The sequence below is a fragment of the Cervus elaphus genome, chromosome 1 (genome assembly GCF_910594005.1).
Source record: "Cervus elaphus chromosome 1, mCerEla1.1, whole genome shotgun sequence".
Lineage (NCBI taxonomy): Eukaryota > Metazoa > Chordata > Mammalia > Artiodactyla > Cervidae > Cervus > Cervus elaphus.
In genome coordinates, this window is record NC_057815.1 from 77,896,238 (window position 1) to 78,008,085 (window position 111,848).

Below are 111,848 nucleotides of genomic sequence, written 5' to 3' on the forward strand. Positions count from 1 at the left end.
TCAAGATTTAAGTAATCATATTGTCATTTGTTTAGATTTTGTTCAATCAGGAGTGAGATGCTGTTTACTTCCTTTTGGATGCTTTGCCTGCAACTAAAATATAGTCATCAGTGAGCGGTTATGTCTCAGGTATCATCAACAGGTGTACATGGCAGGTCTTCCATCTCAGCTGTGGGTCCCTGAGAGAGAGCAGCAGAGAGGAGCACTCGCCTTTAACAGACTAAGCGAAAACTCTCTCTAAAATAACATTTATCAATATTGGTTATGTGCATTTGTTTTAACTTCAAAAGCAATTTTAGAAATCATTATTGAAGTATAATTGGATTCTTGCAAATTCCTAACTGTCACACCTTTTTGTCTTCTTTGGAAAGGAACGCTTTTAAGAAACAAGCTCTGCAACTCACAGAGAGAGCGGGAGAAAAGTGTGTCAAAGTGACCAAAAACAAAAGTCCCTTGTTCTGAAGAAATGTGTGGATTTGAAAAGATTAGCAGAAGACCAACTCAATTCACATAATAGCATACACATTCTCCATAAGAATTCAAAATGCTTTGTGTTTTCAGGGTGCTAAGCTAGGGTGCAACAGATTAAGGCCATATCTGTTAGACTTTGTGTGTCTGGAGTCGAAAGTTGATTTTAGATTCTAAAGTTTTCTTCTCTGTTAGGCAGTGAGGTTTTCAAAGATGAGTTTCAGGGCACGTTTTGACTCAGTTTTTGTGGGGACAGGTTGACAACTGCAGCTATATTTTGAATTCACTGAAGGACACTTTCATTCTGGAGTAGTTGGGAACTTGAAACTTGTCAGGTCAGGACTATCCATGTCTCATCATTCTGTTGTTAGATGAATAGCAGTGGAGAATGAGGCCAGAATACCAGCAAGGGAGAAGAATCTGCTGCAATATGGATAAAAGAGGAAAAAAGACCTGAAATCATCCTATTTGGGAAGGTGGGTGGGAAGTCTTAGGAGGCCAGGACAGAATGTTTGTAGTGGCCATTTCCTCTGCTGTTAAGAGCCCTCAGGTTTTATTTTGAGGAAAGCACCCCTCTGCCATTATCAGCTGTGTGATTTGCATGCAATTGACCCCAGCTTCAATTCTGGGATGAACTGTAATTGGTTTAAGCCACCCTCTGCCCTTTGGTCACCACTGTCTTTCCAAAATAGGCACACAATGCAATCTTAGACTAGGTGCAAAGAGATATTGTGATATGGGGGGTGTGAGGAGCAGTGGGTTCCTTCTATTCGTTGGGAACTCTCTTCCCCTGAAGAGTGATTATAGGGAATTCCCTGGTGATCCAGTGGTTAGAACTCAGTTTTCACTGCTGTGGCCTGGGTTCAATCCCTGGTCAGGGAACTAAGATCTAATAAGCCACACAGCATTGCCAGGAAAAGGGAAAGAAGAGAGAGATTATAAAAGCTAGAGGCCTGGCCCACTTGGTAGTCATTTTCTTAACTGAGTTCGGGGGTGTCCAGAGCTGCCAGGCAGCCACTTTACGGAGGATAAAGTTAGCCCAGCTGAGGGCAGAGGGAAAACGTGAAGAGAAACAAGTCCTTAAAGTCATTTGAGCTACTGGATCAAAATATCCCCAATATCAGATACCACTGTACTTTCAGTTAAATAAACCAATAAGCTCCATTTATTGCTTAAATGAATTTCTATGACCTGAAACTAAAGAGTCCTAACTAATCACTGATCGTTTTATAAGGTTTGTGGATAGCCCTAAAATATGCAGAAGAGTAAAATGGTTAAACGGTAAGTTGTATGTTGTGCTGTGCTGTGCTTAGTCATGCAGTTGTGTCCGACTCTGTGACCCTATGGACTGTAGCCCCGAGGCTTCTCTGTCCATGGGGATTCTCCAGGCAAGGATACTGGAGTGGGTTGCCAAGCCCTCCTCCAGAGGACCTTCCTAACGCAGGGATTGAACCCAGGTCTCCCACATGGCAGGCAGATTCTTTACTGTCTGAGCCACCAGAGAAGCCCAAGAACACTGGAGTGGGTACCCTACTCCTTCTCCAGGAGTTCTTCCCAACCCAGGAATCGAAATGTTATGTATATTTTATCATAACTTTTAAAATGCAGGAACATCTAGAAAAAAAATGCCCAAGTTTATGAGTCTAGAGCTTCTGAGTGTACCTAAAAATCCCTGGAGAGGTCCCCTAATTGTTCAGATTCACCTTTGCCAGAATCCTCTGAAAAGGCTTTTTTTTCCCCAGCAGGTCTGCATAGGCATCCCCTCAATGGTAGCAGCTTTTTTTTAACCATTCTTTTTTTTATTGATGTATAATTTACAATGTTGTGATAGTTTCAAGTGTACAGTAAAGTGATTCAGTTATATATACATGCATATAAATAAATTCTTTTTCCATTATAGGTTATTATAAGATATTGAATATAATTCCCTGTGCTATACATTAGGCCCTTGTTGATTTATTTTATATGTAGTATTATAATATATGTTAATGCTAAACTTCTCATTTATCTCTCTCCCTCCCTACTAATCTCTTTGGTAACCATATATTTGTTTTCTATGTCTGTGAGTCTATTTCTCTTTTGTAAATAATTTCATTTGTATCATTTTTTTAGATTCCATTTATAAGTGATATCAAATGATATTTATCTTCCCCTGTCCGACTTAGTTCATTGAATATGATAATTTCTAGCTCCATGCATATTGCTGCAAATGGCATTATTTCATTCTTTTTTATGGCTGAGTAATATTCCGTGTGTGTATGTGTGTGTATGTGTGTGTGTGTGTGTGTGTGTGTGTGTGTGTGTGTACATATACTCCATTGTATATATGTACCATATTTTCTTAATTCACTCATCAGTCAAAGGATATTTGGGTTGCTTCCATGTGCTGGCTCTTGTAAATAATACTGCTATGAATACTGGGGTGCATGTATCTTTTCAAATTAGAGTTTTCTCCAGATATATATATGCCCAGGAATCAGGCTGAAGGATTGTATGATAACTCCATTTTTAGTTTTTTTTAAGGACCCTCCATACTATTCTCCATAGTCATGTAGCTTTTATTCTTTTATTATTTCCAGGCCATTTGGGCCCTGTAAAACCACACACCTACACACACAACAACAAAATTAGAACTAGCTCTCATTCAGTTGGGTGCTTGTTCTGTACAGGTACCGGGCTGATTAATTTATGTGTATCATTCAATTTTTTTAGTAACTATTATTCTTAGTATCATACTTATTTTATACATTGAAAAACTGAAGACTGGAGGAATTGAGAAACACGCCATGTTCGCACAGGAAGCAAATGACAAGGCGATGACTTGAACTCTTTCAGGACCACATTGAAGGGTAAAAGCTCCCTCTAACAACGTTAGCTACCAATGGAAGAAGCCAAAGAGGCTGGTCCAAAGCCTCTGAGGCATAGAGATGCTCTAGCCAATGTTTCCTCTTCTCTAGGCAACAAAAACAGAAAAGCAAACATTGGTTAGCAGCATACACACTTGCGCATAAATTACATGAAATCCCAGGATCATTTATTTCTGATTAGAAATTTCCCAACAAGCTCACATTGATGAGAAAAAGGATTGAATTTCTTCTGCCTTTGTTACTTTTGTACAGTCAGTATATGTGCTAGATTTGTGGTCAGCTGTGGGTTAAAGGAGACGAGAATGGGACAGGACAAGAGCTGGGAAGGGAGACTGAAGAGAATCTTGAAGGGTCCTAAACAGCTTGCCAAGGTTGTGGGTTTTGCTCACGGTAGTGACTTGGACAATTACCCAAGGACACAGGTGAATTTGAGATATTGCATGAGTTGGGCTCCAAGGAGATGAACTGGGGATGCCTCAAATTCTAAGATGGGCAGATGCTATAGCAGAGAATGGGCAGACCAGCGTCCAGGTCTCTAAGCCTGGTTGTTGTTATTTAGTCGCTGAGTCGTGTCTGACTTTTTAGCGACCCCATGGACTGTATCCTACCAGGCTCCTCTGTCCATGGGGTTCTCCAGGCAAGAATACTGGAGTGGGTTGCCATTTCCTTCTCCAGGGGATCTTCCCTACCCTGGAATCTAACCCAGGTCTCCTGTGGCTCCTACATTGGCAGACAAACTTTTTACCACTGAGCCACCTGGGAAGACCCAAGCTTTACTTATCCTATCTCATTTAACCCTCATCTATGATGTAGGTGTGGATGAGGAAAGTGTAATTTAGAAATCCATTTAACTCACCAAGTTAACTCAGTTAACTTACCAAGATGCCCCATCTGTCTAGCTACAGACCCCTGGTCCTTGACAGTCTCCCTCATTGTGGAACTAAGATGAGGCCTTGAGACTAGGAAGAGCATCTTGGCTATTGGTCTGGGGATGAAAGCTTGACTGTGCTTTTCAGTTAATGAGAATAGTCAGACTCTGGAGGTCCAGATAATTGCAAAAGCAGAATTGATTTTTTGGGTAGTCATAACTTTCATAATTTGACCAAAAAGAAATTGCTGAGCTGTATCATAGTCAATTATCATAAATTATAGTGCTTTGAAATTTTCCATCTCTTGCATGATATGTAGGTGCATTGATTCATTCAACAAAGATGCCCTGATGTCCTACTGTGTGCTGGACACTGTCCTAGGAGCTGGGGGTGTAAAGATTAACAGGATTCAGCCTCTGTTTTCAAGTTTACAGTCTATTGAAGGAAATAAATATTGTAGAAAATAAAACACTATGTGCCAAATGCTACAATAGAGATATTTGAATAACTCTGCCACAGAAGTTTCAAAAAGGTAATGCTAGAACTGGGCTTTAAAGAATAAGCAGAAATGCTTCAGAAACATTGTTGTTTAGTCGCTAAGTTGTACCTGATTCTTTGCAACCCCATGGACAGTAGCTTGCCAGGCTCCTCTGTCCATGGGTTTCTCCAGGTAAGGATATGGGAGTGGGTTGCCATTTCCTTCTCTAGGGGATCTTCCCAACCCAGGGATTGAACCCACATCTCCTGCATTAGCAGACGGATTCTTTACCACTGAGCCACCAGTGAAGCCCTCAAAGATATTACAGGAAGGAAAGATTCTAGGTAGAGAGGAATTGGGGTCTGCAAAGGTGTGGAAGAACACAGTCTGACTATAGATCAACATCAGAGCTTGTGATACTGGAGTTATATCAAGAAGGATTTGCTGGGGGAAATGGGTAGTATGGAGGATGGTAGTAAATGGTAGTAAAACTCCAGCACAGTTCAGATATCAAACAGGTATTAAAATGCAGTGAATGTGTTAATCCTTTTTGAGTTGGCTGAGAGGTAAGACAGCAGGATGTAAGTTGTGATTTGTACTAAGGTAAAACAGTCTGGGTATAATCAAGGGAGATAAACCATAGAGTAATTAGTAGGGAAAGTCTAATATAAAGAATTATTAACTATAACAGGGGTTTGGAGTCATGAGGATTGGCTAGTAAGAATTAAAGAAACTCTAAAGAATATGGAAACAGTAGATTTACTGTATAACAGCATGTCTATTATATAATATCTAATAGCCCTCACCCCTAGGAGCACTGAAGGAAGAACCTCCACGGCCACCACGGTTGAAGTCCAGATCTTGTTGGAGGCGGCATGACCATGGCTCCCTGGATGGCACAGAAGGTGTTGGGCTGCTGTGCCAGCAGGACTTACCAGCTGTGTCAGATCATTACGCTGGACACTTTCAACTTATACAGTGCAGCATGTTGCTTATATCTCAATAAGACCGGAAGAAAAAGATTAAATGGAAAAAAGATGTGTGTCCTCAAGTAAAAAATAAACAGCTGGATAAATAGAAGCCTCTTGAAGGCACTAATTACTTGCTGGCTAGGTCAGAAATAGAATTTTGGTTTCAAGTTTTAGTTGAATATTCTTTCTACTAAACCCTGAAGTCTGAAGAATGGTCATTAACCCACATTAAGTGTGAGCTTTTAAAAATGATCAAGGAGGGTAATTTTGCTTGAGAAGGACAATTAGCAGTTATGTGGGCTTTAAATTAATATTCAATTTATTAAAATTATACATTAAAAACTATTTTCTTAGATTTTAAAAAATTTTACCTTATAAGTGTTATTTTAGTTACAAATCTAGTAACATTTTTTGACACTCAAGTACTTAAAGTTTAGCAGGTTTAATTCTCCCAAATCAGTCAGTCAGTCAGTCAGTTCAGTTGCTCGGTCGTGTCCGACTCTTTGCAACCCCATGAATCGCAGCATGCCAGGCCTCCCTGTCCATTAACAAATCCCAGAGTTTACTCAAACTCATGTCCATCGAGTCGGTGATGCCATCCAGCCATCTCATCCTCTGTCATCCCCTTCTCCTCCTGCCCCCAATCCCTCCCAGCATCAGGGTCTTTTCCAATGAGTCAACTCTTCGCATGAGGTGGCCAAAGTACTGGAGTTTCAGCTTCAGCATCAGTCCCTCCAATGAACACCCAGGACTGATCTCCTTTAGGATGGACTGGTTGGATCTCCTTGCAGTCCAAGGGACTCTCAATAGTCTTTTCCAACACCACAGTTCAAAAGCATCAATTCTGTGCTCAGCTTTCTTTATAGTCCAACTCTCACATCCATACATGACCACTGGAAAAACCATAGCCTTGACCAGACAGACCCTTGTTGGCAAAGTAATGTCTCTGCTTTTTTAATATGCTATCTAGATTGGTCATAACTAGTCTCAAATTTACTGTGTGTTAGTCATTTAGTTGTATCCAACTCTTTGCCACCCCATGGACTGTAGCCCGCGAGGCTCCGCTACCCATGGAATTCTCCAGGCAAGAAACACTGGAGTGGGTTGCCATGCCCTTCTCCAGGGAATCTTCTGACCCAGAGATCGAACCTGGGTCTCCCACATTGCAGGCAGATTCTTTACCATCTGAGCCACTAGGGAAGCACATCTAATTTACACATGTAATAAATACTTTAAGCATAATTTGCATAATATCCCCCCAAGCACTTCAAATAATTTATAGGTAAGACTAACAACCTTATTTGCAAAATCTTTTTAAGCACTTAAGCACTTCTTACAAATGCAATAAATAAAATGCTTTAATGTAGTAAATCAGTTTCTATTGCAAAGAGTAATTCTGTTAATAATTATCATATCCTTCAGCTTAAAATAACAAGTCTAAACTAAGTCATATATTTCAGATAAAATAAGCTGTCTGATTCTCTGATATGCCAGATTCTCTCAGTGTATTAGGCATTGTATCAGTCAGGATATCCGCTACGTTATTACTCAGTTATTGCTCAAAAATCTTAGTGACTTAAAACAAGAATTTGATTTTTCACTTATACGTCATGTTTACTTTGTGTTGACTGAGGGGTCTCCTCCAGGCCCTCCCCACTCTTGGACACAGGCTGATGGAGAAGTCACTAAATGGAGTGTTGCTGGTGGCAGAGTGACAGAAAGTGGCAAATTGTGTCCTAGTTCTTAAAGCTGTCACACCAACGTGACACATGTTATTTCTGCTCACATTTGCTTTGCTAAACAAGTTACTTGGCCACCCCGAATTCCAAAAAGGCATGAAAGTACAATCTTTACCATATTTCTCTGCTCTGAAGTTGAGAGCTAAAAACACTTCATAAGGACAGCATCAGTAGTCATCATAGACACTTTAAATAGGAAATGTACATGGGATCCTAATGACTGAAAGCCACAATACTAAATGTGTTGTTACTGATTTGACTTACCCAGTGGTCTGTTGGAGAAACCAACTTGTACCCACTTTTAGAGCTGACTGTTAAATTTACCGGAAATTTGCAAACCTGTGGTTAAACAATCACTATTAAGAATCATTTTTTAAAATTAAATTATTTAAACTTACCATTAAATACATTGTATTTAAAACAGAAATAATAAATACTCAAAACACTTTATTTTCAAATTATTTACATATTTTAATGTTATCTATTTTCTTGAGGTTATTTCCATCTATTGTATCTGTAATGGTAGAAATAATTTATAGTTTTGATGTTTTATGGTGCATCCTTTTCCAACTCTGCACAAAGTAACATCTCGTTAGATTATAATTGGCCATGGTGGGAGTATATACACCATGGAAATCAGCAAACACTATAAATCAGGGTTTGATTTATTGTTTTGTCAATTATCTAGACTTAAGGTAGTAAGGGAACAAATGTTAGTAACACAGTTTAAATTTCAAAGTGTGTGATGTCTGTAACCATTACACTGTGACTAGCCCGAAAAGAATTGAAGAAATATTCTTCCAGTGTTGTAAAACCATTATCTCATTCAGTAAAGATGTTAGCCATGTTATCGACATGATTAATAAGAGAAGTCCTGACACACATCTTTTTTGTTTTGTTTTCATCTTACCAGTTCATGTGAAGGAAAATATTTACCAACACTCATGTTGAAACTGTACTTGTCAGCAGCAACCAGTGGCTGGCTGTGGCTGTAAGATTTAGGTAAAAATCCAGAGCATTTTGTGATAATCATTGTTACATAGAATTTAAAATAAGTATTATATCTCATTTATAGGTTGTGTTCTAGCCTTTTATAGCCTTAAAAATAGCAATAAAAATATGTATGTATGTATATAACATAGACACATGCAATCACACACTTTCCTCCAGAGAACTGGTTGTTGATAATTCAACAGCACCCTGGGGCTTACCGCATCTCAATATACCTTACTGAATTTGCAGTCTTCTGCAAAAAGTTCAAATCCTCAATTCTTTGAGTCTGACATTGGAAGTCATTAAAATCTACCAGAGGGTTAAAAAAAAAAATATATATATATATACTAGGGTGTACTTAGGTAATCCTTGGGTTCTTGTGATAGGAAAAAAAGAAAAAAATCACAGTAATAAAATTCTCCATGAGGAAAGAAAGACGCTGAACCAGTGGACTCGCTTGTGTGTCATGCAGAGGAAAACGAAGGTACTGGGTCCATGAGAAGGCCCTGACTCGCCCTCCTAAAGAAGCAGTCTTTAAGAGAATGACGGTGTGGATGACGCTGAGTGGCTGTGGCATAGGGAATTCAGGGTGATCTTGGCCTAGAGCACCCTGGGGATAAAGACCAGCAGCCCTAGCCCTGACTCTGCCCTGTCAAGGTTTCAGCAGGCCTAGCCCCATGGCAACAGTGTTGAGCAGAGACTTCTCCACACATAGGGCCAGTTTTGGTGCCGAAAAGTTGGCCTCTGTGCACCGGTGCTGAATCGATTCTTGGAGGCAGAGTTTGGGGTGAAGTAGAAAGTAATAGCTTTACTGCTTTGCCAGGCAGAGGGGGCACAGCAGGCTGGTGCCCCTCAAAAACTATGTGTCCCAACCTGGGAGGATTTGATGAGTTTTCAGGGTGGGATTCAAGGTTCAAGGGTGGGGTTGCTGATAAGCTTGAGGGCCTATACACCTTTCATCTAGTCTCAGGTTCTCCTAATCTTGACGTTCTTCTCTGGTTCCTTTAATCTTGCCTCAGGTGGTTTCTTGGCTGCTCAGTATCCCCTCCCTTCCCCAACTAGCAACTGTTCGAATCTGCCCTTTGGAACCCAGGGAAGGTCATGTAGGCTGAAGTCTGTTTCCTACAAACAAGAAAGATAGAAAGGTTTCTGCGCTCAGGAGCCCCACAGTTTCAGTTTTAACTGAGTGAGCAAATAGCATGCAGGAGCAAATGTAGGAAATTTGAGGCTCCAGCAGGTCAGTCTGGCTTTCAGCTGCAAAGCTTCAGAAGCCAAGCTGTGCTAATGACCCAAGTCCCCCAAGGTTTTTGGCTCTGAGTAAAGTTTTTGTGTCAGGTGAGATTCTTTTTCTAGAGAAGTAGCACAAGTTTGACTCTGAGAAGGAAGAGGGGAGGAGGAAAGAGAAAGAAAAGAAAGAGAAGGAGGAAAAACTTGATCTTTAAGACCAACATGAAGTTGGGATTGAAATCTAGCACCATGGCAAAGGGCAAGATATTCACTCTTTTAAAAAAATTTTTTTTAAATTATTTATTTATTTGGCTGTACCTGGTCTTAGTTGCAGCATATGGGATCTAGTTCCCTGATCAGGGAACAAACCCAGGCCACCTACATTGGGAGCATGGAGTCTTTCTTAGCCACTGGACCCCCTGGCAAGTCCCCAGGACATTCACTCTTAGTAGAATGGGAATGAAGGTACTCACATAGACAAATCTTGGTAGATTGCCAAACAATAATGTCCCAGCTTACAGGGGAGCTTGCTACCAAAGCCAGAAGTACAGAAATATAATGTTTCCTAAAGAAAGAAGTACTTTAAAATATATAGTGTTGTAAAAGAGCTGTTTTCTTGCTCTCTAAATTTTAGGCACAACATCAGACAAAGCCTCAGTTACTCTGACCTAAATTATAGCTCTAGATCTTGCCTGAGTGCTCAGTCATGTCTGATTCTGTGTCACGTCTTGGACTGTAGCCTGCCAGGCTCCTCAGTCCACGGGGTCCTCCAGGCAAGAATACTGGAGTGGTTTGTCATTTCCTACTCTAGGGGATCTTCCCAACTCAGGGATTGAACTTGGTCTCCATTGTCTCCTGCGCTAGCAGGCAGATTCTCTGCCACTGAGCCACCTGGGAAGCCTAACTGTAGATCTTAGAGAATTCATTAAACTCTCTGATTCTCCATTTTCTCATATTGGTAAAAGAACACCCACCTTGCTAAATTATTGTGAAGAGTAAGTGAAAACACATGAAGTGTTTGGGTATAGTTAAGTGGCCAATATCTGGTAGCCATGATTATTTCTACTTAGGCCTTCCAATCAGAATTAGACTAGCAATACTTCATACTACATTTCTTTTTTAAGTCTAAGAAAGTACTTGATTTTACTCAGGGCATATTTTTTAATTATTTCCTTAAAATTTATAATTCTTCATTAATGATTTCTTAAGAAAATTTATTAAGAAATCTTGTTTAAGGACTTCCCTGGCTGTCCAGTGGTTGGGACTTCGGCTTCCAATGAAGAGGGTGCGGGTTTGATCCCTTCTCTGGGAGCTAGGATCTCATGTCCCTTGTAGCCAAATAAACCAAAACAGAAAACAGAAGCAATATTGTAGCAAATTTAATTAAGACTTTGAAAATGGTCCACATCAAAAATCTTAAAGAGAAAAAAAAAAAAAACAATGATTAGAGGAGGTTACCTGGAACTTGGGGAAAATAACTCAGTTTGACATGTAGTCCTATACAAGTACCATCACATCTTTTTTATGTTACCTAAATTTCAGGTATAAACAGAGGGTGACAGAGGATGAGATGGTTGAATGGCATCATCAACTCAATGGACATGAGTTTGAGCCATGTCTGGGAGACAGTGAAGGTCAGGGAAGCCTGGTGTGCTGCAGTCCATGGAGTCACAGAGTCGGACAAGACTTAGAGACTGAACAACACTAAAAAGGAAAAAGTAGCCTCTGAAGGACTATGCAAAGCAAACTCATTAAGATGTGTGATTTTGGGGGAAAAAATACTCCTGGTGATTGTGATGTGTGCTCATAAATATTAATTTGAGTGAATGGATTTCCAATCCCCTAGACTCCACGGTGGAGAACCTCTGGGAGCAAAGTCAAATTCTGTTGCCAAGCTGTGCTTAGTTGCCCTCATTTCCAGTTAACTTTATCATGCCCAGAGGGTACAGGGCACACTTCAGACCTTTTAAAGAGTGATCAGACAGGGAAAAAAAGACTTACCAAACAGATATTTTACTTCCTGGTAGGTCCTTGCCTCTGCAAGGGCTTGTCCTGCCCTTGCCTGGAGCCAGAGTACACAAAGGTACTCAGGAGTGTCCCCTTTCTTTCCCATAGTCAATCAAAGGGAAGGGAGGGCCCAATATAAATCCAGTCTTGTCTGGAGAAGTTACAGAAGTGAGCTTACTTTTTCATGGAGATTAACAGGCTAAATTAGTGTAACTTTGGGTCATCAGTCTCCTCTAAAGACCCCATGGAGGTTTTTGTTCCTCTTTAGAACACTGGTTCAGAAGTGGGGGATTCTACCCTCCATCCCCAGAGACTTGGTTGGGCTCAAAATGCCACTCCTTTTTCTTCCTGCACTGTGCTCAGACTGAACTTTCAGCATTAGTTTGACTCACACTCCAGTGTTTCAGTCTGAAAGAACTCACATGACTTTTCCCTCTACCGGCTGGCTAGCAGCAAATGATGGCCAGGAGTGATTCACAGACATGTGTGATTTTCCCTGGGAACTTCACAAGCGTTAGGAGAGAGAGGGAAATCTGAGACGTACCATACCATCTTCATATCAACTATTAATAAGTTAGGGTTTGGAGCTTGGAGATTCTGGAGTTTAGGTTCAAAGGTGTTGCTAGAATTCAAGTGTCAATGAGGTTATTCTTACATGAATATTCCAAACGTCACTTCTCCAATCCTTCTCAGATAGTTTCAGGGAAAACATTAGAAACTATTTGGGTCCCTGCCAATCAATTAGGTAAGGCCTTGGAGCATCAAGCTTACAGTTATTGGTGTAATTGTGACTACACTTATATAATCCAGCTTGTGAAGTCTGAGACCTCAGTTATTAGTAGTTCTTGGTTGTTCAGGCAATCTCACTGCTTCTTAGTGGAGCCAGACGCCTGATTCAGTCACTGCTGAGACTTCACAATCAAAGCCCCAACAATTCCACTGGGATGCAGCTTTAGGCCAGCCTCTAATTCTACTGGATGTAGTACTGCTGTTGCTAAGTCATTTCAGTCATGTCCGACTCTGTGCGACCCCATAGACGGCAGCCCACTAGGCTCCCCTGTCCCTGGGATTCTCCAGGCAAGAACACTGGAGTGGGTTGCCATTTCCTTCTCCAATGCATGAAAGTGAAAGTGAAAGGGAAGTCGCTCAGTCGTGTCCGACTCTTAGCAACCCTGTGGACCACAGCCCACCAGGCTCCTCGGTCCATGGGATTCTCCAGGCAAGAGTACTGGAGTGGGGTGCCGTTGCCTTCTCCGGGATGTAGTACAAATCTCCTTTAATTCATTAGGTAGCACTGCTCTGTGCTAGCCTCCTGAGGCAGTTGCTCCAAAATATATCTCTGGGCTCCATAGTATATTCTCTGGAACTAAGCTGACATCATCTGAATGAAGACCAGATCCTCATACTGCCCCCATGCTGAATGTGTTAAGGTCACCGGTATCAAGTTGATACCATCTAGAGTGAGTGGCACCAAGCCCTTTGTGCATTCGATCAGAACCTGACATCCTCTGGGAGATGGCTGGGACTAATCTACTCTGTACTTTCAGCCCTGTTTTCACTGCCACATTAGTGACTGGTCTTCCATTACATCCATTGTCTGAGAGTGTGGTCCTTGGATCAAAATAGCCACACCAGCTGAGAACTTGTAGCACAAATTCTCAGCTACTCAATCAGAAACTGTGGGAGTGAAGCCTGGTAATCTGTGTTTTAACAAGCCCTCCCCCTGATTCTGATGTACTGGAAAGTTTGAGAATGACTGCACTATGCCATCACCCCCATAATCCTCCCTATTTCCTTGTTCCTGTATTGGTTCCCCACTGTTCTAATACACACCTCCCCACCCCAACTCTTCAATGTGCCCTCTGGAGCATCTGCCCTGTGATCAGAAAATCCCCCTGTAGCTACTACAGGTTCCAGGAATGTTCTCCATATCTCCTGGCATCAGTTGAAACCTGCTCCCTTCTAGAGCAGCCCTCTGTGATGGTGGATCAAACAAATATCTGTTTACCCTGGGACAGGCCCTTGTCCTCCTTCTCCCCGTCACCCTCTTGTAAAATCTCCTATTCCTTTGAGGCTCATCCACTGTTGTTAATCCACCTGTCCCCTCCTCATCATTCAAGTCTTTTGTACCAGGTTCAGCCTGGGCCACTTCAAAGTCCATAGTGATGGCTAACATCCAAGCCCCTCAATTTCTTGACCATCTAATCACCAATGACCTTCTCCTTTGTCCTCTACTGTTGATTTCCACAGTTACATTGAGAACCTTTGCACTTTGAAATTGCTTTCCCTCTCACATCACAAATATAAGCATCCCATTCCCCAACCACAGATTCTTGCGTTACAGTTTGCTTGGTCAGGTGTTTCCATTATGATCAGTCTCCAACCTCTTTGGGATACCTCAGCCCAAAAGCTCCCCTTTAACTCTCTTTATGTTGTCAACTCCTTAGTTCCTTACCCAACTTTGATTGGATGGCCTATCACTGCAATCAGTCTCTTGCGATTATCTTCACTTGCTTTGTTTTTTTGACCTTTTATCACTACTCTGGTCAAACCCAACGTGGTTGACATCAAACATCGATACATCACATATTGAATAAGCATCCACTTTGTGACAGGTGCTTTTATAGACACTGAAGATGCAAAATGAACAAGACAGATCATGGCCCTGACCTTGTGGAATTTATATCCTGCGGGGCGGGGGTGGGGGGGTGGGTGGTGCTGGTGGTAGCAGAAAATAGACGTACAGAGGTTTGATGCACATTAGATCATGACAAGTGCTTCAAGGAAATATAAGTGCTGGGAAAGGGGACAGAAAGCAATGAGGATAGGAGGGCAGAGAGTGGAAGGGCAGTGCTATTTTGGATGCAACGGTCTGGAAAAGAACCACCAAAGAAGTGGCTTTTGAGCAGAGAATTGCAGTGAGGTGAGAACCATGGCAAGGGAGGACATTCTCAAGAAGACCAGGTGCAAAGACCTTGCAGTGGGAGTGTGCTTTGCCTGTCAGAAGAAGAGCAAGAGGACAGCCTGCCTGGAATGCAGAGAAGAGTAGAAGGTGAGTTTGGAAAGACATCCAGAGGCCACATCATGAAAGCATTGTAGACCCAGATGAGGACTTGGGACTTGATTTGTCCAAAGAAACCACTGAAAAGTTTTAAGCAGCTGATCAAAATAGTCTGACTTTTCTTTGAAAAAAATACTGTGTAGAAAATACACTGTGGGGAAAGCATGGATGTAGCTGGGACATAGTGATGGGAATGTCACTGTGGTCCAACTGGGAGATAAAGGTGTTCAACTGTGGAGGTAACTGTTGAGGCAGTCACAGTGTGGGTTGGAAAAGAATTACCAGACACAGGGCATTTCAGAAGGGAGTGAGTTAATTAAGAACAAAGGGCAGAGATAATGTGGGCACTGTGAGTGCAGTGGGCCGGCCTCCTGACAGACCAGGGAGAGTTGACTATCTTTGTGAGTTAGTAGTCAATTTTTATAGCCTCAAGACAAAGAAAATTCCTGCTTCAAGGTTGGCATTAGGTGATTGGTTGGGGCACTCTAGGGTGCTTACTGGAGTGGGCATCTTTGCCTAATTGGGAGTCAGGAAGCTTGTTAGTGATTATCAGAGGGTTTTTGGCAACGGTTACAAAGGAATTCAGTCAGCTTTGGAGGTGTCCTTGGTTCTGGACTCCTCTCTGTGGCCTTTGTGCAAGGCCTCGCACCTGTGGCCTGGGGCAGGACTCAACAGTACCCATGAATTTTCTCTGTACTTCTCTCTGAAAGTGCAGACCCTGAACTAGCATCATCCATATCCCCTGGAAATCTATAAAGCAAATTCCTAAAGCACCCCCAACTCATTTACCTACCTTTATTAAATTTCTGATATCTTACCTCTCCCTTCATTCTCAGCAATTAGCCCTCACTTTCTGCTTCATGGTGGGGAGGGGGTGTGGTAAAAAAATCTATCATGCTCCACCTAAAAAAAAAAAAAAAAAGAATCTATCATGCAAAAATTCCTTCAATTTGTGGCTACCATATCTATAAAATTATTTCCTTCTATTTGTACTAAATTGGTATCCTTCTTCTAACTGTAGCCTTTCCTTCTACCTGTGAATGGCATTCATGAAGCCTTGTCAGCCAGAATGTCAAAAGTAAATAATTTCCCAATACACTTCGACCACCAGCCACTAGTCTATCTCAAAGCCAAACATCTTAGAACATGTACTCTCTATCCTACAATCACCTTACGTTCTTTTTTTTTTTTTTAATTTTTAAAATAAATTTATTTATTTATTTTTGGCTGCACTGGGTCTTCATTGCTGCACATGGGCTTTCTCTTAGTTGCAGCAGGCGGGGACTACTCTCTAGAGCATGGGCTTCTAACTGCAGTTGCACCTTACTTTCCTAACCTGCTTGAACCTGGCTTTGATTCCCACCATTCTTCTGAAAATCTCTCATCAGGGTCCCCAATTAGCTCTTGCTGCTAAAACAATAGACAGCATTCAGCCTTATCACACAAGTATGCCTATACTTCAGATTAAATTATTGGAATAATTTGTATCAGTTTTATAAAGAGCTTCCACCCCAACTCCACCCCAATATTTCCACTCTTCTCACTCAGACCCTTCTCCTTAGTTGTCATTATCTAATAACGAAGAGGTTAATGCCAGGCCCAGACAGGGTCTCCTTACCCAACTCCTGTGTTAGGCTAATAGGCATTCTCCTTGGTTTGTGCCCAGCCACTCCAGTTGTTAAAATTAAAAAAAAACAAAAAAACAAACTCATCCAAGTTAAAAACACGTTTTTCAGACTCCATCTTCACTGTTTAGAATTATTTAGCACAATCAACTGTTTACAACAATCTCTTCCTTTGATTTCTGTGATGCTACATTCTCCTGGTTTTTTTCCTATACCTCTCAGTTTCCTGTTTTGACTTTCCTTGTTGACATCACCTTTATTTATCTATTTTTATTGGAGTATGGTTGCTTTACACTGCTGAGTTGGTTTCTGCTGTATGGCAAAGTGAATCAGCCATATGATATATATATGTTAGTCATTCAATCGTGTCTGATCAACTCTTTTCGACCCCATGGACTGTAGCCCACCATTCTCCTCTGTCTATGGACTTCTCCAGGCAAGAATACTGGAGTGGGTAGCCATTCCCTTCTCCAGGGGATCTTCCTGACCCAGAGATGGAACCCGGGTCTCCTTCGTTGCTGGCAGATTCTTTACAGTCTGAGCCACCAGGAAGCCCATGTGTGTGTTTGTAACCCCTCTTTGGGGGACTTTCTTCACATTTAGGTTACCATAGAGCACTGAGTAGAGTTCCCTATGCTATACAGTAGGTTCTCATTATTTTATACATAGTAGTGTATATATGTCAACCCCAATCTCCCAGTTCATCCCATCCCCCTTCTCCTCTGGTGTCCATATGTTTTCCTCTACGTATGTGTCTCTATTTCTTCTTTGCAAATAAGATCATCTATACCATTTTTCCAGATTCCACATATATGCATTAACATTTTTTTTTGTAATGCATTAACATTTAATATTTGTTTTTCTCTTTCTGACTCACTTCATTCTGTATGACAGTCTCTAGGTCTATACACATCTCTGCAAATGACACAGTTTTGTTCCTTTTTATGGCCAAGTAACATTCCATTGTATATGTGTGCCACAACTTCTTTATCCATTCCTCCGTTGATAGAAATTTAGTTGCTTTCATGTCCTGGCTATTGTAAATAGTGCTGCAATGAGCATTGGAGGGCATGAATCTTTTTGAATTATGGTTTTCTCCAGGTATATGCCCAGGAATGGGATTGCTGGGTCACACGGTAGTTCTGTTTTTAGTTTTTAGAAGAACTTTAATACTGTTCTCCATATTGGCTGTATCAATTTACATTCCCACCAACAGTGTAAAAGAGTTCCCTTTTCTCCATACCCTCTCCAGCATTTACTGTTTGTAGATTTTTGATGATGGCCACCCTGACTGGTTGAAATGTCTACAAAATCATGTTTGTCATTCTGATCATTCAGGCCTCCTTTATTCTAACGATAATATCCACATGAATGGTCAATTTCACAACGATTTAGCCTTCCTTTTCTCTCATGCAGTGGCAAGCTGTGGAGTCATCAAGCTTTAAGAAATAGGAGAATAACACTGACTTTGTCTTACTTCTACAAGTTTATAGTATTTCTGGTGGGAAAGAGCATAGATTGTATTCTTTAGCCATGATACGTCATCTTTAAATGTTGGTATTGTCCTGGATTTTCTTTTCTTTATCAATAGATCTCACTTATCCTTACCTCAGGACTTCAATTAATATCTGTACATGAATGAACCCTACATTAAACATTTAACTAAGACCTCTCCTCCAATCTCCAGACCTAACTTAAATATGTGCTTAGCAAGTCATTTGGTGTCTCATAAAGCCTACAAATGAAATGTACGAAATTGAACTTTTTGTCTTCTAGTTTCCCATCTGGTCCTTCTGCAGAGATGGTTCTACATCCACGTAGTTGCACAAAGCAGAAACCTAGGAGTCATCTGTGACTTCTCTCTCTCCCTCACCACCCCCTCATATTCCATCAATTACCACATTCTATTTGTTCACCCTCTAAGATACATGGAATATTTATTAAATCCATTCCTCCTTTATCCACTACCAGTCTCTGGTTCAAGCCATGATCACCTCTTGCCTCACTGATTAAAGTGGCCTCTTGTATTCCTATATCCATATTTGCCTCCCTCCAAAATCCATTTTCTATAAAACAGCCAGAGTGATCTTTTAAAAATGCAAATCTGATTAAACCTATATATCCTGTTTCACTTCCCTAGGGTTCAAAATAAGGTCACATTCCTCTTCATGTTCAAATCAGGTGACTGGGAGCCTTCAACGTGTCTCCCTTGTGTGATAACTTCACATTCCAAAGGTTCAGATTGTCTTAAGAAATGGAACTAGAAAACTGGATCATATTCTTTTTTCAAATTTTATTTATTTATTTATGGCTGTGCTGGATCTTTGATGCTGTGTAGGGGCTTTTCTCTAGTTGCGGTGAGCAGGGGTTACTCTAGTTGCAGTGCATGGGCTTCTCCTTGCGGTGGCTTCTCTTGTTGAGGACCATGGGGGTCTAGGGCACGTGGGCTTCAGTAGCTGCGGTGCATGGGTTCAGTAGTTGTGGCTCTCGGGGCTCTAGAGCACCGGCACAGTTGTGTTACACAGGCTTAGTTGCTCTGTGGCATGTGGGATCTTTCTGGACCAGGGATCAAACCCATGTCTCCTTTACCACTAAGCCACCAGGGAAGCCCTGCTCATATTCTTTCTTTTTTTTTTTTTTTGAGAAAGAGATTTCTTCCCTTTACTGCTTTATTTTATTTTTTTATTAGTTGGAGGCTAATTACTTCACAACATTTCAGTGGGTTTTGTCATACATTGACATGAATCAGCCATGGAGTTACATGTATTCCCCATCCCGATCCCCCCTCCCACCTCCCTCTCCACCCGATTCCTCTGGGTCTTCCCAGTGCACCAGGCCCGAACACTTGTCTCATCCTGCTCATATTCTTTTTGACTGCTGTGACTGTCAGTAAAACACCAGACTCCACTGGCCCTCTGTCCTTGTGTAGTCCTTATCGTTTGCTGCATGATCTACAGTGACCAGGCTCAAATGTCCACCAAATAGCCCAAGGTAAGCCTTATTTAGGAAAAGAGAGTATTTTGATGATCTAGGTTCAACAGTATTTCAGTTCTGGAAATAGGAGAAAATATCTTTCTTTCCAAGTGTTATATTCATCTATAACAGCACAATGCCATGGTGGGCCTGGGACTCAAGTGTTCAAGCTCTTCCCTCACACAGCTCATTTCTTCACAAACATGGGTTAGGGGTGCTGGTAGGGTCAGAAATTGCTTACATTTCCCCGGGGCAAAACCTTAATGCCTTTATGAATTAGTGCACGCAAATTGATTTGTTCCTGCCCAAGTTTACTCCTATAACATTTAAGGCCTAAATGCAAAGGGTGTCACCAGAGGCTGGCAGCGTGACTTCTGTCCAATGCTAATCAGGATGCACTTGAAGCTAAGGAACTAGTTTAAGGGTCTGCTTATTTCTGAGAAATACTGTATAAGTTTAAAGTGTACAGATTAATGAGTTGGCTTACATACATCATGAAATGATGATTTAAGTGAATAACCACCATCTCATATAGACACAAAATTAAAGAAATAGAGGACAAATTTCTTTCCTTGTGATGAAGATTCTTAGGATTTACTCTCTTTTGTGGGTAACATACAGTAAGTGTTAATTATGTTTATCATATTGTACATTACATCCCTAGTAGTTATAACTGGAAATTTGTACCTTTTGACTGCCTTCAAAAAATTCCCCCTCCCCCCAACTCTCTGCTTCTGGTAACCACAAATTTGATGACTTTTTCTTTTCCTTTTTTTCAGCTGTGCTGTGAGGCATGTGGGATCTTAGTTTCCTAACCAGGGATTGAACTCATGTCCCCTGCATTGAAAGCATGGAATCTTAACCACTGGACTACCAGGGAAGTCCCTTGAAGTCTTTTTCTACAAGTTTATTTTTGCAATATAGTTGACCTGCAACACCATACTAATTCTTATATATAACATTAGTGATTCAACATTTCTATACCTTTCAAAGTGATCACCAAGAAACTCATTTTTAACAAAAATGTTCCTGTCACCTTCTAGTTCCTGTCTTTGGTAAGCTGTCTGATGACTAACTCACAGGAGAATCCCAGAAGCTATCATTTCCTTAACTCCTCACATCTAATCAGCCACTAATCCTTCCTTGATGATTCTATGAATATCCTTAGAATTCAACTCTGACATTGTTTTAGTTCAAGCCTTTCTTTATTCTCTTACCTTCTAATCAGTTCCTACAGGTCACCCTGTCTCAACTTTCAATCCAACCTCCATGCTGCATTCACTGATCTTTCAAAAGTATGAATGATCCCAGCTCTGTTCTCTTTAAAACTTTTAAATTAACACCCAGTGCCAATTGCAAGGATAGGATTCTTAATCTGAGAAGCATGAAGTGGAAGTCCAAATGAATGGGCATCAGAGGAACTGTGGATTATATGCATATTTTATGTGTGCATTTTCCCAATGAGATGGCTCATTTTAATCAGAACTTCAGGGGACTATATTTCCATAGAAAAGCTAAGAACTACAGTTTGAGCTCAAGTTGCTTAGCTGAGATGAAAAAGTTTTTTCATGACCTGGCCAGTCTTATCATCTGTGTCTCCCCCCTGCAATCTCTCCCCAATTCTACCCCAACGATATGGAACTGCTGTGATTCCTAAAACATGCTATATGACTTTATGCCTCCATGTGCTTTTGAGCAAAGGTTCGTCTAGTCAAGGCTATGGTTTTTCCAGTAGTCATGTATGGGTGTGAGAGTTGGACTATAAAGAAAGCTGAGCACCGAAGAATTGATGCTTTTGAACTATGGTGTTGGAGAAGACTCTTGAGAGTCCCTTGGACTGCAAGGAGATCCAACCAGTCCATCCAAAAGGAGATCAGTCCTGAGTGTTCATTGCAAGGGCTGATGTTGAAGCTGAAACTCCAATACTTCCGCCACCTGATGCGAAGAGCTGACTCATTTGAAAAGACCCTGATGCTGAGAAAGATTGAAGGCAGGAGAAGGGGATGACAGAGGATGAGATGGTTGGATGGCATCACTGACTCAATGGACATGGGTTTGGGTGGACTCCGGGAGTTGGTGATGGACAGGGAGGCCTGGTGTGCTGTGGTTCATGGGGTCGCAAAGAGTCAGACACGACTGAGCGACTGAACTGAACTGTGCTTTTGAGTATGTCAGTCTCTTTGCAATGTCTTTCCTCTTTCCTTTATCAACTTTTGTCTGCTTGTAAAATTTATCTTTCAAAATCCAGCTCCGGCAACATCTCCAGAGAGCCTTCCCTGGTTCTCTCCTACAAAGAGTTAACCAATCCCAGTTATGAGCCACCTCTCTTTCATATACAGGCATCCAGTTTTGCCTATATTTTTTATCATAAAAACCTGAAATATTTTAAGAAGACATTTTTTTGTGCTATATAACATACCTGCAGAAGTGATCAAACCATAAACGTGTAGCAGCTCAATAATTTTTACAAAGTGAATTTTACCTGTGTAACTACACCTATGATCAAGAAATAGAACATTTCCAGGACCCCCAGAGCCCCTCTTTTGTTTCATCCTAGTCATTACCTAACCCCAAATATAACCGCTGTTCTGATTTCTTTTCATCACAAATTAGCGTGCCCATTTCAAAAAGTCTCATACTCTTGTATCTAGTTTCCTTAATTCAACATTCTGGATGTTAGACTGGTCCATGTTGTTTCTAATGGAGGTGGCTTGTTGATTTTCAGGGCTGTATAGTATTTCTTTGTGTGAATATACCACTTATGTGCCCTTTTTCAATACTGATGGACATTTGAATTGCTACCATTTTTAGTAACTAAGAACAATGTTGCTCTGAACATTCTTGATCATGTCTTTCAGTTACCATATATATGCATTTCTATTAGGTGTATGTCAAAAAGTGAAATTTCTCCATTAAAGGGTATGTGAATATGCAGCATTGGGAGACACTGCCAAATACTGTTCTAAAATGGTGAGCTCAATGTATACTCCTGTTAACAGTGTATAAGAGTTCCAGTTTCTTTACATTCTCACCATTATTCATCCATTTCAGTTTCCAAATTTTAGCCACTTTAGTGAAAGTGTGGTAGTACCATGAGATATATTACACTTTGACTTCTTTATATGTCTGTCTATTCACCCCTTTTTTTCTCTCTATCCTTTTCAATCCTACTTTCCTGGAGGCCATGAGACTACGTCTCATTCAGCATTATGTGTTAACATGGACAGTTTCTGGCACACACAAGGTACTAAGGAAGTGTTTCCTGAGTGATTACACTGTTTTCTGAGAAGTAATGAGGATCTGAGAAGACTTTCAAATGCCAAAATCAAGCTTTTTAGGTAACCATCCATCTACCCTGCCTAAGTTTAAGTCAAGTGCTAATCATCATACGTTTGGGTGTACATTCACTGCCAGTGCTATTCTTCTGGTACTTTCTCAAGGATTTCCTAGCTAGGTACTTTATAGCATTGACCAGGAATGTATATACCAGAACTGTGACAGTTTTAAACACAAAGTTAAAAGACAGCTTGAAATACAATTGTATTTTCCCTGCTTTCTGGCAAAATCCAAGCCAACCAAAGCAGGGAAGGAGCTATTCTTGTTTAAAGATACCCAATGAAGCAAATCAAACCCACAATGAGATACCACTTCTCACTGAGACACATTCACTAGGATGACTATAATAAAAAAGATGGATGAGAGCTAATATTGGCGAGGATTGGAGAAATTGAAAATTTCATACCAGACTGATAAGAGTGTAAAATAGTGTGGCTGCTTTGGAAATCAGTTTGGTAATTGCACAGAGATTTAAAGGTAGAGTTACCAGAAGACCCAGAAATTGTACTCTACGTATATACCTAGAGAATTGAAAGTATGTTCACATAAAAACTTGTATGTGAATGTTCACAGCAGCATTATTCATAATAACCAAAGAGTGGAAATAAGCCAAATGTGCATCAGCTAATGAGTGGTTAAACTGTTATACGTACATACAATGGAAAATCATTCAGCCATTAAAAGGAATGAAATACATGCTACAACATGAATGAATCTTGAAAATATTGTGCTAAGTGAAATAAATGAGACACAAGGCTGCATACTGTATGTGTGCTAAGTCACTTTAGTCATGTCCGACTCTTTGCAACCCCATGGACTGTAGCCTGCCAGGCTTCTCTGTCCATGGGCTTTTCCAGGCAAGGATACTGGAGTGGGCTGCCATTTCCTCCTCCAAGGGATCTTCCCAACCCAGAGATTGAACCAGTGTCTCTTAGTTCTCCTACATTGGCAGGCAGGTTCCTTACTACTAGCACCACCTGGGAAAGTGAAAGTCGCTCAGTCATGTCCTACTCTATGACCCCGTGGGCTATATAGTCCATGGAATTCTCAAAGCGAGAATACTGGAGTGGGTAGCCTTTCAGCATTTCCCTTTCCCCTGGAGAAGGATCTTCCCAACCCTGGGATTGAACCCAGGTCTCCCGCATTGTAGGCGGATTCTTTACCAGCTGAGCCACCAAGGAAGCCCAGCACCACCTGAGAAGCCCCACCAACATTGTATGGTCCCATCTGTATAGAACATCCCAAAGAGGCACATCCATAGAAACAGAAATTAGTAGTAGCCAGGGGCTAGAGGAAGGGAAAATGGGGAATGATCACTTATGAGTAAATACTACCTTTAGAGTGATACAAATATATTAAAATTGGATAATGATGATGATTGCATTACCCTGTGAATACACAAAAAACTACTGAACGGTACACTTTAACAGGGTGAACTTTATGGTGTTTTAATTATATCTCAATAAAACTACTATACAACACATTAAAGTTAAATTTTTTTGCATATTTTACTTATTTGTATAAACTTCTGTAATTTAAAAAAAGTTTAAAAATATATTTATGATTTGTATTTTTCCTCTTGTGAAGATGTTGCACAAACATATTTCTTGTCACATTAACACCTCTCCTTTTTCTCTCATCAACCCAGCCTGGAATCCTAAAGCACTAGTGCCTTTCTTTTGTTGGTGGCTATGTTTTTAATTACTAATTAATTTTTAGTTGTGCTAGGTTTTTGTTGCTGTACTTGGCCTTCTCATTGCGGTGGCTACTCCTTGTTGCAGAGCACAGGGTCCATGGGCTTAGCAGTTGTGGCTCATGGGCCTTACAATGTACAGGCTCCAGTAGTTGAGGTGCTGGGCTTCAGTTGCTCTGAGGCATGTGGAATCTTCCCAGAACAGGAATCAAACGCGTGTCCCTTGCATCAGCAGGGGGATTCTTATTCACTGTACCACCAGGGAAGTCCTGGTGTCTTTTTTCTTTATGTGGATGTTAATACTGCATTCATGAAGTGTCACCAGCTCTATCCCAGAAGAATGCCAAGGAATATGATCTTGTAGTAGGACAGGGTAACAAGCAGCATTTGGTTTATACAAGAGCAGCGTAGGCAAAGGAGGGGCTGGTTCCTTCCCTCAGTGTCCTCTGGAACAATGGCTTAATGGAGTTTGACAAACCTGTCCAATATCCCCATCTATTTAACATTAAAAAAAATTATTTTATAAAGACTTTATTGGAGTATAGTTGATTTATAATGTTGTGTTAGTTTCAGGTATACAGAAAAGCAAGACAGTTATACACATAACCACTCTTTTTTAGATTCTTTTCCTGCAACATCCATTTTCTTCTCTTCTGACCTCTTAAAGAGGAAAATACAAACAGCAGCAGAAACTGTGATGTTCTAATATATTAGAATCTATTACTGTCATCATTGATGACTTTTAAAAATTTCTTCCCCCCTAGTTTTTCCTTGCTCCAATCTTTAAAGAAAAAATTCCTCTAATTCTGTGCTTCTCGAAATGTGGTTTCTAGACCCACAGCAGCAGCACTAGAGGACTTGTTAGAAATGAAAATCATGGGCCTGTCCCGCATCTGCACCAGGCTTCTGACACTGTGGGGGTGGGGCCCCATGAGCCCAGTGTTACGAAGTCCTCCCAGCGATTCTGAAGCACAGCCCGCGATGTAGTGCCACTAAATCGTGCCCCCCTTTTCTTAGGCAGCAGCCTTTCAGTATAGTATACAGTAGTAGGCAGTATAGATTTGCTGAGTCACCTCCCTTTCCCTTAACCCTGAGCAGTCCATTCACCACTCTGGATTCTCTCCAGTGAATGTTTCCTCAACATTTTCTCTCCAATCTTGGAATCCAATTGCTCCTGAATAGAATTTGTGGTGCTTTTCATTGTTTCTGGGGATTGCCAACAACGCCCTACATAAAAGATCCTCACAGCACTTCCTGGCAAGAAAGATAAGAGGATGTCATGAATAGAGGTATTTTTGTTTGAATGTTTATGAAATGTTATGAAACATTTTTTTTTTTTGTGAAAATAAGTGCCCCACTTCAATTCACAAACTTGAATGTGCAAAAGGGAATTTGATTTTTAAAATACATACCTCAAAGTCTTAGATTTTGGAATAAAGATGTACTTTCTGGGGTGGAGTCCAGCTGTCTTCAAGCTCACAAGTGACCCTGGTGATTCTGAAGGTGGTCGGCCTTGCTCCCTTTGAGAAACATCGCACAAAGCAGGAGATTTAGGGTGGTGGGGGTGGGGCTTCCAGAACTCTCCCCTTTGCAAAGTTGACACTCACTGGAAAATTCTACAGTTTAAAAAAAAAAGTAACACAGGACCTATACCTTTTTAGGACCTTTTTCATATCTTTAATTTAGTGACTTAATGTTTAGGAAACCTTTTAGTCAAGTTCTTTGACTCTCAAGATTTAAAAAAAAAATAGTTATTAACACCTGAAAGGTAAACCATTAATGTAGCAGCTGTTTTTTTAGATGTGAAAGTTATTCTTGAATAATACATATCCTGACCAGTTGTAGAAACTATCTCGAATAAAGTACCTTTATTCTATATTCTCTTAGTAACTTTGAGACATAGTTATATTCCTTCTAAAGTTTGTGTGGCAGTTGTCACTGTGAAGGAAATTCTTTTTCTTAGATTATTGTTCAAATATTGTATGTATCAATATTAGAGGGTGAAATGAATATATATATATATATCTATATATATATAGCCTGAAAGAGACCATGATTATGCATCAGTTGCTAGGATTCAAGGTGATTTTCTGTTCCCAGTTTAGTGTTACATCCTTTCACACTTTCTAAGGATTTTTTTTCTGCCAATGTCATCTCAATATTTTTACTTGAAGAGCACTGGGAAAATGACTGCAGTTTTAGTCTCATAAAATAGAACAGAGTTGCCAACCTCCCCATTATTGGCATTTGGACTTTGATAATACTGCGGGACATTTAGAAGCATCCTTGGCCTCCACCTGCTAGGTGTCAGTGGCACCTCCCCCTCAAGCTGTGACAACTCATAAATACTCCAGACATTGCCAAATATCTATTTTTTTTTTTTAGGTTTTCCAGTAGCCACATTTTATTTTTATTTTTTTTAAATGGAATCTTTTCATAGCTCAATGTTTTATTTTTTTCCATTTATTTTTATTAGTTGGAGGTTAATTACAATATTGTAGTGGTTTTTGCCATACATTGACATGAATCAGCCATGGATTTACATGTGTTCCCCATCCTGATCCCTCCTCCAGCCTCCCTGCCAAATATCTTTAGGGGGGCAATATCACCACAGAACCACTGAAATAGAAACATCAAGTTAAAAGAAGGTACAATTCACTTAAGTAGCCATATAGAACATTTTAATGCCTGTGGTCAAAGTATTTTTGCTTTTATATTGAAAAGTGCGTCACTTCTAGGAGAGTTCAGGAAGAAACACCACTATTTTGTGAAATCTGAAAAAACTATTCTGGACGTATTGTACCTCTGTTAAATAAGAAGCATATTTCGAAGCATAACATTTAAAATTAAGAAAAAGTGGACATCAGAAAATGTAAGTGGAAAAGAAGATGATCACAACAGAACAGGGAAAGGAGCAGTACGGGCCAGTGGTAGCAGTGTTGCAGTGATACGACGACATACTAGTAGGCAATACTTATTGACAAGATATTTGTGCTAGGCATGTTATTGCTTTTGTAGGTACAGAGATGAAAAACAACTGTTTTCTTCCGTTGAAAAGCTCAGAGTTCAGGGACAGAGACATATTATCATAAAAAAAGAATGTACTGGAAAAATTATGATAGAAATGTCTACTGCTGACTTGGAATAAAATGATTGAAAAATAAGAATCCTAGCTGTGTGAGCAGGGTGGTTCACACTTGGCCAGGTTTCTGTCAACTTGACACAGAAAATCAGTTAAAATAATTCAGACAAAAGTTCTCTTCTGCAACAAATAAGCTTGAAACATTAGCTTATTGGGTGATGTGAGTTGAAGCAGCTGAACAATTTTGCCAAAGTGATCAGGGTAAGTGGTTCAATTTTCACTTCACTAGACTGTGGAGATGTCAGAGTGCTATTGTCTAATGAATTAAACAAATGAACTCCAACTTGGGAGATTTGTGTTTTTAAAACATATTAATACTGGGTATAACTTTAATACTGGGTTTTTGGAGAAAGTATTTTCCATTTATAGACATATTCTGGCTTACTGGGAAAATCCTTTAATTTTCCTATTTCTTCAGTGATACTATAACTCCAAGTACCACGTGGCTCTTCAGCAGAAGAAAAGGCAAAAAGAGAAAGTATTAAAAATTCACAGAAACGTAGCTTCAGTTGCCTTTTTGTCAGGTGGGATATAGACAAATTTGCTTTGCTGGGATGGTGGCTTTGGGATGAGCAGAGGTTAAAGATACTGCTTTGTCTTAAATTTGTTGGTCTTTCTGGACCTACTGACCTGAATAAACAACTATAAGAATGTCAGAAAACCAAGGATATGGGACTGGGATAACACTGTTGGAGGTGAGAACACAACAGCTATGTATGTCTACCAAGTATTTCTGGTTCACCTGGCTTCCCTTTAGGCATCTGATGAGATAGCATCAGAAAAACATCTATTTCTGCTTTATTGACTATGCTAAAGCCTTTGACTGTGTGGATCACAATAAACTGGAAAATTCTGAAAGAGATGGGAATACCAGACCACCTGACCCACCTCTTGAGAAACCTATATGCAGGTCATGAAGCAACAGAACTGAACATGGAACAAGAGACTGGTTCCAAATAGGAAAAGGAGTATATATACAAGGCTGTATATTGTCACCCTGCTTATTTAACTTATATGCAGAGTACATCATGAGAAATGCTGGACTGGAAGAAGCACAAGCTGGAATCAAGATTGCCAGGAGAACTATCAATAACCTCAGATATGCAGATGACACCACCCTTATGGCAGAAAGTGAAGAGGAACTAAAAAGCCTCTTGATGAAAGTGAAAGAGGAGAGTGAAAAGTTGGCTTAAAGCTCAACATTCAGAAAACTAAGATCATGGCATCTGGTCCCATCACTTCATGGGAAATAGATGGGGAAACAGTGGAAACAGTGTCAGACTATTTTTTGGGGCTCCAAAATCACTGCAGATGGGTGATTGCAGCCATGAAATTAAGACGCTTACTCCTTGGAAGGAAAGTTATGACCAACCTAGATAGCATATTAAAAAGCAGAGACATTCCTTTGCCAACAAGGGACCATTTAGTCAAGGCTATGGTTTTTCCAGTGGTCATGTATGGGTGTGAGAGTTGGACTGTGAAGAAAGCTGAGCGCCAAAAAATTGATGCTTTTGAACTGTGGTGTTGGAGAAGACTCTTGAGAGTCCCTTGGACTGCAAGGAGATCCAACCAGTCCCTCCTAAAGGAGATCAGTCCTGGGTGTTCATTGGAAGGACTGATGCTGAGGCTGAAACTCCAATACTTTGGCCATCTCATGCAAAGAGTTGACTCACTGGAAAAGACCCTGATGTTGGGAGGGATTGGGGGCAGGAGAAGGGGATGACAGAGGATGAGATGGCTGGATGGCATCACCGACTCGATGGACATAAGTTTGAGTAAACTCCGGGAGCTGGTGATGGACAGGGAGGCCTGGCGTGCTGCAATTCATGGGGTCGCAGAGTCGGACATGACTGAAATGAACTGAGGACAGCATCTCTTGGTTGGATGGGGTCATGCGACTCTTCTTAGCTAATGAGGTGTGAGCACACAGGACATGTCTACCTCTCTGGAGTATCTGACTACTTCAGGAACCCTCAAGCTCTTTCTCCTCCTGGCATAGTAATTAGCAACACTTGAGATATGGTTTCTCTATCAACTTGAATCTGAGTGCTGTGAGCAGAGCCCTCTGCTGAACCATGACGGGTATGTGTCATTTGTTTTAAGAGTTTGGCAAAATTCTTCTGTAAAGGATCAGACAGTATTTTAGGTTTTGCACGTCATAATGTCTCTATTATTCCTCTACTCTGCTGCTCTGTGGCATGAGAGGCCGTAAAAAAATACGTACAAGAATGGATGTGGCTGTGTCCCCCACCTCCCCAAACTATTTACAAAAGCAGACAGAGGGCCACTTGGTTCAGGGACTATAGTTTGCAGATCCCTATTTTAAGTCACAGCTTTTAGAACTGTTACTGCAGCATAACAACTTAGCCTATCATGATTTCCTGTGGGCTGAGATGAATCCCCAAATGAGAGTCTTTATTATGTGTTGTCATCTATCCTCCCTTTCAACAATCCACTTTCTCTTTTCTTGAAACCTAATTTAACTGACCAGTCTCTTCATGTTTCAGTAACTGCTATTTCATAATGTGCCAAAGAAAGGCAGAAAAGGCCTTTCCTTCTTAACACATAATCACAAGACCTCTTCAGCTCAAACCTGAATCACCAAAGGTCTCCAAGTCACTGGTTCTCACACTTGAGCAGGTATCAGAATCACCCAGAGGGCAGAGATTGCTGGGTTTTACCTTAAGTTTTTGATTTTATAGGTTTGGGAAGAATTTGTCTAGTAGTTCATGTCTGATCTTAAAGACAACAATCAAGTTCTAATAAAGCAGTAAAAAACTTTTAGATTTCACTGGGCACACAAATTGGCTCAGAAGCTTGTTAAAATGCAGATTACCTCAGCAGATTTGGGGTGGGGCCTGATATTTTGACAGTGATAGTGGTCAGGCTGAGGACACTAATTGCTGCCAAGAAGCTAAAAGATTCTAATCTTCCTTTCTAGCCCTTAGTATAGTGTTTAGATTAGAGCCAGGCGCAATTCTGTGCTTAAGTCTTAAATAACCTCAGGTCAACTTTGACTTCACTCACACCTAATGAGTTAGCAAATCCTTTTGGTTCTGCTATCACAATGTATTTATAAAGCATCCAACCACTTGTCACCACCTTTACTGTAACACCCTGACCTTGGCCACCACCGTCTCTGGGCTGGATTATTTCAACAGCCTCTTAATTGGGCTCCCAGCCTCCGCTCTTGCTCCATCCTCCCTCTCACTTCTCACATTTACTGTAAATTCTTTATATAGCAGCAAGAGGGGTTCTTGAAAACCCAGGTTGATTAGGTTACTCTCGTTTAAGACTATGCACACGGTGACTCCCCATTTCATTCAGCAAAAGCCAAAGTGCTCCAGTGGTCTATCAGGCTTCACCTGCTGGCTCTCTTTTACATCTTCGACCTCATCTCCTGCTCTGCTCTTGCCACTCTGGCCTCCTTGCTGTTCCTTGAACCCACCAAGCACATTCCCATCTCAGATCCTGGCACATGGTTTTCCCTCCACCTGGAAAATTCTTCCTCCAAGATGAGTGAGTGACCTTTTTCCTTCAGTCTTGGCTCAAATGTCACTAATGCTTTTCCTGACCAGCTTTTTTTTCTCTACCTCTTCACTCTGATATATATTTACTTATCTTCTCCTTAGAATGAAGCTCCATGCACACAGAAATTGTTTAAAATCCCTAGCGTTAAAGAGTTCCTAACGCATAGTAAGGTGCCCTATAAACATTTGAATGAATAGACAACAGACTGCAACTAACTGGAATATCCTGAGGATGTAGGCTGCTGCTTCTCCAGGCTCCCTCAGGATACATGTTGCCAACCAGTATTACTCATTTTATTCCCCAGTAAACAGTGGGTTTGGTAGCATCCTTTCCTAAATTCTTTTCTTGGAATTTAAATAATAAACTGAGTCATTTACTGTTGTCATACATTGTGTTGCTGAATTTTCCACTGCTTATATTCCTTTTAATACGTTTTCCTCCAGCATTTCGTCTTTCTTTTGTTCACCGTCCACAACCTTATTCCAAGGCTGGAATAGTTCCCTTGGAGGAAAAAAATCTCATGTTCATTTAACATTCGCTTAAAAGTTTTAGGTAAATCTAAAAAAAAAAAAAACACGAAAAAAGTCTGATTCATAATACTCAGGCCTATTGGGTACATGTCATCTTAAGACAGCCTAAGATTATTTGTAACATGAGTCCAGAGTTTTATAACTTGAAACCATCCATCTTGCTCATTTCCAGCGCGTTCTACAGAGAACTCCTAGGTTACCAGGTGATGGTGTTGTAGGGGAAGCGGCAACTTCTCTTTAGACCTTTTGAGGTGTGGGTTTGCCTGCTCTGCATATAAAGGAATTCTAGAAGCTGGGATTGCACCACCCACCCCACGCACCCCTTACTTGCAGAAACCCTTTTCTCCCCCCCCAACCCCCCCGCATGAGGGCTCTTCGTGGGGCAGTTGCCAGCTCCAGATACAGCTGCTTGACACCTATTGTCCCAGTTTGGACGTCCAGCGACTTCGCCTGAAGGACCCTAGCTTCGATTTCGCCCCAAACTCAAGCTACCGCTCCGACAGCCTCCCCGGGGCCCTGTCCATCTGTACCGGGCGGCCACCCCCTCAGGCCAGGGCCTCGGGCAGGGCGGGCGGGCGGCCAGGGGGGCCCTTTCTCGCAGGCGTTCGCGCCGGGCAGCCCGAGCGGCCGCGAAGGTCCCCGCCCGCCGCTTCTCCCGCCCCCTCCGCCCCAGAGGGCTGGCTGCCTAAGTCCCTCCCGCTCCCGGCTCTCCGCCTCACTAGCAGCGGCTCTCGGTGCAGCGGGGACAGGGCGCAGCAGCCTGTGCCCACGGAGCGCACGACACTGCTCGGAACGCACCGCCACCCTTGTCCCCTCAGCCGCCCACTCGGGATCTCCAGCGGCCTCCGCGCGCGCACGGTGAGCGCCACCCCGGGCGCTGAAGGGGAAGCGGGCCGCTGCCCCGAGTGTCCTTTACCTCCGGATCGTCTGGACCTGCGCGAGGGGCTTGCTCCTCAAGTCTCCTCTTCCCCACCCCCACCCCCACCCCCGGTCATTTCCAGTGCCCTTCTCCACCCTACTCCACCTCTCAGCCCCGACCTCTCTCTTCTCTCCCTTCCTCGCAGGGAGGCGAGGGCCGGCCCTCACCGGTGGGGACCGTTGCTCTGGCCGTTGGCGGCCGGCGCTGCGAGGCCCCGCCCCCGGCGCGAGTCTAGGTGCCCCGGGGCCGGTAGGCCGAGCCGGTGGCTCGCGCGGGGGAGGGGCGGGGCGGGGCGGGGGGCGGTGCGAGGCCCGTCCGGGCGCCCTGCTGGCGGGTCGCGCGCGCGCCCGCGGCCCCTTCCTGCCCCGGCGGCGCGCGCCGGCCCGGTCCCCACCCCCACCCACTCGCGCAGGCTCCCGCCCGCTGCGCGTTTTGTCCCGCGTCTCGCCCCGTCCGCCGACTGACTCGCCGCTCTTGTCCTTCCTCCCGCTTTTTCTTCTCTCTCTTCACGGTCTCAAGATGCCTTCGGCCACCAGCCACAGCGGAAGCGGCAGCAAGTCGTCTGGACCGCCACCGCCGTCGGGCTCCTCCGGGAATGAGGCGGGGGCCGGGGCCGCCGCGCCGGCTTCTCAACACCCCACGTCCGGCACCGGGGCTGTCCAGACCGAGGCCATGAAGCAGATTCTCGGGGTGATCGACAAGAAACTTCGGAACCTGGAGAAGAAGAAGGTGCCAGGAGCTGGCGGGGAAGGGAGGGTTTGGTGCTCGGACCCTGACCTGCCGCAGGCTTTACCCTCCCGATCTCGGATTCTTCCCCTTCGCCCAAGCCCGGCCTCCGCAGTCAAGCGGAGCTTCGAGCCCAGAAAACGGGCTCCGCGGGGAGGTGCTTGTCAGCTGACGCGGACGCGGCGCTGGCCCCCAGGCCTCTTTATTACCGTCCTCCCGGGGGGCCAGGCCTCCGGCCTCGGCGACTGGGTTGTTTGAGGGTGGGGGCCTGTCCCGTCTCCAGGCATTTAACTGTGATGCTCTGCTCTCGGTGGCGGAAGCCCTTTTTCTGTGACGGGGGTCAGCGGGGGGAAAGGAAGAGGTCCTGGGGCGGGGGGCGTTCAGGGCCCAACCGACTGCCTCGTGGAGTCTGGGCGGCCTACGTCCTGGAGCCTTAGGGCTTGTCCGCTTGGTTACCGTGTACTTGAGGCCTGCGCAGCGGCCCCTCTGCTCCCTCGGGAGGGAAGTGTTTGGGGTTCTTAAACGAGAGTTGCCTCTCCCTCAGGCTCCTCTCAGGCAAGCCTTGGATTTGCTACCCCCGCCCCTCTCTGACGGGCGCCCCTTCCTCCTTTGTTTCAATTGTCCGGGTGTCCCCCCGAGCCTCACGCTTCACGCGACCCGGAGATGATTTTCTGCAGCCGCTCTTTGCCCCTTGGGGACGCACTGGAGAGGGCTGGGAGGGAGACTGCAAGGGTCGACACTCGCGGGGGGTGGGTCCGGGTTGGACGGAGGGGCTCGCTAGGTCTCTGGGCACATGGAGAGCGCGTCTAACATGGCGGCGGCTGCGGGGAGAGGGAAGCGCTGTACGGGAGCTGCATTGTGAGCACAAAGCGAAAGAGGGGGAGGGCAGAGACCAGGCAGTCGCCCGACTGGCCTCCCTCGGTCCTCCCTCCAAAAGAAAAATCGAGCCACACCCACAAATTTCGGATTGAATATTTAACCATTCCTAGGTCACACTGAGGTTTATCTTCAAGTTGGTCTTTTGTTTTATTTCGTTTCAGCGCAGGACTGTGCCAGCTCTGTTTAGAGGGACACGTGTGTATGTGCGCCTGTGTGTTTGTGTATACGTGTAGAGAAAGGGTCTTAGCAGAATGAATAATTCAGCCTTCAGTAAGATTGGAGGTGGAAAGGGAAAACAAATCAGTAGTACAAAAAAATGGGGTAGTTACATCTGTGACTATTATGCAAACTTTTGCCTTTCACCTTAAAAAGGAAATAACTTGCTTTAGTAGCTTCTGTTTATCTGCCTCTAGTAAAACATATATTGTAACATCTTGAATTTTGAAGAAGTCACTTTAAAATGTTTATTTTGCCAGCCACCAAATAGTGTTAAGATGTAATGGTAACTACTTGGCTAAAATTTGGGCTGTGGGAAATAACTTGAAAACTGGTTATATTTAGGCATTAATTATTTTGATCGCTTGTTTAATGATTCATTTTACATTTTCGGGGGAGTTTTAAAGCATTTTTAGAGTTTTTAAATTCTTCCTGTTTTTGGAAATTTACTTGAACTTTATTTGAAATTGAGAGATGCGCTAGTTGTGGATTTCTACCTTTTGCTTATCCTTTATTTTGATTAAGTAAGTGTGAATTTATTATAACTGCTTGAAATTATAAACTGAATTTATCAGTGCTACCAAAGCAACAAAAGCATTTTTATTGTTAAGGAGCTACATTCAAGTATGTGATAAGCATGCTCAAGACCAGTGTCCTCTGAGTCTGCCATCTTTGTTAACTGTATTTGAAATTGAAACTTAGCTACATTATAAAAACCTCTTAATTCAGTAACTAACCGTGTCAATCTGGTATTTAATACCGGAGTGAAGAACAATATTAATGATGTAAAGTGTAGACATCTTAATATGTCTATGTTTTAATGACTGAAAAATGATTCTTGAAAGACATTTTTATAATATAAAGTCATGCACTGATTACCAGGTAACTTGGTTGTGAGGTAAGTTGGATTCTGGTGTTCAAGTGTATCTGAAAAAATTAGTAAGCTAGTTTTATGAACCCTATGAGGGCCTGAACTGTGACAGGTCTTTTCATGTGTATAGGTTTGTAGTACTGTACATTGCCTACCCCCTTCCCCCCAATTATAAAGGAGAAAATAATGTAATTATTATAGAAACCATAGACAAGGCTAGTAAGTAGTGAAAAATTCCCTTGTAATGATGGAGATTTAGTACAGTACACAGAGCAACAAATGCCTTTCTTGTCTTTTTCCCCTGTCTTCCCAGTGTTAGGGTGCTAGGTAGCAGAAAGGTCAAATTTCAGTTAGGTGAGGCTTTTTGGTAACTCACAGACTGAGCTACCTACTTGTTAAATAGTTGAGTTGGTAGTACCAATGTTGTGACTTACTATTAAAACTGTAGGTTTTAATTTTTGAGAAACTCGGAGCATTTGGGTTTTCCTCTATAATCACATCTAGTTTCTAGTTTAAATAGAAATTTTTCTATATCTAGATATTACTGTATGAATGGATTTAACTAGGATCCATTTTTTATTTTTTATTTTATTTTATTTTTTGGATCCATTTTTTAATAGTGTTTCTAATACACCTAAAGTAGGATTTACTTTACAAATCAGTTTTCAATCTTTTTACTTCAGTTTCTTTAGCAAGTTATATTTGAGTTGTATTTTAGTTTTGACCTTTTCATAGGTGCCTTCTGGACAAAATGTCTTTTTCCAGGGATTCTGAAATTAAGTATCCCGATAAAAATTATTGCTTGATAGGTAATACCACAAGACAGAGAGAATTGAAATAATTGTACTTCAATGAAAAAATAAAGTTATTTAGAGGGAAGCAAAGCATCTGTTCAGTGAGAATGCATACTTAACTTTGATGAAATATGATCCTGTTATGTAATGCAACTAAGTGGCCTGGTGGTTTTTTTGAAATTTGGGGTTTTAAACTATGTGAGTGTTCAGTAAAGAGAAGAAACGCAGCTATAATAAACAGAATCATGCCAAATTTCATTTGCCAATCTTTCAACTGATTACAGGTAACAATGAACTGATTATCTAGTTCATCAATTGGCATAGAACCGGGCCCTAGGCTATGCAAGATGATATTTTGAAACCAAATCTTAATTTTAACTCAAGGTGGTGGGTTTAGTCGCTAAGTTGTGTACAACCCTTGCGACCTCATGGACTGTAGCCTGCTAGGCTCCTCTGTCCACAAGATTTTCCAGGCAAGAATACTGGAGTGGGTTGCCATTTCCTTCAGGGGATCTTCCAGACCCAGGGATTGAACCCTGGTCTCCTGCATTGCAGGCATATTCTTTACCAACTGAACTACCAGGGAAGCCGCTTTAATTCAAGGGAGAGCTCTTCTATATGGCAACAGGTAATCATTTTTGAGATAGGATAAAGTATGTTTTAATAGATGACATTTAAAATTGTTATACTCCATCGCAAGTGTAGTAAGTTTAGACAGTAGTGATTTTGGTAGATGAAAGATTAATCAGTGTTGTCTAGCACAATGACCTGCCAGTTTTTAACCAATATGACCAGAAGTGATAGACAAGTATACTGTTCTTCATACCTCCTAAAGTCTTTTTGTTCTGTTTCTTTGCAGTTCATATTATTCTGAAAAAAGGATTGCTTATTGTTAGGGTAACGTTTCTTCACAGAGCAATTCAGTGTGCCTCTCTTACGGATTTTCAGTGCAGGTGTTGTACAGAATTCTCAGTCTTTTTTAAAATAAAAATGTTTATAACTTGTATAAGCAAACCCTTTTCTTGGGGATAACATCTGAAGTTTTTCTTGACAGTTAAAATCTCTGAAGTGCTAGTTTTTCCATTGGTTGCATGGACTATTCCTCTGCAATGCAGAGAGCAAGATTACTTTGTTTTGCATTCACCTTGTCACAGAAGAAAAAGTATAATGCCTAGTTTGTTTCCCTCTGCTTGTCTGGGTGTGCTCTGTGAGTTTGTGACATAGAAAAGTATTTAAAAATTGAGTTTGAAAAGAAAATGATGTGAATTATCTCATGTGATGACGCAAATACGTTTTTCTGGAATGAGAGTAGAATTCTAAGTATTCTAATAAGAATGTGTTGTTTTAAGCTGGCCATATTTTACTCTAGGATAATTCGTATGTTTGTATCAGAATATTTGTATCAGATTTATGTCAGTATAAATTTTGTCTGAGAGATTAAGTGTACATTCTGTCATCATTTTATGTAATTTCTTAGTTTACGTTTAGAACTAGATGAGGACTAACCTAGTACTACATCTTTAAAAAAATTAATATTTGCAGAAGTTTAAACTTACAACAGTGTGGTCTTAATTTTATTATCATACTGTTATAGAATCCTTGAAATATGTTAAAGAGGTTAGAGTCATTTTAGAATTTATTCCAGTTCATTTTACAGAGGAGGAAATTGAGATGCTCATGTAAAATGACCCAGGTTGAAATAGGTGGATTCCAAGGTCTCTTGTAATGTTTTAGATAGAATTTGTAATGCTTTGCGAAATAGTGTAATTTTTCAAGTTACAGCTGATCCTGTGGAACCAAGCCTTTTACTTCAAATAACTGAACTTTATTATTATTTTAAAAATTTTAATTTATTTTTTGGCCACACTGTGACATGCCAAATCTTAGTTCCCAATGGGATAGAACCCTTTCCCCTTGATTTGGGATCATGGAGTCTAAATCACTGGATTGCCAGAGAAGTTCCCTCCCACCCCCCATACTTTTATTTAGAGTTCCTCTATTTAAAAAAGGTGAAAGCAAAAGAAAAAGGGTTTTTTTTTCTTCTGTAGACCTATATAGTAACATCTCATTGCTAAATTGGTGTTTGTAGGCTGTCTAGGTCATGGCCTCCAGCGACTAGCAGTACAGGTGGAGTTCCACTTAAAGTTTCTCTTCATGCTTAGTTAAGCCCCAGATGCACATTTGCTAGTCTCTACTCAGGCTTGGTGGGGCTTCGCTTGTAGCTCAGTTGGTAAAGAATCTGCCTGCAGTGCAGGTTTGATCCCTGGGTTGGGAAGATCCTCTGGAGAAGGAAATGGCAACCCACTCCAGGATCATTGCCTGGAAAATCTCATGGACACAGGAGCCTGGTGGGCTGCAGTCCATGGGGTCGCAAAGAGTCGGGCATGACTGAGCGACTCGCACACTCAAGCTTGGTATGTTATAGGCCAGAAAATCTGGGGATAGCATTACCAGCAGAGAGAAGGAGGAGATGTGTCAATATTTACACCTTAATTCTCATATTCCAAGTTTCTAGATTTTTTTTTTTTTAATAATTTGTCCCTTTTCGGGGAGGAAATGAATAGTATGTATGCAGTAGAGGAAAATGAGAGGAGTAACGGAAGAGAAAGTCAGTCAGAGTTGAAACTGTAACGTGCTTGACTTCTTATCTTTTTATTTCTCCCACTAGCTGTATACTAGTTGATAAGAGTATGGGTGTAAAAACACAGATGACAGAGACCTTATTGAGCCTCTGCTCAATTGGTATTTCTGAGGAAAGGGTAAGGTGTGCTTCTTGACCATGCAATCTGTCCTTTAACTTCTTGTGCTACCCATTGTCTGTACACTTTTTTTGCATTTTTATATTGTCTTATGTTCTCACCTTATGCATTTTTTCTAATAGGTAGTAAACTGCTGGAGGGCAGAGACTATTACTACTATGTGCCTTGCACATGGCGTATGCTAAATAAATACTTGCTAGATTGACTAAATCATTACATAGCAATACTTGTATTTTCATCAGTAAAATCCTGTTAAAATGGATTAATCCATGAGGGGGAAAATGCTTTTTTACTTGCACCGTTTTTTTTTTTTTAATTGGGTTTTTTTCCTGAAGGATTTTTTTTTTTTTTTATTGGAGTGGGTACCCTTTCCGTTCTCCAGGGTATCTTCCCATCACAGGGATAGAACCCAGGTCTGCTGTATTGCAGGCAGATTCTTTACCAGCTGAGCCACAAGGGAAGTTGGACAAAAATCTTGTCAAACTATAACTCCTGGTTAATTACCTGCCTAAAAAATTATCTTACAATGGGACAGTAGATAACAACTGATTTAGCATCCTTTTTTAGTGTTCAGGAATCCTGCAGTCTTGATACTCAGTAAGCTTCTGTATTAATCAGTCTTCTAGGGCCTGGTGGAATGCTCATTTCTCAGTGAAAGTCTGTTTCATTTTTGGACAACTCTTAAGTTCATGATGTTGGAGTTACATCCCTGACACCACTGTTAAATATTTTGTTTTCTGTAACAGCTCAGACTCCTGCAACATGTGAAGGCTTCTAGCATTTGAAGAGAGCTGCTGTGAATCATCTGTGGATTGTATTCTATGTTCTCTACCCTCCTTTTAAAAATTGAAGGAACTTGATTCTTGACGCCTTTCCTGTCTGCTATGAATTTTACTAGCAACTCAGTCTCAGTTTAATTGAGGAACATTTGTTGGAGGCAGTCAGCTGCCTACCACTATGTGGGCAAAGTCAGAACTCATGTTTCTAGATGAAGAACAGGAATGCAGGGTTTGGGTACTTGAAATGTCTAGAAAGGGCCACTGAAGATTATGGAAAGATGAAAGGAAAAGAAATCTTTGTCTTGCTGTATTTACATTGTCATTCTACAGGTTCTTTCAGTACTACAGAAGTGATTTATTTGGTCTGGAGAGAAAGTAATTTGAGATATAGCTAGGTGTTGCTACTATTTTTGTTATTTTAGGCTTCATTTTTAAGTATTCTCTCACAGCGTAAGAGATTTCCTTAATTGAGAACAAGAGTTACATAGTTTCGTAGATAGTCCAGCTAAAGATGTTGTCTCTGCTAATTTTTCTTGTTGTGACTGTTTATAGTTGTCTAGTTGGTAAAGAATCTGCCTGTAATGCAGGAGATCCGGATTCAATTTCTGGGTTGGGAAGATCTGGAGAAGGGAATGGCAACCCACTCCAGTGTTCTTGCCTGGAGAATCCCATGGACAGAGGGAGCTGGCAGGCCACAGTCCATGGGGTCGCAAGAGATGGACATGACTTAGTGACTAAACCGCTGCCACCACAGTTGTCTGGTTGAAATATTAGTGGTTTTTTGAGTCTCTCATTTCTTTTGCTATTTCTTTTTAACTGTCATTTTTTTTCCAGTTATTCACTTATGGAATTTGTTGGCTATAACAGGAAGGAAAGGAATCTCTGGAGAACAGTCATTTTGAATATTTATCTTATGCCACCCTCATAGCTTCCCAGGTGACGCTGGTTGTAAAGAACCCACCTGCCAATTCAGGAGACATAAGAGATGCAAGTTCGATTACTGGCTTGTGAAGATCCCCTGGAAGAGGGCATGGCAACCCACTCCAGTATTCTCGCTTGGAGAATCCTCATGGACAGAGGAGCCTGGGGGACTACAGTCCATAGCGTTACACAGAGTCTAACACGACTGAGCGACTTAGCACATACCCCTGTAGCATGTAGTGAATTTTTAAAAATTGTTTAGATTAAAAAAAAAAAAATTGTTTAGATAAAGTAGCTTTGGTGATGAAAAAAATCTTTGGGGAGAATGGAAGATCTGGGTGTACTGCAATTCTGGAGAAAGGAAGAAGACAGCAGTAGGAGGGCAGAAATGAAGTGTAGCAATAGCTGGAATAGAGTGGAAATACAGTGCTGAGGCACAAGTGATTTTTCTGGGATAGGTGACCTTCAGTTCATTTCAGTTCAGTCGCTCGGTTGTGTCCCAACTTTGTGACTTCATGGACTGCAACACACCAGACTTCCCTGTCTCATCATCAACTCCTGGAGCTTGCTCAAACTCATATCCATAGAGTTGGTGATGTCATCCAACCATCTCATCTCATATATGACCTTAGGCAAGTTATTTAATTGCCCTTTCAGTTTCCATTTAGATGAAATGTGATTGATACTAGTGCCTCTGTGATACTTTAAATTTGAATGCCTGTCATAACAAATACTCTGAACTGTTATAGACAACAAAGAAATAGGAGAGTGGGACTGGTTTCTTGGTACTACATGACAGTATTGTCTTGACATGTACTGGGTAGTGTCTGATTGCGTGGTTCTGCTTTAGAGATTCTGGTTATGACTAACCTGGAAAATGGCCCGATTTTTTTATCTTGCTCATGTGTCCTGTGCTCAGTCACTCGGTTGTGTCCAACTTGTTGCAACCCCGTGGGCTGTAGTCCTCTCTGTCCATGGAATTTTCCAGGCAAGAAGACTGGAGTTGGTTGCCATTTTCCTATTCCAGGGGATCTTCCCGACCCAGGGATCAAACCTCCATCTCTTATGTCTCCTACACTGGCAGGCAAATTCTTTACCACTGCCCCATCTTGCTCATATGTGGAGCTATAAATGAATTTTTAATAACATTAGGGATGCTCAGTTGAAAAAGGAACCCTGAATTGAATTTTCAAGATAGAATCTAAGAGGGCAGGTTTCAGTTATATCATCAATATTGTGGTAGGCTTTCTGACGAAGATATATGATGCTAGAAAAACAACTCCATTCTGCTGGGAAAAAAACTTAATATTCATTTTATGTGGATGATACGAATATTTAACAAATTTGTCTGTAACACTGTATGTTAGAAACGGTCTTCAAGCTTAGGGAATAAAAAAGCTGTGTTTGTCTGGAGTACTTTTTCCTATTTTTGCCACTGTTTTTGTGGGGGTTTATGTTGGACCCATCAGTTTGACAAGCAAATCCTTATTTATGTAATGATCTTAGTTTGTACTGCAAATTTTAACCCCAAGTGGGCAATTTTTCTACTTGTATTTAATGCATAGATCTTTATTTTGGCTACACAGAGATTTTGTGGGTGACAGTATTTCAAGACTTTGTGTACCATGAAGCCAAATTTCACATAGTAGCTGCTTTCTCTTTTCATTGACCTCTTAACCGTCCAGTTACTGCTGTGTGACAGATTACTCTGGCACGTCATTTCATCATGCACACAGATGATGTCGTTAGGGATTCAGGGCGTACAGTGGGGTTGACCTGCTGTGTGATACCTGGGGTCTCGCTGAGAAGACTCAGCCTTGTTTACTCACAGGTCTGATGCCTGGGCTCGGATGACCTAACGCTAGAACTGCTGATCGGAATTCTTATTTGAGACCTCTCTCCATAGCTCAGCTTCCTCTTCCTCATAGCATGGCAACCCCAGGGTTATTGGACTTGTTAAATGGTGGCTCAGGGCTCCAAACATGATTGGTTTTAGTGACCAGCAAACAGGGCAGAGATGCATTGCTGTTATGACTCAACCCTGGAAGTCACATAGGATCATTTCCACTGTCTCTTGGTTGAAGCCCGCTCAGTACTATGGCAGAGGAATTAGACTAGTTTTTTTTTTTTTTAAATTAGACTAGTTTTTAATGAGAAGTGCCAAGGTCACATAGGACAACGCGAGTTGTCTTTAGAAAATGTAATCTGACGTACATCTTGGGGTTGGATGAAGAGCAAATTTCCTATTGTGTAGAAAATTGGAGCTTTTCTACCATAAGATACCTCGTCCTAGGATAATATAGATGCATACTCAAGGATTATTGTAGGTGAAAGTTCTGACAGTATCCTGAAATCTGACAATCTTAACGTGTAGCACAAAATTTTATCACTATTATATAAGCTATGTCTTTGCAAAATAAGTGTACAAAACAGAAGGAAAAGATTCTACCTGTAATTCTACCACTCAGGTACCTTTCTTAACACTTTAAAAAATCTTTATGTGTATGTGTACATAAACACACATACACACATACACAGTTTTTAGGAGTTTTTTAAGTTCTCCAGACATTTAATGGTAACGCTAAGTATGTAAAACCATCCCCTGTGGATTTGTAGAACTTTCATTGTGTGCTAATGTCCTGATTTAGCAACAGTTTTCTTGAAAAATGTATAATGCCATTAAAAGGGGGAGAAAATGTAAGGTATAAGCTAACAGCAGTTTTTCTTTTGCCTGGTTGCTAGAATTTTGACTGTGTACTGGCACTAAATTTCAGGCACTCCTGTTTGCGTATTTTCTATTTGTATATTTCTAAGTACTGGAATAGAGATTATAATGCTATTATTACATCATAAATCATAATTAAAAGCAAATCTTTAACTTTAGTTTTTTATTTTTTAAAAGTAGCTTGTCCTTTTAAAAACATGAGCTGTCTTTGTTCATCCTCAGTGTTTGAGGCAGTTTAGCTTCTCTCTTATGGGGTTAGATGTACCGTATCAGTGTAAAAATCTTGATTCGTTTACTTAAAGACTAAGCTTTCTTTTTAAACAGAGCAAAGTCTCTCTGGTTGGAAGAAATTCAGAATAATATGGTTCACTTTCCTAAAGTGTCAGATTTTTTAGGTAATACATGGACATGTATTAGTAGTTTTCTTTCGTCTGATTACTAAAGAAAATCTCAAATCGGTGACAGTGTAATTCTAGACTTGAATTTTATATGAATTTAGTTGGAGGCTTATTTTTTTGATGTATATATTTAATGTTTTGATTATTATAGATGTATTTTTGGCTGTGCTGGGTCTTCATTGCTGTGCAGGGGCTTCTCTAGTTCTGGAGAGTGAGCTTTGCTCAGTTGTTGAGAGCAGAGGCTGCCCCTTGATTGTGGTGTGTGGGCTTCTCCTGTTGCAGAGCATAGGCTCTAGGGTGCAGGTTCAGTAGTTGTGGTGCATAGGCCTGATTGCCCTGGGGCATGTGGGATCTTTCTGGACCAGAGATCGAACTGGTATCTCTTGCATTGCAAGGTGGATTCTTAATAGCCACTGGGCCACCAGGGAAGCCTTGCAGGCTTACTGTTTTGTAAATAGTTCACTTAAGTAAGATTGAATAGTTTCATCATCCATTAATGTTTTAATGATTGTACTGATTTTATTTACCTTCAGTATATCTAAAGTGTGATAAACTTTTTAATTTAAGGTAAAATGATTATGAAAGTTGAATACTGTTTCTGGTACAGACAAAATGGATCATTTGAAAACAACTTTCTAACATTGCTTTTAAGCTTGTTTCTGTGCCTCTGAGTTTTATCAGAACTTTAATTTGTATCTGTTTTCTTGATTTTTTCTTCTTTTTTTTTTTTTTTTTACTGTTCCCGAGGGTAAGGAATAACTATATGTTTGTAATTTGTTGTGATTATTTAAAATTTTTCTTCCTTAATTTAGATTTCTATTTATTTCTCCTCTGACCCTTAAAACAATAACTGAATTTTTGACTATACCTTATTACCTGAGTATGTTTGTGGGGGAGTTTTTAAAATTTAAGAATAGTAGCCTAGGAAGCCTCCAACGTTGGGGGGGGTGGTGTGGAGGGATGGGAGAATAATCTTAAACCAGAGGCTTAATTTTCTTCCCCCACTCTTGCTCATTTAGTTAACGTTTGTGAGAAAATAACAAGAGCAAAGCTGTTAACTAGTGTACTGAGACTGTAAGTGATATGATAGCTTGAAGTTACTTCATTTTTAAAGGGAATGAGTGGGGCACATCAAAGACAGTATGCACATGTGTTTATTCAGAAAAGCAAATACACCACGTACATGAATTCTTTGGTGAGGAAGGGAGGAACAAAAATTTAACACTTAGTAAAATAAGGTACCTGATTGGGCCCCTTGAGTGTAAGGGGAATCCTCATTGAATTGTGGCTGTCACCCATGTGGATGGTATCATGTGCTTGGGCCATTTGATGCACATCTTTTTTGAGAAACCCAAGGATGGGGGGAACACATGTATACCTGTGGCTGATTTATGTTGATGTATGGCAAAAATCATCATAACATTGTAAAGTAATTTTAATTAAAATAATTTTTAAAATAAACAGTAACTTATCATTGACTTATAATACAATATTTGGTATCAGCATGGCTGGGATATTTAAATTCATTTTTTAAACTCAAAAACTAATGCTATTTTACATACTAACTTAAACTGTAGTTTATCTAAAAAGTATGTAAAAAGTATGTTTAGGGCAAGATTTCAGACAAACTTGGAGAATTATTTGGGTTTGTTATTTTAGCATTGTTAAGCTGGTATATACTTCCAGTATGGAATATAATTATTTTTTTCTTTTAATATAGGGCAAGCTTGATGATTATCAGGAACGAATGAACAAAGGGGAAAGGCTTAATCAAGATCAGCTGGTAAAGATGTTATATTTTATTTAGATTTTATGTAACTTACTTTAATAAGATTAATTTTGTGTTGCTTTGTGTTTCCAGTAAAAGTTGTATTTTCTTTTTGTTATTTTAGGATGCCGTATCTAAGTACCAGGAAGTCACAAATAACTTGGAGTTCGCAAAAGAATTACAGAGGAGTTTCATGGCGTTAAGCCAAGATGTAAGTTAAAAGGTGGCATATATGTTTATAAAATACTAAGAATGAAGGCAGAAAATTTTGTTGTATTTTTTGAGTTTTAGTTTTTGCATTACTGTTGATAAGTTCTCTGCAAGGTGGAGAGGATTGGATCCAATTATATATGTTACTTTACAATTCTGTAAAGTTTAATGTAACACCTGGAAGATGCCCTTTAAAAGGACTGAGTTTCATATATGACGGACATGTATCATTGGTTTAAAAAATTATCTGTGTAATTATATACAGTCAGCCTCTGTATCTGCAGGGGTCTGGATCACAGGATTGATATCCTAGGTTGTTTCTGAATCTGTATCTGAATCCACAGATACAGAAGGTGTACTGTAAGGTACTTGGAACATCTGTAGATACTTTGGCATCCATGAGGTGTGGAGTAGTATGTCCTGGAGTTGAGTCCCCTTGGATACCAAGAGATGGTTGTGTAAATGTGGTAGACTTTTATCTTCCATCTATTCCTTTATGCCTCAGGACTATCTCACAATACTGTTACCTATCAGAATATAAAGAGGTTTGTTTATATAACTGGTTACTACTTTCTCCATTAGGGATCTTAAGGTATGTGGCCAGTTGATACGTTGCACTTGTTTCAGCTCTTGATCCAACGAAGGGGTTGTGTTTTTCCCCAGCATCTTTTGATGTGACCAAAGTCTTTGGGAACAGGATAAAAATTAAATATGAACAAAGTCAAATACTTCCTTGAGAGTTGAGACCAGAAAGTTAATATCCTTCTGAATTAGTGTTGGCTCCTTGGAGAAAGACTTGCAACAACTTTGAAATATAAACTTGCCTCTGATTTGTTGAAATAAACAGTGTATCATGTGATGAGAGACAATGTAGTACATAGATGAAAAGTTCTGATTCTGGAACCAAGCTGCCTCTTTGAATCCTGATTCTGCCACTTGTACTTAATAGTTGCAAGACTTTAGAGAAAGGATTACTTAACTTTCCTATACCTGTATCAGTCAAGGTTTTCCAGAGAAAGAGCCAGTAGTTTAGAAAGGAAAGGGAGAAAAAGAGAGGGACGAGGCTGTCACATCACTTTGGTTTTCTAACCTGTAAAAAATAATAATACAATGCCTACCTCATTATAGGGTTGTGCTTAGAACAGTATTTGAAGTGTAACTAATGGTTTATGCACTTAATATTATTGTTACTTATTAAATTTGATTGAAGGTGGGAAATATTGATGATATTCCTGAAAATGGAGTAGGGTTATTTGATTTACACATCCAAGTAGGGATTTGTTCCATTTAGCTTCAGGCCTGAAGAACCCTGCCCAACTTCTTGTTTCTAATTTTTTTTTAAAATGAGTTGTAGAAGTAGAATTACCATATACAATTTAATATAGAAAATCTATTTCTGAAGCTACTGTCACAGTGTAAATGAAGGTACTTGTATCTTCCTTTGACTTTTTAACACTGGTTAAAAAAGGAACTTTTCACTGGGCCTTTAACTTCGTTGGCAGTCTTTCATTTTAACTCTGATCCTTTGTTGCATTTTCCACAGTTATTAAACATGTTTTTTATTTTGTATTCAAGAGCTTCTTTAACCTAGTTCAAACCTACCTTTTCTAGTCTTCATGTTCTTCCCTACTTGAACTTCTCATTTCATCCAAAGTGGTTTTCTTTATTGTCATACTTCTTTTGCTTTCTCAACTTATTTTCTCATTCCTGCCTTTCTTCCTAGAATGGAAGTGGTGGATTATTTGGGATAAGAGAGTAGTAGTGGGTTTGACATCTCCTTTTAAGTCAGTAGTAGGCAATTGAAATTAGAATTTTGAACCATTTTTTATTAAAGATAGATAGACATAAAAAAATTTTTTTAATTGTGGCTGTGGTAGGGTTTCTTTTTTAAAATTGACTCTGAACCTTAATGAAACTTTTGAGTTTTTATACTTTTTATTATGGAAAATTTTAAGAACTAAAGACTATAATGAACTCATATTTACCTGTACCTTATATATATATACCATATATTTAAATTACATTTAGATATATACCTTATATTTAGCTTCTACAGTTAGCATCGTTTCATGAGCAATTATATTTTACCTATACTCACACTTACTTCCTTATTCCCTGTCTACTAGATTATTTTGAAGCAAATATTTGTTTCATTGGTACCATTTCCATAATACCTTCTAGGAAAAGATGTGTTTTGAATTTCTAATAAATAACTACTTAAAATAGTTAAAGTTGGGAGTCATTCTTTTGTATGTCAGAGTCACATCTAACTCAGTGAGTGAAATGTGTCTTATTTACTTTGGACCTGAAACTGAAGTAAAGGAATTTTTATAAAATTTACTTCTATGTCTTATGTTTATGTCTCTATGCAGATTCAGAAAACAATAAAGAAGACAGCACGTCGGGAGCAGCTTATGAGAGAGGAAGCTGAACAGAAACGTTTAAAAACAGTACTTGAGCTGCAATATGTTTTGGACAAACTGGGAGATGATGAAGTGAGAACTGACCTGAAGCAGGGTTTGAATGGAGTGGCAATATTGTCTGAAGAGGAATTGTCGTTGTTAGATGAGTTCTACAAATTAGCAGACCCTGAACGAGACATGAGCTTGAGGTAAAGTGGTAAAATAGAAACTTTGAAATGTTGTGTTGAGTTGACAACTGAAAAGTAATTAACCGGATGTTTTATTATTATTAGGTTGAATGAGCAGTATGAACATGCCTCCATTCACCTGTGGGACTTGCTAGAAGGAAAGGAAAAACCTGTATGTGGAACAACTTGTGAGTATCACTGACAACTTGATTTTGTGACTAAGAACCTTTAAAGTTTAATTTCCTATTTAAAAGTAATGTTAATTGAAGAAAACTTTAGAAATATGTAAGTAATATTCATCCACTGTTTACTTTTTTGGTTTGTTTCCTTTTTGTATGTTTTTATTTATTTTTTGCAGTTTTTTTTGTGTGTGTAAATCAAAACATGAGCATCAAACAACCAGAAATTGGTAAAGATGGGAGTCCTAAATTAACATGGTTTTGTTCTTAACTTATTCTGTTTCAGGGGGACAGATTAACACCAAATTGGCTTTCATTGTTTTTGGTGTTAAATGGGGACTGGTTTTTCCTTATGGATGAAATCTTGTGAAAAACATTTACTCCACCCCATGCATTCTATTCATGGTCATTGCTTTAGTCTTTTTTAAATTTTTTCTTAGATTTCTGCTAATTTCGGATATTCTTTTTTTTGTATTTTGAAAAAGCTAATTAGCTAGACCAACATTCTATATATGAGCACCTTAACTGTAAATATGCAGGGTTTTTTTTTTTAAGGATATTTTTAAGTTATACTACTTCAGTAAATTAGGAATTTTAGATTTTAACCACTTAGTAAAAGGGACTGGATTGTTAGCTGTTTTTAATGTTGATTTATGGAAGTAGATTTTTGAACATACTAAGGCAAAAGTATCTGTTTGTATGCCTTGTTTTTAGCTATTATGATTGAAAAGAAATGAAAAGATTTTTTGGCAAAACTGTATGATATAATTTGGAGTGTATTTGCTTTAAGGAAATGGGTAAATCAAATATGAGGAGCCAATCCTTGTGTATCTTTTCATGTAAGAAATCCATTTTCTTGATTTGTTGGCCTGTGTTTGTATTTCTTGGTTTAAAAAAAAAAAAAACTTCTTGATTTAGTTCTGATACAAATATGTACTGAATTCCCCACTTAAAGTTTGATTAGAAAGTAATTGACATGGGTGTAAATTTGTTAGATTCAAAACTAGCTTTAGGTCATGTCTGCTAAAATTTTCATGAACTCTGTTGAGTAATAAGGGTTAAAGTCTAAGCCTGTCGCTTGTTTTGATGTTATTTTCTACCTAGCCTCATTCTTGAATCTTAGGAATGTAGCACCTTTATAGTTAATAGAAAGGTGTAATTTACTCCAATTGAGTGTGTTCTTTTTGCATTCAGCTTTCATAAGTTTTTAAAACAGCTCTGAGGCAGGAGATTCTGAAGGAGAGGGAGAGAGAACACATGAAGTGTTCTGTTCAGCATTCAAAAAATTGTTAAATAGTTTATTTGGCCATGCTGCGCATCTTGTGGGATTTTAGTTCCCCACCAGGGATTGAACCCATGCCTTTGGTAGTGAGAGTACATAGTCCTATCCACTGTATGTCCAGGAAATCCCCAATAGTTTTATATCAAAGGAGTATAGGATTAATTTTATACTCCTTTGATGTAATGTCTCTGAAGTTTGATTTTTCTGTATAGTTACCTATTAGTAGTTCTTGATCTACATCTATTATACAAGGCCAGGAAATTAACTCCTGACATAGACCTGCACCTGCTGCCCTGACACCTTTATGTACCAAGTTCTGACAATTGTATTTGCCTTTTAAATATCTTTTGAATCTACTTCTTTCTCTACTTTTCTTCTTCTTCTCTTCTGTAATGCTGTCTCTCACCTGAATTCACCATCCATCCCTTTTTAGAATCTTTTAAAGGTTTTATTTTTTATATATATAGTTTGTAAGACCTTGTAGATTCTGGCCCTTAACAGTCTTGAGACTTATCTTTCCTTAGGCTTTTTCCTTATTTCCTTTGCTTCAGCCTCAATGCATACGTAAATTGACTTGTATTTGGCACACTTCTTTGTACAGGGCTTTGTAAATGCTGTTGCCTCTGCCTTGAAATACTTTCTTCCTCTCTGCTACTCATCTTTCAGATCTCAGCTCTTGTAATCCTTACACCAGGAAAGCTTCTCATGGTTTCTGCTTGATGAGGTCCAGTGCATGTACTTCTGTGTAGCTCTTTTCACAGATGTTACTGTACTGTTATTGTGAGTAGTTGAGAGCTGTTCTCCATTGGACTGTTAGCTTAGGGAAGGCAAATACTACGTGTTTCACATACCTTTCTGTAGCCCCAGTGCCTGGTACACTTTTTAACATATAGTTAGGTGCAAAATAAATGCATATTGAATGAATAAATGATAATCGGGAGGGCAGATACTATGTCTTTTACATACCTTTCTGTAGTGCTAGTGCCTACTACATTGCATAACATGTAGTTAGGTGCTAGATATATGCTTATTGAAAGAATAAATGATTTTATTTTGGACTTTTTTTTGGACTAATTATTTAAAATACTTAAAATTTAATACAAATAATTGCTTGTTCTCTTTTGTTCTGTAATTTCTTTTGGAATTTAATGTTTTAATTTTTTAAGTAACATTTGATGGGTTTTTTTTTCACTGCTATATCTTGTAGAATGTTTAATCTTTTAAGTCAGATAGTCTAAGATTATAATTCATGATGTGTTTTTAGATAAAGCTCTAAAGGAAATTGTTGAGCGTGTTTTCCAGTCAAACTACTTTGACAGCACCCACAACCACCAGAACGGTCTGTGTGAGGAAGAGGAGGCGGCCTCAGCACCTACAGTTGAAGACCAGGTAGCTGAAGCTGGTGAGTACTCAGGTGGCTCTGAACTTAATTCAGGGTCTTGGTCCTTTGCCACAGGTTCAAGCTAGACATTTATTTAGTTACATTTGTACACTTAGATTTTTAGAGAAACTTGAAGCATGACCAAATATTGACAAAACACATTAAGAGTAATTCCCAGAGGTATTAAATATCAGCTACTTATCTTACTGACCTTTATCGCTGTTACAAACGTCTTTCTCTTGTTGCATTATTGCTTGGTTGGAATGTGCATAAGGGGGCAACTATTGTATATATGGCTTTTCAAGTAGATTTTTGACTGATGGTGCTCATTTATTGTGGCTTATTACCATGCCAGTATTTAAGGAGAATGGTATGAGGTTTTGTTGTTGTTGTTTTCTATGCTGGAGAGTTAAAATTTCTCAGGCACCAGAGATCTATTCTAGCACCTAGTGTATCACTAATATGTAGGTAAACAGTTACTATGAGGACTTTTATGATAAGTTGATGAATAAAATTTTGAGTACTGTTGGAAGCATTATCTAAGGAGTATTAGTTTTGTGATGGGTAAAAGCATGGATTCTAGAATCAGATTGCCTGGATTGGCTACCACACGTGTTAATGATGTAAAACCTGGGCAACTTACTGAACTTCTGTACCTCAGGTTCTTCATTTAGGAAGTAGTATGTATACAGTGGTAAGCATTTCTTACAGGTTTTAGCTATTAGGTTGAAACTAGACAGGAACATTGCAGATGGGTGGAATTTACAGTTGCAGATCCACATAAAGCAATTTAAGTCAGAGTTTTATCTGTGTTTCTGTTTGGGGGGAAGGGGCTTGCAATACCTTGGTTCCCTGAGCAGGGATTGAACCTGGGCCCTGGCAGTGAAAGCACTGAGTCCTAACCACTGGACTGCCAGTAAATTCCCAAGTAGTCTTTCCCAGCCCACCACCACCACCACTTTTACCAAGTAGATTAGTGTGGAGACTAGGATGCTGTTTTATTGGCATTATATTTGATCCAGAATAATTACTGTTGAAACTGAAGTAAGCCTGGAATACCTGGTAAAAAAAATGTTTTCTACTATTGTAAGAGTAATAAAATACAGAAACTTACTAGTAACTATAACTTTGTAAATTCAGATTATATGATGGGGAAGTGGATTTAAATGAACTGTTAACTTTAAAAAATATATTTTACACTCTTTTGTATCATTTTTTAACCTTTTAGAACCTGAGCCAGCGGAAGAATACACTGAACAAAATGAGGTTGAATCAACAGAGGTATGATTTTTGTTTTATGCTAGCTTTTTCTTTCTGTCTTTCAAACAGAGGTCTCAAACGTTTACTTTGCTTTGCAGTATGTAAATAGACAATTTATGGCAGAAACACAGTTCAGCAGTGGTGAAAAGGAGCAGGTAGATGAATGGACAGTTGAAACTGTTGAGGTAAGAGTTCTCTGTTAGAAGCTTGTCTTTTGTCTTTAATTAGTACTTTTTATCTCTCCTAAGAACAAATTTAGATTTTCAAGTAATTTGCATTAAAAGTACATTTATTATAACAACAAACTCATTATATAAGACTGTTCTGTTTAAAAGGTGATTTGTTTCTGTGGGTATTTAATATAATCACCACTTTACTGTTCCAATTACAAGAAAATATACAAATATCTATGTAGTTTACATGCTCAATCTATTAAAGTACATAACTTGTTAATCAGGTTGCACTGTGAAAATCTGGTCTCCTGCATGGATAGCCTTCGGAAAGACTGCCTGACAGGGGATACATTGAAGTGTCATTTCAGACTCTTCCTTTACCCTGATGCTGTTGAGTACCAGGTTCTGTTAGCTCAGTATTGCTTATAAAGGAACTAAGGTTGTGACTTGCCCAGGCTTAACAGCCAGGCAGAGAAATATGTAAATTTGTAGTAATAAAAATTAGTGAGATTTCTTAGAGCAGGGAATTACTTAAAACAATAATTAGGAGAAATTATTAGGATAGGTAGAGTGAAATTTGGCTTCTGTAGCAATTTAGACAAGGTATGATAGAGCTTGATCCTATGGTACTGGTGGAGAGTGAAATGATAGGAGCTCAAAGTTTAATGATAATAGCTAACATTTTCTTGAATGCTTGGTATATATCAGGTACTGAGATAGATATATAATTGATATAGGTATATAGGTTTACTTACTGTAGAAGGCTTAACAGTTTAAGCAAAATACTTGGTTTTAGGACATAGACACAGTATCTTTTTTTTTTCTAAAGCCGTTTACAAGGTAAACCTGAAATGCTATTAATATGTGGCAGCCCTGTGGAATTGTGAACACTGTAGAAGTGAGAGCATTGATCAGAATGTTAACTTGGACTTAATTTGGTCAGGTTGACTACATTCAAATCTGTTATTCTGTTTATAGTATATACATGGTATGTGTAATTTGGGGACCAGTCATGATGGTAATGGATGGAGCTCTCTCATTCTACCAACCTGTCCTCCTCTTCTGCTTTAGGTGGTAAACTCACTCCAGCAGCAGCCTCAGGCTGCATCTCCTTCAGTACCGGAACCCCACTCTTTGACCCCAGTGGCTCAAGCCGATCCCCTCGTGAGAAGACAGCGAGTACAGGACCTTATGGCACAAATGCAGGGCCCCTATAACTTCATACAGGTAGGTACTCGTCAGATACTGGTTGTTTACATTAACTTAATTACATTATATCCTACCTAAACTTTATGCATTATACCCTACCTAAATATAAATTGCATTACATCCTAGGATTCAATGCTGGATTTTGAAAACCAGACACTTGATCCTGCCATTGTATCTGCACAGCCGATGAATCCAGCGCAGAACATGGACATACCCCAGCTGGTTTGCCCTCCAGGTTGGTAGTGATCCATGTTTATGTAAGAAATACAGAACTAGTGTTTTTAGGTTATGTAAAGTTTGTGAAAGTTAATCTTTTTATTGTTAATGTTTTACTTTCAGATCTTGAATGTTTTAATTTGGTAAGAAGTGTTAACTCTTTTTTTCCTATAATACGAACCATAAATATAGTTCCATCGTTATTAGTGGTGGATTTTTTTTTTTTTTTGGTAACTTTATTGGCATATGGACATACAGAAACATACATGCAAATTTAAAGTGTGATGAGGTTTTACAAAGTTGAACTCACCAGCACCCAGAAGTGGAACATTATTAATATCTCAGAAGCCTACTTGTGTTCCCTTGTAGTCACTAGTTACTACCTCTTCCCTTGCCTTATAGCAGCCACATTCTGACTTGTACAACTATAGATGTGTTATACCTGGTTGGGTTTTTTTTTTTTTTTTTTTTTTGGTGTGATGAAGTTTTGCTTGGCTTTTTAAATTTCAAAATTAACCTAGGAACGGACTTCCCTGGTGGTCTAGTGGTTAAGACTATGTACCCAATTAAAAGGGGTGCGGGTTTGGTCCCTTGTGAGGGAACTAGGATCCCACATGCTGCATGACCAAAAAAATGTTACCTATATTTGGAAAAAGGAAAGATCAAATTATTTTTTAAAAATTAATCTAGGAAAAAAGATAGGTGTCTTTCTCTGAAGGATGACTGCAGCTTTTTAGAAGGATTTTTGAACATTTTATTACTTAAAAATGAGATGGAGTAGTGAGTGGGTAAGGAAATGCTTAAGAGGATAGTGGAAGAGATGGACTAGAAGACAGCTGAAGTTTCCGTTTCTCACTAGTCTTAACACCATTATTTGAAACAGCAGCACAATAAATAGGGTTGGTGCTTTCGTATTGGGTTAAGGGGAGCATCTCTTAAAGACTGTTAGTAATTTTGAGTCTTGTTTTTTTCCTACAACATGTCAGCATTAAGAGCATAAAAATGGAACAGTAGGAGGTAACACATTTAATGTTAATCTTAAATGTTATAAACGGAGTTGTTGGTAAAAGCATGTTTAATGAACACAGTTAAAATGGTAAGTTAGGATTTTTCTAAATGAAGGGGAGCCTCATATCTCTACCAAGAGTTAGAAAACAGATCAGGGACTCACAAAGTTACTAATGTTTACTTTTTGAGCTCTACCAGAGGAAGAAAATACATAGTTTTCTTAGCTATGTCAGTCAACACGTGCACCACTGATGTAACCTGTAAAGCTACTTAGGTTTTCAGGTGATGGTAAGTCAACTAGACTCTCCAGTGAAAATGGATGATTTCCAAATGACTAACCAAAGATACTGTATTTTTGATTATCTGTTTAACCATGATTTGGAAGATTAGTGGAAGAATGATGAAAGTTGACAGTAACATGCACAGTGAATTGAATATAGGCTTTTTAAAGATAAATTTTTATTTTTTCCAGTGGAAGCATTTGAAGTTATATTGAAAGTTGATAGTTAAAATATTTCTGAATATTATCTGTCTCAAAGTTTTGACTAAGAGTAATGCTCCTTTGTAGTTAACTGCTTTAAAAAGCTCTTTTTCAGGGATAATTCTAGCATTGATTTTTATTTTGCTCTACACCCATTTGTTAGTATTATTTCACTAACACTGCAAAAAAAAGTGAAAGGCATGTAGCAGTTGATTAATAATGAGTATTAGTTAATTGAAAATGCTCACTTGAAAGCTAAAATCCTTCCTGTACTTCCCCATTTACTTTCATAATTGCTAAATAGTTTATTTAGGATTTGGCTATAGAAAATTGACTTTAGAGACTTTAGAGACTTAAGTAAAAGGTATTTATACATCTCTGAAGAAATTTGATTTTGTATGACAGTATTTTTTTGGTCAATTTTACAGTTCATTCTGAATCTAGACTTGCTCAACCTAATCAAGTTTCTGTACAACCAGAAGCTACACAGGTAAGACTGATAACTATTTTTGCAGTTTTTGTTTTTAATCTGTTCTTAGCTAGCCTGTGAAAACTAGGTGTGAGTTTGATCAGTGTCAAGTCTGGCGTGAGTAGCTATCAACTTTTATTTCCATGTTTACATTTATTTTTCTTTTAATGAACTAATAAAAACAATTTATTTGTTAATCCTTGTGGTTTTTAATTTTAATGAAGTTTTTAAATTTGAAACAGTTTGAGAAGACATAGTTTAGATTTCATAATTTTAAAATTTAGTGTAGATATTATGTACATTTGTTGGGAACTTTGTAACTGGGTTTGGGTTTATTAACTTTGAGCTTTAATAATGTATGTATTTTTCCAGTTGCTAGATTTTATAGTCTCTTTAACATGAATATCTATTTCTTAGCCCTGTATGTAATGAAGTTGGTTTATAACAGAATGAAGCTCTGATTTCTTTACTTCTTTGTTAGGTTCCTTTGGTTTCATCTACAAATGAGGGATATACAGCATCTCAACCCTTGTACCAACCTTCTCATGCTACTGAGCAACGACCACAAAAGGAACCGATTGACCAGATTCAGGCAAGTTGTGTTACTAGGTCATATAAACTTGATGAGGCACTTGAATTGGGTGGAGGCAAATAACTGTTAATGCAGTATCTCTTTGTTTTGGACCTAATGCATTCATGATATTATTTTTATTTCATAAAATAGTTGAGTTTATTAACATATGTATGGGTCTTAGTTTACCATTAAAGTGCATCTATTCACTCTGTGTTTAGGCAGCGATCTCTTTAAATACAGACCAGACTACAGCATCATCATCCCTTCCTGCTGCTTCTCAGCCTCAAGTGTTCCAGGCTGGGACAAGCAAACCTTTACATAGCAGTGGAATCAATGTAAATGCAGCTCCATTCCAATCCATGCAAACGGTAAGCAGATTAAGTAAACTGACATTAAGTGCCTGGTGTGTACTATCTTCATGGTAGAGTCTCAGCAAAAAGTCTTTAACTTTGTGCTTGAGTCTGCATCTCCTGTAACTTTAGAGTATGTTTAATTGAACATAAAACTCATTTTTTTCTGTTCACAGAGATAAACTTGAATCTTAGGAGTTACGTGCCTACATCTTGTTTTGTAGTTTCACCCTTTAAAGTAACAGAATTTTAAATTTGAAAAAAGTAGACGGATATATATCATTGGTCTTCCCTTGTGGCACAGTGGTAAAGAATCTGCCCCCCAATACAGAAGATGTGTGGGTTCGATCCCTGAGTCAGAAAGATCCTCTGAAGAAGGAAATGGCAACTCACTCCAGTATTCTTGCTTGGAAAATTCCATGGATAGGAGCCTGGTGGGCTACAGTTCATAGGGTCACAGAGAGTTGGACACGGCGGAGCACACACACAGCACAGAGCATTACCTAGAGATCAGTTGTTTACACTTTGTCATGTTTACTGAACCTTTTAATTTACTGAATTATATCTCAGAGTAATAGATGTTATGATACTATGGTTCTTCAGTGAGCATCTCTAAATTGTAGGATTTCTAGAAAATAATGAAAATACTGTGATCAATGGAATATAGCTAAAACAGTGCTCACAGGAAAATTCATAGAGTTAAATGCTTAAAATACTAATTTTCAATTAAAATATAATAAAATATTCAACTTAAAGTTCATAGATTTAATTTATCTAAGTGATAGTGTATCAGGGGTTTGCAGCTTTTAAGATTTCTCATTTATAATAGCATTTCCAAGGATTCTGATCCTGTGTCTTCTCAGATTTTTAATCCATTTATACTCTGCTAAAAAGTGCTACATGGTGTGTGTGTGAACTGAAGAACATGTGTGTGTGAGAGAGAGAGAAATAAATGCCTTGAGACTTGTGATGTTTGTTTACATCTCAGTTAAAACCAGTATTAAGATCTGCCATGTTAAAAGTAGGAAAATGATTAGCATAAAGGGAAGAACTAATCATTTACTTTATTTACTTATAGGTGTTCAATATGAATGCCCCAGTTCCTCCTGTTAATGAACCAGAAACTTTAAAACAGCAAAATCAGTACCAGGCTAGTTATAACCAGAGCTTTTCCAGTCAGCCTCACCAAGTAGAACAAACAGAGCTTCAGCAAGAACAGCTTCAAACAGGTAGGAAAACCAGTGTCGCCTCATTGGCTACTTGCTTTCCACTGCAGTGATTGACACTGTTAGGCGAGTTTGGACTTTAGAGTGGCAGTGACCAAGAGTTTTTATTTTGGTAGTAGTCCAAAACAAATTAATTTTTCATTGCTGATTCTGAGTACAATCAAGTCCATATTTGCTGTATGTGAATTATGTGCAGGTTTTGGAGACCATATGCCCATTTTCCTTCGGTTAGTGAGTTTTCATAATAGCCTATTTCATTGGTGATTTTAGTGGAATTAAACTTGTTATTTGAATCATGATCAACTTTGGTTTTAATTGCTAATTAATTGAAGCCTGGTAGCATGATATCTGGCAGCAAGTCAGTTATACAAAGTTAAGCAGTAAAGGCATGGTGAGGCTACATTTAGTAGACTAGGTTAAAACAAAGTCCTTGCCAGCAAATAAGGTCATAACTTGGCCAGTTACCATATCTCTCACAATAGTAGGTTTCTTAATATTTATAAGACATAAATATATTTTTTTAGGTCTTTGGTTATTAAATTCAAATAATTAGAGATTTAATTAGAAACCCACAACAGACTAGTAAACTTGACTGATGTGAATAACTCTTAATTGTCTGATTCTTGACAGACTTGGGTCAACAATAATTTTTCTTACATATCCCTGTGGTAGTTAGCATCACTAATCAGTAGAGTTTGAATCAACCATAGTCTGATAGAAATTTGGCAGTTATGCAGTCTCTGCTTCTGAATGATAAAATTGGACTTCTCATTCTCAGGCTCCTTTAATTATTCAGTGCCACATAAAGGCATACCTTGAGGAGATTGCAGGTTTGGTTCCAGACCACTGCAATAAAGCAAATACCTCAATAAAGTGAGTCATATGAATGTTTTGGTCTCCTAGTACATATAAAAATTCTCTTAACACCATACATACTATAGTCTATTAAGTGTGCAGTAATAGCATCATGCCTAAAAAAACAGTGTACATGCCTTAATTAAAAAATACTTTATTGTCCCAGATTGCTAACCATCCTCCAAGACCTCACTTGAGTTGTAACATCAAAGATTGTTGACTGCAGATCACCATAACTTATCTAATAATGAAACAGTTTGAAATATTATGAGAATTACCAATATGTGTTTTATCATATTGATAAATTGATTTATCATTTGATTTGGTTAGTTTTACCTTTTGTGCCGATTGAGTTCAAGCTATCTTATATTCTACTCAACTTCACTAATTGACTGTGAAGCATTGGTGCTAGATAATCTTTTTTTTTACCATGTCAAAATATATGTTATTAATGAAAATTGACTTCAAAACATTTCCTGATATTTTCAGTAAAAAATAAGTCAGCCCATATGCTTTGCTCAAATACAGCCACACTACCCACTGCAATCTAGGCTGCCATCAACTCTTACCTAGAATATTGCAGCTCTCTCCCTTGACTCTTCCTTTACGTTAGTTAGCCCAGTCTGTTTTCCACACAGTAGCTAGAGTGATTTTAAAATGTAAATCAGATGTCTCTCTTCCTGTTCAGAGCCTCCCAGTGACTTTCAATTATGTTTAGAAAAGAAACGTAGTCTTTACCTTAGTTTACGAGATCCATGATCTAGCCCCCTACCTTGATCCTGTTGTATGTCCTGTTTTCTTTATCATGTGCCCAAACAGTCACAGACACAAACTCTCTTCTTTCTTTAATGTAAATAAAAAGTCCTTTATGCTTTGTTTTCTTTTTGCTTGAAACTTTCTTTCACTGATGTTTGCATAGCTTGCTTTGTGACTTTTAAGCCTGTGCTCAGAAACCACCTCACAGAGACCTACCTGCCTTCATTGCCTTGTCCAAATATAAAGTGCTTACTTTAGTCATTCACTTACCCTACTTGGTGTTTTCCTTAATCTCTTATTACCTGAAACAACATAGATGTTTTCACTTGTATGTATATTTTATTCACTTATTATTTCCTACTATTAAAAGTTCCTTATGGGCAAGGATTATGTGTTGGAAACTATCTCATCCCTTGTGTCTAGGACCTGGGTTGGCATGTTGAGGGCGTTAAACGATACTTGTTGAATAAGTCAGTGTATCCCATTAGAAGTTTTTTGTCTTTTAATATTTATTTGGCCACACCAGGTCTTAGCTGTGGCATGTGGATCTTTAGTGGCAACATGTTGGATTCAGTTCCCTGACCAGGGGTTGAACCCTGGCCCCCAACATTTGGAGCGTGGTGTCTTAGCCATTGGACCACCAGGAAAGTCCCCCATCATTGCAGAAGTTTTGAATTAGTATCTCATCAGGAACGACATGAAAAAAAGATCTGCAAGGATATTTGATTTTTTTTTAAATGGACTAAAAGTGTATGCTTATGCTTTATGTGCACTTAACTAGGACCTTTAAAATAAAGATCACACTTTAATTGTTCTGCTTTGAGTTTCTTGCAGTGAGATTTGACCAAGGATAATACAGTTCTTACAAAAAATGTCGAAAATTCACTTCTTCTGACCATTTTCTACTTGCGTATGAATGAATCCTTTTATTTTAAAAAAAAAATTTTTTTTGGCCACACCATGTGGCATGGCGGGATCTTAGTTCCCCTACTCTAGGGGTCAAACCCGCGTCCTAACCAGTGATCGCCAGGGAATTTCCTGAGTGAATCTTTACAGATAGAAAATGTTACTGGTATTTGTGACATTTGCTTTATAATTATGTTTTGAGAATATAGTAAAAGATAATTTATGTAGAAAGATCACATTGTGCTTCGTGTATTTGATCCATTACATAGTTAAAAAAAGAGCCTTTTCTTACCTAGGCATTCTCTAGTTTTTTTGTTGCAAAATAGCATTCTAAGAACTCATAAACATGATGGATTTCTTGAAGATACAAAGTAGGTCAGAGAAATTTTCAAGACTCACACTACCTTTTCTCTCTGCCCAAACATACAAGATTTGGGCTGCCTGGAGGCTGCTGACTGTTTTTCTTCCTGGAGTATGGGCCTTCCTTTGGTCTATACCTTCCTTATCTCACAAAGTTACTATTAGCATTGTTTTTTCTCTGTTGTGAATTATGAACATTGGGGTAATACCAGGAATGTACCTTGCTATTTTATTTTTGAAGGTTTCTAGATTTTAGGCTTCTCCCCATTGTGGAAGGAGGAGGGATCTAAGGTATAATAGTATGGACCTTGTAGAACCTTCACTTCTGGGGGTTAAGTGCCAGTGTGAGTACTATTTAATTCTTCTCTAAATTGGCTGTGCATTAAAAATACTTGAAATGTACTCAAGTATTATGACAAGGTATATGTTGAAGGCCTCTGCTGATGTATTTATACTCTGCTGAGTATAGCTGCTTAGCTATGGGAAGGTATGGTTTTGTATGTTTTAACAAATATCAAGGGAAATTTAGAGGAATAAGAAAACTAGCAATGGGAGGTTTATAATGAAAAGAAATAATTAAATGGTACAGAATCTTAAATATTTCAGTACATAAAATCTTTTGATGATTGTAGGTCATTTGTGCTACACAGAGGTGCCTCTCAGAAGATGTTTAAATAATACAGCCTTTCAAGTCATTTGGAAGGATAGAATGGTGTGCTTTCACACCATGTGTGCTCTCAGAGATTTGGAATTATTGTTGGAGAACTTCATTCTCTTAGCACGACTGAAGTGATTTAGCAGCAGTACAGGGGTAGGAGCAAGACAGGGATTTCATTAATGTGCAGTTTTCTCTGTTATTAATATGAAAATTTAAGGACAGAATTAAACTTTGAGGAGACTGTGTAAGACATTTCATTTTTTTTTTTAAAGACATTTCTTAAGCGAGAAAGCATATAGAAATCAGGCAAATTGTAATGAGCTGTGTGTGTGTGTGTGTGTGTGTGTGTATACACATGTATATATGTATTTTTTTCTTTCTGTTATAGTGGTTGGCACTTACCATGGTTCCCAGGACCAGCCCCATCAAGTGACTGGTAACCACCAGCAGCCTCCTCAGCAGAACACTGGATTTCCGCGTAGCAGTCAGCCCTATTACAACAGTCGTGGTGTGTCTCGTGGAGGTTCCCGTGGTGCTCGAGGCTTGATGAATGGATACAGAGGACCTGCTAATGGATTCAGAGGTAAAGACAAAAACCCCCAAAAGAAAGTTCATATTCTTTTCTGATTTGCACAGTACATAGAAATATGTCATGTTTTTTATGAAAAAATTGTATCTCTCTGCATTAGCTTCATATGTACAGTGTAAACTTTTTTTTTTGGTATGTGTTGATAAGAGTTATTTAAATCGGCAGAATTGGGACTGAGTATTTTGTATGTATTAAACCCATATCTGCCACTGTCCTGTAAAGGATAGTGTTTTCTATAAATTATGATACCTTATGGAGATTTGTTGTTTTCTGTGTGTATGTATGCAAGGATGGGTAACTATTTCATCTTCTAAGGCAATAGAGACAAATTAGATCAGGATAAGAAATTAGAAATTAGTTTGAATAACTAGCGTGGCTTACAATTTTTCAGTTCTTCCTTGGTCAGTAGTGAGAAGGTAAAAACTCCTTAAGAAGATAACGAAAAAAATTTTTATTTTTTTCTTCTTGTCCTACATTTTAGGAGGATATGATGGTTACCGCCCTTCATTCTCTACTAACACTCCAAACAGTGGTTATACACAGTCTCAGTTCAGTGCTCCCCGGGACTACTCTGGCTATCAGCGGGTAGGTGAAATTGTTTAAAAATATAAATCTGACCTAAGTACCGCAATGAAAGGGACTAATGTAGTTGCTTGACGAACTAGAGTAAGTAATTTGGGGCTAATTTTGAACCTCTGTACAAGATACCTCTTTGTGGAGAATGATGACTTTTGCTTTTCTTAGCACTCAATGTAGGGATTCATTTAATAGAGTTTGATAGACAATGATTTTTATGAGCAAAGAAGTATATCTCATTGATCTTGAAAATAAGAGAAGTACTATTACAGAATATCATGTGGCAATGCTATGTTTAAATGTCTAAAAGAATAACAATTTTGTATTCTATAAAAGACTGTAAGAATAGAGTAAGGTTTAAAAATTACCTTTTCTTCAGTACTAACAAGCTTGTCTTTTAGGATGGATATCAGCAGAATTTCAAGCGAGGCTCTGGGCAGAGTGGACCACGGGGAGCCCCACGAGGTAATATTTTGTGGTGGTGATCCTAGCTCCTAAGTGGAGCTTCTGTTCTGGCCTTGGAAGAGCTGTTCATAGTCTGCATGTAGGTTACATGTTAGGAATACATTTATCATTTCCAGAGTTGTTGCTAGGGATTAAATGAAATGCTTTGTTTCTAAAACTTATCTTGAACCCAAATTTAATTTTTTGAATGATTATCCCTGTTACTATATAAACTGTCTTGAAAACTAGAACATTTCTCCTCCTCAGAAAGTGTTTTTCCAACTGCAAATTATTTTTCAGGTCCTAAAACCTGCTAAATGTTTTTAGGAAGTACTTACTGAAACATTTTTGTAAGACATTTTTGGAATGAGATTGAACATTTATATAAATTTATTATTCCTCTTTCATTTTTGAAACATGCTTATTATATTTTAGGGCCAGAAACCCTTTAATGGCCGGATAAGCCATAGTTACATTTAGAGAACCATTTAGAAGTGATAGAAAATTGAAATTTCAATGCCTTTTGGACCACTATTATGGATATAAATGTCATTATTTCTGACTTTTAAACAAAGCCTCCAAATTCATAACCAACTTGCAGAACTATACTTAAAAATTACAGGTTTTGAGAGTTTTTTGTTTTGTCTCTTAATATAGGAAAACTACTTCCTATTTGGGTAGAAAGTCAATCTGTGTAACAATTAGAGGTAGCATTTCATATGATCTGAAGTTCTAAATGGTTCTCTGATTTGAGGGAAGTTGAATTGATTTCCTCTAGATATTGGCCATAATATGTATACAAATGTATATTAAGGAGGAATTACAAAATTCTTTAATTTCAATGCTAGTAGAAACTGGCCAGCAAAAAAGGTGCATTTTTTTTTTTTTAAATTATGGATCACTTGGGAATTACTGACTTGAAGTATCAAAGGATATTTGCATGTGAATGTGGGTTATGTTCTTTCTCACCTTGTAGCATATTCAATGAAAGTTGAGTTGACTGGTAGCTAAAAATCTGTTTTAACAGCATGTAAAAAGTTACTTTATCTGTTACAAGTCATTATACAATTTTGAATGTTATGTAGTTTCTTTATAACAGTTTAGGTAATAAGGTCTGTTTTTCATTCTGGTGCTTTTATTAATTTTGATAGTATGATGTTACTACTGAAATGTAAGCTAGAGTGTACACTAGAATGTAAGCTCCATGAGAGCAGGTACTTTGTCTGTCTTTACTGCTGTATCTATTTCCAACGCCTGATGACAGTGCCTGGCACATAGTAGGCACTCAATAAATACTTGTTGAATGAATGAATGAATGAGTACTGGTGGAATACTCCATTAGCTCTACTCTTCTTTTAACTAGAGAACATGAGCAAATTTGCGCATGACAACTTCCAGGACAGGTGAAACTTGAACACTGAAGAATTGACCTCTTAAACCTAATAATGTGGTGACAAGCTGCCCACATGCTTCTTGACTTCAGATGAAAATCTGCTTGAAGGCAAAACAAATAATATTTGAAAGAAAAACCAAATGCCATTTTTGTCTTCTAGGTCGTGGAGGGCCCCCAAGACCCAACAGAGGGATGCCGCAAATGAACACTCAGCAAGTGAATTAATCTGATTCACAGGATTATGTTTAATCGCCAAAAACACACTGGCCAGTGTACCATAATATGTTACCAGAAGAGTTATTATCTATTTGTTCTCACTTTCAGGAAACTTATTGTAAAGGGACTGTTTTCATCCCATAAAGACAGGACTACAATTGTCAGCTTTATATTACCTGGATATGGAAGGAAACTATTTTTACTCTGCATGTTCTGTCCTAAGCGTCATCTTGAGCCTTGCACATGATACTCAGATTCCTCACCCTTGCTTAGGAGTAAAACACAATATACTTTAATGGGGTGATATCTCCATAGTTATTTGAAGTGGCTTGGATAAAGCAAGATTGACTTCTGACATTGGATAAAATCTACAAATCAGCCCTAGAGTCATTCAATGGTAACTGACAAAACTAAAATATTTCCCTTGAAAGGAAGATGGAAGGAGTGGAGTGTGGTTCGGCAGAACAAATGCATTTCACACCTTTTCCGGTTAAATTGGAGCACTGAACATTTAGATGCATACCAAATTATGCATGGGCCCTTAATCACACATACAAGGCTGGGTACCAGCCTTAGGCTTTGACACGGCACTATTCATCCTCTGGCCAGACGACTGTGGTTTAAGACACATGTAAATTGCTTTTTAACAGCTGATACTGTATAAGACAAAGCCAAAATGCAAAACTAGGCTTTGATTGGCACTTTTTGAAAAATATGCAACAATTAAGGGATATAATCTGGATGGCCGCTTCTGTACTTAATGTGAAATATTTAGATACCTTTTGAACACTTAACAGTTCTTTGACAATGACTTTTGTAAGGATTGGTAGTATATATCATTCCTTATGACGTACATTGTCTGTCACTAATCCTTGGATCTTGCTGTATTGTCACCTAAATTGGTACAGGTACTGATGAAAATCTAATGGATAATCATAACACTCTTGGTCACATGTTTTTCCTGCAGCCTGAAAGTTTTTAAAAGAAAAAGACATCAAATGCCTGCTGCTGCCACCCTTTTAAATTGCTATCTTTTGAAAAGCACCAGTATGTGTTTTAGATTGATTTCCCTATTTTAGGGAAATGACAGTCAATAGTTTCACTTCTGATGGTATAAGCAAACAAATAAAACATGTTTATAAAAGTTGTATCTTGAAACACTGGTGTTCAACAGTTAGCAGCTTATGTGGTTCATCCCATGCAGTTTAGTGTTACAAATTTTATGGTTATCTTCAGCAGCTATTTCTACAGTACTTGCACTTATCTTTTGTCTAACCCTAACTGAATTATCTGTTTCACATGGAGGTATTTATATTCAAAGTGGTGATTCCCTCCCATAGATGTATAGGGAGAGTCCCAAGTCTGATGATGATGGACAGTTTAGTAATTTATGTACGATGTTGAAATTTGTGCTAGCAGTTGGAGCACTAGTTCTGTGTGCCTATGAACTTAATGCTGCTTGTTGTATCCCACTTTGACTTCATGGGGAATTAATCCCACCTTACATTAAGCAAAGGCTACTAAGTTAATGGTATTTTCTGTGCAGAAATTGAATTTAGTTTTCAGCCTTTAGCTAAAGACTTTTTCCAGTAGGTGCTCAGCTACTTAAACCCATAAAACTATTCTCAAACATTGATCATTAGACAACTGGAGTTTTTGCTGGTTTTGTAACCTTCTAAAATGGATAGGCTATTGAACATTCCACATTCAAAAGTTTTGTAGGGTGGTGGGGAAGGGGGGAAACTTCAATGTTTATTTTAAAATAAAAGAAGTTCTTGACTTTTCTCATGTGTGGTTGTGGTACATCATATTGGAAGGGTTATCTGTTTACTTTTGCAAATAAGTATTTCTACTGCTAGCACCTCCCCTTGTGTGCTTTAAATGACATCTGCCTGGGATGTACCACAACCATATGTTTGCTTTATTTTAGGCAGATAGATAAAATATTTGTGGTTTACTGGGTAATCCCTAGATGATGTGTGCTTACAATCTTTCTATATATAAAACTAACTTTGCTATCTGTGTAGAAAATAATTTCATGACATTTAAAGTCAAAATTGAAATAAGTTCTTTATACAGTGATCTCTATGAATCAGTTCAGAGATGGGATGGGGGAGAAATGCTTTCTAGGTTTCAAACTTCTATGCATTAGTACAGATGTCATGAATGTGTAAAGGTATTAGTAGGTTTATTATTTCTATGTATGTTTTTAAAAGAATCGTTTGTTCTTTTTGACATATTATACCTTTTTTTTGGCATTCTACCATTGTAGTCTAAATCTAAAACTTTTATGCCTCAATTCAGACTATATTTTTTAAAGGAGCGCCTCTCTATGGGACAGAGAACTTTTTAAAAAGTCCCATTAAGATCCGAGTCTTGGTACTAAGTGTTCTGTATAATTTGTGGATGCTTGATGCTTGTCCTCCCTGCAGGAGGCCTTGCGTGGGCGAATGCATGTTCTAGCAGAGTTGAAAAGAGATGGTTGTCACATGTGGCATTGTGGCTTGGTATAGCAAGATGCCATATATAAAGTACTTTCATTTAAACGCACAGTATCAATCATCTCGTGTGGATAATGAGACTTCTGTTTTAAAGCTTTAAGGTACAGTGTCATTGATTACCTTGGCTAGGGCAGTTTTATTTTCAGATCTTAATATCCCTAAAGAATATTATTGAAAGAGGTTTTCTGATCATCGTTCTTGTAATATTAAAACAAAACCTGTTAAGTATTTTTAATCAGCTAGCTTCTGCTGTTCTTTAACCTCCTATGTATATATATGACTCCGTGATGTGGGAGACGTCACTTAGAGACATGAGAATGTGTATTTATTCTCAGAAGGTTAATTAACAGATGTTCTGTTAACAAGCAGTTCATAAAATGTAGAAAGTAGTTGAATATTCAGCCTCCTAAATGTCTTAGGAGATTTATATTGTTCATTATATTTTCAGTAATATATCTTGGGGGGAATGGGATACAGGTAAGCACAAAGTTAAAACCCATCATTTCATCTTTTAAGTTTCTGAAGTTCATCTCATTTGAGTTCTTATTAAGCACTCTTTGAAGTTTTATTGACTGTAAGTTATGTTAAAAAAAAATCAGTATTGCTCTTAAGCTTATCCCTTCTAAAGAGTTAATGGGGGGAGGGAAAACCCTCAGGAATATGAAAATAATTTGTTAAGGCTCATTCTATACCCTTTCCCATTTTGAATTCTACAAAAATACTGGAAAAGACTAGTGAATGTTTTAAAATTACACTAGATTAAATCATATTAAAACCTGATACCTTAATTGTCCTTGAGTGAAGTTTGCTTTAGTTGTTTATACCACTAAGCAAAGCTCTAAGTGAAGAAGTGCTACTTGTGAGAAGAGAGGAAAAACCTTAAATTTGTTAGTCTCACCTTATTAGACTACTACAGTTCTTCTCAATTGGGATCTTAATACCTTAATCAGCGGTTCTGAAGCCTAATCCAGTCTCATGCAGAAGACTGGCTCCTTGAGTATGTAAGTAGTGAAAGATAACCTGATTCAGTGAAGGCAATAAGTGTTCTTTTTAGTACTGGTTTTCTGCAAGTACTGTATTTAGATTAGGGAGTCACTGTATTAAGTCAGTACACCAAAGCTTCATTTAGCAAATTTGGGTCCTCTTTGCCAGGTCACCATTCCAAGCACTAAGCATTCAGTGGTGACAGAATCACTGGTTGCTGCTCTCATCAGTCTGATCAAAGATGTTGATGTGATGATACTAAAATACAGCAAAAGCCATGATGCAGCAACATAGTTGATGATAGATATTAAGGCTGTGATAGGATATGGCCTGGTCAAAATGATCAGGAAAGACATTTTTGATGTGAATAGTTAAGACTTGAAGGATAAGAAGTAGTAAACTGGTAAAGAACGGGAGAGAACTGCATGTCCAAGTCAAATCTCCAGTGACTGAGAAACTGACTCGAGTGAAAGTATAGATATAGAGCTAGAGAGGCTGAAGCAACAGGTAAGGACTACTAAGAACAGCTTTGTAGTTTTATTCCATGGTAAGTTTTGTCTCTTGAGAGTTGGAAACTGGTAAGTTTTAAGCTGTGTGTATAGTGGTTGGGATTGGGGGAGGAGAGGATGGTGGGTCACCTAGTAAAATTGTCATTTAATAACACTCAGTGCAGGGGATTCCCTGGCAGTCCAGTGGCAAAAGCAAAAACAACAGTGTTGAGAGCAAAATAATATGGTGCAAGAGATGACTTGGTGTAACCCATGTAAGAAATGATTACAACATAAAGTGCAGGGTGGTTGTGAATGGGTTCTACACATTTCTATCTGGCCAATGCTTAGTATCCTTTACTGAGTTTTCCAGGACTTGGTTGCAGACTTCATCCTTGGCTAAATTCTTCCCTAGTTGATCTTAACCAATCCCATGACTGACTACGGTCATCATTTTAGTCACTCAGAAGTGTTTCTAGGTCCCAGACTCCCCCAAACACACGCAAACTTGGTATCTTGATTTGAATGTCATGAGTATTTCAGATTTATCTGTTCATGAACGTATATCCAGTTGCTCAGGGCATATACCTTGGATATCATTGGTTTCCTTTCATACCTTGTATCTATAGTCCTTAAGCAAATGCATATGATTCTACCTTTAAAATACATCCTAAGTCAGCCAGCACTTGTGACCACCACCACTCTCAGAACAGGCAACAGTAGCTTATGGTGGTTCTGTTTCTAGTCTTGCTCTCCTGTAGTATAGTTTTCTTGCATAGCAGTCAGATTGAGCCTTAGAGGGCAAGTCAGATTTTGTCACTTGTTATTCAGACTCCAGTGGTTTCTGTAGAAACCACACCACACCTAGAATCCTAAATCTGGCCCATATGCCCTTCAAATATCAGGCCTAATTTCCTACCGTTTTCTCTCTTGCTTACTGTACTCTGGCCACACTGGATGCTTTGCTGAGACTTTCATCGTCCTGGAAACTTCATGTGTGGAAAGCTTAACACTCAACTGTTAAAAAGAATGTTAAGGCTCATTCTTTTTAAATTAAGGTCTGCTCCAGGTCACCATTTCACAGTCCTTCCATGTTTTCTATGTCCGTTAGTTTTTACTCACTGGATACTTTTCTGAACACCTTGTTCTCCCTAGACTATGTTAAACTTCAAGAGGGATAGGAAAATTTTGGTCACTTTATCTCTAGCATATTGACATTTTGTTGAGGGAATTATGAAATTATGGGTGTTGGACCACATGGATGGTGCCGATTAGGTTTGTAGCTACAGAATTACATTTTGATTTGACGGTGTTTAAGGTAGAAAGGGAAATGAGTTTGGCTGATAGTGGCATCCGAGAAAAGCAGTTAGAATGTGTTAAATTCAACGTTCTGGTCCCCAAATTCATGACTATATGTGGCCTTTTAAGTCAACTGCTTGACAGTTTGCTTAGGAGTGGAGTAGAAGAAAGTAACCAAACAACAGAACCCCAGAGCTGGTTTTCATAAGAACTCCAGCGTTTGACAGCCAGGTACGGGCCTGAAGAGCCTGCGAAGTACAGCGGCAATAATAGTGGGTAGAAAACCTACGGAATCCCAGACAAGTCTACGAGGTCATGACTGAGGGTGAGGAGGGTCAAGTGAGCTGAATGAGAAAGATGTTATTGAGTTCCCTATCTTGTCACATGAGGACGTTATTTAAAAATAAGAGGACTCAAAATTACGCACACAACTTGGGAGCCAGTCATCTCGCATAACCAGGCTAACACTCAAAACCCGGACCTGTCTGGGCACCCGAGTTAGCCGCACGCAGGGACAGGCCATGCGGGGGCGAACATCTACTTATTCTGCTCTCCGTAGCCACGGTATCTTAATTCTGACCTGAGGAGGCGAACGACACCCGGCACCACGGCTACAGCCCGCAGAGACTACCGTACAGCCTTGGTTGCTACAGCTCCGCCCCGTGGGCTCTGAGGTCATCACTCAGCGACCGGGTTGAAAAGGTCCCTTCTCGCCGTCGCCGCTCCGTTAGTGCGCCGGCGCACGCCCCGCCTTTAAGCGCCCGAGCGAGACGCGCGTCGCGGAGGGGTGATCTGTGAGAGTCGGCTGCCAGGCATCCGTTAGGCTGCGCCTGCCTCTTCCGCAAAAGTTCGGTGTCTCCACGTGCTTCCGCTTTGCTGCTGGCTGTAGTCCGTCGGGCTCCGGGCGCAGGTATCTTCCACGGGATGGCTGGGGGCGGGTGCCAAGATCGGTGTCGGCGTCCTTCTTGGGCCCGGATGAGACTGGCTCCAGGACGAAGGCTTTGCATTTGTGCTGGTGCCCGACACATGCCGACTGCCGCTCCATCACGACTGCCGCCTCATCCGGGTGCTCTTAGATGACAGGACCCTCTGCTTCTCAGCGCTCTTGCGGGTTGTGTGACTTGATCGCTTCCCTCTAGGGGCTGTAGTTGGGGTGGGGTGGGGTGGGTTGAGTGGGTGAGTGACAACACTTTTGCTTTCCGCGGAGCTTGTCCACATTTCCTGATGGCAGCACCTGGCATTGAACAGAGACAATCTCATTTCATCCAGATCCGCCCAAGCTAGTTGCTACATCACTATACTCCGTATTCAGCAGAACACTCAGTACTTTATTTTGTTTACCAGTGCACCTAGAATGATGCCTGGCGCATAGATAATATGTATATTTGTTTGAGTAATAGATGAATACTGAAAAATAACTTTTTCTCTGCCATCAAGGCCTTCCTCATCCACTAAGCCTTCCTTGGCAACTGCAGCCCACAGTAATCTCAGACTTTCACCTGTCTGTAACAATTAAGTTTTACATCTAATTTTATCTGTCTTTAGGCAGATTATCCCTCATTTCTTCCTCTTAAATATTTTCTTTAAGGAAAATGAAAACTCTTTGAAGTCAGGACTTTATTTGGTACTACTTCGGGGACTCACAGTAATTAGAACAAAAAGCAATAATTATTGCTTGTTGTTGGTTGGTGGTGGGTTTTTTTTGTGGCGGACAGCTGAGCTCACAAGCTGGTTGGTGACCTGGAAACAGTTCAGACTTTGAAATCAGGAGGGCACCTGAATGTGAATCATGTTTCCCATCGTTTTTCTTCCTTGGTGGTATTTGAGTATTTATGTTGGGTCCTTTCCGTATAAAATAAGAGCCATTGGTTGTGACATAGTATTTTACAGTAAGAAAGAACTGCTAAAATAAATCCATGTTTGGATTGAGAGTTTAGGAAGACAATACAGGGTTAAGTTTCAGTTAATGAGCTTTGTGTGTAGAATGCAGCTAGCACTGGAGTATCTTAAGTAACATGTCGTTTCTATTTTTACATTGTAGAAGCATAATTGATATTTCTGGTGTTTATTGGTGTATCTATTCTGATAATGATGCAATGTTCTATCATTTGTAATCACAATAACTTGAAATCTCTTCGTACAGGCTTAGGTATAGTTTTCTTTCCCTTGAGGAAGCAATTGTACACATGCCATCATAGTTATATTCATTGATTTCTTCTTCTGGTTTTGTTAGTAATATATGTGAATTAGGAAAAAAAAAAAACAACCCAAACTCCCCAAAACAAAATAACAAAATAAGAATCACCCATTATCTCACTGTTCATTAATAAGTGCATTTCAGTTTTTAAAAAAATAGATGTGTATATAATGTATATACATATATATTACCATGTTATCCTCTAATAAGCATCTATATTCATATCCTTAGATAAATCTTGAAAGTGATTTTGAACAAATATTTTTGAAAACTTCCTTATTTTCCCATGAATATATCATAGGTTTTAATTATTCTTTTTTTTTTTTAACATTGTTTCTGATTTTTAAATTCCTCCAGAGGGGTGTGAATTATAGCTTTCCATGCCTTATGGGAACATTTTCTTCACCTTTCAAGCCTAAGTGAAGTGAAAGTTGCTCAGTCGTGTCCAAGTCTTTGTCCAGTTCTTTGGACTGTACAGTCCATGGAATTCTCTAGGTCAGAATACTGGAGTGGGTAGCCTTTCCCTTCTCCAGGGGATCTTCCCAACCCAGGGATCAAGCTCAGGTCTCCTGCATTGCAGGCGGATTCTTTACCAGCTGAGCCACAAGGGAAGTCCAAGAATACTGGAGTGGGTAGCCTAACCCTCTAGCGGATCTTCCTGACCCAGGAATTGAACCGGGGTCTCCTGCATTGCAGGAAGATACTTTACCTACTGAGCTATCAGGGAAGCCCAAGGGGACATACCCTGGGTCAACTATTTGATAATGTTTTTAAGCTAAATCTTAACTGGCTTATTATTAAGACTCTTACCAAAACAGCTGTTTGAAAACAATGTTATCAAAATGTCCTCAGCATTGTAATTAAGATTAAAAAGCATGAACATGTACAAAAGATACATAGCAAAGTCACACAGTTCTTTTAATCTATACATTTCTTGAGGTATTTTTAGAAGTCCTGTTTCCTGAGTTTTTCTTCTTTCATCTCTTTTTGTCCAAGCCTCAGTGATGCTGTGATAGAGTCAGATTACATGTTCGCAGTTACAAACCTGTTTCCATTCTCAGTTACAAGCCTAAGTTTCCTAATATAAAAAACAAGGCTGATGTCTTCCCTAGGGAGCTGTTGAGGGTTAAATAAAATAATACTTATAATTGTACGTAGTTCAGCTCCTGTCCCACAGGAGGCAGCCAGCTAATGGTTTTCACCCAGAGCCTGGATGTTCATGACCAGTTGTGTTTCCTTTCCTTCTGTTTTAGTGATATCTTTCACCATGCATCGGAAGAAAGTGGATAACCGAATCCGGATTCTCATTGAGAATGGGGTAGCTGAGCGGCAAAGATCTCTTTTTGTTGTGGTTGGAGATCGAGGGAAGGATCAGGTAAGACCTGGTAAATGCTTCCTGACTTTGTGTCCTGTTCCAGAGAGTCAGCATGTTACAGACCATCTGGGGATTTACACATGATGACATTAAGGTCTCTTTGGTTTTCTTTTAAGTGAAATGCCTCGTGGGAACCTTCCTTTATTTCTTGAAAGTGATGAATACTCAGTATTTAGAGTTATTAGTAGATAGGTTAACAGCTTTTGATACTGAGTACAAGAGGAAGTGTATGTGATCTGGTTTTTAGTCCCAACCTGGGCGCTGCTTGCCTTGTGGTCTTGGGTCTGGCCATCCCAGAGGTCTCTTTTGGCCCTAAGATTCTGTGGCTTTTTTCTTTGGCAGGTAGTCATACTCCATCACATGTTGTCCAAAGCAACTGTGAGAGCTCGGCCTTCGGTGCTGTGGTGCTATAAGAAAGAGCTGGGCTTCAGCAGGTAAGTCGTGTCCCTTTGAGTGTCCCATCCCATTTCCCATCCCTGCTCCTTAGTTAAATGACAGGAAATGATTCTTTGACCTAGGTTTTAAGGGATTGTTAGTAAAGGTGCCGTCTCTGAGGACACTTCCCAGCAGAGCAAATAATAGAGCTGATGTTCATTCTTCATTCCTGACAATGAATTTCAAAATCTTTTCATGCTTTTTTATGTTCCCAGCCCAATTCCTTGCTTTCTGCATGCCATTTTTCTTCTTAGTTTTCTCAGCTGATCGAGCACATTTAATAATGCTAGTTCCACCTGATGCCTAATGCAGCAGCTTTTCTCTTTCCCCTTCTTTTCAGAGCTCTTCTACTAGTGTGCTGTCTGACAATTGGCTGGTTTTGTTTTGTTTTGTTTTAATTGTGGAACTTAAGACATAGTAAATATGAGATCTCTAACACAAACACACTTAGGCACAAATGGAATCTATTGAAGTACAGTTGACCCTTGAACAGTGTGGGTTTGAACTGCAGGACTCCACTTATATGTGGATGTGTTTCAGTAGTAAGCTCTACAGTACTCTGTGGTCTGTGGTTGGTTGAATTCTCTGATACAGGGGAGCTGTGGTTACAGAGGGGCCGACTCTAAGTCAGACATAGGTTAACCCCCAGGTTTTTCAAGGGTCAGCAGTATTCGGGTTAGCTCCTGAAGCCTCCGGGGGTGAGACTTCGCTTTGCCTTGGGGGTGGCATATAGCCGCAGTGCTGACTCCCTGGTTCCTGCTCTCTCCCTCGTCTTTGCGTCATCCCTCGGGTCTGCTCTGTTCTTTCCCACTTCAGGACAGCTTTCTGCCTTCTGTGGTTCCCATTGCAGAAATCGCCCCTGAGGTTTACGTGGTTTGGGTTCAACAACACAGAAATCGGTCTTTCTCCCAAATTCTTTTGGAAAGATATCCAGCCCTGGGCCAGAGGAAATGGGGTGGGCCACCTAGTGGGAGCCTGGCAGTTCTGCCTACACTCATATGTGGGGAGGAGTTTGGGGTGTGGGGTACTGATCCTTGGCAGATACCCCACTATAGCGTCACCTCAGAAACGCGCTCCTTTTACCCTGACTGCCTTTCTAAGCGCTTCCCTCTCTCTGATCTCATCTCCCCCCACAACCCGTTTGCCTGTGTGGTTCTGTCCTTGGGCCTCTTCCCCCTCCACTACCCCCAGAGTAAAGTTTGTCTCTGGGGTGGACTCCGAGGGTGCATCTCCAGCCCCGGCTGCTCTCTGCTCTGGCGAAACCCCCTGCCTTTGCCCCTGCTCCCTCCCCCGCTTGGGGTGCTGCTTCCACCTCTCTGTACTCACTTGCTGAGGTGCTTGCCCAGGGTACTCCCCTCTGTTCAGGGCCTGCAGGAAGCTTTTCCTAAGGCCCTCAGACGTAGCGCATGGCCCCACTGCCCTCTCTAGCCCTTGTCTCTTTGTACAGTGCTTGGCACCTTACCTTCTCTCTCCCTCAAGATGTGATCGCTTGCCCCCTGGTAAGTAAGTTCATTTAGCGAGGAGCCCTCTCCTGCTTATCTTTATATTTTCATATTTTCAAAGGATCTGCTATGTTTTACTAGGTGGTCAGTTACTATTTGTTGAGTGTATTGTTAACAGGCTCTAATATTTTAATTTTACTTTAGTACCAAAGGCTAAATTTGATTAGTTCTTATCCTTTGGTCTTTAAGAGACTTGACTCTGCTTTAAAGAAACTAGATTTTGAATTAGATAGTTTTGCCTTTAAAAACATTATAAAAATTTATTGTAAGAATATGAAAAATACAGAAAAATCACAAAGGTGAAAATAAAAAGCACCATATTTTCAATACTTAGGCATTGTTAGCATTTAACGGTATGTGCAGTATGTATTTTTAAGCCATAATTGGCATATTCTTTCATAATTGGGCAGGTAAGCATTTTTAATACAGATTGAGAATAAGGCCTGTTGCCTCTCAGCAGAATTTTCAGTTTCTGGTGCTCTGATTCTCGCTGCTATACACTTGGTAAATGTCAGAATGGCAGTTCAGGGTATTCTGGGCAGATTTGTCTTTCAACTTAACCCACCTGATCTCGCTTTTTAAAAGATCCCTCCTGTGCCTCTTGTAGTTCTCCCAGCCCTGTCTAGATGTGGCAGAACATCAGGTTAAAGCTGATGCTAAGTCATGGGCTGAGGAAGTGGAGGCCCAGGAGGAAGGCCTTGGCCCTACTCTTCAGTTAGAAAACTGTGATTAAATTTTGGTCCACTGTACCCCTTGGTTCTGGAGTTTTCTTGTTCTCTGTTTTCTCTGAAAGAAAGAGTTGGAACTTCCCTGGAGGTCCAGTGGTTAAGACTTTGTCTTCCAGTGCAAGGACTGTGGGTTCAGCCTGTGATCCAGGAGCTAGGATCCCATGTGCCTGGAGGTCAAAAAAGCCAAAATATAAAGCAGAAACAGTATTGTAACCGATTCAGTAAAGACTTTAAAAATGGTCCACAGCGGAAAAAGTCTTAAAGAAGTTAACTAACACTTGAGTATTCAGAGATGTTTAGGACACGAGAGAAGTTCAGGGATGTCTGGGAGATGTCCAAATTCTGTTCTAACCCGTGTATCTTCTGTCGGTGTTGTCTTAGATTAGAACTGCCCTTGAGAACTTGATCCAACTATCTGGAAAGGAAGTGGATGAATTCATTTAGGAAAAATGAATAAAGTAACCCACTATCATGATGCCTCTCCCAGGTTCTCTGGGAAGGGGCGCTGTGAAATTGAAGCATTGGCTTGAGACTGAGATAATGAGCCCACCAACATTTAGTTTCAAGCTCTGGCTAAATGTGGGGTGTAGGGACTCCCATTACCCTTCTTGTTAAGTGAAGTATCAAAATGGCAGGGTTCGCAAACAGACTTACACTATCTTCCTCTGAAGCCCTTCTCTTCTAATGCTTCTCCAGTTTTGTTCCTTTTTTTAGCTTTAAAGCGAGGGAATTAGCCCTATAATTTCCAAGTTCCCTTCTAGCTCTGAAAGTCTTAAGTGGGTGATCATTGAGTCTGTTCCCTTCTCCCAACTCTAGCCTCTCCAGTTAACTGGCTTTCATGGGGTTCGGGGGGTGGGGTGATTGCAGTCATCGGAAGAAAAGAATGCGACAGCTGCAGAAAAAAATAAAGAACGGGACGCTGAACATAAAGCAAGATGACCCCTTTGAACTCTTCGTAGCTGCCACCAACATTCGCTACTGCTACTACAACGAGACGCACAAGATCCTGGGCAACACGTTTGGCATGTGTGTTCTCCAGGTGGGTGATTTCCTCCAGCCCGCAACTAGGGGCAGAGCCCCGAGGGGTGCTCGGGCTGCCTGGTTACCCGCGAGAACAGGTGTACAGAGAGGAGAGAAGATTCACATGTATCCCCCTTCCCCCAGACTTTATCAGTGGAAGACTTGGCCACTTTCCCAAGGAACTTGATAACTCACTGCCATAAAAAGAACATTTTCTATCTAAAGCAGCACTTGTCCAGAGATAGCCAGACTGGTAATGATGCTCCATCACACCTGGGTCTAACCAGCTTGATAGAGCATGGAACTTTGCATGACCCTAGAACCCCAGACCTTGTTAGAACCAACTGAAGGCTTCTGTTTTATTAGAACTTATTGTGTTCTTAGAACTAACTGAGACCAGGCAGGAATAGGACTTGTTTTAACTCACTGGGTACAGACCTGAGCACTCTTACATCCTATCCAGAGTGCTTGGCTGAATAACCGGCCCCTACAATCAACCTTCTAATCCTTAAAGTCTCCTCACTCCACACCTCCCCCTCCCCACTGAAAACTATCTGGTGAGTTTCCTCACTGGTATGTATTTTCTCTTGCCTGGCGAGTTCATAGATTGTTTCACATTTTTCTTTGTTTTGAGCCCTGGTGGTCTTTGTTTGATTCTTTGACACCTGTGATTTCATCCATTCCCCCCTCTCCTGCCCCCGAAAGAAAACATTTAAGCACAAATTTTCTCCACATTTAAGCTCAGGTTCCCACTGTTTGATCATGTATTTATTATATGCATGCAATGCTATAATTACATGTATTATAAAACATACCTTATAAAATATAAATTAAGAAATGAGATGGGAAATTCTGAACAGAAGTTCTGGTTTTTTCTTTCTGCCGTCCAGTGGGTTGTCCATGCATTGCTGGGTACATCCCACCTTGGAGGCTGAGGAGAGTGTTTTGCCTGTTCTCACCCCATCTCTGCTAGGGAGTTGCTTCTGCTCAGCAGTTACTAGATGCAGTGATGATGGCTCCTTTAGGCAGTGGCTCCCCCATGTGGTACAGTAGAGTTTTGTCAGTTTCTGCCTATGAACATAGCAGAAAATGAATGTGAGATATTTCTGAAATTCATGTGAGAATCAATGAAGACTGGAGAACTTTCCAAATAAGATTTTATCAGGGATGATGGGAAACACTTTGACATATAAAACCAGATACACCTGTTCTCCAGGGCTGGGCTGTCTTCTGTGGTCCCCTAAATAGGGACTGTGTGTGTGTACAGGGGTCCTGGTGAGTTGATAGGGGGTATCATCTTGAGTTTGTACTCTGAAGCCCTCCTTGCCTCCTGGTTAAGCTTCCCCGCCGTGCTCTTTGCATCATCAGCTAGTTCTAAGGTCTCCTTCTTCCAGGATTTTGAAGCTTTGACTCCAAACTTGCTGGCCAGGACTGTAGAAACAGTGGAAGGTGGTGGGTTGGTGATTATCCTCCTGCGGACCATGAACTCACTCAAGCAGTTGTACACAATGACCATGGTAAGTCCCTGTTTTTTTAAACTTGATTGTGGGGGTTCAAGTCAATCTGTGTTTTTCTGCTTTCCTTTAAGAATTCTTACTGAGCAACTCCAGTGAACAGTTAGCATCATCTCTGGGCTGGAAGCTCTTTAACTGCAACTAAGGAAAAAATGACTGCAGAGAAGTCTCAGTGGCTCTGGGTGTGCTGGGGAATGTGAATCAGGCCTTTGCTCTCAGGCATTTGCAAATACTACACCAGCAAGGTGTAGATAGGATGCAGCTGTTGTGCAGTTAAAATTTCTGAGGTAGTATCCCACAGAGAGCCACGCCAGGGCCTGCACTTGTGTCCTACGATAAGGGGACCATGTCCTGACGTCCTCCCCTGCCCTCTCCCTGGTAGGTGATAAAGGAACACCGCCATCCCACTCCCAGGCGGGCAGAAACTTTGACTCCAAGTGGTGGGGGCGGGGTGGGGGGACATTTTCTGCCCAAGCTGTGGACCATGCTGGAAGTGAGGAAGGCGTCCCCCTGGATGCACAGCTGGTCTCTGACTCATCGGCTCTGCCACATGGGTGTCGTGTCCTGCGCAGCAGGTTTTGAATTGTGTCCAAGGCCAGCTGCTTGGGAACTGTTAGGATTGGCCTCAGGGTTTCGTGAGCTGCCTTCATCTGGCGAAATGGGCTTTCCTCAGATCTAGAGCCCACTTCTCGTCGCCTCCCCCCACCACCACTTCACCTCACCCCAGCCCCTCTGGCCTCGGAGAGGTCCTCAGATGTGCCCTCTCCCCTCAGCACACTCTGCTGAGGGTCTTCCCACTGGCTCTTCTCATGGGAATTTCTGCTGGCTCACTTCCTCACTGCAGTCCAGTCCCTGCCCAGATACCACCTCCTCAGCATGGCCCTCTCTCTCACCCCCTGTAGAATATGTGTTTCTCCCATCACTCCTCAACCTGTTTTATTTGGCTTCAAAGCATGTTACAGGCCTCTAAAGTTAGATATTACTTGTTTATCATCTGGCTTCCTGTGCTAGTCTCCAGACCTCATGGGAGCAGGGACTCAATTTTTCCTCCCTGGTACATTCCTCGATCCTGGAAGAGTGCCTGGCCTTTAGTAAGCCCTCCTTAAAATATCTGTGAACGAAGGTGTCTCTTTATTCTCCCCCTGCTCTTACTTGGCCGCCTGCTTACCACCTCAGAGGGCCTTCCCTCACTACCCTGTGTAAGCAGTCCCCCTTCCCACCCCACCCCCATTAGCGGTCACTACACCTTGTTTTTCATTCGTAACATTTGCCAAAATTTCTGTTTATTTACTTGTCTCCATCCAACCATTTGATGATAAGCTTCATGAGAGTAGGGGTCATGCTTTACCAAACTCCAGTGTGTACCCATCATGTCTGGTGTTGGCATGTGCATTTTGTTGAGCAAATGAATATATTTTGAGATGCTGGATAAAATGTGGGAAAAGCTAAAGATGAAGCGAGGGGATGTTTATTGTGATGAGAAACACTGCGTTTAGCGTCTGATTCCAGCTCCAGCGAATCGCATTCAGCCAGGTTAGCACAGCAGGTTAGGTAGGAGTGGATTTCCATTCTAGCAGCATCGCTGGTGCCTCTTTTATCCCAGGGCTGCTTGCTGAAACTTCTTCACATCCAGACGCTGATCCCCAGTGCCATTAGCTTCTACTGATGGATGTTGTCTCTTTTAGGACGTGCATTCAAGATACAGGACAGAGGCCCATCAGGATGTGGTGGGAAGATTTAACGAGAGGTAGGTCCGAGCACATTTTCCATTTCCTCAACTGTGGGAGCCCCGGGGCCAGGGGGTCGGGGGGGTGGGGTGCGCTGTGCGTTTTTTCTCAGACACAGCTGGAAGCCACGCTGTATCTGAGGGGAGGTGGTACAGGAGCCCCAGACGCTGAGATCCCCAGTCACAGCGGTAGTCGTGCAGCTCACTGGAAGCGGGTAAAGTGAGTGGGAGGCTGGGGCCTGGATTCTGTCTTGCTTCTGGCCCTCACCAAGTCGCTGTCCGCTCTGGCTCTTAGCCTGCGCAGATGTCAGAGGGGTGATTTGTCTGGATCCCTGTTTCCTCGGATGTGTTTCACAGAACCCTGGTGTTTAAGAGGGAGCTTATGACAAAAGGGTTTTCTGGCCCACTATGTCTAGGAAATGGCTGATATAGTTTTTCCTTTCTGAAGAATCATGTGAGCCTGTTGTAGCCTCTGAAAACTCTCACAGCATGAGGGACCCCAGTTTTTTTTGACCCAGAGCCCTGTTTAGGGAATATCAGTTAGCAACTTTTGAAAGCTTTAAGAAGGAAGAAGCCATGGCCTAGAGCAGTGGTTCTCAACCTGAGCAGTCTTGCCCTTGGGGAGACTTGGCAGTGTCTGGAGACACTTGGATAGTCAGGACCTGGCTGGGTGGGGCGGGGGCGTTTATCCGTTGTTGCTAAACGGCTGTAAAGGGACCAGAAAGCACCACCACCCGCCCCGAAGGAAAATGATCTGGTCTGCAGTGTCAGTGCTGCTGCGGTGTAGGAACCTTGGCCTGGGGGAATTGTGGGGCCTGGTTTCAGCCGCCTCAGTAGAAGGTGTGGGTCTGGAAGTCACCCAGCGCTACCGGATGGAAGTGAAGCCTGTGAAAGTCGTGTGGGAGGCCCTTTTCTTGCAGCTGTGGGAGAAGCTTGGATTTCATAGCCAAACACATGTTTTTCTACACACAGAAACGTTTGTGCGCTATAGCTGAAGGGAGCTGTCCTCCACCCTTGTCTTTATTTTTCCCTCCCTGTGGCAGAAGGGCTGTCCATTTGTGTGTGTGTTTGCGTCTGTGGTTGGTGAGAATACATGGGGTAGCCTTTGGGGTTCCCAGCTCAAGGAGACAGCTAGTGCTAAAGGGTGAGCCTGGGAGGATGTGGGAACGGCCAGTGGACCCGGAGCTGAAGGGCTCTGCACTGAGAGAGTGCTCGTAATCAGTTTCTCAAGAGAGTTCCCCGTAACTGGTCTCCTCTGCAAAGCACGGTCAGGTGCAAAGGAGGCGGGAATCATCCGGCCCTGCTCTACAGACGATGGTGTAGAGATGTGGGCTGGATGATTTTCCTGAAGAAAAGTGCTTCCTTGTTGTGTTGACGTTGCTCCCAGTACCTCACAACGGTGCTTTTGTTCCTCAGGTTTATTCTTTCTCTGGCCTCATGTAAGAAGTGTCTTGTCATCGATGACCAGCTCAACATCCTGCCGATTTCCTCCCACGCCGCCAGCATTGAGGCCCTGCCTCCCCAGACCCCGGTGAGTTGCCGGGGTCTGGGAATCTGGGAGAGGCTGTGTTTCCTGGGCTGACCCTCCAATGGCAGTGGTGAACCTTCTCCTCCTCCTCTCTGGTAGGATGAGAGTCTCGGTCCCTCTGATCTGGAGCTGAAGGAGCTGAAGGAGAGCTTGCAGGACACCCAGCCTGTGGGTGTGTTGGTGGACTGCTGCAAGACCCTCGACCAGGTGAGTGTGCGTTCGGAACACCCCCATCCCTGTCTGAACCACGCAGAGGGAAAAGACAGTGAGCAGAGAACAACAGAAGCCAAGTTAGGATGAGGCTTGGCTCCTCAGTGGGGCAAGGGCCTTTGCTGTTCCTCACACTTGGGCACGTAGGAACAGCATAGCGTAGCAGTGTGGATTACCTCCCCCTTCCCCCATGGTAACAGTCCAGGGAGCTCGGGTCCGGGGGAGACGGGTTACGTTTAAAGAGGGACCCTCCAGTACAGGCTGGTGGGCCTGTGCCCCTGCGTTCTCACTGAGTTTTGATGACATGAAGTTTTTGCTTATGCCTTATTCTTGAGTGAGGAGAGCTGGAGGCCCCTGGTGTTCACCCCCACTCCAGTGTGAGTGCTGAGGAGGCCCTGCGATGAGGGTGCCCAGTCCACCTGGTCTCCAGGTGCAGAGAGCAGGCTGGGAGGGAGCTTCCAGGATACACTTCTGTGCTCCTGGAAGTGGCAGGGCTGGTAAACTTGGCTTCTCCGGTGGTTCTTGGATGGTGATGGGAGCTGAATAGACATGGCCCAGAGACCTGCAAGCTGCCAGGTGTGTTCAGAGTTCTGATCCAGTCTCAGCAGACAAGCAGTGCAGGCCTGATGGCAATGGGCTCTTCCCTCATGATGGAAAACAGCTGCGGTGACGCCGCCCACTTGGGGCTGAATCCCAACAGGCTGGTTTCCCTTTTCTTTCTGGAAATAGAATCACCAGCTACGCAGCGCTCTCTGCGGCCCAGGCTGCAGGCTCCAGGTTGCTTTTCAACTACTTCCTGGTGCCTTCTTTATCATCAGAGAGGAGTGAGAGAGAGGATGGGGGAAAGGGCAGAAGTGACCACGACTTGGCAGCACCCCTCCCTTCTCCTGGCACCCCCTGCCCCCCGTGCTGCTCTTCATGTCTCCCCATGTCACCTTCTACTTTCACGACTGGGCAGTGACACTTAGGCCCAGGCAGGAGGGAGAGGAGGGGCTTGAGGAAGCTCAAGTCTCTCCAGATGGCAACACTCAGAGGGGATCCAGGTCCTACTCACCTTAACCTGGCCTTTGCTGAACCCTGTGTCATATCCTTTTCTTGTTTGCTCTAGAGTAGAGAAGTGAAGCACTCTGACAAAATGTATGTGGAAAAATCCATGAACATAATAAAAGGGTATGAAATTTGGACTAAAAATGTACTCTAAAATAATATTCTAAAATAAATGAAAAACCAGTTCAAAAAAGCAGAGTAATTTACAAACAAAATAGATAGCCAGGAATTATATTGATTTGAAAAAGGTACCTGCTTCTCTCATAACTGAAGTGACACAAATTGAAACAATGATCCTACGTTCCCGTTTAAGACTTACAAGTTTAGCAGTACCCAGTGTTGGCAAGTGTGGGAAAAGAGCAGATTAGCCAAGATGGTGGTCGTCAGACCCTCTTTGCCCCACATTTTGTAAATACATGGTTATGTAACAGCTGACCTCACTCATAGCACTGAACGTGCGCGTCATGATGTATCTGCTTGGCCACAGGCCACTTTTGCTCTGTAAACATACATAAGCTTGGAGAAGGCAATGGCAACCCACTCCAGTACTCTTGCCTGGACAATCTTATGGATGGAGGAGGCTGGTAGGCTGCAGTCCATGGGGTCACTAAGAATCAGACACGACTGAGCAACTTCACTTTCACTTTTTACTTTCATGCATTGGAGAAGGAAATGGGAACCCACTCCAGTGTTCTTGTCTGGAGAATCCCAGGGACGGGGAAGCCTGGTGGGCTGCTGTCTATGGGGTTGCGCAGATTTGGACACGACTGAAGTGATTTAGCAGCAGCAGCAGCGTATATAAGCTCCACCTGAAAAGCCTTTGCCACTCCGTTGCGTCTGCATCATGGCTGTCTTACGGCTGTGTCCACTGGGTCGACCATGAGAAGAGAGAGCAGCGTGTCTGCTGCTACGGCCGCTGTGCCGGTCAGATGAGACTAAACATATCTGCGGTTCCTGTGACTCCTTGAGTTTTCTTCCAGCTTCCCTGCTCACGCCTTGCCTACTGCAGGTTCAGCAAACAGTGTGCACAGTGAGACAGTTGGTGTAGTTGGCAGGATTAGACAGCAAGACAGCAAGGCTGCAGAGAAGAACGCCTTTCATATATGGGTGGGGGTTCCATAACCTGGCATGACACCCATTTTAATGCAAATGTACTCTAACTCAGCAGTTCTTCTCCTGGAAATTTATCCTAGAGATAATGCCCACCGCTGTATCTGTAAAAATGGCAGGACACAGTGGTGGCTTTGACCAGAATGGTGGAGGAAGAGGATAGTGAGGAATGTGGGGTTTTTATGTTTTGAAGGACAGGATTTGCTGAAGAATCGGGTAGGAGGAGAAAATGGAGGCAACTTTTGGCCTGAACAGTTGGACACTAGCTGAGCTGGGGAAGATGGTAGGTGGAGGAGGACTGGGGGGACATTAGGTGTTGAATGTGAGATGGGTAGTAGACGTAGAGGGGGCATTTATGTGTGTGGAAGAGTCTGGTGTGGGGGAAGAGGTCTGGATGGAGATGTGAACTTGGGGCTTATCAACATCTGGTTGGTGTTTAAAGCCTGGAGACTGAGAGGAGATGATCAAGGGAGTAAGAGTCTAGGTGCTGGTTGGTGAGAACGGCCCCCTGTGCCCTGCTCCCCCCAACTCCAATTTAGCCTCAGCATCAGCCTGACTTTGTGGTGATGGTAGTAAGTGGCTGGACCTTGGCCTTTCTCACAGCTCACCCAATATGTTTCTCTTTCCACAGGCCAAAGCTGTCTTGAAATTCATCGAGGGGATCTCGGAAAAGACCCTGAGGAGTACTGTTGCGCTCACGGCTGCCCGAGGAAGGGGGAAGTCTGCAGCCCTGGGACTGGCTATTGCTGGGGCGGTGGCTTTTGGGTAAGGGGGATCCCTGTCTTTAGGCACCCTGAGCTCTGCGGGAGCCGTGTGCAGGATGAGGGGTCAGGGAGGCTGCTCCTGGTCTGAGTGAGCTCCTGAGTGATTTCTCTAGATCTTGGGCACCTGTCTAGCGAGAGCAGGTGTCCCTGGGGGCTCAGTGGTAAAGAATTCGCCTGCCAGTGCAGGGAGATGTGGGTTCAATCCCTGGGTTGGGAAGAGCCGCTGGAGAAGGAAATGGCAACCCACTCCAGTGTTCTTGCCTGGGAAATCCCAGAGGAGCCTGGCTGGCTATAGTCCATGGGGTCACAAAAGAGCTGGACACAACTTAGTGACTTGTTCAGTTCTTGTTCAGTCGCTAAGCTGTGTCCAACTCTCTGCGACCCCATGGACTGCAGCATGCCAGGCTTCCCTGTCCTTCACAACCTCCCAGAGTTTGCTTACACTCATGTCCATTGAGTCAGTGATGCCGTCTAACCATCTTATCCTCTGTCACCACCCACTTCTCCTTCTGCCCTCAATCTTTCCCAGCTTCAACTTAGTGACTAAACAGCAACAGCTAGAAAGAACAATGCTGTTATCCCCAGATCCCAAAGGTACACACATATGTGTCCTGGCACACAGAAACCAGGGCCTTTGTGATTACTATTTAGAGTCGAACAAACACACACGAGTCAAGAAATGGGGGTAAGAAACTTTAAAACTCTCAGGAGATGAGCCTATGTATGACTAGCTTTGCTGACCGAGAAAAATACAGGTTTGTCATTTTAGTGATTTTGATTAATAGAAAATCTTGTTTGCATTGAGGAGCTGCCTTTGAGTGTAATATCACTTGCCATTCTTTTGTCCTGGGCAGAAGATTTATGCAGCTGCCAGGAGAGCATGTGCTTACAGCTTCGCAGATACAAATAATGGACTATAGGATTTACCTTGTCCTATATGCATGATCTTCCTTGGTTCTCCTCAGACAATGTTAGCGTTTCATAGATGGATAAACCCAGGCTCAGCGAGTTTCAGTGACTCAGCCAAGCTTCCCCCAAGTCAGTGCTGGTTGTGCTGGGACTGAACTCAGCTCCTGACTTTGTTACTCCGGCTGCTCTAGTGGTACCACTTGGCCCTCTGCCTTTAGCATCCTTTACACTGAACAAGGATCCCTCAGAGGCTCACTGTGACCTTCGCCTGCACACGACGGAGCACTTTGGTTTCATGATTTGAAAACCTCTCAGCATAGCTAGTGATGAGAGTGAAGCCCTCCCTGGGCCAGGGGTGCAGGACTGGGGAGCCGTGTGCCCTGTCTGACACTGAGGGAGCGGCCCCCAGGCACCCTCTTGTTGTTTAGTCACTAAGCGGTGTCTGACTCACTGAGTTGTGTGTGATCTCATGGACTGCAGCACACCAGGCTCCTCTGTCCTCCCCTGTCTCCTGGAGTTGGCTCAAATTCGTGTCCGTTGAGTCGGTGATTCTCTCTAACCACCTCAACTTCTGCCACCCCCTTTTCCTTTCGCCTTCAATCTTTCAAACATTAGGGTCTTTTCCAGTGAGTCGGCTCTTCACATCAGGTGGCCAAAATGTTGGAGCTTCAGCATCAGTCCTTCTCATGCATATTTGGGCTTGAGTCCCTTTAGGACTGACGGCTGGGACCTCCGTGCAGTCCGGGGGACTCTCGGAAGTCTTTCCCAGAACCACAGCTTGAAAACATTTTGCCCTCAGCAGGGTGCTTTCATGGATGCTGGTAGCTAATTGCTGGGACAAGCTCCCTTCAAATTGGTAACTTGTTTTCATTAGCTTGGGAGCAAAAATACCCTCAGGTCTGGAGTTGTTTTACTTTTCCTGCTCAAAACATGTGTCCTGACTTTTTTATCCCCCTGCGACTGTCTCTTTTTATCACCTGTGTAACAGGGGCAAACAAAAATATTTTCTTTTTTAAAATTCTCTTAACATTTCTTCAATTTCCTAACTACTTAAAAACAAAAAAATCCTCCTTTTGTTCAACAGGTACTCCAATATCTTTGTTACCTCCCCGAGCCCGGATAACCTCCACACACTGTTTGAATTTGTGTTTAAAGGATTTGATGCTCTGCAGTATCAGGTAGGAAGTTAGGATAAGAACTTATATTGATTCCATGCTGAGTATAAATCCACGTGAAGTCTGTAGAATGCAAACTTTCTTCATATTTCGTTTCGAAAGCTTTTTTCTGACGTTTGGTGTTGGTTTGGCTCTTTCCCCGTCAGGAGCATCTGGATTACGAGATCATTCAGTCTCTCAATCCTGAATTTAACAAAGCAGTGATTAGAGTGAACGTGTTCCGGGAACACAGGCAGACCATTCAGGTGAGGCTTGTTCTAAATCCTGCCACATGGGACCAGTGTCCTGCTGTGTATAAATGTTCTAAGATGTCTCCTTTTATAGTTGTTTTATGTGATGTGTAATTACACTATCTTTTAGACAGTGTTGTTGCCTTACGGTAAACCTGTTCCATATTTTCAGCCTCTTTTAAACAAAAACATTCAAGCAAACTAACAAATGTATGTAAGCCAGATCAAAAAGTTGTAGCTTTGTCCCTTGAAAACTGAGTATGCTAATCAACTAAGAGAAATGGAATCATTTTCTCTGACATCATTTCTAATTCTGCTTAGTTATAGCAGGTTTTGAAATGATGCATCTATAGTTAGAACAATAATCTTACCATTTAAAAGAAGAAAAAGTCTTTGTGAGATGTACTTTGAATCTTTGTGGTTTAGTCAGTGGCCTACTTTCCTTTTTAAACAGTGTTTCCCCGAAAGCTCTATAAATCTCCTGTGCTTTGTAAGCCTGAATGGTCTGTACTTGTCCAAAGGCTACAATTTTGTTAAATCATGACAGGCTTGCAGAAGGGATGGGGCCCCATGGGCTCCTAATGGAGTAGGTCTATTGAGTATTTTTTGGAGCTGGGCTGGAGTGGGAAGTAGGCCAGGTAAATGTGGCAGGTTACACCCTTGACCTTTGTGTATATGTCTGTCAAGGAGGTATACCTTTTATCAAAGATCTAGGCTATAAATAATGTTAAGTGCTCATGCCTTTTCCCTCAAGGACTAATTTTTTTTCTTGCTGAGTCTCTAGACTGTTCTTTCTGAAATTTCTTCCTACTTTGGTCTGGTTCTCTCAGCTTCGAGGAGGAAAGGCCAGTGTTGGGATAGGGGTGAGGGGCAGGCTGCAGGCAGTGAGAATACAGAGATCTGTTGAAACTTAAGAGGAATACGCAAACCAAAGAAGGAAAGCCTTTCCCTGAAATGCCTGGCTCAGCCCTCGCCGCTCCTGGGGTTTGTCTTCAGAGACCCTCTCGTATTACCAGAGTTGTTTTGTCTCTAGGCTGGAGCTAAAGTGCAGAAGAGGTGACCTGACTTTATGAGGCTACATTTATGTCCCTTTGAGGCCTCTTCTTGTTGGAAATTGAGATAAAGAAGAATATTAGGTTTAAAGTCAGCTCCGCCTCTCTGGGGTCTGCTGCTTTTATGAGGTGCTTGTTTAGTTCTTCTCTGTAAAAATCCAAGACATGGGGCCCCATTGAGGGCGGCTATCCTACTGTTGGAAATGAGTGGGGTCTCTGCCTCTTTGATCCCTCAACTTCTTGCAAAACAGTTACAAAAGCTTATTTGTAATGAAATACTTCAAACTACAGAAAAGCACAGAGACCAATGTAACATAATACTGAGGTGCCCAGCACTTAAGCTTAAGAAATGCTGGCATTTTGCTGCTTGCTGTGTTTGTTTCATATCTTAAAAGCCATTTATATTTTTGTTTTAAAGATCTGAAACCTCAGTGTGGAGCCCCTCTCGCACCCTTCCCCACCTGTCCCTTCTGTCGCTTCCCTTAGATAACTCCGCTCTGGGGTTTGTGTCTCCTTTCAATTCATGTGTTTATATTTCCCTACATAATTATGTATCCATAAATGGTAGCATACTGTACTTGTCCTTTTTCAGCTTGCCTTTTTTCACTCAACATTTGTTTTTGGGTTTGTCCAGATTGAAACTTGAGATCTTATTGATTCATTTTTAAGCACTATGTGAGTACATTACAGTTTATATGTGTCTAGAATTGGAACTGTTGGGTTTTGGAATATGCATAGATTTCCATCTTTCTCAGATTTTGCCAAATTCTCCTTTCAAGTGTTTGTGCAGAATTACCTTCACCCCACCACTTTCTTGAGTTCTTGTTTCCCCATGTCTTCACAAACATTGGTAGTTTACTGCTAATTAAGTTTTGCCTGCATGCATAGGAAGTGGGATCTCCTTGTTGTCTTCAGCATTGTGCTAATTACTAGTGAGGTTCAACACTGTTGTTTATGTTAATTGACTATTCAGGTTTCCTCTCCTGTAAAATACCTCTTCATGGTCTTTTGCAAACTTGAAAAAAGCAGGAACCACTAAAGGAATTGAAGAGGTTGTTTATACGCATAAGGGAGCCAAGTTCGTGGCGAGTTTGTGACAAGCTAATAATACAAATGTGTGAGCATTAAGAAGACCATGAGTCTTAGAAGCATCCCCACCAGTGCGGGGAGACTTGGCCTTTATATTGATGGTGTCAAAGTAGGACACACAGGACACAGCGTTTTGGAGATGCTTGGGAAACCTGAAGTCTTCCACTTCAGCCATTGCTGGGGCCAAGCTTGCCTCTGGTTCACTGGCCAGAGTGAGGCTGGGGGAAGCATGAGAAAGAGGGGAGAGAAAGGAAACGGAGGCATCACCTGTCACTTGCCAGGTCCCAGGCAGAGCATTTGTGCAGATTTACTTAATTTTACCTAATTTACCTAACTTTTTTCTCAAGCAGCCATCAGTATTTCCTCCATTTTCTGGAGAGGAATCTGAGGCTCTGAGAGGAAGGGCCGCAGAGTCAGTGGTTGAACTGTTAGGACCCAGGAATCTAACTCTAAGCTGTCCCTGCTTTGTCCTACCAGGGAAGGAAGAATGAGAGAAAGAAGACAGAGGAGGGGGGAGAGGGGAAAGAGAGGGCCTTTATGGTGACTCACCAGTGATTGCAGCCGTGGTATCAGGCGGCCAAGCTAACAATATACATTTTTCCTTCCCACAGTACATACATCCTGCAGATGCTGTGAAACTGGGCCAGGCTGAGCTCGTTGTGATTGACGAAGCTGCTGCCATCCCCCTTCCCCTGGTGAAGAGTCTTCTGGGCCCCTACCTTGTTTTCATGGCGTCCACCATCAATGGGTGAGCACCGGGGGCAGGGGCCGTTGCTCACTTTACAAGTTGTTGCCAGTTAGGTAGGATTTAGTGAACGTGACCTGGGCCTGCATGGATAGGGCTGACTCCTAAAGTTTGAGTCTTTGGGCCCGCTTCACTCTCTCATTGGCCGTCTCCTTTACCCTTTCATAGTAAACTACAGCTCCCTCTGGTGTGAGCTATAGCCCACCAGAACAGGCAACACCAGACTGAGGAATTTCATTACCCAGTTGATGAACGTCTCCTGTCTAGGTCTGACCAGGTTCTAGAGAGCACATGGATTGGCAATACCAATGTCTTGGGCTTCCCAGGTGCCGCTAGTGGTAAAGATCCCGCCTGCCAGTGCAGGAGACATAAGAGACTTAGGTTTGATCCCTGGGTTGGGAAGATTCCCTGGAGGAGGGCATGGCAACCCACTCTAGTGTTCTTGCCTGGAGAATCCCATGGACAGAGGAGCCTGGTGGGCTGCAGTCCACTGGGGCACAAAGAGTCGGACATGACCAAAGTGACTTGGCACATACACGCACCAATGTCTTATCCCCTAGAGTTATGTGAAAATGTAGTATTAAAGTAACTGTGTCATTATCATAAGAAAGCAGACTCAAGAGCTTTTTTAAAATTTTGAAATATTTAGTTGTTTGCTATGGAAAAGTGAGACAGAGAAGGTAAGCAAAAAGAAATCCGGTGATCTGACTCTCTAGAGATAACTTGTTAGAATTTTGGTGTACATTTATTTTACTTTTTCATTTTGAATAAGAACATAAACATAGTTACCATAATGTTTTGCATTTGCTTTTTCATGTAAAAATATACTGGGAATTCCTTGGTGGTTCAGTGGTTAGGAATCTGAACTTCCTCTGCTGGTGGCCTGGGTTTGATCCCTGGTCAAGAAGCCAAGATCCCACAAACTACACAGTGTGGCCAGGAAAAAAAAAAAGAATATACTGTGAAATCTTCCCAGGACAGTGTGTACTTGCCTTCATTGTTGATTTCTACATGGAAGTCACATTTTGAAGTAATTCTATATTTTAGATTTATTATTTGACTGCTTTCCTTACACAGAAAATAGTTAAATAAAATGTATTTTACTTTTTCTGGTAACAACTTTATTGAGATATTATTCACACACTATACAATTTACTCAGTTAAAGTGTATAATTCAATGATTTTCAGTATATTCATAGAGTTGTGCAGCCATCACGAAAATTTAGAACATTTTCATTTTCCCAGAAAGAAACCCTATACCCTTTAATTATCATCCTCCAATTCCTTCCTTTTCCTCAGTTCTAGGTAATCACTAATCAACTTTATATATCTATGGATTTGCCTAGTCTGAACTCTTGATAGAAGTGGAATCTTTGAATATGTGGTCTTTTGTGATTGGCTTCTTTAACTAACCATGATGTTTGCAAGGTTCTTCCATGTAGCTTATATCAGTACTTCATTACTTTTCATGGCCAAATAATACTCCTGTGCATGTTTTTGCACATCTTGTTTTTCCATTCGTCTGTTGATGATCATTTGAGTTGTTTCTCTTTTGGCTAGTACAGTGCTGCTGTGAACATTCACGAGCAGGTTTTTGTGTAGACACCTTTTCTGCTCTCTTGAGGGTATACCTAGAACTGAAACTAGTGGGTCAAATGGTAACTTTCTAACTGAAGAACTGCCAGGTTGTTTTCCAAACCACCAATACCATTTTACATTCCCACCAGTAGTGTGTAAGGGTTCCATATCTTTGCTAGCATTTATATGTCCTCACTATAGCCATCCTAGTGAGCATGAAATGATGTCTCATGTGATCTTTATTTGCATGTCCCTTTTAGTTGACTGATGTGGGGCATCCTATCATGTGCTTTTTGGCCATAGTGTATCTTCTTTGGAGAAGTATCTATTCAGGTCCTCTCTTCACTTTTCTAATTGAAAATTACAAAAATTTTCTAGTTTATGTCCTCTTTCAAGGGAAAGTAGTCATGAAAAAAATTACATAGATGGTGGATTTGTTTAATCTTGATTTTTCCAAACTGGAAATGCTCTCTGTTCATTTTTCAAGCATGCAACTTCTTATAGCAGCTCTCATTAATCGACTGTTCATCTTTGTTCCATTTCCATTGTACTAAAGGCTTTGTTCATGTCCTCTTTTTGGTCTTTGTTTTTTAGTTCGTAGTACAGCCTTGTGAGCTGTGCACACTAATCCCCTTTTGAGGAGGAGGCTAAAAGAGGTTGAGTTCTGGCCCAGAGGTACTAAACAGACATGCCAGGACTTGAGCCCAGGCCTGCATGGCTCAGAGTTGAGCCACCATGCAGCCCAGCTGCCTTGCAGCCCAGCTTCCTTTGGACGTACACATGCCCTGCTGGAAGTTTAGAGGTGAAGGGCTGTTCTCAGCAAGCAGGAGCCTGGGGTTTCATCAGGATGAGGAAAGTAGTCCTCTGTCCCCTTCTGGAGAGGTGATTTGGCACCTTGAGCCTAACTGCCATTGCTTTTTCTCCTAGCTACGAGGGCACTGGCCGGTCCCTGTCCCTCAAGCTAATTCAGCAGCTCCGTCAACAGAGTGCCCAGAGCCAGGTCAGCACCACTGCTGAGAACAAGACCACGGCGACGGCCAGGCTGGCATCAGGTACCCCCAGGGCTCTGGATGGGCCTGCAGTGCACAGCAAGGCACTTCACACTCTTACTGGATCCTTCCCCACGTGACATTATTGGTGATAGCAGACCATCAGGCAGAGAGGCCGAGTCTCCAAGAGATGAAGGTGCTTTTCTCTGAGGAACAGCAAACCAGTGACCAGACCTCAGGCTGACCTGGGCCTTCTGGTGACTGGATTCCTGTTTGTCACCATCTCGGGGCATTGGTTGCATTGACGTAGTGAGACCTTTGGGGATTGGTGTCCAGGCAAGTTGAACATCCACCGGGACAATTTAAAACCACTCAGTTTAAATTCTTAAGCCATATTTATGTGGGTACCACATGACAGAAATCAAGTAGAACATTTGCCTTGATCTCCTGGACAAAACGCATTTAGTTCTTGTGTGTGTTCTGACAGTGCGAACCCTGCATGAGGTTTCCCTGCAGGAGTCGATCCGATACGCCCCTGGGGACGCCGTGGAGAAGTGGCTGAACGACCTGCTATGCCTGGATTGCCTCAACATCACCCGGATTGTCTCCGGCTGCCCCTTGCCTGAAGCCTGTGAGCTGTATCCTCCTGGGTTCCATTCATTCTGTGAAAGGGAGAGGGGACGATGAGAGAGTTAAACCTATGGTTCTGGCCCTTTGCTTCATGGGCTGCTGCTCTGGGAAGAGGAGAAGGTGGAATGTTCTCAACTTTCCTTCTCTTCCTTCCCTAATATGTTTCTGCTTAGAAGCAGGGCCTCCTCTTCCCAGGCTGAGGGAACCCACGTATCCAGGTTATCCTTGGAAGTAGCTAGCATGTCTTGTTCAGGGCTCTCTTTGATATGTTTTGGTTGCTTAACCTCAAATCCAGCTACTATGTTAATAGAGATACCCTCTTTTGCTACCACAAGGCCTCCGAGGTTTTCCTCCAACGGCTTATGGCTCTCTACGTGGCTTCTCATTACAAGGTAACTGAAAACAGCCCTCAAGTGGACTTCAGCAGTGAATTCTGGCTCTTGGCAGTGCCTTTTTACTTGACTTTCTGCATCTTTTGTTACCCAGTGGCTCAGGTGACCATTCCACTGGGACTAGAATGTCCTGATGTTGGCAGGGCCAGGGGTCCCACTTCAGGGTTGCATTTCCCATTGTTATTCAGGCTTGTCTTGGGCTCCAGCTTTGTATATGGAGCGTGGGATTTCTGCGTGTAGCTCTGTGTGTGGTAGCTGGAGAGGGTGGTAAGTTTCACCCATTTTAAAAGGGGTGCTATTTCTTGCCAGTTGGCTGAATGGATGGGCTGAGCATAGCAGTTGTAATCTGGGGGGTACTCTGTGACCTGAGACCAGCCTTACACCCCTGGCTATTTTTAGGGATTAGTGAATAAGAATTTAAAATATTTGGAAGTCTTAAAAACTAAAAAGAACATTGGAAAGGACACATTGTATGTGTCTAGGTAGCATTTTTATGAATAATAGCCTTTAATAGAAGGCTGAAGGGTTGGTATTAGAAGCCCTGAGAGGTTTTCCTAAAATAGCAGCCTCTTATCAGGAGGAACTTCACTTCCCAGCTGTGAGGTACCTAGTGCTAACTCAGCAGTTCCCCGCCCCCGCTCTGCAGCCTCAGCGCTCCTGGTGAGGTGACAGCGAACATAGGAGGCTCGTCCCACTGAAGTCCTTGTGGAGAGTGTCAGGCTGGCCAGCCGAGGTGCTGGCATGAGCTTTCCTGGGTTTCAGCACTTCACTTGGCTTCGGGGAAGGCAGTTCTCCGGTCATGATTCTGGAGTAGCCGCTCGAGGAAGGACGGGATGAGGAGTGGTCCTCACTGACCGTGTTTGTGCTCCACAGAACTCTCCCAACGACCTCCAGATGCTTTCTGATGCCCCTGCTCACCATCTCTTCTGCCTCCTGCCTCCTGTTCCCCCCACCCAGAATGCCCTTCCAGAAGTGCTTGCTGTCATCCAGGTACAGAAGCTGAGGTGTCCTTGTGGCGTCGATTTGGGAACCGCTTAGGCAGTCAAGGATTAGTGGCTCAGTAACGGGAGTGCGGAGCAGAAGCTGTTGATTCTTGGGCTGGAGCCAAGTGACTGGGTGTACCAGGTAGGCAGTGAGGGTGCAGAAGAAACCACCACCCTGACACACACCCAAAGCCTCACTGTTCATGGATGGCTGAAAGGCAGAATTGGCTTTGCATATTTTGACTTACAGCTCCTGAAACAGAACTTTGTTTTCTTCTTTATTTCAAAAGCAATCCATGGTACTTGTAAAATTAAAAGGCAGATTGGAAACATGTTTTTAGTGCCTGGCATGTATTTATGCATTTCTTTATTGTTTTTCTTTTTCACAAACATGGGATCATAGTATTTGGCAATCTTTTTTTTCAACATGTCAAATATTCGTAATTTGCCAGGGTTACATTGTATTTCATTACATGCACATACCGTGTTTAACTGTGTTTACACATGAGTCATTGCGAATTTGCACAGTTCTGTACAGAGCCGTGTGACCTTCCAGGAGTCTTAATCGATGAGCTCACATGTGCACCGTGTGTGGAGACCCTCATCTAGTGTGGTTTTGCTTTCTGGGCCAGGAGGATATCAGTATTCTGTCTCCTTAGGTGACAGTGTCATGATGCCCACGGGACATAGTAATGAAACTTCCGTTGGAAACAGATGAGTTGGTTACAGTGTTAAGTGTGAGCAGGAGTAGAAACAGGCGGCCTGGTCAGAGCAAGGGCAGAGCGCTGGTGAGGTTCTGTGGGTGGGCAGTCTACCTGGAGCCCGCCTCTCTGCACCATCCTGCTTTCCCCGCAGGTGTGCCTCGAGGGGGAGATTTCTCGCCAGTCCATCTTGAACAGCCTGTCTCGGGGCAAGAAGGCTTCAGGTGACCTGATTCCATGGACAGTGTCAGAACAGGTGAAGTGCTTTCCCTGGTGTGTCTCGGGGGTAAGCTGGCGATGTTGGAGGCTGTCTTTTGTTGTTAAGTTACTGGCTTGTGCCTCCCTCACAGTTCCAAGACCCAGACTTCGGCAGTCTCTCAGGTGGAAGGGTGGTTCGCATTGCTGTTCACCCGGATTATCAAGGGGTAATGTGTCCTCATGTCTTCAAACCTGGCGTGCTGTTGTTAGTTGCAGGCATGTTGCTGGTCACTCATTAGGCCAGGTGTACTTGGTTGTTTAAATAGGAAGCTGGTCAAGGAGTAGCAGACCCAGGTGCTGTGGGCAGTTTGCCCGGGGCTGGGTGGGCAGGCAGGGTGGTTGTATACAGTCGCTCTTCCCTTTGTGAGGACAGAGGGCTGGTGAACCAGATCTGCTTACTGTCATGACTGCCTGTCTTGGAAGTCTCCACTCAGGAGTTAGCTGGAGAGTCATCAGTTTAGAGCTGGCTGAGCCGTGAACCAGAAAGCGTGGCCGGCCGGCCTACCACTCGGGTGGCAGATGGGTGGGCTAGATGGTGCAAGAGCGAGGGTCTTGCTACACGAGGTCTTGAGGGTCTCTGCTTTGACCTTGTTGGGGGGTTTCATTGGTTCTGTTTGCCAAGGGCAGTGTGACCCAGAGTGAGGCTTTCTAGAAGCGGTACAGGGGTGCAGAAGTGCTTAGACTCTGGGGACATCTCTGCTCCCCGCGCCCATTTCCCTCATGTGTGCTCACAGATGGGCTACGGCAGCCGGGCCCTGCAGCTGCTGCAGATGTACTATGAGGGCAGCTTCCCTTGTCTTGAGGAGAAAGTCCTGGAGACGTCGCAGGAGATTCACACCGTCAGCAGTGAGGTAAGCGTCTTCTGGCCGGGCTCCCGGTTCCTGGAGGAGACCAGGTTTCTCTCTGGGTCTTTGGGATCATCCTCAAGAGTGGTCTCGTGGCCTGGGCTACTCTGGGCAGCTGAGCTCCTCTCTGGTTTTGGAGACGCTTCTCTCTCTCCAGCTAACACTTAAACTGAGGCCTTCGGATCGGCATCATCAGCCTCACCTGGAGACGTGTTAAGTCTGTCAGTCCCTGAATCGAGGCTCTGAGGTAGGACCCAGTAATCTGGGTCTTAATGAGCTCCCAGGTGATGCTGATGTCCCTCTGAGCTTAAAGCCCCAGCTCTGCAGTCTCCTCCCCTCAGTACTGAACCCGGACCCAGCAAGGCTCTGTCTTTCTAGGAACCGGGACGACTTTTCACGTGGGTTCATTTGATTTTTTTTCACAAATGTGCCTATTCAGGAGGTGGGGAGGGCTTATGTTTAAGGTCAGGCTCAGGGGTTTGTCACTTCCCAAGACACTGGAGCCATCCGGTGGCAGACCTGCATCTTCAGCTCATCTTTAGAACCCTGCCTCTGTCTCTTTGTACATGTGTTCAGTGTTTCTAAACATGTGGCTATTTCCTGAATTCTGGGTTCTGGGTTCTGAGGTGATTCCAGGCTCGTCTAGGGGTTTGGGATTCTTGGGAATGATCACTGGGCTTAACAGTGTGTTTTCATTTTAAAAACCATGGGAACAAACCTAGAAACTTGCCCTAGTTTTTGGTGTGTTCGTCCAGAGCCTGGCGTGGCTGGGGTGCTTGGGAATGTTGTTAACCTTCCTCTTCCTCTGCTGGGTGGACATGCCCTCCCCCGGCGTCCTCCAGGCCGTCAGCTTGCTGGAAGAAGTCGTCACTCCCCGGAAGGACCTGCCTCCCTTACTTCTCAAGCTGAACGAGAGGCCTGCTGAACGCCTGGACTACCTGGGGGTGTCCTACGGCTTGACCCCCAGGCTCCTCAAGTAAGGGTCCGCTGGGCCCTGGTGTCCCGAGACCCTGCGTTCTGTGGGCCGTGTCTGTCTGTCTGGGGGCGACAGCCATCTGAGACTCCCCGTGGCCCTTCCCAGCCTGGTATGTCAGCCGCTCCCAGAAGGCTCACATGGGGACCTGCCCTCTGTGTCTTTGCAGGTTCTGGAAACGAGCTGGCTTTGTTCCTGTTTATCTGCGACAGACCCCGGTGAGTGAGGCGTGTGGCAGAGGGGGGGCTGGTGACGGGTGTGTCCTTGCAGAGCCGGCTCCACTCTGAGCAGGCGTCCCTGTGCTGCCGGGAGGCTTGCTCTGATGGCTCCCAGGGCAGCCGGCCTCACTGAGACGCCACCTGGTCACATTCATCCCTGACCCTGCCGGCCCCCAGGCAGTCTAGCAGCTTTGTGCTTGATTGAGATGGCAGAGGTGCACTTTGACTTGCTCCCCTGGTTCTGGAATCCTGTCACTGGGGGCCTTCTCGAATTTTTACTTTTTAAAAAATAGGAAGGAAAGTGGTTTTAGCAATGCTTGCGGTAAGTTGGTATCTGAAGGAGGAATGTGCTTGTGTGGTCAGCAGAGCTGTAGAGAATAGAGTGGAAGGTGAGAGAGCTAGTGAGTCAGGTCATTAGAAAAATATTCAGCACCTGCAGTGAATCAGGCAGTGAGTAAGATAAGGACAGCTGGTTTTCTAATGAGTAGAAATAGGCAGCAAAAAGTGAGCAAACAAGAAATGCTCAGATAGTGATGGTGTGATGAGCGGTCGGGCTTCTGGGGGTGACGTTTCAAACTGCATCCTGAACGGTCAGAGTGGACCGGCCATGTGACAGTCCTGCACGCAGAAAAGAGCGTTTCCAAGCAGAGGGCACAGCACGTGAGGACCTGAGGTGGAAAGGACGTCGGTGATTTGGAGGAGGACAAAGGTCCTCCAGGTGTGGCTGGAGGACCCTTGAAAGCGTGCTGGTTCGTGGTAGGGCAGCTCCCTGCTCCAGTGGAGGGAGGGGTTAGCGGGAAGGTTCTGGGGCTGCCGTGTGGGCAGTGGACCACAGTCGAGGCGTGGAGATAAGCGGATGAGAAGGGGTGGCGTGGCTCAGGGGGACGTAGTGAGGGGAGAGAAGGGGCCGGATGCCAGGGGTATTGGAAGGTGAACTGAGTTGAAGGGTGGAGATGTGGAGGATGAGTGAACAGAAGGCTTGAGGGTCATTCTTTGATTTTTGGCTTGAGAGACTGGATGTTAGAGATGCTGAGGATAAGACTCAGTGGGGAGGACCAGAAGTGGAAGTGGAAACTGTTTTGGGGTCTAATAAGACCTCCAAGTGGAAGTAGGGAATAGGCAGTTGACCATAGGGATCTGGAATTTGAAGAAGAGGCTGGGCCTGGAAACAGATTTAAGAGTCATCAGCTTTCTGTTAATAGAATGTATTCCTGGGGTAAAGGATTTTGGAGGGGATCACTGTCTGTCTTCTTCACAGCTGTAACCCCAGCACTTAATAGCATCTGCTGTGTATAGCGTGTGTTCAGGAAATACTTTTGTTCAGTGAATAAGTTTTTAAAGCTGTTGAAAGTAGGGGCTGGGAATAAAGGCAAGTCCTTGGATGTTCCAGCATTTAGAGGAATGAGTTGGAAAATACAGCAAGGTGGGGGACTGAGGAGGAATAGCTGTGATCTGTAGGAGAAGGGCAGGGTCTGTGGTTTAAAGAAGGGGAGTCATTGCCCTCAAGAGAATGAATAAGTTGAGGACAGTTGACTTATGGACTCTGGCACTGGTGATTGGAGTGAAGGTGGCTTCTGTGGAGGGGTCACCCTGACAGGAGAGAGAGGGAGATGAGGACATAGACCGGATAGGTGGTTCCTACACGAGGCAGAGGGGCCAGAGGAATAGGTTGCTGCAGGGAGATTGGAGTTGGGGTGGGCTTGTCAGCCGGGAGATTCCAGAACATGCTCATTGGCTGCAGGCTATGGTCCTGCAGAGCTCGTGCAGACACAGGTGAGGGGGGCTGATGACAGGACTGCAGGCCCAGAAGAGGCCGGAGGGCAGGAGAGGTGGCCAGCGCATCCCCCACAACTGGAGGGCAGCGAAGAGTGTGGGCGCAGAGGGCGTTGGGTGGCGGCTGGAGGTCGTGCTGGGAGGGTGACAGTCCCCTGAGTGCTCTGTTTTGCCGGAGAGGGGATGCCAGCAGCTCAGAGGGAGTGTCGGAGGTGTGGTTTTAGAGAACTCAGGGTCAATATCCAAGGGAGATGCCCATTTGAGAGTTCAAAGCTGGACTGGTGAGGACCAGTGGGTGTGTGGCTGCTTCCACGGGGCAGGAGCGGCCGTGGAGGGGCTGGTCCTCATCAGCGAGGCTGGTCGTGTCTGGGGTGTGGCCTTGGCTGTCGACTGCAGGGAGCATGCTGGAGCCAGTGAGTTCAGCACAGACCACGTGTGTCCCTGGGTGCTGGTACCGTGCACTGCTTACTTGTGACTTGGTGGTGGCATTTTGTTACTTGAACACCCTTCAGTTGAAATCCGTTAGATACTTTTATGGTGTTGGGCTTTGTGGTTGTCATCTAGTAAAAAATTTTAAAACCTGTGGTCACTGTCTTAGAACCTAAAGGAGCCTGCCCTTGTGAACCTGTCACCAACATGAGAACCCCCACCGTGCTATTTTCTGGCCATGGAGTCTTTGCTGTGAGCGCCCAAAACATGTTGATGGGGTCATGTGGTGTTTAAGCTGTAATGCCTCTCAGCTCATAGTCTGACCTGGCGTGAGCCAGGGGCTCACAGCAGAACGCGTGCTCCGAAGGTTCGAGCAGCTTTGCTCCATCGCGGGGGCCACCAGGACAGGGTAGCCTCTGGAAGCTGTTGTGTAGGCACTGGGCCCTGCAAGAATGAGGGCAAGGCCGCCCCTCTCTCTGGGGAGGAAGCGAGAGTCCGTAGAGCATGCTTACCCGTGAGCATTGACAGGGACTTCATAAAAGGGGGCCTCGGTGCCAGTCAGGGGTCTGTGTTCCCCAGAATGACCTGACTGGAGAGCACTCGTGCATCATGCTGAAGACGCTGGTGGACGAGGAGGAGGCCGACCAGGGCGCCTGGCTCTCCGCCTTTTGGAAAGGTGAGTGGGGAGTGAACGTGGCGGGCAGCCAGGTGATGGGCCCCGGGCCCTGCAGACCTCTGACTCCATCTGGTTGGACCCGCAGATTTCCGAAGGCGGTTCCTAGCCCTGCTGTCTTACCAGTTCAGCACCTTCTTTCCTCCCCTGGCTCTGAACATCCTTCAGAACAGAAACATCGGGAAACCCGTGCAGCCGGGTGAGCTGGCTGGGTGGCGGACCGGAGGGCTGGCGGGGCTCGGTCATGCAGAACGTATGGAAGGCTGTCGTGTGGTCCAGGAGGCGGGCTAGACTAGACATGGAGGGACCAGCTGCAAGCCTGTATCCCCCGCCTCCACCTCCGCTCAGCAGTCCCTGCCCCATCCCAGGGCGTCCGTCACGCGCTGTGCCTGTCATCCTCACGACAGGACTAGAGGCTCGTGTGACTTGGCTTCAGAGACATATGTAAGGCCTGCAGCTAGTCAGTTCTGGAACCTGTTCTAAATCCCATGAGCTAGGGCAACTAGCTCAATTCTGAGGCTCTATTTCCTCAGTCATGAAATTGTAATAAGAATCTGCTGCCAACCTTCTGTAGCCAACACATAGAAGTGCTTTGGGCACACAGATTCTGTTTGAATACTTAAAATATAAAAAAGGTGTAAGGGATCATTAGTGCTAACAGCTGTGGGGGTTTTTCCCCCCTGTTGGTTGTTATGTGAATGTGTGTCTCTTTTGGGATCAATTATATTTGGGTGGAAAATTCTGTTTCTGGAGCTGGGGCGGGTGAGTGTTTGTGCTGCCTGTGAAGCTGGGTCCTGAGAAGTGACAAAGTGGGGAAAATGCTGGGGTCCTCTGACCCCAGGGCACTGATGCTCAAGAGTCCCACGCCAACAGGAGGGTCACACACCACCTGCCCCCATCACACGGCCCGAGCTGCCTCCCCTCTGCATGGAGGAGGTCGGGGCTGCCCGAGGCGGGGTGTTGAATGGGTGGGCAGGCACTTTCAGGTGGTCCTCCCCTGCTCTGGCTGAAGACTGGTGGAGGAACAGCTGGGTGCCACCCAGGGACCCTTGTGCGTGCCGTGTGGGAATTCCAGCAAGGGTGTCGGGCTGACCTGATGCGTCTGGCTCTGTCGCATGTCCAGCCCTACGCCGGGAGGAGCTGGAAGCACTCTTCCTCCCCTACGACCTGAAGAGGCTGGAGATGTATTCACGGAACATGGTCGACTATCACCTCATCATGGACATGATCCCGGCCATCTCCCGGCTGTATTTCCTGAACCAGCTGGGGGACCTGGCCCTGTCCGCGGCCCAGTCGGTAGGTTACCTGCTGCTCATGTGCTGGTTTTGTGGAGCAGTTTGTATGCTGGGAGTTGGTAGGCTGCTATGACATAACTTTGAGGATTTAGTTCTTCGTGGTTCTGATAGCATTTACTTCTTCATGGTTCTGATGAGGGGGTAGAGGTCCCCTTTTGCAGGTTGGGGACCCTTGGGCTCTCCAGTCGAGCCATGCACCCAGCAAAACAGTTAGTAGAAGAGCTGCTGTCTGAACCCATGTTCTTCCACCCCACCACGTGCCTCGATTCTGCTTATCAGAGGTCCAAGAGCACTCTGTACTGTAACACAGCTGTGAAACGGCTGTTTGCTAGGATAAGAAGTTAGTCTGGGAATTTTAGGAGGAAGGCGTGCTTCCTGGTGGATGAGCGGGAAGATTTCCCGGTAGTGCCAGTCGATGTTTTAACCAAGGGAGAGTAACTCTGGTTCTCGGTGCCATTTTAATGGATAAAAGCCTGTCCTGGCAGCACTCCAACAGATTTCCTGTCCCCCAGGCTCTTCTCTTGGGGATCGGCCTGCAGCACAAGTCCGTGGACCAGCTGGAAAAGGAGATCGAGCTGCCCTCAGGCCAATTGATGGGACTTTTCAACCGGATCATCCGCAAGGTTGTGAAGGTAACCTCTGCCGAGGGCAGGGTTTTGGCCTATTTTCTGCCCAAAGATGCAGAAATGTTAACATTTGGTTCTGATTGCCTCAGATATCTCTCTCTCTCTCTCTCTCACACACACACAGAAATGGGGGGCTTCAGCTGTAACATTCTCTCCCAGAGGCACCCCTGATTGGAGTGTGACTTGTCTCCAGTGTTTTCCTGCTCCCACCATGAGTGCGTGGCCTCCTAAACCACGAGGAGTGTGCGCTAAATGATTTAGTAATGAGTGCTTGGGTCTCGGCTGCTCCTTCATCTTCTGCTTCTCGACCTTGGTCTTTTATAGCTGTTTAATGAAGTGCAGGAGAAGGCCATCGAGGAGCAGATGGTGGCAGTGAAGGATGTGCTTATGGAACCCACAATGAAGACGTTGAGCGACGACCTGGTACAAACACCAAACGTCCCCTCTGCCCTGGAGGAAAAGCCCTCGGCGCTGGCCCAGCTCAGGGGCGCTGGGGTCCTAGGGGTGTGAGGAGCGCACTCCCCACGTTTCCCTGCCTTTGCGTGTGCTCCCGGCCCTGGACGAGGCCTCCCACTGAGTGTGTGTGAGAGCCGGCAGTCAGGCAGCTGCTGTTACAATACTTGTTTGTCCTTTTAGATTTTTCAGAAGGCATATTTTATGTTCGTATACACTTTAATAAGAGCTTCCTCTGTAGGTGTGGGGGGTGGTGAGTGTGGTGAAGGAGAGGTCTGCTGGTGGTAATGACGGTGTTCTTCCCCCTCACCTCTATCTCATTTGTCCCCTGCCCGATTCTGACCACAGGACGAAGCGGCCAAGGAGTTTCAAGAGAAACACAGGAAAGAAGTGGGGAAGCTGAAGGACATGGACCTTTCTCAGTAAGGCCCCTCGGCTGCTTTCGGGAAGCACAGAGAACTCTGCTCGTTTCCTCTGATTCACATCCTGGGTGCCCCAGAAGCTGTGTTTCATGGGATTGTTCTTAGAAGCACTAACAGCTAAAAACCTCCCCATTCACTATTTGCATAATTTTGAAGGATTTGTTTTCCCTGCATCTGCTCTGCCACTTTGTAAGTCATGACTTGCAAATGGTGTGTCCCAGGCCCCTCAGGGGAGGGGGCTGCTGATCTGTGAGCACCCACTTTGAGTGACTACTTTTTAATACTTGGCTTTTGATGTGAATTTGAAGAAAGGGTTCTATTGCCAACATTCCAGCAAAATTCCCTTGCTCTCCAACCTTCTGTGCCCTGGAAGTTACAGTCCTTTTCGAGCTTCAGCTACAGTGGTGGTGCCTGCCCCATAGACTGTGAATAATGCTCCAGAATTTGGTGGCCTTTGAGCCTTTTTGACCCCTAGTCCCGTTGCCAGGTCATTAGGGATGGTGGTTGGACATCAAATGGAGGCAGCCTGGAGGTCCTAGAGCAGGGTATTGAGCTTTGCCCTCGGCTTTGCAGCTTGACTTGCCCTTGACTTGCCAGGACTGCTAGATCCCAGAGGTGGGGCGGGCAGGGTTCCGTCCAGGGGCTTGTGGGCTGTGGAGGTGGGGGCGAGCAGGGAGATGGGGGGACAACAGGAGGCTTCTCTTGGGCGGTTGGTGAGTCGGGTGGGAGGAGTCGGGCGGCTGCCCTCTGTGCCCATGACCCCTGCTGGCCCTGCTTGCCCCGCTTGCCCCGGTGACGTTCCCATCCCCTGCTCTCTGATGTACAGATGCTGGCATATCTCAGCCTGGCTTTCATGGCAGGACGTGTGGGATGAGAACGTCGCCACCCTCTTACTTTCTTTTAAGCTGTCTTTTCTTCCTTTGAACAGGCTTTCATACTTCCTTTAATTTTTTTAGATATGTGATCCGTGGGGACGATGAAGAATGGAATGAAGTTTTGAACAAAGCTGGGCAGAATGCCTCGATCGTCAGCCTAAAAAGGTGAGGGCCCGGCATCCACCAGGAGGGGAGGCTTCTGGCCTTCTCTCTGCTTCCCTAGTGGCTTTCACTTGGCAAAGGAGGCTGAAGCAGGTACTTTGAGGAGTCACTGTCCTCTCCTTTGAGGGTTGTTACTTTTGTATCATATCTCCTACTGATCAGTTGGATGCTTGGATCTCTGCATCCCTCATTCTCAGACGTGTCAGGGAGCTGGGCTTGAACAGCCCTGGAGTTGCTGCTGACTGAGCACTTGCTGGGAGCTTTAATGCAGCTTTCCGTTCATGCCCAGGACAACAGAGGTGGCTTTTTTCTTACATCACTGCTTTTCTTTTATTGAAGTGTAATTGATTTACAGTGTAGTGTAACTGACTTATAGTGTTGCTGTGCCGCAGTGAAGTGACTCAGGTATACATACATACATATATATATGTGTATACATTTTCATATTCTCTCCCATTGTGGTTTATCACAGGATGTTGAATGTAGTTCCCTGTGCTATATAGTAGGATTTTGTTGATCCATTCTGTATATACCAGTTTGCATCTGCTCATCCCAGACCCCATTCCCTCCCTCTCCTCCCTCCCTCCCCTTGGCAGCCACAAGTCTGTTCTCTCTTTCTGTGATTCTGTTTCATAGAGAGGTTCATTTGTGTCACATTTTAGATTCCAGATACCAGTGATGTCATATGGTGTCTGTCGTTCTCCTTATTTCACTTAGTATGATGATCTCTAGTTGCATCCCTGTTGCTGCAATGGCATCATTTCATGCTCTCTACGGCTGAGTATGATTTCATGGTATACATGTGCCCCAGCTTCTTTACCCACTTGTCCCTGGGCATTCAGGTTGCTTCCCTATCTTGGCTGTTGTGAGTAGTGCTGCTGTGTACACAGGGGTGCATATATGGTTTTGACTTACAGTTTTGTCTAGATAAATACCCAAGAGTGGGATTGCTGGATCATAGTTGTTCAGTTCATCTCTGCGACCCCATGGACTGCAGCACTCTAGCCTTCCCTGTCTTTCGTCATCTCATGGAGTTTGCTCAGATTCATGTCCATTGACTCTGTGATGCCATCCAATCATCTCATCCTCAGTTTTCCATATTGACCACTAACTTACATTCCCACCAAAAGTGTAGGAGGGTTCTCTCTTCTCCACATTCGCTCTGGCATTTGTTAATTGTAGACTTTTTAACGATGGCCATTCTGACCAGCTGGAGGTGGTACCTCACTGCACTTCTGATTTGCGTCTCTCTAATACTTAGCAATGTTGGGCATACTTGCATGTGCCTGTTGGCCATTTGTATGTCTTCTTTGGAGAAAGGTTTTCTGCCCATTTATTTATTTATTTATTTATTTTTTAATATTGAGCTATATGAACTGTTTATATATTTTGGAAATTAAGCCCTGGTTCATCGCATCATTTGCAAATGTTTTTTCCCATTCTGTAGGTTTCTTTATGGTTTCCTTTGCTGTGCAAAAGCTTGTAAGTGTGATTAGATCCCATTTATTTATTTTTGTTTTTATTTCTATTTGGGAGACTAACCTAAAAAACATTGGTATGATATTTGTCACAATGTTTTGCCCATGTTCTCTTCTAGGAGTTTTATGGTTCTATCACTGCTTTAAAGATGAAGTAATAACCAAGGCTCTCAGGTGTTAGATGACTTCCCAAGAAGCATATAGCTAGTAAGAGCCACAGCCAGAATCAGGACCAGGTCTGTCCACTGCGAAGCCCATAGTTTCCCCTGCTGTCCTCTCCTTCCTCTAAGACAGTGATTCTCAACGTTTTGGGTTGTGGACCCCAAGTGGCTTTTGTGCATGTTGGTTGTATCTATCAATATTTCCCATTTTAGAAATGAAATACTGAGAAGTTTAAACAGTCATGGACTCATTATGGGTTTTTTAAAATAACTTTTCATGAAAATTTTAGTGAGAAGAGTGGGAATGTTTTACATTTGTTTTTCCAAATCTCTTTAATATCTGGGAAACTAGGAGGCAGCTGGATTCTCCTGTCTGCTGCTGCCTTCAGTCTGCTGTGCTATCACATGGCTTGTAGCCTCTGGAGAATAGAACAATTGGGAGAGAATGAAAGTAGGAAAGGCAAATTACGTATTAGGATTGTTTTGGAAATAGTTTTGACTTTGGGGTGGGGTCCACCTGGAGGGATCTTGGGGAACTCCAGGATTCCCTGGACTGCTTTTTGATAAACCTTTGCCCCAGCTACTTCTCTGCAGAGCCACATGTTTGAGGCAGTAGTTCCGTGAGCCGGAACCTTCACTGGAGTTACTCTGGGGAACACAGGGAGGCCTCCCCTGCCCTGGGCCTCTGGAGATGAGGCTTCCAGGGCTGGCTTGGGGGTTCGTGAGGAGGGTGAGTTGTTGACATTGCCATCAACAGAATCCCCTGAAGAGTTTTATTTGGAAAGAGGCCATCTTGTGACTCTAGGAGCCATAGACCCCTGAAATCAGATACCCTCTTCTGCCATCTCCGTAAGTCACTGCGCTGCCTGGAAGTTTCCATCAGTGCTGGCCCTGTTTTCATGATGGTCTCTGTCATGGCACAAAAGCCCACTGTCAATGTGTCCTAATTTCTGGTTTGGATGAGAAAGCAGACGTGGCCCAGGGCTGCTGATGGCTGCCGCCTTGACTGTGGTGGCTTTGGAACCAGGCCGGCTGTGCACCCAGTGAGTGGCAGCCTGGTTCCCGTGCTCCGCCTCTCCTGCCTTTGGGTTGGCCGTCACTGCTGGGGGAGCCTTCTGCGTTACTATCCAGCTATGCATGTGTCCAAGGTTCAGTGTTAACGTCAAAGCTTGCGCTTTTGGAGGTGAAAACACTGACTGTCATTATGTATGCATTGAGGCATCTTTTGTTTTGTTAGCAGTCATTTCATTCAGCTGATGTTAATGGTCTCTGGACAGAATTGTTCACCCTCTCCTTCTAAGGAGGTGTTTGTTTCCAGGGCAGAATGAGACTGGAGAGAAATTTGTAACCTGTAAGATGGAAGGAAGGTGGCTGTTTCTGAGCTATTCTCATGTTAATCTGTCAATGAGGGACCAGTGGCCAGCTGAAGTGTGTCCCTATTCCTTTGGGTTTTCTTTTCACTTAGGGGAAAGATAACAGCACATCAGAGAGTACTGTATGGTTTTTCTGGGAATTTCATGCTTTGTATTATATTGGGGACTGTCCTCATGGTCACTGGGATAATATGTCTGGTTTCCAGAGCAATCCTCAGTGGTAATTGATGTGAATGAATTTTTCTTGTGATGCCTTGGATTTTTCTTTAAGTTTTAGGAAGGGAAATGTACAGATTTCAGGAGTTAAGGTGTAGGTTTTTTTTCCTCCACAGACTAAGAGCTTGGTCAGGGCGGGAGCTGGGTTGGTACGTTGGTGTCCTCAGCCCCCAGCACAGTGCCCTGTAGGCCTACAGAGACCATGTCTGTGTAATTGCACGTTCTTACATCAAGTTTCAGAGGACAGAAACCCTTTTTCAGACAAAGCGGAGCAATCTGAAAGGGGTAACAGATCCAGCATATTTTTCTTTCGACTCTTGTTTTTTCTTTTCCAGTGACAAGAAAAGGAAGCTGGAGGCTAAACAAGAACCCAAACAGAACAAAAAGTTGAAGAAAAACAGAGATATGAAGAACAAAAAAGATATGAAACTGAAGCGGAAGAAATAGTGGAGAGACACTTGGGCGTCGGCAGCTGACTCCTAAGGAAATACCCTGACTTGCGGGACTGACTCTGGCGGGACTGAGTGGCAGCTGACTGGACGATTAAAAGCAACAGGAGTCCCCAGGAAACCCAGAAGCTGGCCAGGAATTCCGTGTATGGGCTGAGCGTGGCTTAAGGCAGAGTCACTTCCGAGTGGGCCTGCTTAGAACTCGACGGTTGGCACACACCCGGGCCTGTCTCTCCTGCCCCAGTCCAGGCCTGCCTTTCCCATACGTTCATATTTCACTTTGCGCCCAGCTTTCTCCGTTCCTTCCTACACGTGTCGAAGCCGTGCTGGCTCTCGTCTCAAGCGTCAAGTACACAGCTGTCTGGAGACCCCGGAGGGGGCCAGGGGAGCATCAAGGCCTGTCGTCATGAACTTGCCCAGGCTCGCTGAAGCCTGGAGTCCCAGGAGCTCTAGTCCAGCCATACCGCTGTGTCAGCCACGTTTAAGCGCTGGGACCCACACTGCCATGTTCTGACCCTTCCTCCCCCAGCAGTGACCCAGAAAACTTGACTTCTCAATTTAGGGAATGATACAGTATCTGAGTCCCCAATACCTGTTACTTCATCCATTTGGGAAAAAAATGTTGGGAAAGACCCTTTTACTAGCAGGGATGAGGGGAGATAGAGAATCTATTTTTAATAAATAACATCCTAGAAAGACCAGCGGCCTGTGTGCTCGTCCACTGCACCTAGAAGGGAGTTGACTTTGCCCGTTTCTTGTGGATCTTGGCTGCAGGTGCACTTGGGGGTGCTGGCATCAGGGCTCGGGGTGGCTGGGGCTTAGCGAGCTGGGAGCCCGTGGGAGAATTGACGGTGGTGACCCGTGCTGGCTGTGGTCATTCTGAAGGACTTGGTGCAGCACCTGGAAGCCAGCCAGCTGGGCCTCTCTCCATCCCTCGCTCCTGTCAGGTCGTTTGGTCCCCTCTGTCTCTTGTGGACAGGAATGCGGTGGCTTCATATGTACTTTGGAATGTTTGGTATCTATTTTCCAGTCCCAAATCTGATACCATTGTTACTGAAACCTGGACCCTGCATCCTTGGCCAGGGATCGAACCCGGGCCCTCTGCAGTGGAAGCTTGGAGTCCTAACCACTGGAGCACCACAGAACTCCCCCTCTGCTGATTCTGTACAGTTCCCTATTCATGTCGTCAAGGGCAGGGAGAGTTCAGAGTGGAAGTTGGCTCCGTCGTGCTCTGGTTCTGACCTGCCTTTTTCCTCGCCTCTGCATGTGAGTTGCTGGTGATCTTTCCGAGCTCCCTGAGTCAGATTTCAGCTTCTGTATTTTTTCTTATTTTTATCTAAAAAATTCCTGCAGTGGCCTTGGTTACTGTTCTTCCTTGGTCTTTCATAGACTTTACAAGGACTGTCTTCTATGAGTCTAAACAGATCCTTTCCTTGGCCCTGGTAGGTTATCTGGTTCCTAGAAGTATAGGCTGTGGACAGGGAAGGAAGAGGAGCTTCTGGAGCAAAGAGGATTAAATGTGCAGCTCCCAGGACAGATGGCCACAGGGAGGGGAGCAGATTCTGACCGCCTGTGCCTGGGACCACCACGCCTTCTCCCCATTAAGTCTACAGGAAAGTTTAATGAGATGAAAAAAATTTTTGATCCATTTTTCTCAGGTGAGTGCCTGAGCCTGCCTTTTAGAGAGGATTTTTTAAAAAGTTTGTTTATGTGGCTGTGCTGGGTCTTTGCTGTGAGTGTTTTCCTCTAGTTGTGGTACAAGGGCTCCTCATTGCAGTGGCTTCTCTTGTTGCAGAGCTCGGGCTCTAGCATGTGAGCTTTTAGTCTCCCGGGCTCTAGAAGAGCACAGATTGAGTAGTTGTGATGCCCGGGCTTCGTTGCTGCACAGCATGTGGGATCTTCCCGGATCAGAGAGATGGAACCTACATCTTCTGTGTTGGCGGGTGGATTCTTTACCACTGAGCCACAAGGGAAGCCCATCAAAGAGGGTTTTCGTAAAGAGGGTGGCTAAAATGCAGTCATGGCCCCAAATGATCTGAGCTGGGTGGTGTGTTAAAACCTCTCCATCCACACCATCTTACAGGTGCAGGACCCAGATTGGCCGAGTCCTTGCTCAGCACCTCTAGTGTCAAAGCCTGTCCTCGGCTGTTCCGTGGACTCTTTCTGGCCTTGATGCTGGCTCTGCCTGGCCCTAGCTGTGACCTGGAGCACACTTCTTTCTTCCACCCAGGTCTGCATGTGTGTAAACTGCAGGTGGTAATAACAGTCCCTCCCTGGAAGGGCTACTGTGAGGAGTGGAGAACAGTGCCCGGCGTGGAGCAGGCGTTCACCAAGCCTCTCCGCGTTCTGTGGCACGTGGAGCCCCGGGGAGCTGCTCTGTTACCCGCAGGCGCCACGATGGACTGAATGAGGACTGGCTTTGTTCTAAAACCACAGCCTGTGCTATGGCCTTTCTCTGCACATGAAAAGGAAGTGAGCATTCCGCCTACTGTGGAGTCTGGAGCTTATATTTGCAAAGTGTGTGTTCCTGAACAGGTCTCTGCACTTGGTGGTTGTGATCTTGGGTTCTCCTCCAAACCTGAAAAAGCACGCCTCCCCCAGACCTCACCATCTGGCCTCCAGACAGAGTGACATCTGTAAAGCTCGCTGTCTCAGGAAATCTCACTTGCAAAATGAATTCAGATAGGCCGCCTATGAATGCTGTCACCAGGCTGGGGAAGGGGCCGAAAAAACCTGAACAAAGAAGATTCCTCAATGGTCTCATCCCCCGTCCGCCACTCCGCCGAGCCGAGAGGGAGCCAGTGCTGGCCTGCTTCAGCGCTCCCACTGCTCATCTGTCCCCCACAGTCCCAGAGGACCCTCGAGTGACCAGGAGTGACACAAAGGGGGCTGCTGAGGCTGGGGGAGGGGAGGAGAGGAGTGACCGTCACCTTGGATAAATGTAGGCTCATTATCTGAGGCCATCACACCAGCCGCCAGTCCCCCGGCCCGGAGCGGGTGGGACTGGCCTCCCCTGGGCCGGAATAGGCGACTCAGACTCCAGACGCTGCCCTCCATTCTCTAAACAACTGGTGAAAGCCGAAAGGTGGTGTAGATGGTGCAGAAGGCGGGGGGCTGGCGGGAAAGGCAGACGCTGAGGTTTTTCTTGGGCTTTCAGTGGTTTGGCTGAGGAGAAAGCTGTGATAATCCCGACATCTGGCTGCTGTGGGGCAACCGGCAGGAGCAGAAGGGAAAGGAAAGTATCAGGAGGGGGGCAGCCTCGGTTTTAGCCTTGGTGGCCGGTCGGGACGAGTTTCCTGTGGAGACTCCGGCCGAGTCAGCCCGGCTTCTCAACTGCCTGCAGGGTAGCTGGAGTAGAAGGAAACCACCCCCTCGTTTCCCTTAGCAGGGTCCCCGCTAAGGAGAAGTTCACCATCCTCTCCCCAGCCTGCCTTTGGCTGCTAACAGCCTGAAGTGGGCAGCGGAGGAGAGAAGCCCCCACACTCCTGAGCGGTGGCCGGAGGAAGCCTGGCCCCTGGGGCAAGGTAAGGTGACAAGACAGTCCCGTTTCCACGCTAGTTTCTCCTGGCTCCTTGGAGAATGTCTGATTTTTTTCTAATTAAAGTGCTTGCTTTAGAACATGTTTCTGCTACATGCAGGCTT

At 42.7% G+C, this 111,848-nt stretch overlaps 2 protein-coding genes across 2 annotated transcripts; both read left to right on the forward strand.

Annotated features, from left to right (window-relative positions):
• Window positions 1–32,132: 32,132 nt before the first annotated feature.
• CAPRIN1 (cell cycle associated protein 1) lies at window positions 32,133–67,907 on the forward strand. Its single transcript, XM_043909038.1, has 19 exons — window positions 32,133–32,368; window positions 32,949–33,158; window positions 45,218–45,280; window positions 45,390–45,476; window positions 47,848–48,086; window positions 48,171–48,253; window positions 50,791–50,928; window positions 52,136–52,188; window positions 52,266–52,352; window positions 53,412–53,567; window positions 53,676–53,784; window positions 55,683–55,744; window positions 56,205–56,319; window positions 56,520–56,665; window positions 57,726–57,876; window positions 61,797–61,991; window positions 62,479–62,582; window positions 62,975–63,038; window positions 64,571–67,907. Exons 2-19 carry the CDS (start codon window positions 32,949–32,951, stop codon window positions 64,633–64,635), a joined length of 2,127 nt encoding a protein of 708 aa, XP_043764973.1. The 5' UTR covers window positions 32,133–32,368; the 3' UTR covers window positions 64,636–67,907.
• A 2,717-nt stretch (window positions 67,908–70,624) lies between these two features.
• On the forward strand, window positions 70,625–108,905 carry NAT10 (N-acetyltransferase 10). The gene is made up of 29 exons (XM_043908996.1): window positions 70,625–70,808; window positions 73,349–73,470; window positions 73,813–73,904; window positions 77,003–77,174; window positions 78,550–78,672; window positions 80,355–80,416; window positions 81,812–81,926; window positions 82,023–82,130; window positions 84,922–85,055; window positions 87,048–87,141; window positions 87,285–87,383; window positions 90,121–90,257; window positions 92,760–92,884; window positions 93,309–93,459; window positions 93,747–93,843; window positions 94,717–94,833; window positions 95,682–95,783; window positions 95,878–95,952; window positions 96,520–96,636; window positions 97,473–97,606; window positions 97,773–97,821; window positions 100,603–100,699; window positions 100,785–100,895; window positions 101,820–101,992; window positions 102,504–102,623; window positions 102,942–103,040; window positions 103,419–103,492; window positions 104,449–104,532; window positions 108,093–108,905. The coding sequence occupies exons 2-29, from the start codon at window positions 73,363–73,365 to the stop codon at window positions 108,202–108,204; spliced, it is 3,081 nt and encodes a 1,026-aa protein (XP_043764931.1). The 5' UTR covers window positions 70,625–70,808; window positions 73,349–73,362; the 3' UTR covers window positions 108,205–108,905.
• The last annotated feature ends 2,943 nt before the right edge of the window (window positions 108,906–111,848 follow it).

Bases quoted from the DNA above. Each gene is read 5' to 3' on its own strand.
- CAPRIN1 (XM_043909038.1), top strand. From the start codon at position 32,949: ATGCCTTCGGCCACCAGCCACAGCGGAAGCGGCAGCAAGTCGTCTGGA. The intron at 33,159-45,217 runs GTGCCAGGAGCT...CTTTTAATATAG, and splicing joins GGAACCTGGAGAAGAAGAAG to GGCAAGCTTGATGATTATCA. The intron at 45,281-45,389 runs GTAAAGATGTTA...TTGTTATTTTAG, and splicing joins GGCTTAATCAAGATCAGCTG to GATGCCGTATCTAAGTACCA.
- NAT10 (XM_043908996.1), top strand. From the start codon at position 73,363: ATGCATCGGAAGAAAGTGGATAACCGAATCCGGATTCTCATTGAGAAT. The intron at 73,471-73,812 runs GTAAGACCTGGT...TTTCTTTGGCAG, and splicing joins GAGATCGAGGGAAGGATCAG to GTAGTCATACTCCATCACAT. The intron at 103,493-104,448 runs GTAAGGCCCCTC...TAATTTTTTTAG, and splicing joins AAGGACATGGACCTTTCTCA to ATATGTGATCCGTGGGGACG.